The 144179-nt window shown below is 39.5% G+C and overlaps 1 protein-coding gene and 1 long non-coding RNA gene across 4 annotated transcripts; one reads left to right on the top strand and one right to left on the bottom strand.

Annotated features, from left to right (window-relative positions):
- Positions 1 to 7888: 7888 nt before the first annotated feature.
- Positions 7889 to 117900, top strand: LOC127655841 (nectin-2-like). Of its 3 annotated transcripts, none has more exons than XM_052143843.1 (10): positions 7889 to 8488; positions 43388 to 43497; positions 43626 to 43878; positions 46397 to 46693; positions 47060 to 47177; positions 47723 to 47871; positions 113960 to 114089; positions 114305 to 114377; positions 116127 to 116201; positions 116436 to 117900. In XM_052143843.1, exons 1-10 carry the CDS (start codon positions 8440 to 8442, stop codon positions 116631 to 116633), a joined length of 1452 nt encoding a protein of 483 aa, XP_051999803.1. In that variant the 5' UTR covers positions 7889 to 8439; the 3' UTR covers positions 116634 to 117900. The 3 variants fall into 3 exon arrangements, with proteins under 3 accessions (XP_051999803.1, XP_051999804.1, XP_051999805.1); XM_052143844.1 differs by having other exon boundaries at positions 114305 to 114362; XM_052143845.1 differs by lacking the exons at positions 113960 to 114089; positions 114305 to 114377; positions 116127 to 116201; positions 116436 to 117900 and adding an exon at positions 60100 to 64796 and having other exon boundaries at positions 8425 to 8488.
- Positions 10735 to 13581, bottom strand: LOC127655842 (uncharacterized). Its single transcript, XR_007972105.1, has 4 exons — positions 13267 to 13581; positions 12551 to 12622; positions 12317 to 12381; positions 10735 to 12037 (listed from the first exon to the last, which is right to left on the bottom strand). It is a non-coding gene; the product is annotated as an uncharacterized LOC127655842 (long non-coding RNA).
- Positions 117901 to 144179: the final 26279 nt, after the last annotated feature.

Consider the following 144179-nt stretch of genomic DNA (forward strand, 5'->3'; position numbering starts at 1 on the left):
GCCAGTAGGAGGCTCTGGAGGGGAGCCGTAGGAGGCTCGGGAGGCAGAGCCATAGGAGCCTCTAGTGGCCGAGCCCTGGGAGGCTCGGGAGGTGGAGCCGTAGGAGGCTCTGGAGGGGAGCCGTAGGAGGCTCGGGAGGCAGAGCCATAGGAGCCTCTAGTGGCCGAGCCCTGGGAGGCTCGAGAGGCTTGAGGGGGGAGCCTTGAAAGACTCGAGAGACGAAGCCCTGAGAGGCTTGAGAGGAGGAGGAGCCCTGAAAGACTCGAGAGGGGGAGCCCTGAGAGGCTTGAGAGGGGAGGATCCCTGAGAGACTCGAGGGGCGGAGCCCTGAGAGGCGGAGGAGCCCTGAGAGACTCGAGAGGCGAAGCCGTGAGAGGCTTGAGGGGTGGAGCCATGAAAGACTCGAGAGGGGACGCCCTGAGAGGCGGAGGAGCCCTGAGAGACTCGAGAGGCGAGCCGTGAGAGGCTTGAGGGGTGGAGCCATGAAAGACTCGAGGGATGGAGCCCTGAAAGACTCGAGAGGCGAGCCGTGAGAGGCTTGAGGGGTGGAGCCATGAAAGACTCGAGGGATGGAGCCCTGAGAGACTCGAGAGGCGAGCCGTGAGAGGCTTGAGGGATGGAGCCCTGAGAGACTCGAGAGGCGAAGCCGTGAGAGGCTTGAGGGGTGGAGCCATGAAAGACTCGAGGGATGGAGCCCTGAGAGACTCGAGAGGCGAAGCCATGAGAGGCTTGAGGGGTGGAGCCATGAAAGACTCGAGGGATGGAGCCTTGAGAGACTCGAGAGGCGAGCCGTGAGAGGCTTGAGGGGTGGAGCCATGAAAGACTCGAGGGATGGAGCCCTGAGAGACTCGAGAGGCGAGCCGTGAGAGGCTTGAGGGGTGGAGCCCTGAGGGACTTGAGGGGTAGAGCTCTGGGAGGCTCGTGAGGAGGAGCCCTAGGAGGCTCGTGAGGGGCCCTTGGAGACTGCGTGAGGCGGAGCCCGGGAGGGCTCAGAGGGGCGAGCAGAACCCGGCAGAGCCGTGGGAGACTCTGAGGGCGGAGCAGAACCCGGCAGAGCCGTGGGAGACTCTGAGGGCGGAGCAGAACCCGGCAGAGCCGTGGGAGACTCTGAGGGCGGAGCAGAACCCGGCAGAGCCGTGGGAGACTCTGAGGGCGGAGCAGAGGTCTGCAGAGCCGTGGGAGACTCTGAGGGCGGAGCAGAGGTCTGCAGAGCCGTGGGAGACTCTGAGGGCGGAGCAGAGGTCTGCAGAGCCGTGGGAGACTCTGAGGGCGGAGCAGAGGTCTGCAGAGCCGTGGGAGACTCTGAGGGCGGAGCAGAGGTCTGCAGAGCCGTGGAAGACTCTGAGGGCGGAGCAGAGGTCTTGAGCACCAGACGAGACTGGGGAGAAGGGGCCCTCTTCCTTCTCTTACGTCTTCGGCCAACAGGGGACGTGGCCATGGGGACGGTCGAGGCTACAGGCGCTGGCTCAGGGGGGGTCGAGGCTACAGGCGCTGGCTCGCTGACCGTGGCAGACATGGCCGCTGGCTCACCGGCCGTGGCAGGCAGGGGCGCTGGCTCGTTGGCCGTGCCAGGCTTCGAGGCTGGGGCCGTGACAGGCCTCGGGACTGGGGCCGTGTCAGGCTTAGGGACTGGGGCCGTGTCAGGCTTAGGGACTGGGGCCGTGTCAGGCTTAGGGACTGGGGCCGTGGTAGGCTTCGAGACGGGGGTCTTGGTGTGGAGCGCTGGTTCAGTGTCTGCCTCCCCCACAGTGAACGAGGAACCAGAGTACAGTAGGGCGAGGTCAATAAACTGAGCCAGGTTAAGGGGGCAGCGACCACCAGGCATTAATGATGAGGTTGGCTCATTCAGACCACATTGAAAAATGGTCTTCAGAGCCACCTCATTAAAATTCACCTGGTACGCCAGGACACAAAAATCCATAATATAAGCCTCCACGGTTTGGCTCCCTGGCGCAAACCCACGAGTTGGGCCGCTGGGTCCATAATGCCGAGGGCGGGGTTATGGGTTACACAACCGCTGCCTCGCAGAAAAACCCCTTGGTCAGCGTCCGAATAGCCGTCAAACCTCTCAGGGGCTGAAGGCTCACGGCGCTCAGAAATGCGCTGGAGGCATAAGCGGGCTCAGGGGCAGACACAGGTGAAACAGTGTGACATAAATCAGACAACGCACATACCTGCTGCCCCTGGGCCGTGGCGCTTGGTCCTGCCTCCAAACTGTAGCTCCTTGCGCCGAATGTGACGTGCCTCTCCGCTCTAGTGAGCTGCGCGAAACATCCAGCGTGACGCATTGTGACTGTCTACGGTGAGGTTGGTTATTCTGTAACCCGGTCACACACACACACAAGATGAGACAGTCACAATGTTGGTTGAAAACCGCTTTATTAAATAAAAAGCAGTCCAGACAAACGTACAAACAAGGGGGCAAATCCAATGAAGAGTAGTCGTGGGAAGCGTGAGGTCAAAAGCCGGGGAATCAAGATAACAATAACAAGAGGGTCGAGGACGGAAAACAGTTAACAACTAGGGACAAGTGGGAACGGAGACAGGGGAACAAGTTGGCAAGCTAAGAGGTAAAACAGTAGGGAGGTCAAAACTAGACGAGACTAGCAGGGCAACGATACGGGGAACTAAATACATACAATAACCAACCCGAGTGAAACGAAAGGGTTGTGATATATATAGGGGAACAAACGAGCGGTGCAGGTGAAACGAATAACTAGGTGATGGGACGAGTGCAGGTGTACATAATAAAGGGGTGATTGAGAAGCGCGTGAGTGCAGGTGGTCATAATGTTCAGGCTGCAGCGAGTGAGACGAGAGCATGAGTCAGAGGGGGAGAGAGTTTACGAGCGAGAGCTCGTAATAGCAGAACGAGCGTGTGAGCTCGTGAGGGAGGAAACAGAGCGTACGAGCTCAAGGGGGCGGAGCGAGGAAGCGGGAAGCGAGCATGCTCGCGGAGTGTATGGGTGCGTGCTCGAGGAAGCGGAGATGGGGCAGAGGAGCGGGGTTCGTGACAACCTATCATATGTTGGATATTTGGTACTGATGAATTTAGAAGGGAACTGTTAAAATGCAAGCATTCTCACATATTTAGAAGGGAATTTAGGGTCTCAAAATATGTGAGCTATGAACTAAATTAAACTGTCCTTATTCTACATTACTATGTAGGCAATTTATAATGGAATCAGTCGCGTTCGACAACCATTATAAATTAGATAAATTACAAATAACTTGATTATTTGTCTGAATACAATTCTCCACCATTAAAATTGTAATAAAACGTCTCGTTGTATCCGCTCACAATTTCTACTGTAAGGAATTAGCTTTAATAAGTGAATTATAATTAATTAACTTATTGGAGTGATATTATATTCATGGCTTATTAAACATATAAATCTAATCTAATGCATATATAAAACAGGTTGGTGAGAAGAGTGACAGAATGTGAAATAAATTATCAATACAGTGAAAATGAACTTTATGGAGTCTGTTGACAATACCTGTTGAACCATTTACCCTTCTTTGAGTCTACATCGATTTTACCGGATTTTTTTACATCGGTCGGATTACCCAAATTATTTAACTAATACACCAGCACTTTGAGCACAATATTGGAGATGTACTTGCGTTCTTTGTGTTGCTTGGTGCTTGGTTCTTGGCTCTTGGTTAAAAGTTTGTTCCGTCAATGTTTTGGACCTCTGTAAGATCGGATAGTTATTGTCTGTATGAATGATGAGGTTGGCTTTGAAGCGAGGCCTTCTCATGGAGGATCCGCGACTCCCGTTGGAGTGTGAGAGGCTTCCTCGGGACTTCAGATTCTTTTAAATCTGCCGCTCAAAAATAGTGCATATTTTAATCATTCACTTTTATATATTGCAAATGGTACAAGAGGCAAGACATTCATTGTCTTCAGCTTTCTCTATGTAACCAAGCAAACCTTTACATACTAAACATGACATTCTTTCATGGATATTATACGTGTAAGTAACAAAACATGAAAATCCCTGGTTACAAATCATACTGGTTAATTCCTTGGTTATACAACATGTATAAAACATTACACACATTTTAAAGAGGTGCATCAGTCTATAATCATCCATTTGTCAGTTATACCAGTTACCACAGTTCAAAGAAAATTTCAGAATTACCTAGCAAGCCTAGGTATTGTATAAATCATGGATTTAAATGCATTCTATACATTTTAGAAGGTTAAATAGGTAAAGTACTGTGACTTTGTGTAGAATGTTCCTGATTAAGATGAAATGTGTTACCATTCGAGTCATGCAAATCTGATGGTCTTTTGGAAACCTTTCAAAGACAAGTATGCTTTACAAGTATACCAATGACCCTTTTTGCTTTAAATTAGGTTGTTTAGAGTGTCTTGAATTTGATTTTATTGTCCAAAGACAGGCCTTCAGTAGGAGGTTGATGCTTGGTCCGTTAATGTATGATCCTGAGGAATTCCAGGATTAAAAAGGTTGGGTTTTTCCTAGATTCAAATCCTGTTGTTTCAATTCTTCTGCATGTATAATACTATACATATCACTTGTATATTATTATCTCCATAAGACTCCACCACTTATGGATTACTTTTATGCTTCCATTATGTGCTTTTTGGAACTTCAAACTTCAGGCCACCATTCACTTGCCTTGTTTGGACCCACAGAACTGAGATAATCTTCTAAAATTCTTTGTTTGTGTTCTGCAGAAGAAATGTATCTTTCAAATGAAATTTTCTTAAAACTTAATTGAAGACAGAATTATTCCCATGGTTGCTGCAAAAATGAGCATTACTTACGAGTTAGACAAAACAATTGTGGTACAACTGTTTATACCATTCCAGTAAGAATGTAATTATCCATTGATTATTCACTGATTGTTGTTATGGTATTATTATATGCTTATAACCTAGTAATAAAACCTAATAGCCTATGAATGTGACAAAAGTTTAATCTTTCGGCAGATAGGTTTCTGTCATTAATACAAGAGGATATTTTCATACCTTTATCAGCCAAGAGTGGAGAGAAACAAACAACAGAGCAAGTGAGTATGAAAGCAAGAGTAAGGATTCTCATGGTGCTGCAACAAAGCAACATAGTCCTATATTACTTAATGGTGCTTACATGAGTATGTTTGAATTTATTAGCTAAAGTGCTTCTGTATGTGTCCTCTTTTTTCAGTCGACCACAAGGTCAAGGCAGGAAAAGAGCCTGACACTCAGAGCTGAGTACAATCGTGTGAAAGAGAATGAGAAATAGAAACAATGTCAACTCACACTGTCATCTTCAACACCCATATACATGAAACAGAAGTAGTGTCACAAATATAGAGGCTGATAAAACAGAACACACACTATGTTAATTTGTTCATATGCAGCCTTAAAATGATGGCAAGATACAATAAGTCAGTTCCTTAATCTATAGTCATGGAGCACATACAGTAGTCCTACTTCTTGCATTTACAATGAAACAATTTGCCCAAATATTTCTCTATCACAAGAAAAGCTGTTGGCAAGCCATAAAAGCAGAGAGTTTGGACTATTAGCCGAGAGTGGACTGTGGGAATGTATTTGTGTGTGAGAAAGAGAGAGAGCAGATGAGAACGGATTTATAGATGTAGTCAGAAATGGACCTCAGGTTCTGGCTAAATGTCTTTACATCCCTGTAAATGTCTTTAATTAAAGCTAACAGACTTATCAGCACCTCTAAGTCCCATTACCAGCTCAGCTTCTAATCACCTCTGAGCTAAATATTGAGAAAGGGTCTAATGAAAAGAGAAAAAAGTGAACGAAGAAAACTGAAATGAAGAAAGGATGTTCAGGATAAATGAGGAGGGGGAAGAGAAACATCAGAGAGAACAAACTAGGGCAGAGCAGCTAATGAGAGTCATACTGCACGTGTCAATCGGCTGTGCCAACAATCAGACAGAAACAGAAAAAGATAGATGCTTTAGCTCTGATTTAATGGGGTGGCAGAAGTGGCAGACAAGTAATCTGCTGAGGTAGAGTTAATCACTTTTGGTCAATAGGACAGGCCTATCAGGGATTAGTTTCAGTGTTTCAACTATTCTAACTGATATCACTAATCCAGTTCTTTTCAGTGCGATTGGATTTTGTATTCTTTGTCAGGATAAAAAGCCTTCCACAGGATATCTCTTGAACAAAATCAAATATTCAGTAAAAGATATAGATATGCAAGGTGTATACTGTGCTGGTTTTGTGAATTGGTAACACTTTATGGTTCCATTTATTTACATTAGTAAACAACTTTAGTTAACATGAACTAACTATAAACAGTACTTTATTCATCTTGGTTAGTTAATTTCAACATATAATACATTTTTAAAATCAAAAGTTGTATATGTTAACATTAGTTAATGCACTATATGAACTAACAATGTACAATTGTATTTTCATTACAGTAATATTCCGGGTTCAATACGTATTAAGCTCAATCAACAGCATTTGTTGATTACCACAAAAAAATTTAAATTTCGTTCCTTTTTTTGTTTAAAATATTAAAAAGAAGAAGCAAAAATCGAAGTTATGGTGATACACTTACACACTGTAAAAAGTGGTAACCTGCAATTTGTTACCCTAAATAACTATTTCTACCTAATCTAACCCTTAAAACTAGTTTTGATGGTGTAACTTAATAAATTCTGGTTGATTCAGTGATATTAAATAATAATTTTTGACTTAAATGAAACCAGTTAATTTAGATGTTACCAGATGACGCACTTTTTTAGGTTAGGCTTAACATCTTTCTCAGTGCAGTGGAAGTGAATGGGGACAATTTTTGGAGGGTTTAAAGGCAGAAATGTTTTTAAAACTTTATAAAAGCTCTTTCATACATTTTTCTGTTAAAAATCATGAATTATTTGAGCTGAAATATTTTTAAATGGTCCATTTTAAGGTCATTTTAGGGTGTGTTGACTACATCGTCATGGCAACGAAGTTGTATAATTGTTTATAACTTTAAACAGGAAAGGTTAGTAAGTGATTTTATCACACTAAAATCATGTTAACGCACGAATTGATTTAAGTCATGTGACTATACCTTTTAAACAGTGACTATTTTAATGTTTACAGATTGGCCCCATTCACTTCCTTTGTAAGTGCCTCACTGGAACCCAGATGTATTTTTTTAAGAAAAGAAAGGGCAAGTCAAAATACATTTTTGTGGTAATCAACATTATTCCACAAATGGTGTTGATTGTGCTTAACTTGTATTGAAACCGGGATATTCCTTTAACTAGCATTAACATAGATTTATAAATGCTGATAAAAAAAAATATTATTCATTGTTAGTTCATGATACCTAACGCATTAGCTAATGGAACATTACTGTAAAGTGATTGTGAAATTGAATACCAATGAAACGGCACTTGAGTTTCACCGGAACTGAAGTGACTGACTGTAGTGTTCTGATAATACCAGCAGGGGGAGCACATGAGCTGCTTGTGCGTGTTCACTCACAACTCATAAAATACATTACTTGTTCCTTTGCAACTCTGTGAAACCATTTATAATTTATCTCTGTCCTTAAATTGTAAACTGAATTTCAGATACACAGACAAAGAGAGGGAGATTTGGCACATTTCGAATGAAATTAAGCAAGAACTGGGCAACAAAATAATTTTAGTTTTATTATTAATGTGAAACGTTTACCCAAGACAGTAAATATTTAAATATGGTGTATAAATGTATTTGTTACGATTTATGAGATTTCGGCATTAACGAGTATCAAAGTTTCTTGCCATTTTGAGAGGATTATTTGTTTTACATAACAAACGTTTATGTCTAAATGGTAAATTAAGCGCATGCACGTGATGATGACTCGCGAGCTGTAATAAGCCTAGGGACTGTAAAAAATAATGTCATTCTTCAGTTACATTCTTGGTTTAGTTGTTTAAAATAGCAGTTTTCAAACGCCTCCAGGACATTGGAAAGTACGCGAGCGTCCCATGAATTTAAGATGTCTTTTAAAGCGGCGTGACATCACACCATGATGTCCAATGAGCGCAGCTGCTGTGATAGACTTTCAACAGAGTGCAATATACCACAGCGACAGGTTTGAGACTCCACCGTCTGCGAAACCTCCAACTCAATTACTGGATATTTATTCACCTGTAGGAAGCGCCGCACCAGCGAGACAGACGCTTCGGCGCAATTTAGGAGGACTAAAAGCGGTTTATACGATTTGAAAGCGAGTTTTGACCCCACAATATTAGTGAATTCAAGAGGAACGCGCTGAACTCAGACAGGCGCACGCTAACCTGAAGTTTTTGTACTCACCGATTAAGGAAAACCAGAACAAGCTCGTAACAGTTTTATCTCCAGTGATTATCAGTAGACTGTTTCGATTCTGAGCTGACGGAGTTCAACAAACGGACAACAACAGACAAATTGGTCGAGGTGGACTGTCCACCCTTCTCCCCGATGAACATGTCAAGACAGTTTGGGGCACTATTTCTCTTATTTCTTCAAGGTAAGACCGTAAAATAAATCACACATGGTTGCGGGCTATAATATATCAATCAGTCTTCTTTCCGTTTCATTCTAATCGACTGAAGCGCTGGAGCAACTCTATATCATGCCAGAAATATCACAAGATAATTTTGTTTTCTTAATGTTATATGCGCTCTTAACCCGCTGATTTCCAATGACTGTGTTCGTCTTCAAATTTGATTACATAGGCAAGTGTATGATTGTACGGAAAATAACTTTGCCAGGTTGAAGGCTTATCCCGTTTCTTTTCCCTGTAGTTTCCCTGTATGAGTTTGGTTTCGATAAGCGCCATGTTTCTCTAGGTGTGGCCTTGCGAAGTGTGTTTTGTCCTCTTGTTGGCAGGTGTGATTGTTTGCGAAACTATCTCGGCGTCCTTCAATGCCCTGATATTCTTATAACATTTTTCTCTAGTTTTGACTTCCCTTTGCGTCTTTTCATCCTTCACTCATTCACATCATATCCAATAATTTCCAGCTGAAAGGACAAAAACTAGTCTATCACGATACAACAGATTGTTTCCAACGTCTTATTGTATGGGGTGCCGTTTGTAAAGTGGCTCACGCTGAAAATAACAGCAACATTTTGTCACATTTAGCTTCAAACAATGTTTAAAAATCTGGTATGAATTTTTGACGGTCACTTTTTAGCACATTTACAACAATATTTGTTAACATAGAGATATTTTAAATAGTTAAATCTAAATATTAAATGCTACACTTAAATGTTAAATGTTAAATATAAATGTTAAATATAAATATAAATGTTAAATATAAATATAAATATAAATGTTATATCTAAATGTTAAATATAAATCTAAATGTTAAATATAAATATAAATATAAATGTTATATCTAAATATTAAATATAAATCTAAATGTTAAATCTAAATGTTAAATATAAATATAAATATAAATGTTAAATTTAAATGTTAAATATAAATACTAAATGTTAAATCTAAATGTTAAATCTAAATGTTAAATCTAAATGTTCTCAATGTGTGAAACTAAATATTTAGCTAATATGCAAATTTAAATGCCGGTAACCGGAAGTGCCAAAATAAAAGCTCGAGGAGGTCAGTGGGTAGTGTCAAATAACGAATAAAAAACATCTCATCAGGGAAATGGACTCTTGGACATGGATTATCATGATAAAAACTAACTAAAAGAATAAGCACGTTTGGATAAACTGTAACTGTAAACAGTAGACTACTTTGAGGTTTTAGTGTCACTTTTATGAAAGATGAGGGACTTATGACCTGTGGCCATTATAGCCAGCCACGAGGGGCTCACTTCGACTGATCTGTCATGTTTGCTTGCATAAAGGCCAGCAAGAGCCAATCCCTACCCGCCCCTGACCAGGAAAGGTACTGTCGGTCATGGCCGCTCTGTGAAGATGTCAAACGAATCGGCGTTAGCCGAGAACATCGGCAGAGCCGTCCTGGCGGCTATACAAAATTTTTCAACAGCGACAGCAACAGCCTCTGGGACACCACAGAACACCTCAGTAATTTTAAAGCTGTACTTGAACAAGAGTGTGCAACCGTAGTCCCTTTCAGTTCATTATAGTTTAAGGACTTAATGTTTGGCTGTACGTTTAAGTATAAAAGGATTGATGGAGCTATCAGCTCTGGTTTCCATGTGGTTTCTGATTGTTATAAACGATATTCCTGTTTGTGGATGTTAATTACAAAAAGTGTTTACCTCTGTGAGACTGTATCTGACCCTTCTTTATACTGTATGATTGGAAGGATATGGAATCAGTCAGAGTAATAAATCACTAATGTAGTTACTTCAACCTTGTTGTGTGTTTTTTAACAATTATAGTTGATGAATTTAACTACCAGAGTTTTTTTATACTGAAACAGTAGTGAAGGAATTAACAATGACATTTACTCAAGTAAGGTTCTTCTGTAGAAATTAAGTACTTTTTAGATTACAATTATGAATTCCCTCCTCACCATTGAAAGCCATGTATATTCAGATTTATTGATGTTGAATATTTTGTGATAAACTGAAGATTGTATTTGTTCATGTGTTGAAAAAATTCCTTCTATTCCTACTCCTCAAGCACTTTACCAAACCTTTTAGTAGCTGCAAAATGCATAATCACAAAAATCACTGAAAACACGTTTTGTTCTTACCTTGTGAACAGCCATCTTCTAAGAAATACATAATAAAGAGACAATAGTTATGTAATATATAAGATATTACAAAACACTGACAAGTATTGTTTTACTTCACTGAGTTGTTTTACTTTGCACATTTAGGTACTTTAAAAATCAGGAACAATGTATTGCAATGTAGTGGAAGACAGTTATGTATCAATACATCTGTAGAGCCCTGAAATTTGTTTCACAGTGTACTTTTGAAAGTGAAATAAGACTAATGTTACACAATTGTACATGTTATATGCTGAGATCACACATTTACAAGTTTATCAAAAATAAACTGTTGTGTTCTCTGAAACAATGTTTTGCCATTGTTGTTGTCATTTTGAAGAGGGTTAATGGCATCATTCAGTTCTTGCAAATCCCTGTCATTCAATGGGGAAAGTACACTTTGAGAGTTTGCTGAGGAACAAAAAACTACCCCTGCTGTTGAGAGTTCTGGGTTGTGAAGATGAGGCAAATCACTGTCCAGAGTAAAAAGCTGAACTGGTGTTCTATTTCCTTCAGATGACATAGAGTGATTGTTAAATCCAGCTTTGAATTCCTCCAAAGTGCGGTTGATTCTGGGTAGAAAGACATAATGGAGACAAAATAGGTCTGTTGCATTGTCTATGTCTAGGATACCCAGGGATTCCAGTTCATAAAAAATGGGTGCATAAATATGGCTGCAGTTTTTGTTCAAGTCTCGATTAAAACGCTCGATCCTCTGGTTGTGTACAGAACTTCCTGTTAAGACAGAGCCATCCCCCTGCTCACATGCATGTCCTCCCAAATCTGAACGTTCTCTCCTCCGTGATCAGTCCTGATGTGCAGTGGTCTGCCAAACTGTCGAACAGCTGCAGTAAAGAGATCTCTTACAGTTTCAGCACGATTATTGTTGGAGCAGTGAAGAAACATTAACATCCTACTGTAGCCATCTATGGCACCATGAACAACCAATTTCCACCTAATCAACTTATGATTTCCGTCTACATGCCATATGAAATTTGGATGTGGGACAGAGTATACTCGCCTAGCTATTGCTGTTCTTCTCCTGGCTAGGACACCAATTGGGTCCATCCTTCGGAGTGAATCTCTTACTCGTTGTCTTTGAACCACAATGTTTTTGGAGCGGAGATGTCCCATAAGCATCACTTCTCCAACATTTGGGTGTTCAGTTTTTATTTGTGACAATTCAATATCCAACTGTTGATCACTGATGCTCTTAAATTTTGACGTTGGCATATTATAGTCTTGAAGTAACTTGTAGAAAGTTGGCCTTGAAATTGAAAGAATAGATGCCGCTTCTGTAAAGGTGGTTTTCAGAGAAAGAACATGTTCGAGCTCCTCTTTGGAAATCTGATGTCTTCCTTGGTAGTCATTCTAGAACACAGCAAAGAATATGACATTTGGCAAGTTTCTATAACAAACAACGGTTATTAAAGAGAGAATTACAGACATTATAACAGATGAGCATTCACATCTACTCATTATCTCTCTGACTGAATAGAATTATAGATTGTACTGTACATTTTTTTTTTTTAATGTTTATGTAAAATAAAATGTTTAAATAAAATTGACACTCAAAAGATGAGAGGTTACTGAAATGTAAATGAGAAATCCATCAAACAAATATGAACATGAATATTAATGAATACTTACTGAAAGACAGGTCACTGAAGCAAAGTCTGTTGCTGGTAAAATATGTTAGCGCTGGTGCTGGAGCCCTGAGGAGTTTTAAAATATGAACAAAATACCAAAGACATTGTTATCTTGTCACATGTTGGTGTTGTGTAAAACATGCCACCATGATTGGAACTAATGCTGAAACATTACACCACACACATTAAAAAACCAACAAACAGCCAGCTAGGTTACAAGAGTATGAAAGTATACCGAGCGATATGATGTCCCAGTGGAGGTGGTGGGTGTGGCTGGCCCCAGTGTGTTACTGTAGGTGGTGGGAGCCTGAAGAGACAAAAGCAAAATATGGGCAACATTATTTATTATTCAACATTATTATTATTATTATTAGACATTCCATGTGTTTTTAATGTTTATATGCCCAGCAGTCAAAAACCAGGGTTGAGATTGGCAAACAAAGAGAGATACATTTTATGTTTTTTAACAGTATGCACTCTGACTCTGGTACTTTATTAACATTAGATTAAATGTATTTATCATTGTGACTGCCTCTGTCCTCCATCAGCATTACTCTTTCTCTCTCCCTAGCCAAGCAGAGAACGGGTTTTATCTTGTGAGCAAATGCCAGCAGGTAAACCAAGGTGAGATGTCTGACTGAGGACAGAGGCAGATTTCCATTTGACCGACAATTTACAGTGTCATTTGTGAGCCTCCGTTAGCTGTTACGCTAAATTATATAATGTGTGCTTTGCTGCTCAGACCATCTTCACATAATCTTGAACTCACATTTATTTACTCATGAGTTCATCCCACTGCGTCACTTAACCGGTGTGAGTTTTACGGCTTATAGAATCAAATGTGTTACACATAAAGTGCATTGGTGCTAGTAGCAAATCTCTACTTAGCTAGTTTCGTAAAGTTAGCCTTAACAAGAATCCAACGCTACGTGATTTGGAAAACATACTTACTGAGGTGTTCTGTGGTGTCCCAGAGGCTGTTGCTGTCGCTGTTGAAAAATTTTGTATAGCCGCCAGGACGGCTCTGCCGATGTTCTCGGCTAACGCCGATTCGTTTGACATCTTCACAGAGCGGCCATGACCGACAGTACCTTTCCTGGTCAGGGGCGGGTAGGGATTGGCTCTTGCTGGCCTTTATGCAAGCAAACATGACAGATCAGTCGAAGTGAGCCCCCTCGTGGCTGGCTATAATGGCCACAGGTCATAAGTCCCTCATCTTTCATAAAAGTGACACTAAAACCTCAAAGTAGTCTACTGTTTACAGTTACAGTTTATCCAAACGTGCTTATTCTTTTAGTTAGTTTTTATCATGATAATCCATGTCCAAGAGTCCATTTCCCTGATGAGATGTTTTTTATTCGTTATTTGACACTACCCACTGACCTCCTCGAGCTTTTATTTTGGCACTTCCGGTTACCGGCATTTAAATTTGCATATTAGCTAAATATTTAGTTTCACACGAAACATTTAGATGTAACATTTAGATTTAACATTTAGATTTAACATTTAGATTTAACATTTATATTTATATTTATCATTTAAATTTAACATTTATATTTATATTTATATTTAACATTTATATTTAACATTTATATTTAACATTTAGATTTAACATTTAGATTTAACATTTAGATTTAACATTTAGATTTATATTTAATATTTAGATATAACATTTATATTTATATTTATATTTAACATTTAGATTTATATTTAACATTTAGATATAACATTTATATTTATATTTATATTTAACATTTATATTTATATTTAGCATTTATATTTATATTTAACATTTATATTTAACATTTAAGTGTAGCATTTAATATTTAGATTTAACTATTTAAAATATCTCTATGTTAACAAATATTGTTGTAAATGTGCTAAAAAGTGACCGTCAAAAATTCATACCAGATTTTTAAACATTGTTTGAAGCTAAATGTGACAAAATGTTGCTGTTATTTTCAGCGTGAGCCACTTTACAAACGGCACCCCATATTATTGATGGTGTAGGTTGTAGCTTGGTAAATTGTTTCAATTTTTTAATATATTTAAATCACCCTTTCAGACTGGCTTTTTGTTGAATGTTAATCCTCAAATTAATTTGAATAACAGGCTATTAATTTGCCAGAATATCACAAGAGCTGTTTTCAGCAGTCTTACGTCACTGCCTATTGTTTCGTCATAATCATTCACTCCACGCAATGCTTTACCCAATATATAACGTTCAGCAGCAGCATATCTTGCATATTCAAGTCTGTTTGCAGAATGGCTGTTCGCTGTCCTTTTAATTTTTCATTGGCCGTGTCATGGTTCGCAGGTGCATTACACCTGACAGAGCGCGAGCTGGGCTGGTGTAGGTGTCAGGAAAAAAAAAACTGGTGATTGAGTGTCAAACCGAGCGCATGTAATATTGCTAAACAGATATTTATTCAGTTTATTTAATCCATGGTATTTCAAATGTAGCCAAAGTATCACCCATTTGTTATCATTAAATATATCTGACGTACTTTAAAGTTTTGTGAGGTGATATCATAACAGCAGTCTTAATCGTTTACTTCATGGTATTCATTCCTTTTAAAGTAATTAAGGCTCAATTGACAGGATTTAATGCATTAAAATAATCTTGAGTCGTCATCAAAAATTGCGGTTTTAGTAAGGCACTTACAATGGAAGTGAATGGGGGGGCAGGCTAAACATTTTATAATACACACTGTTTCAAATGTGCAGCCACACAACGTAAATCTTATGTGTTATAGTGAGTTTAGTTTGATCAAATCTGGCATTTACCTGATTTGGTTGTTACAGCCTTTACCAAAACCAGTGTTGCATCGCCATGAAAACAAAGTTGTAATATTGTATATAACTTAACACAGTTAGGGTTAGTAAGTGATTTAATGTTTATGTCTTGTGGCTATACATTTGAAATGGTGTGTATTTTAATGTTTGTATACTGGCCCCATTTACTTCCATTGTTAAGTGCATTACTGTAACCTTTACGATTGCTTTTTTTTTTCTCCTCAATTTGGAATACCCAATTCCCAATGCTCTAAGTCCTTGTGGTGGCATAGTGACTCACCTCAATCCGGGTGGTGGGGGACGAATCTCAGTTGCCTCCACGTCTGAGACCGTCAATCTGTGCATCTTGTCACGTGGCTTGTTGAGCGTGTTACGTCAGAGAAATAGTGGAGGCTTCACGTTATTCTCCACGGCATCCACGCACAACTCGCAACAAGAGCAAACCACATTATGGCGACCACGAGGAGGTTACCCCATGTGAGTCTACACTCCCTAGCAACTGGGCAAATTTGGTTGTTTAGGAGACCTGGCTGGAGTCTGTCAGCACACCCTGGATTCGAACTCGCGACTCCAGGGGTGGTAGTCAGCGTCTTTACTCGCTGAGCTACCCAGGCCCCCTTTTTTCTTTTTTTTTTGTAAACAAGGGCCAAGTCTAAATAATTTTTTTGTGGTAATCAACATTATGCCACAAATGCTGGAACATTCCTTTAACTTATTCATGGACTGGACCTATTCTGCCTGGGCAAATTTCACAGTACAACTGCACTTCAGGGGTAAAACTGGAATCACGAAACAAAGGATTTGTTTTATTTATGAATTGAGTAGTGGGAAAAAAAAGGCCAATGATTGCTTCGCTTAACAGAACAATATAAACAGCCCCCCCCCTTCACATCCATTCAGATCAGTGTCCTGGGAGCTTTTGCCTTTATACACAGCAGTTGTGAAATATTTTTGGCATTGTTTTGCACTCTTATTGCGCTCTACGGACTCCCTGAACTGTGTGTTGGCTAAAAAAATCAGACCAACCTCTAGTTTATCGGTATTGTTTTTTAAATGAAGACAGGAAGCGTGTTTAAGATCATATTATAAAATTTAAGCCAGTTTCTCTTTCGCTATGGCACCAGACAGAAATGTATTGGGAGCAGAGATCAGCACAATAACAATTACTGAGTGTGTAATAATACCCTCCTAGTGAACACGGGTCAAAAAATGCTCTAACCCGTTGCCATGGAGATGCTGTGTTTTCATTGAAAGCCAGGACTAGAGTGGCCTACTGTAGCGGCGTCTATGGCTGAATGCATGCTAGTGGTGTGTGTTTGTGTTTGAATCTGGGAGAGGAGGAGGAGGAGGAGGAGGAGGAGGGGTTAGAAAATGTTAGGCTTCTATGATGATGGTGGCGGAGGACTGACTGACCTTGTTCTAAACTGTGTGAGCACAGCAGTTACCGATACACGTTGACAAGCATACACACAGTGATTGCAAAAGTGTTGGCTCAAGTGCATATGGAGCTGGGTTAAACAGTGAAGAAATGGTGAGTATACTGGTGGGAGTGTCTTACCTTCTGATGTGTTTCATGTCTTAAGTACACACACATTATACCAAGAAACATGCAAACAATAGTTGCATTCTAAATGAGTGACTGAATCGGAAGCATTTCTAAACACAGCCTCCATTCTTCGCATCTTCTCTCAGTTTCCTTCCCTCCCTTCCTCTCTTTTTATGTCCCTTGTTGTACCTCTTTGTCCTTATCCGCTAGCTTTTGTTTGAGACATGATTGTCATTGGTGTATTCAAATCACCCACCAACCCCACCTCACTCCGACCTTAAGGCCACGCTGTTTATTAGCGTCTGAGCCGGAGAAAGAACAAGGGAGTGTTGAATCAGGAGAGAAACAGGATGGCAGTGGACAGAGCATTGATTAAAAAGTGATAGATAACGCATCGTGTAGCTCTGTCAAAACTCAGTCATGTCTCACACTGTCAGTAAAGTTATCAGTCAATAAATGTGGGGTTATTTCCTCTGATGGATTCCATGTGGTTGTCCAGTGTAGTAGACCAACATATTGGCCAGGCTGATAAATCTGCAAATCAAAATCTGGTGATTTTTAGATTATTTGCATCAGCAGAGCTCAAGTGTCAGTTACCAAGTCTACTGACACCAAACTGATCGCATATAATCACATTACTATACCTGCATTTTTGCCAAATAATTTTTTATTTGGCTTGTATTATGTCTCGTGGCTGTATGCTGGGGAAATAAACACTAGAGGCACTATAATTCCCTTTTACACAAATCACAAGTAAAAATACTGATTGTAAGTTCATTAACACATTTCACAAGTTAATGTTTCTTTCACAATGCAATCTTATGCTATCTGAACACTTTTGAACAACTACAAATCACAGTTTGTTTTGTTGTTACGTGCCATCATGTTACTACAATTATAGACTGGTGTGCAACACGGAGTCATTTAAACGGTCCGCATGTCAGAGCCACAACATGCTAAAGTGCTCACCTGTTTCCTTCTCAATCTCTCTCCTCAACAGTTCCCTGTATCTTATATTATAATTATAATATGTTTATTAATGTAACTTATTAATAGAAGTTTTGTGTGAACTTTAGTAAATATAGTGCTAAATAATGTTGTTCTATGTTTTTAAATCTTTACTTGGTATGGCATCAGAGTATATTTCTGGACTCATTACCTTCCACCGTACCCAGAAGTCTCTAAGATCTACCAATCAGCTGCTGCTGCTTTTTAGCCTGTCACGATTAAAGTGCAAAGGGGATCGCACTTTCTCTGTCGCTGCCCCAAGGTTATGGAATGATGTACCACTCTCCATCAGGTCCTCTATAGTATCTCTATAAATATGTTTAAAACCCATCTTAAGATGCACTTGTTCTCTGTAGCCTTTGCAACATCATAATGGAACTGCGTGCTAAACAGATCCACTTGAGTATTTTTATGTTTTTATTGTATTTTTCTTATGCAAATTAACTTTTTCTTGCAAGCTTGTTTTTAATGTACAGCTCTTTTTTCTACGCTGTAGTTTTTAAAGTGCTTTATGAATAAAATAAAATGTAATTCAATATAATATATTGTGTGATATATCGTCATTGTATCTGCCTATCGGCCACCCTGCTTTCTGAATATCGGCATTGGCCATTTAAAAAACCCATATCAGTCAACCACTACTTTTAAGTTAATACATAATATTAAAAAATTACATTAGATAACCAACTGCATTTACAAGCTTGTTCGAGCACGTTTACAGTAACTTGACTAATAGTGTTGCACTTGCAATGCAAAGGATTGGGGAACAAGTCCTTATGGGTGCGTGAGTCGCCACGTCGAAAATGCCATAGAAGCACATCAAAATTACATGGTTGCTTCAGCAATTATGTTTATCATCTGATTTTGTAATACTACAGATTAGGTTTGAGGTTTAGGGTAGGAAGGTGCATTTTGTGGAGTAAATCTTGATAAAGCATTAACCTTAACCTCATCCGTTTGGGAGAACTTTGACACTCTTTTATTGCCACACAGTGGACATTTCACAAAAGAACTTCCACAATACGTGTAAGAAAGCAGACATTTTGCATAAAGGGTTGCCACAGTCACATAATTTTCATGAGATCAGGCTGAATGTCTTTTGATAATGCACAATTTGGTTTCATATATGTTTAGATAATTCAGTAAACAATGTGTACAAATATGTAATTTCAGTGTATTTACGTACATCTTGATTGCCTTAAATTCTGTTATAACCTATTTCACGTATACAACATATTGACCTTATATCAGCCAACATGCTTTGCAGTTTTAGCCATTGGAAAAACCCATATCAGTTGACCATTAGTTCAGAGGCTGGTAAAAGGCTTTCTGGGAACCTGTGTATGCGGGTGAATGGAGCCGTCAGTGATTTTGGATCTCTGTCATTCATTAGTGTAGTGGGATTTGTGGAAGGGGAACCAAAGCTTTTATAACTTGTTGCAGAGCTGTGTTTACATGCAGCTTTGGGAATGCACTCAGCTCAAATCAATGACTGACCTTGTAATTAACATCAGCCTGCACTAATATAGACACTGGAGGGTTTCCCACCAACTCATACTATATCCATGGCACAGAACAAATATGCATCTAACTTTTAAGTCTGATAGTAGTGACCGGTGAAATATGATAGAAGTAACTTGGTTTGTGGTCAGGGCCATTTTCAGAATTGCTTTTATTCTTTTTATTCAGTCAAAAATGGAACTAAAATGAATCTCGACGGGTCCACAGAGGACACAGCTCTTTCAAGCATCTCTCCCTTTCTGCCTACCTCGCTTTATTCTTGTCGCTATCTTTGTCTGCAGATGTCACATCGCAGAATGCTTTTACGGTTTTAGAGATTCATGGGGTTGACATGTCCACTTAATTGTTCCTCATATTTTAGTCTTTGGCTGGTGATGGAAAGACAACCAGCCAGTGTGTCTTTGACAAGAGGGTGCAAAGTGAAACAAAAGTGCCATGGAAGGAAGAGAAAATGGTCTCCTCATGCTGTGGTTTACCGTCGACTTCAACAGTCAGTACCATGTGATCTTGTGGTGAAAATGTTCCCAATTTAACTTTACATTTAGCATAAAAAGGAATGGTTCACCCAAAAATTTTATTTAATAAACCTTTTACCATTTCAGTCTTTGAACCCATAGGATATATTTTATCTTTGAAACAGACCAACATTTAATTGTTTTTATGTTAGAAAAAAGTTTTAACTGGTTGGAATGACATTAAGTAAATGTTGACAGAATTTTAATTCATTAGTGAACTATCCCTTTAAAATGTCTAAGAAATTAAAATAAAGACAATTGAATGAGACATTGAATGAGTCTCACACCCTATGCTGGCTGAGTTTGCCCCACTGTCCCATTGCATGCTGGGAGATCAGTGAGCCACCAGGGGCCAGTTGGTCTGAATAGTGGTATGTGGTTGCCAGATTGATGTGGGAATGAGAAGGGCTGCCAGATTCCTGGAGTAGGTCATGCCTACTCAAAGGAAAAATGACCACAGATCTGGCCTCTTTATAAAACGAGTCAAATGACATTAAAAGGAATAGGACATGATGAGCGTTCATCCCCTCTAGTCAGAATGCCATCCAATTCATTTTATGATTAACATTGCAACCCTGAAGGTTTTTGGGATACTGCTGTTCCTCTGTCTGGTTCATTGGCCCTGTATTCACTCAGCTTTGGTTTATCTTGGGTTTGATGGAAACAGCTTATAATTAGTGTATTTCTAAAAGGAATAGGTCACCCAAAAATGTAATGATAATTTACTCAGCCTTATGTTCTACCCATAATATTACTTTTTTCTTTTGCTGAAAAGATGTTGATGTCTAAGCTGCTCTTATCCATACATCAAAAACATTACAAAAAGCACTATAGAAGCAATCCATATGTCTCTTAGGATATTTTCCAAGTCTTGAGAAGCCATATGGTTGCATTGTTTAAGGAATAGGCCAATAATTAGGAATTTATTTGCTGAAAATATTAACTATAGCTCTTAAATATCATGTGCTCACATTTAAACTTGGAGTGGCCAGGTTGCACTTCCATTGTTTCAGATCAGAAATATTTTTATTTTTTTCGGTTTTATAACAATACGAGGGTAAGTAAATTATGACAACATTTGCATTTTTGGGTGAACGATCCCTTTAATAATGGAATTTTGGGCAGGAATTATCCACATATCCATTTTGGGATTTGGGAAAACATCAAATGATCAATATTACAATCAATGTAAAAATAAATTACTCTTTTTTTTTTTTTTTTGTACCTCCTTAATGAATTCCACATCCCTAAGTGTTTTTAACACACGCAGATAAAGGAAGGTGATGCATAATATTATCAATATTTTAGGTTAATATTTATATAAATGTATTCAGAAAGGTTTCCCATAAACATCTGATAATCAAGGAACTGAAAGGTATCTTTTTTTTAAGCGGAATGAGCTTGTGTGTTCTAACAAAGAGGTTCATATATGGCACTTTTCCACTGCACGTTACGGTTTGACTCGACTCTGCTCGCTTTACTTTTCTGAGCATATTTTTCCACTGCAGTGTAGTGCCGCCTCAACGTGGGTGGGATTATAGGCTGATCGTCATAATTACACCGCCTCTACTACCGTGACATCATCTTAAACGCGACACAAACATTACTGACCATTATCAATGACACGACCGCTAGCTGTTATCTACTAGTTCATTGTGCTGCATAAAGCTGAGTTCACACTGCCAGCTACTTTGTCGCTGCATGTCGCCAGTGGCTGGCAGTTAGGTCGCTAGTGGTGTTTATGGAGAGTCTAAACAGCACTGTTTCTTTAAAATTAATATTATTATTAAAATATTAGGATCAGCTGAGCTCTACCATCTTCTCTCATATCGCTTTTCATTTTCATAAAGTTAAACATTTCTCAACTTTGTTGCATCACTGGACATGCCACATCCGGTCGCCAACAGTCGCCGTCGTTCGTGTTGCCGGAAGTTGCCAGCTCTCATTGAAAATTAATGAGATGAGGTTGTTTTGTCGCTGCTTGTCGCTGACAGTGTGAACGGAGCTTATAGCAGTTTTTGCATGGGGATTTTACACAAGTGTAACAGTTAAATTGGCCTGGTTGTTTTAGAAGCTTTCCAGTAGCTGGTCAACTAAATAAAGTGAAGCTTTCAAGCAGAGTATAGAGTTAACGTACCATCCTCCATCATGGACTCAAACAACACTCTACCTCCCATTGGTCGCCAGTCTATTGCCAATGATAGTGTCCATTTGGTCGAACCACTTCCACTTTCTTCTGTTTAAGAAAGTGTTTTGAACCTTGATGGTTCTGTAGTCACTTAAGTTTTTAAACTTTTCCCTACACTGTTGGTAGGTCTGGTGGTAGCCGTGTGGGGCCAACAGCTGTGACACTTCCTGAAAGACTTTTTCATTTCGCGATGTTTTGTTCGTCGCACATCGCTTATTGTCCATGGTGTGGTTTTGCACGCAGCCATTTCTTTTTACAATTCAAAAGTCACGTAAACAAATGATACTGCTATCGATGTTGCTAACTTTAAAACTAGTGGCAAATCCAGTGACATCAGTAGTGGCTAATCTCTCTGACCAATCCGTGATCTGTAGGGTTTTGACATCACATTTAGTATCTGCTCTGCTCACTTGGAAAATCGACCGAGGTGGTACTAAAAAAGTACCAGGTACTATCCACAGTGGAAACCCCCCCCCCCCCGCAGTGGAAAAGCCCCAATAGTGAGGGAAGTGAGTGGGCATAAGCGATTTTGATTACTGAAGAGGATTTTTAAAACCTATTCGTGCTGTCTCATGAATTTAGCATGCTGGTGGTTTCAGGGACTCTACTTTCCGCTGTTGCCACATCCGAGTGATGAGAGACAGGGTTGCGTGAAAGGACATGCTTGGCTAGTTATGTGGTGCCTCCAAATAGCTGCAGAAGACTTGAATTCCACAGCAGAGAGGATTATATTATGACTAATGCTAAAAGGGTCTCTGTCCAACAGTACCATGTCCATTTTATTATTTATTATGCACACACACTGTTAGGACTCCCGGTCTGGCAAAGGAAATACATCAACACAGGAAAGAAAACTGCACTCATCAAGCCATTTCATGGACTCTTTTTTTTTTCCATTGTGCTACATGTTATGCTCCATGGGAGAGAAAATGAAAAATGGTGTCTGCGATGAAGTTTGAGTGCGTTTTATGTTCTCAATTAGTCTTGTGATCAGTGACCTTCAGTAGCCCAATCACCATGCAATCATTAGATGTCTTCATATTAGCTTTGGTCTATCCCTCTTTCTCTCTCTTTCATGAATTGACAACAATAATATATAGAAGATTGCCCTTCCTTTGCCCCCCCCAACCCAACCCAACCCCTCTTTTCTCACTGTCCTTAGTGTGTCCATCTGGAGTCGTCTAGCCAGAGGCAGACATGGAAGCTAGGCTTTGTTTTATTGATCCTGTATTGATCAGCAAGGACAGTGATGCCCTTGTGAGTCGACACAGCTTATTGAAGACATTAAGCCCCTGCCCTGTCTGATTGACATCTCTGTAAAATATAGTCCCTAGCTTCTAGAGGACGTCTGATCTAATGCCTTAAGTTTCCTCATTTATTTACTTTCCTCTCTCTTATATCTTCTCCACCACACATCATACTCATTTCTTTTTTTCCCTTCTTTCATATCCTTTTTACACTTCTAATCCATGTGCTCTTCTGTGGTTAGTGATGGATTTAGTGCCTGTCTCTCATCGTTTCCTCTCACCTTTCATTTCCCTCTCCTTTCCTACTTTTCCTGAGTGCTTCACACCTGGACCGCAGAAGGTCGTGCCAGTCCACAATTCCCCTTGCTGGCAGAGATGGAGGCAGGGCTGGAAGTGACCCAGACAGAAATGGCCTTGTTATTTGCAGCCTCATTCCAGACCAGCTACAGTAACTCTTCCACATTCACAGCAAGCAGAATTATCTCGTTACAAGATTCCTGTTAGTGTGAGTGGCACAGCGCTCCTCTGAGAACGCTAATGTCATTAGCATGCCCAGTGTAGCGTGCTGTCAGGGAAAAACAGCAGTGACCTTTAAGATAATTTTCTGTGTCTCCTGCGAGTTCTGTTGGGTACATTCAGTGAATGCAAGTGTATGCTCTCTGTAGAGTTTTATAAGGTCAGTATATATGAAGAAGTACTGTAAAATAAGCAAGAATGTGTGATAGTGTAACTCAATAAAATGAAGGGAAACTCACAGCTCTCCTGAGAATGTTCTCCCAAAGAGAATTGGAACTTTTCTACTTGACTGTTTGAAAGATACATTTTGGCCTCATTTTAGCTTGCAAGCGTACAGTCTGATTCCAAAGTTATGAGACCACATTTTTAGGATTTTGAATAATTTAAAGCAAATAAAACATTGTGACTTGGAATGAATATGAAAGATTTTAAAATCTGCACTAATTTGTACAAATGGTGAGATTTTGTTGTTTCCATAGAAGTACACAAGATGCTCTTTGGAACATTCTCAAAACATGCTGGAAAATGTGGATTATCAGGTTTTTGCCAAACTTGTGAAGTTCATGCCAGCTCAAGTGCGGCATTTTGTCATTGAAGCAAAAAGGGGCACATAATAAATACTAAGAAAACGGGTGTTTCTTCAACCATGGGCACTTTAAGCTCTTTGGATTTCTAGAAAGAGAAGACTCGTTAAAAAAAATTCACACAAGTTTATTTAATTCATCTATTTCCAATGTCCTGTAATGTATGTACATGCATTACAAGAGATTTATGCAATTTCTTTTCCTTTTTTTTTTCTTTTCTGAAAGTCATGAAAATTCCCATCACAGTGTCATTTCCTCCACATCTCAAATTCTGTATTGTGTATAATAGCCATGGTGGAAATGACAGTGATGTAAATGGCATTATTTAATGTTTTGATATAACCTTTCTCTTGCTAAGACTAATTTCATAGCTAACATTTTATGTATCCTAAATACACACAATTAAAGGGCTAGTTCAACCATGAATGAAAACTCTCTCTCATCATTTACTCACCCTCATGTCATCCCAGATGTATATGACTTTCTTCTGCTGAACACACATTTTTAAAAGAATATTTCAGCTCTGTAGGTCCCTCCAATGCAAGTGAATAGTGGCCAGAACTTTGATTGTCCAAAAATCACAAAGGCAGCATTAACCTGTTGATACACAATTCCCATGCACCTTTGTTATGAAAATGCGATCGCCAGATAAATCCAGTTCGCCACACTTCGGTCAATAGTCCATGTCAAGCGTTCATTGAAAAACATCCAATAGCACTTTTTGTTCATAAAAGTGATAAATCTGAGAAATATTGATTTGTTCTCCATTGTTTACATGAGATCTCGCCTGAAAGATTTACCCTTCGTCGTCGTTCTTCAAAAAACTATGCAATCTGAGCAGCATTCATGTTGTAAAACTGAATATTATCTTATATATTAGTCTCATAAACAACATGAGCCTGTTTCCAAAGTCTATTTTTAAAAATGCGGCGTAGTTTTATACATAATAGCCAAGCAGTGCAGTCAGATTTTGTGTCGTCTTGAAAGGCGGAGCCTTCATTTTACGCTTCCAGCGATTTTACAGAGAAAAAAGATTGCACATCTGGGATTGCATGAGGGTGAGTAAATTGTGAGAACATTAAAAAAAATTGTGTGTGTGAATTATACCTTTAATATTTTCACACTTTTTGCATAATTTGGTGAAGCCAAATAAAAATTTACTTTGGTGACTTGGATAAGAAGTACACTTACTATTGAATTTTTTTTTAATAGGGACAGAATTGTTTGGTGTGGTGTAAATGACACCTCCAATGGGACAGTAAAAAAAAAAAAAGAAAAGTTTTTTGACAAAATAGTTTATTATTTCACTGTTTAGATTATCATAGTTTTAAACATGTAATCTATTAATTTGTGTTTTTAAAATAGATTTTCATAGTTTAATATTAATGACTTGGTTCTGAACAAGGCAAACCCATAAAATCTGTACTTTAAAATGCATTTAAAAAGTACAAAAAAAAAATCAATGATGAAATGTATGGTAAAAAGTTTCCAAGTCAGTTTTAATGTGACCTTCATAGATTTCGTTTGAATAAAAATCAACTCCTGGGACATGAAAGTTGAAGAAATACCCAAATCTGAAATTCATGATAATTTTTCAATTCAACTTTTTACTTTAACTATGCAGATAATATAATTATTATAATGTAATTATTGTTTTATTAATAGATTAGAGAAATAAAATAAAAAAATGGAAGCATTTTCCCTAGTGGTCTCAGACTTTTCGTCCCCACTGTTTACTGAACATTTTGTTAGGTAAGATTTTCTTTGTTGTCCTCCAAGCAGGTGGTTGAGCTTTGTCCTGACCTCTGCTCTTCATTATGTTCCCGTCATGTCTTTTGTCTCATTCTTCTGCTTCTGTCAACCATTTAACAAATGAGCACAGTCCATTCTCCCACCAGTCCCCCTCTTCCATCTTGAGGATTTGCTCCACTTAGTGAGTCTATCTTTCCGCTGAGATATTATGTCTCACTCTCCCGTGGCCTTCTTCCCCTATCTCTCGCGCTCTCGCGCTCGCTCTCTCTCTCTCTCTCTCTCTCTCTCTCTCTGACAATTTATTCCTCTAGTGATGTTTTTTTTTTCTTTCTCCTCATCCCTCTACCTCTGCTTTGTTGTTGTTCCACTGTTTCTTTTGTCTGTTGTGTATTTAGTGGACTTTGCTGGATGTTGTTTAATCCAATTTGCTGTTTAAAACCAGGATGGTTGATTTTTCTTCACAAAGTCATTAACTTTCAAATAAAATCATTCTTTCATGATAAAACCAGTCTCTTTCTCTCCACTCTTTACCTCTAGCATCCCTCATTCTTGTTTTCCTTCTGCCCTTCCCCTTTTAAAGGAAGGTTAATTTTTTTCTCACACTAATTCTCTTAAAATTGGATCTGGCCACTCTCTTCTCCCTGCAGTCTTTCTCTCTGCTCGTCTCTTTCTTGTCACATTACATGGTTCATGAAGGTTAAGTCGTAGAGTCAGTGAAACAGCACTTGGCCGTTGAAAGAGGAAAAAAATATAAAACAAGTGAAGAAAAAATAATTGTGTGTTTTATGATAAAGGTCAAAAAACTTTTAAGAATCTGTGAGAGAATACAGTGACACCTGTGACACAAACAATTGATTTTTGTGGGGCTGAATGAATGTGCTAGATTTATGTGAAGCTTGATGATGCCGTAGGAATGTATGCACATTACACACAGTACAGCTCAGACGCATGATTTTAGATGGATATGTATGGTTAATGTAAGGCCATTGTTGATAAATTATTATCTTGTTTATTACATGGCTACAGTTATTACCAAATAAATAAATGGACATGAAATTTGTAGTTGAAGGTGGAAGGAAAGAGAACATGGAGTGGTATGAGAGATATAAAACTAGCACAGTGTCCGAGATTGGTTGCCTGGGACAAGTGTCCGATACAACGTTTGACTGGAAAATGATGCAACTGACCAATTAGAATCAAGTTTTCCAGAGAGCCATATAATAAATTGTATTAGTGTATTATTTACAGTATTTTGTGTTCCTCTCTAAATTATACACAAACACACAGTGACTGTCACTCTCAGCTTAGTTCCTCACTGATGAGTAAAAGAGAATATGAAATGGTGACCATGATAGAAAAGAGGCCCCATTGTTTTTAGCCCCTACCTCTTCTAGAAACGCACTGCTTTTTGTGTGTGAGAGACTAAAGAAAGACCCTCATTGTTTTCTCAGCTGTAGCCGTTCATAAAGGTAAGCGATATGGGAGAGGTTGAGGCTCCGCCCTTCTCTTCCTCTGTTCTCTACAGGATAAAACTACAGAAAGGAGAATGAAGAGAAGAGAAAAATCAGTCTCATCCTTATTATGGTTAAGTGGATAGTTTTCACACTCTCTTTATGGCTCCCTGGGGTGCTCCCTGTGAAGCAAAGCATGATGGGGAATAAAAAGTCTTTAAGGCCGTAATATACTTCGTTTGTCCGTGTTGATGATTGTTCCCCGCAGAGTATGCGTGATACAAATTTCGTCTTCAGCACAGTACTCGTCTTCAAAGACCATGACATTATGTGATCTAGAACAAATTCAAGTGTGCATCAGAGATTAGCAAGCAAATATTTAATACCTCAATATCAATAACATTGCAGAAATGAAGTCTTAAATTGAATTTTTTTGTTGTTTATGCTCGTACCATATTTATACTTTCCACCAACTGTCAGGATTGTGGGAATTATTGGCAGCAAAGTATACATCTGTTTTGCCTTCACAAAAACAACCACATGAATGCATTTTAGGCCACATCCACACTAATCTGTTTTCATCTGAAAACTCCCGTGTTCATACTGTACATTATAACTGTACATTACTGTTGTAATGTACATGACCATGCTGACACTGTAAAAAAGAAAAGAAAAAGACATTCTAATAAATGTACAGTAAAAAAACCTAATAAACTTGATATTAACACATGTGATATTACAATTATACAGTAAACATGGCTGCTTGGGTTGCTTAGTGAGTATTGACGCCGACTACCACCCCTGGAATCGTGAGTTTGAATCCAGGGTGTGCTGAGTGACTCCAGCAAGATCTCCTAAGCAACCTAATTCGCCCTGTTGCTTGGGAGGGTAGAGTCACACGGGGTAACCTCCTCGTGGTTGCGATTTATTGGTTCTCGCTCTCAATGGGGCACGGGATACAGTTGTGCGTGGATCGCAGAGAGTATCATGAGCCTCCACATGCTGTGAGTCTCCGCGGTGTCATGCATAGCGAGCCACGTGAAAAGATGCACGTGTTGAATGTCTCCGATGTAGAGGCAACTGAGACTTGTCCTCCCCCACCCGGATTTTTTTTTTTTTTTTACAGTGTACAGTTTATGTACTATGGACCATTTTCAAAGTGTAGTATTGTCCCAAATGGAACACTAAATCCCCAGTCATACTTGACTTATTTTGGACATCGCAACGGACCAGGATATGATGTCATGCTTTAGGGTTTCTGGTTTTAATAAGTAGTAAATAACAAATAATATTATATTCAAAATGTTTGAGTATATAGTCTACTCACTATGTATCCTTTGAATTGAGTCAAAGGGGTTTCAATCTTTTAATGGTCACGTCTTCTCGTCATCCGAATTTGCAGTTCCGAGTTCACCAAACTTGAACTTTTCTCTGCAGTGTAGTATGAATGGTATTTTGTTCATATGTAATGAAAAATTAAACAAGAAATCCTCCATGCTGTACCCTTTTAAGCAAACATTGGATTTGGAAGCACTTTGTTGCCTTGCTAACTCTATTTAATGCTTGTGAAGCCATCATTTTCCACTGTTGAGACTCAGACTCTGTATATTTGCATTTAGCTTTCTATGTGCACACAGGCCAAACATATACTTTTATATCTTGTGTATGAATAGAATAGATTAACATGATATGTGTATGTTGTTTGGGAGCGATTCTTCTGCGTTTTTCTCAGCCGTAACGGAGCCCTCTGGGCAACATGGGCCAATGAGAGAATAAAAGAGAAAAGAATAGAAAAAAAGCCTAAGGCAGAGCAGAGAGTGGAGGATGTAAATACGTCTCTATGTGATTAGCGCTGGAGCATTTCGATTTGGCAGATGTAACTAAAAAGGGCAGAAATCTCCAATCAGCCTTTTCTTTATCTCTCTGGAAGGCTAACACTGGAAAGATTTATCTGATATATATTATTAAGCTATAGTGCTGGTGACCATCACCCTCCTTCACCTGGATTGTCCCTCCTCCCTGTTGTTATGCTTCTTTCCTGAACATCTATACCCTCCTAGTCCTCTTTCCTTCATGTCTTCCTTCCTCTCTTTACCTAAATATCCTGTTCCTTCCTCTATCTCTCTCTGTCAGTCACTTTGTGTGGGGGAGGTCTATAGGTCCCAGGTTGCAAGTGTCCTAGTTTTTCCTCTCCTGGTCTCCTGCGCTCCTTTCTCAGTGTTTATTTATTTAGATGCAAAGGGAAAGGGGGATGAATAGATGGGTGGATGGAAGAAGGGATAGTTGATGAAGGGTAAGGAGAGGTGTCGGAGAGAGAGGTTGATATTTTAACATTCAGGAGAAGGGAAGCTCTCACAGTCACTGTGCAAACAGGGTTTCAGGGACGTTTAAAGCATTTTGAAATGGATTTGTTCAAACAACCTTTTGTGCCACATGGAAATTCTCTTCTCACCTATGTGTGTGTTTGTGTGAGGGATTTCTTTTTAGATGTCATTCCTGAAGAGTCAAAAAGAGCAGATTAAACAAATCTCTTTGCTTTAACATCCTGCATTTCACTGACATCCCCTTTTTTCTCGTTTTCCTCCTCTCGTTCAGTCCTGTGCTTTGATGGGAACTCAGCCTGCATAACTGAGATCCTTTTTGCATGGAGAATCAGGGGTCCCTGTCAGGGCTCAACATTACCTTACATATTCAAATTTGTTTGTATTGATAGTGTGTAATTTTTTTTTAGGTATAATTTAAAATCAACGTGACATCAAAATGTACTTTCTTAAAGTGATGGTTATTCTCATGTTGTTGTTAACTCATATCATTTTACAGGTTTGAAACAATGTCATGGTGAGTAAATGAAGGCAGAAATTTCATTTTTGGGTGAATTAACTATCCAACCTAGTCTCATAGAATGAATGGTACTATAACATTTCTGTAAACTGATTTTTACGTTCTGCGTTACATGTTTCGCAGTTTCCAGTGAAATGAACACTAGAGGTGCTACAACAACTGTGCACTTCTCACAAATTAAGGCTACAACGGATGGTTATGACTTTATAAACACATATTTTTTGCACTATTGCTCACACAATGCTATGTTATTATATCGAAGCATCCATTTTTTTTCAATATTTACTCAAATCCATCATCTGAAAAGCTATACATTTTAACACTTGTATTACATATTCTCATTTTGTTTTTAGACTCTATCGGTTAGGTTTTGGCATTTGTAAAGTGTATAATGCCTGTTTTGTGTCTACCTCTCATTTAATTTTAGATCACCATTGGCTTGGTTTAGGTTAAAATTTTTGGTTGGGGAGGTACGTTTTACTCATTAAAACCTCCATCTAAAATTAACCTTGACCTCATCTGATTATGACACCATTTCACTCTCTTTTGATGCCCCCCACTGTTTCACTTGGAAACTGCAACCAAACGTGTAATATGGCACATAATTTTGTTTTGCAAAAACATTGCCTAATTTTCATGAGATAATCCCTTTAATGCACATTCCTGGTCTTATTGTGAGTGCTTCAGTGCATCCTGTTCCAAAGGGAGAAAATGGCTGGTCATCTTAATCTTTTATCCAAAATAACTTGCTCTTATTTTGGAGCAACTTTCCTTTTTGTCACTTAGGTTACAAATGGCCACACAGGCTACTGGATCATATTTAGGCCCCGTTTTATCAAACTTTCGGTCTGGCTCCAATCTTGTATGTATTGGCATCAATCCATTTATTTCCCTATGGAAATAAGTCAAGTCCTGCCCCTAATTACCCCTCCCCTCCCTTTCATTTTTTTTTTTTTTTTTTTGTTTGCTTTGAGAAACTGGTGCTGATAATTTCCATATGCTGTGTATTAGTCATATCCTAGGATGAACTTCATAATGAATGGATGAAGGAAAGGGAAAGATGATGAGAAATGACAACAACAGACGGAAAGAAGGAGAGAGAGCAAAAGCATAACCTTACACCTGGTGCAAAAGAATGGAGTTAGACAGGATTAAATGGTGCACACAGACTGGTGTAAGTGTGTGTGTATGTGTACATACTTTTTAGACACAATCATACAGAAATGTCCACTGAAGTGATTTTTTGTTTAATAATGCAAAATATTTTCTTTTAGAGTTTGGATTAGTGTGAGGTTGTTGTAAAGCTAATTAGCTTTATTTAGGCCCCATTTAGTTTGGTAAATAAACTGTGTATGGGTTTAGATCAGAGATGCATTTGAAGAATGGCTCTTTGAAGTAGAGTAAATATTTAGGAAACTTCTCAGTTTGGTGGATCAGACAGACTGAATGCAAAGCAAACAAAACAGTGTTTGTATACTTAAGTAGCAGTCATTATCATTCTTAAAATGCTTTGAGTTGTAAGAGGTAGATGTGTTTGTGTTGCGGTGTATTTTATTTTATTACATGAGGCCTTCAGTTTGATTAATTTCCTCTGTTTAATTCATTAATATTTTTATAAACGTATTGCTGGATTGTGTAGCTGCAGTGGCACTGGACCAGTGACCAAAAGCTCATATCATAATAATAATAATAATAATAATAATAATAATAATAATAATAATAATAATAATAATAATTAAAAAACAAATTGTACTGCTGTACACAGAAAGAACTTGTTGGTAGATGAATATTTGTGGCTGTGTGAATAAGTCCATAGGAATCCATTGTTTATATTCAACATCTTGTTCACATTGAACATTCACAACAAATGTTCGCTCTTCATGTAAATAAGCCTTAAGGCTGTATGTGTGACCTGTGAAATAGCAAACTCATTGCTTGTGTGTGTGTGTGTGTGTGTGTGTGTGTGTGTGTGTGTGTGTGTGTGTGTGTGTGCGCATTCCCAACTGTTAATGGAGACGCTAACTCAAGAGGGGTGCAAGGCGTGGGTAGTTCCCTTGTTACCATAGGAATGGTGTATTCCCCCCACCTTTCAGATGACCTCACACCCAGATTTGTGTGCGTTACATTTTCGTAAAGAAGATTTTCCTCATTTTTATGACTCGTTGAAATACGAGTCATGGATTTTTCTGTGTGCAAATAGTGTGGGTTTGTGCCAAGGAGTTTTCAAGCTGATTTATCATGCAAGTTTGCTTCTTTTGCCAAAAAAAATGATCAGAAATCAACATATTCTGTTGTAAAAAGCACAGCCAGATACCCTGCTCATATAATGCCTCCTGTACACTACACAACTTTCAAAGATGTGGGATTGTGGTACCGTTCATATTAAACAACTGTCTGTCTCGTCATGGAAGTCGTAGAGTTTTCAAATTACACAAGGAATCCGAGACAGGGGTGAACACATTACAAAACATTTCACTATTGACGAATCCCCGACGACTCTGCCTGGACTCCAAATTACGTTTCACAACGGAGTACACGCGAGAAGTGATACGAGATACGAAAACAAATGCATGACCATATGTTATGCATTTCAGAATGTGATGTGTTTGTTTTTAATCGTCTAAAGGCATCATATATTTTATTGGTTACAATATGAAAAAGTACCTCCTGCTGAATAATCTGCTTACCTGACTGTCCAAGAGAATTGTAATTTTCTCTCCAACTCTTCTCTTTCTCCACCCGGTTATGGTACAGTTCAGAGGAAATGAGACAAGGAGAAAAAAGTAGACGAGGGGAGGAAAATAAGAAAAAAGATGGGAAGGGATGAGGAGAGGATAATAAAGGAGATGAGAGGAGGCAAGAGGAAAGGAGAAGAAAAGAGATGAGGTGAGATGAGAAGAGATGAAAGAAAGAAGAGCAAAAGAGATTAGATGGGAGGAGAAAGTTGATGAGATTATAGGAGAACGAGATGAGAAGAAAAGAGACAAGGAGACAAGAGGAGAAGATGGTGCTCCTGTCAATGTTCCACTCATTTTCCCTCCATTTCTTCGGTCCAATGAGACTTTCTTGATACCGCAGCCTTACTAGTTGATGTTCTGTTGCAGGTACATCAGGACTCTTCCCACTGAAACTTCCTGTGCCCTGTTTCATGCTCTCTCATTGGCTGTATAGGTCAATGCTGCAGTTGTATTCAGTCAAAACACATTTCACATTGCTGGAATCGCAGACAGATCCAGATATTTAACATGCTGACATTTAACATGCTCACTGACATTGGCGACGCATCGGCACTTCTCTCAGATCGCACCTTTGATAGTTCATCACGGGAGCGAGCTCTGATTTGCCTATGATTTCAGGCTTTTGTCGGCGATCTCCACAAAACTGTCGGTGAGTAAAAATCTGGCCTAAAATCGAGTAGTGAAAACTGCATAAGGTACTGTTCCTTCAACACATTTAGTTTCAGATGTATGTGTCCTACTTCTCGCTGCTGCTGCCATACATTGAAAGTGTGGGCTGACGAGGACATTTACTTACACACACACACACTTCCTTTTGGGTTCCTTGATTTTTTAACTCACACAGGCCCTTGTTCTGAATGTCAGAAAAAGGGAGCAAGAGAGAGGAGTGGAACTTCAGCTGTCTGAGGGAGTGAAAGACTCACACAAGGGGAATGCAGAGCAGGTTACTCTAGTGATTGAGCTCAACTCGAACTCTCTTCTTTATCTCTCTCTCTCTCTCTCAATATTTCATCTGCAGCTCACCCCCACCATTACCGTCCATCCATCCACACACCACTCCGTGCCTGTCTCTCTTCTCTGCAGGGCAGCGTCTGTGAGCTGATGACCGTGTCTCTGTGCAGATGTGATGGGAAACAGCTGTTGCATTTCTCTGCTCACTGCAATCCCTCCCCCCTCCTCCTGCTCCTCCCCTCCGTATTCCTGGAAATAAGAAGGGTGATGGTTTTACGACCATCTTTTATGAGTTTTTGAGACCTGTAGCTGATCTTATTATGAGAGGATCTGTTAAGATCTGCTCTGGAATCTCTTAGCTGATGTGTTTTGAGAAGCAGATGTTAATGTGATAACCCTTGTCTTGTCTTGTCTCCTCTCCTTTTATTGTCTTCTCCTCACCCTTTTTTTTTCTTGCTTCTCTCATCTCTTGTTCTCTTCTCCTTTCTTTTCCTCTCCTTTTGTCTGTGTTTTTCTCTTGTATCCCTTCTCATCTTTTTTCTCCTCTTCTCTTGTTTCTTTTCCACTTATTTTCTCTTGTGTCCTTTCTTTTCCTCGTGTCTCTTCTCCTCTTGTCTCATCTCATTCTCCTATAATCTCATCTACATTCTCCTCTCATCTAATCTCTTTTGCTCTTCTCATCTCCTCTTCTTTCCTTATCTCTTTTCCTCTTGCAGCCTCTTAACTTTATTCTCCTGTCCTATCATCTCCTTTATTATCCTCTCCTCTCGTCTCCTTTATTATCCTCTCCTCATCCCTTCCCATCTTTTTTCTTATTTTTCTCTCCTCTTGTCACCATTTTTCTCCTAATTTCTTCTCCTTGTCTCCTCATCTCCTTTTTCTCATCTAATTTCTCGTCTCCTCTTGCCTCCTTTCCTCTCTTCTTTCGTCTCCTCCCATCTAGTATTCTTCTTCTTTGTCCTCCTCCTCTCATCCTTTTCTCCTCATCTCCTCTTACCTGCAGATCCTGTCTTTTCCAGCAGGTAATTACTTAGACACTGCTGTATGAGTGTGTGAGAGCGGTTGTGTGTTTGCAATTAGCCGTTTTTCTGATATACGAATGTGCAAGTGTGATGTGAAGAAAATCCAGGATGATCCATTCCTAATCAAAAGTGGTGGCAAATCTCTGCGGCCTCAGCTTAATCTCTCTCTCATCCTTTAAAAGGAGATGCCGCAAGCCGGCTCATTTAACAGCTTAATGTCACATATGTCTGTGTGTTCTCTTTACTCCTTTTCGCACATGTCATATTTAGCACTTTGATGATTTTAATGTATATTGTACTTTTCTGTTAGATTCTCTGTAGAAGTCATCAACACTGATGCATGTATTCATTTAATCAACCCCCTCCTCTGTACTTCTCTCTTGATTGCCCTCCCTCTCTCTCTCCCTCCACTCACACACTCACTCACACTCTCTCTCTCTCTCTCTCTCTCTCTCTCAGAGATCAGAGTAATTATAGGGAGCTAGTTTAAATAATGGGGGTGTTAGATCCTATGTGTGTGTGTGTTATCAGCAGATGCAGGTAGTGACTGATCTCTTGATTGATTTCCTCTTTTATTGTTTAGATTTTACATGACATATGTTGCTCAAGGCATAAGATTCTGATTTAATTTCCCACAAAACGAGCTGCTCTGTTGCACTATTGTCAGGGAAGCATTCGTGACATTTTTAAAACATGAAATAATTTCTGTTGGTCATCACAGATGTTAAACCTGATCTCATTCGTTCTGCCGTATTTGTGTTTGGGTGTGTCCTATCAAACACTCCGTGGTATTAAGGCTCACAGAAAAGAACACCAGATTTGTGAAATTTCCATATCTACATTGTACTGCTGTGAATTAGCAAGATTAATTAATGATGATGGTGATGATTTATGACTAAATACCACAAAAGATTATACATTTTATTGTTAGCAAAAGAGTTTTGTGTGTCAGAACATAATATATAAATTCTTTAAACACTGTTTCCTTACAAAATAGTTGCAACAAATAAGTTTACATTTTTACAAATATTGCAATAATTGCTAGATATTATAAAGCTATAATGACAACTTGAAATCCATAAAATTGTATTGGAAAAACAATGTGTTTATTAATATCAACCTGTTATAACTGATACCAAAACTATCACACAACATTCTCACAGTTTTGTCAATACATAATATATCTTGGCCAGCAATATAACTTTACCATTAGTGACATATTAGAAAACAGCTGATTTCGCATAACTATGATGTTCAATAATTTTACAGAAAACCAAATGTTTAAGTTTGCTTGGCATAAAGACATTTACATGTTCAATAAATCAGGCCATTGGGCCACTGTTCCTCAGTGTCCTCAAGTGGAATGTGGCTTGATGTGAGGCAGCCTAGCAAATCGGTGCACACGCATAGTAACCACTCACCCTACCTGCCCCCTCATTCTCACCAGACAGTCTGTTTATTTTCTGTGTCCGGTGCTAACAGTGGCCATTTGGCTCTTTAGATCTGAGTGTTTACTGACTCTGTGTGTTTACACACGCTGTAATGAATGTATGTTAAGATAGCGTGCTTTGAATGCATCTGATGGGATGTGTTGGCTTTGATCAGTGCTCAGAAATGATATATTTTCATATTCAGCAGCCCCAAAAAGTATTTGGACAACCAGTGGCATTTATTTGAAAGAAAGATGCACACTTTTTAAGCAAAACAGTTCACGAAAAAAACACAAAGGTTTCAAATTTTAAAAAGTTAGAAGTATTCTTAAATATGAGGACAAAAAGTGCTTGGACATTTTCTGGTTGTAAAATGTTAAGTGGGACATGTCCATGTTAATGTGATGAACTCCATCTGTTGATTCTCTGCTTGGACACCTGTGTGAACTTACTTAATACATCCACTAAACATCACCTTGACAACACCGGTTGATGTAAAATAGTGCTAAGAAACTCTTTCATCATTTGTTTACAAAATCCACTTGGTTTCGATATTTTTATCTCATGCAATGAATGTATACATTTTTAAGTGTGGCGTAAGGGTCCAAATATTTTTGAGGCCACTGAATGGTCAAATACCGTGTAAATGTACATTACTTACTGTCAAGTATTATATAAAGTTTGTTGTAGACTTATTCATAAAGGTTATTATAACAAAGTGTTACCAAATCTTGTCATATTTGTTTTTTACTCCTATTAGATTCACTTATCTTGACTAAAAACAAAGCCCAAGTGAGGAAGACTAAACAAAAGTCATTCTGCATCCCATATCAGCTCTTCGCAGAGTTATTTAGGTAAATGCGAGCCTGCTGTGAGGTTGTATTGTACCCGATTGAAGGCTGGTATAATGTGATTGGCTGCGGTCTCTTTGCTATGGCTGAAGAGTGTGCTATCTTTTTATTTTACCCGGAAGCGTCTACCAGAACCTTTTCCCTGCTGGAAAATTCAGGAATCCAATTACACACCACACACAGATGGAGTCTTGCGTTTGAGTGTGTGCTGGGAAAGAGAAGTAAAAAAACCAGAAGTGTTTCATTATTGGAATTGTTTGGTATTGTTCAACGGGTAGTCACATGATGGTTTACATAAAGCATACATTCACATTTTCTATGTACAGGGATGCAAACTACTCACCTTTCAGCTAAAGTCACCTTTTCTGAAGCTAATTGTTTTGTAAAAATTTCAAAAACTTTTCTTTTAAAAATAATTTGAATGAGGTTATTTTAGCTCAAACATTTTAAAAAAGCTTTAAATACAACAAATGAACTGAAAATATACATCTAGAACACCTGCAATGACTTTCTAACCTTTTTCACCTCTTGAGTCTAACAAGAGGACGTGTGACCAATAGAAGATCAAAATGTTACACGCTGACATCTTGGCTAAATTCAATAATTTAAAAAATAATACATTCAAAGCAGCATGTTTTATTGTTGTAAAGTGAGTAGATAATGTATTCTAACGAATGTCAAAAAAAATGAAAATAGATGTATGAACACTGAAATTAAAGCTCCAAACTTGTTTAAGGCAACATTTTGACCTATTAGGTCTTCATCATAGACCATATATTCTAACATTTCAATAAGATATTTGTTATTTGTGATGTATTATTTACTTACACCAGAAGCCCTTCCGCGTGACATCATATCCTGGTCCGTTGCATTGTCCAGAAAAAATTTGCATGCTCCAAACCTAGTGTGACCACTCCTTTAGTCCGTTCAATGCATCACTGATTAAAGTTATGTTCACATTGACCTAATGCAGTTTGTGATGTCACTTAAAGGTGCTGTCTGCAACTCCACAAATACCAAAATATGCCTTGAGAGCAGAAATGGTTGTTAAAAACAACAGTAGTAAAACGGCACCCTCAACTAACATCTGTAATGAACAACATGGCATAAAATGCATTATGCCCCAATAATTAGTTGCAACTACAACACTGAGTAAAATGATTGACAGGCAGAAAGCTTCATTGTCCGTGGACCGTGGACAAATTATTGTTAGCCGTCTACAGAGTGTTCCATTTAGGATATTACATTTTGAAAATTCATACACTAAATGACTGAGTGTGTAGTGTATTCTGCAAGTGTATAGTGCATCATTTGGGACAAAACTATACAGGTTTGGAAAAAAGAGTTAGCAAATTCTGTCAGAATTTGTATTTTTTTTGTGTGTGAACTATCCATTTAAATATTTCAAAGCTCATTAAAAGGTTTTGATGTTCATCAAGTGATATTTTCACAAATGTCATCCCAACAAGGACATGCCAACATTGCCTGTCAACAAACACACACTCACAGATCTGAGAGTGCTCTCATATTAGTCTTGAGATTACCTCTGAGCGCTGTGTGTGTTGAAAGGTTTAGAGTCTGTGTGTGAAGTGTGTATGGTTTTCATCATCTCTAATCTAAAGGATTTGAGCACACAAACATCAATCATTCTCTTATCTTGGTTCATCTGATTAGTCACACGGTTGGAAGGACATACTTGTTGCTGCAAAAGCAGCAGGTACTGGACACCCCCGCCTTTTGTGAGTCCAGCTAAATGCAAAGTGACTAGAGATACAAACTAACACACTTCTAATCAAAATTGAAAAAAAAAAATAAAATGTTTATATTTGGGTAACACTTATTTTTTTTTAGTCCTTGAAAAATGCATCTTGCTGTTATTCTTGTTTCTCTCTCTCTCCTCTTCTCTTCTGCTTGTTCATACACTGTCATAAGTGTAAGATGAATAATTTAGCCTCTAGGATGGAACTCTTAGTCCTGATCATGTGTCATTCCATTCAATCTGTATGTGTATGTCTGTACGTGCTGGTCTAAAGAGGGAATAGTTGATGATTTGTACTTCATTTCATACTGCATATGACCCTCATTCTCTCATTCTCTCTCTCTCTCTCTCTATCTCTCTCTCAGGCTTCATTAGCTTTTAATTGTGTGTTTGTGGCAAAAGGGAATGGGGTTGCGTGACAACTGGCAAAACTCTGTCCTCACATTGAATGTGTAATATAGACAAATTTGAGCTTTTTCAAAAGACCACGCATGCTCTGTACAAACATATCTGATGAAAATTATTTCACTAACGCTTGCTGATGGTGTATTTGAAGCACAGTTAAAGGGAGTTAAAGCAAAAATGAAACTTCTGTTATACTTACCCTTGTATTGTTTCTATCCCATATTAAATTCTTTCTTGATGTTAGACAGCATAATAGACACTGACAGTCTCAGTCACTATTCACTTTTATGGTATGGAAAAGAGAAGCATTAGTACACTTAAAAATTTCTCCTTGTGTGTTCCATGGAAGAAAGCGAGTCATGAGTTTGGAAGACATGAGGGTGAGTAAATGATGACAGAATTTTCTATTTTGGTTGAACTATCCCTTTAAAACAATGCTTTTGCTTTGGCAAACTGTGTCCACCCTCTCTATCTCTCTCCTCAATATACTGTATATTATAGACAATAGCTCTACTTTATCAGTTCATAAAAAGTTGCAAAAATGCTTTAAAAAAAACAGAATGTGGAATTTCACTACTCCAGACATCTGTGTATGCACACAAATAAACATGTTTACTGTACGCACAAACACACGCACACTCACACTCCCATAGACCCCCTCCAGCTGTTCATCCCCGAGTCTGTCTGTTCTTACCCCTCCGTTTCTCCCTCTCTCTCTGCTCACATCAGCTGTGTCATGAATGATTCTCATTCACCCACTGGACATTTCCATTTTCCTGCTTACCTCGCATATGCACAGATTCTCTCTCTGTGAGTGTGGTAATGAGCACTGCAGGTGTGTGTGTGTGTGTGTGTGTGTGTGTGTGTGTGTGGACAGCACTTGTATGTGCGGTCATCTGTCCTTGTGCTAAAATAAAGGACTGCACACACACACAGAAGGTAATTGGTAGTCAGAACGTGTTGTCAGCCATCTAAACTCTCATTCTGGGCACTCGTCTATCACCACCTTCACCGAACAGTTTTTCTCATAGGATGTAGGGACGATGAAGCCCAACGCATTCAAGAGCAAAGGTGTTCCGTGTGTGTGTGTGTGTGTGTGTGTGTGTGACATAATGATTAGTGACAGGGCTCAGAATGGTGGTGTGTAATTTACATAAACACCCTGTGTGTGTGTGTGTGTGTGTGTGTGTGTGGCATGTCACCTGCAGGCGGCAAATTGCTGAGAAATAGAACAGCACTGACACATAGCCTCTGTTTCCCTTTCTATCTTTGCTTGTAGTAAAAGTTTGCCCAAAAATAAAAATTCTGTCATTTACTCACTCTCAGGTTGTTCAATACCTGTATGCTGATATTTTGTTCATCAAACACAAGGACAAATCTTTGCACAGCTCTTGGCATCAAGGTCTGAAATTGAAGGGGGGCCCATGGCAAAAGTGCCACTGAAAGTGACAAAAATGTGTACGAGACTGATTTCCCCTGAAATTCAAAATGTATACATATTGTTCCATAAAGTATATGTTGATTGAATTGTATGGGTAAGAGGTAACACATTCTCAATCTAGTTGTTCATATAGAGAATTTATGTAATTTTATTTAATTAAGCTTATGTATTTGACATAAAAGGATGACACTTTAAAGGTATAAAATGCCCCTGAAAATCAGTTCCAGGGGGCAAATATTGTGCATAAAAGCGATAGTTTAATCATAGAAAAATGAAAATTCTCTCATCATTTACTCAACCGTATGTCGTCACAGATGTGTATGACTTTCTTTATTCTGCTGAACACACCGATTTTTTTGAAGAATATTTCAGCTTGGTAGGTTTATACAATGCAAGTGAATGGCGACCAGAGCTCCAAAAGTCACAAAAAGGCAGCATATAAGTAATCCATATGACTCAAGTGGTTGAATCCATATCTTCAGAAGTGATATGATAGATGTGGGTGAGAAACTTTTACTATAAATATCTACTTTCACATTCTGAAAGTAAAAAGTATTGATCTGTTCTTAGCCACAACTATCATATCACTTCTGAAGATATGGATTTAACCACTGGAGTCTTATGGATTACATTTTTGCTGCCTTTTTGTGATTGTTATTTTTTTGTGACATTAGATTTGGACTATAGTGCATAAGACGTATTTACCCCTTTTATGGTGTTTTTTTTTTTTATTTATTTTTTTAGCCCTTTTGGAGCTTGTAAGGATGAGTAAATAATGACAGAAATTTGAATGGGGTAACTATTCCTTTACCAGGTTGCTATACAGTATGCTTCCTGCATCTGTCCTGTTCTTTCAGGTTATCAGATATCTGTTTCCTGCACCCCTTCTTCCCTTCTTTGTATTTGCACGCTGAGGTGAGAGGTGTGTGTGCATGTGTTTAGTGTTTTGATTTACTGCTGACTCCTGCACATCAGGGTAATGACCTATCCAATCTCTCCATCCACTGCGAGAAGCAAGAGAGGGAGATTTTCAATACCAAGGTTCAGTGGTGCTAAACGCAGGCTCAGAACTAATCGCCTTGGTGGACTTGCACACACACACAACATGGTCTCTCAGTTTGAGCACCTGCGGGAGTCAGAAAAAGACATGCGTTTCTGATAAATGCTATAAGACAGTCATTAAGAGTTGTTGGAAAAAAGTTTTTACTTTTTCAACCTCCATCTTTTGTTTGCTTTCACACCCTCACAGTTTTAGTAAGGATGAGTTGTCTCGATCGGGAGGGATCTGAGAGTTTCAGCCTTTTCAGCTGTTCAGCAGACTAACTGGTCTAGCTAGATTTTGTGCAATAGTTTTGTACAACACGTACACCTAACAAAATACTCACATTTTTTTTTTTTTTGCCTTTTAGTCACTTGTATAGTTACAAATGGCTCTCATGGTAAACCTGGTAACCTGGTAAACCTTTTTTAAATGTAATTTAAAAGTCATGGATATTAATTATTAATATATATAGATTTTTCAGGTTTTACTCTGCTTTAAAATATTTAATTGTCTTGATATTGCTCTTTGCATGTGGTTGTATAAAGAGAAACATTTCCCCACAATTGCCTACAATAGCATCTTGTATGCTAAGAATAATTTTTTTTAAATCTGTTTAATAAATTTAAAAGATTAGTACTTGGCATATAAACTGAAATCTGCCCAACAATCTCTAAAGTGATATAGAAAAATCCTTATCTAGAAATCCAAAATAAATGAAAAGGTCATTGAAAAGTCATGGAAAATCTTGTATGGGAATATTACATTATAAAAGCGAAAGGACAGGAAACGATAAAGAAAATAAGTATTGAAGGAATAGGGGAATCGGGAATTGTCGCAAGCCAGTTTCGAAATTGATTCATGCTATAGTGAAGCTTCAGTTTTGCTACAGGCTTTATCCAATTTCTGGAGCTTGCAGCTTCACCCAGGCTTTTTCAATTGCACACACATACTGAAAAGGCAAATACTGCCCCTGCCATCACGGCTCAATAGGCTACGGCCTAGTCCAACACGTACAAGACTCCCATGGTACTTTACCATGCTTTGTATGTAACTGTCACTTCTTAACCACTAAACAAACTCATCGACGTGCACGCACACACGTACACACACTTGTGCACTCTGAATGCGCTCTGTCAGGGTTGTGTTGGATGATGAATGCTTCAGGCCGAGAGGAGGCTGGAGAGTCTTTTTCATAGATACTTTCATACACACTTGCACACACACATTCACATTTAGACTCTCGCTCTCTCACACACCCTGGCTGAGATCTGATACATTGACCTACTTGCTGTTTTGTTGTAACCTCATTTATCATTTTTTCATTTCCACCTTCGACTGCACCAGTATGTGCTGAATTCCTCGCGCTCTCTCTCTCACATGTGAGGTGGGCATGGGTCAACTGAATTGAGCAGGAATGAAGGTCATTTGATTTCCTGTTCTCACGGCCTTCTCTCGGTTCTGTTTCCAGGGTCATTGGCTCAGCGAGTGAGGGTGGAGCCAGAAGTGGTGTCATATCCTGGTCAGACGGTGACCCTACGGTGCCAGTTTCCAAACCCGGGCAATACCCAGCTCACTCAGGTCTGAAATCAACTTGCCAGTCTAAAGCAGAGCCAATAAACCTAACTAAAAATAGTAGTGTTTATTTTGTAGTAAGAACTTGTGAAACATCCTAATGGGCAAATATCCATGTGTTCTCTGGCATGCAGGTGTCATGGATCCTAGAACCCACTGAAGGAGATCGAACCAACATTGCAGTTTTCCATCCAAGCTTTGGGGTAAATTACCCACCTCAATCCCCTGTGGCAGGGCGTGTCATTTTTTTGTCAAACCCGCCCTCTCTGGATAATCCATCCATTCAAATAAAAGATGTGAAAATGACTGACGAGGGCCGATACATCTGTGAATATGCCACCTACCCTACCGGCAATGAACAGGGTGTCTCTTCGCTGATTATGCTGGGTAAGTGCTTGTTTGTGTTGTGACACACAAAATAGGATATGATTTAGGGCTGCAACAACAAATCATTAAACTAATCAATAATAAAAAACAATCGACGACAAATTTAATTATTGATTAGTTGTATATGGGATTATAAGAACGTCTGTTAAGAGTCTGTTATATTTAAGGAAAATTGTATAATTGCATTTCAAGATACTTGCATTCTTTTCCATTTGTTGAACTCTTTTGTAAACACGCGTTAGGTGTGAACAGCCTCTTGCGGGTCACTATGCACAGAGTAGGTAATGTGTGTATTCCTGCAGAGCATTTAACACTTCCTTTGTGGTTTGGTTTTTCTCTTTTAAAATTGAATCCCCTTTTCTCCCCAATTTTGAATGCTCAATTCCCACTAATTAGTTGGTCCTCATGGTGGCGTGGTTACTCACCTCAATCCGGGTCCAGACTCCCAGCATGTGGAGGCTCATGCTACTCTCCGCGATCCACACTCAAATAACCACACGCCCCATTGATAGCAAGAACCACTAGTCATGACCACGAGGAGGTTACCCTATGTGACTCTACCCTCCCAAGCAACCGGCCCAATTTGGTTGCTTGGGAGACCTGGCTGGAGTCACTCAGCACACCCTGGATTCTAACTCGTGACTCAAGGGGTGGTAGTCAGCGTCAATACTCATTCAGTCAATACTGAGCAACCCAGGCCGCCAACGTGGTTTGGTTTTTCTTTAATATTAATATTCTTTAATATTTCCAAACTGCTTCCAAAGTGTGCAGTAACAGTTTTTTTTTATAATGTGCGAATGGCTGCAATGTACATAATAGTGATGTCCCGATACTGGTATCAGAATCTGGCCTTATACCGCACTCATGTACTTATACTTGTACTCGTAAAAATGCTCTGACACCAAAAACCGATACCGTCTTAATGTCATTACCTAAAGATTCAGCACACAAATGAAAATAACGTTATATACTAGTGTGATTATTAAACCACAAAGGCAGCGATTTAATGAGATAATTTATAGTTTGCATGTGCTGCTCGTTTAAAATGTGAGTGCTTTTGAACATGTGGAGCTGGTGTTGTGCTGACATAAAAACACAGTGCATATACCTTTTAAAGCTCCTTGACTCATACACAGAATACACCATCATGAGCATCGTGTGCCTTGTTTGAAGCAGATGACCATGAGCAGAGCGCTAATTCACTTTGTAGTGCAAGGCACATACAGACTACATATTTAATTAAATACATTTTATTCTATTTAATTTTACAGTTTAATAATCACATTGGGCCACATAGCGACCTTCTTGACTGGATTGAGAAGCTACCGTCACAGCAATGCATAAACACTCTGCCAAAAAAAAAGCACAATTTAAATAGAAAATTATATGACAGAAATAGATCACTACTGTATTATGTAATATTCACTGTAATACTACTACTACTACTGCTACTAATTAGAATAAATCAATAATAATTGTATTATATTTGAGAAATATCTCACATATGTGATACTCTGTTACGCAGCTCTTTATTTGACAAAAATAACTCCTATGTTGTATTTTGGATTGTGCTGTGAGCTTCTGTATAAAATCCTTTCATTTGCTAAAAATAATACAATATTATTTTGAAAATGAATTGTTATATTTTAATTTGAAGTTTTAATGAAATAATTTGTTTAAACACCATATTGATGATAAAATTTAAATAAGCAATATAAAAAATAAAAGAAAAACAGGTATCGGACTCAGTATCAAGGAGTACTAAAAAGGAAGTATCATACATGTTCTCAAAAAATGGTATTGAGACATCCTTAATTCATATATTGCAACTTCTACTTAAACATTTATACATATAGCATAAGCAAACTGAAAATCATGCATTCATTCTTTTACTGTATATTCGTTTTTCTAGTCATCAATTTGCACTTTGCGGTCACAGATACAGTAAATAGTCATTTTACAACAGTTTCAAATCTGACTCAAATACCCATTTTATAATATACCTTTGAAAATAAATTAATCGATTTATAAAATTAATCTGTTGATAATTAATTACACAAATAGCCATTAGTTGCAGCCATATTCTGCTCCAAAGAGCATGTTGTGTGTGTGTGCATGCTCATGTAAGTGTCCGTTTGCGAGCTTAAAGAGGGTTTATAAATAGTATTGTCAGATCAATTGTTCTGCTATTAATGTGTGTGAAATGTGGCAGTAACCTTGGCCGAGCTCTTGCTCACTCGCCTGTAACCCCCCCCCCCCGTCTGTGCTATTGATCTGCCTGCTTATCATGCAGAGATGCTGTCGCTCCCTGTCATTCTCCATCTCCCTGCTTTTCTCCTTTCCCTCTCTTTGATGTCTTTCTCCGAGCGAAACCTGAGTACAATGTGATCGCTGTGCTAGCGTGTGGCAGGACAAGCAGAGCTGTGATCTTCCCTTCTCCACTTCCTTTCCTCCTCCTCCCTTACTCTAGTATACCACTAAATTAAGGTCAAACTCTCCCTCTCTTTCTGTTCCACAGCTAAACCAAGGAACATAGCTACTACTGTCACAGTTAACACTGGCAATACCCCTGTCATCGTAGCACGCTGTGAATCATCTAATGGCCGTCCGGCAGCGACCATTTCTTGGAACACAGCGGTAAACGGAAACGCGACAACGCCAGTGAAAACTAGCAATCCAGATAACACCGTCTCCGTCCAGAGTGTGTACATGTTGATACCACAGCCCTCGGATAATGGCAAAGACATCAGCTGCATGGTGTCACATCGAACCATGCCCCAACCTGAGACCTTCGCAATGAAGCTTACCGTTCAATGTAAGACTTTTAACCAAACCATCAAATACATTCTACAATTGAGAAATTGCTTTGTAGTAAGTCATGTCTAAATTGGTCCAGCCAATAATCTATCTACAGCTGCAAATGTAGCTTCAGAACATTCCAGACATTAGTAATGGTCATGAAGCAAATTACCCTGAGGCATTGCAGTGCTGGTTGGACCCGCAACACAAGTTAAAGGTCAATGAGGTCATCTAGAATTATGGAGTCGGCTGACCAACCGTATCAGTATTGATTTAAGACTTTAGTGCCTCAAGGCTTAAGTCATTTATAAAGTCTGGTTAACATTCAGCAAAGCTTTGGTAGAGTTATTTGATCATCTCTCTTTCTCTCTCTCTCTCTCAGATCCTCCCCAGGTGCAGATTGTAGGGTATGATAACAACTGGTACAAGGGTCGGACAAGTGCTTTTTTGACTTGTCAAGCTGATGGAAACCCCGCCCCCACCACAGTCACCTGGAGAACGTGAGCATTTCCTTTGTTTCTGCCAATTCAGTGTACAGTGACCCTTCAGTTTTGATGTGAACGCTTGGCATCTGTGAACAGTGAAACAGTTAAAACTTCTTATTGTGAAATATTTTGCTTAAAATTTGTTTTAAAAAAAAAATTATTTGGTAAAACTTTACAATAAGCTTTTGTTTTTTTAACATTAGATAAGTATATTAGTTTACATGAATTAACAATGAAAAATACTTTTAAAGCATTTATTAATACATTTGTATACGTTAAAATTAGTTGATGCATTGTGAATTAACATGAACTTGCAATGAATCAATTGTATTTTGTAACCTTACAATAACCAAGATTAATAAGTGCTGTAAAAAAATATTGTTCGTTGTTAGTTCATCATATGTGATGCATGAAATTATTTTAATGCAATGACATTCATACATATTTAAATGAGGCATAAATGTCCAAGTATATTTTCGGGCCATGTATTTCTGATAAACTGTAAACCTACTAGAAATGCTCTGAAATGGTTGTGATAATGTGTTGATGTTGTCCCACAGTTTGTCAGGGCCGATGCCTGACACAGTGCAGGTGAGGGAGAATCGTCTTGCCGTGGTGAATGTGGACGACAGCATCAACACCACCTTCATCTGTGAGGTCAGGAACAGTCAGGGAAGCGGCAGAGATCAGGTCACCGTCTTTGTGAGAGGTGAGTCTGTCTGCTCAAGACACTACTTGGTCTCTAGTGGTTATTCATCACACAGACACACACACTTACACTTGAGTGTTAGTTGGTGAAAAAGGACACTAGTTGGACAAATTAGCAGTTCGATTTCAGACCCAAAGCAAGAGCTTTACAATTTGACATGAGGCAGTTTGTTGGCTCTAGTCTTGTCTCTCTGTGTGCTATTTGTTACTTTTTGTCACACCGCACTCTTCATGCACTGTCAGCCCTTTGTGCGTGTGATCTTTTCGTTACTCTGTGGTGCTTTATTCGTTTTTTTTTTTGTGGGATTTTTTTTGGATCTGGAGGAAAATATCTCACTCTGACACCACTTCCCTTAGAATTCGTAATGAGGATTTCTTAAAGAAAGAAGCATGTATGTGTTACTGTGTTTAGGCCTTTACATACCAAATGCAATGCAAAATGAGGTGAGATTTAATGCAAATGAAATACACATCCTCACTGCTGGTTCAGGATTTCTTCCTCAAGTTCCTTCACCATTTAATGTTGGTGTTCAAAACTGCTTTCCATGCTTTAGTGACACCAGTTGCTTTAGTGACACCAGTTGCTGTGGTTCTGGTAACTGCAGTGGATCCTGATACATGATCAAAACCTCATATTTTATTGGTCAGAGCTTTTCATTGCTAGGCGAAGAAAAAAAAATCAACACACACTGCCAAAAATAAATAATTAAATAAAGATTTGCTTTGTCGGCGCATGAATGTTTGCTCCAGGTGTAAATTGTCCTAATAGTCTCTTCATCATTCCTATTCAAAATGTTAATCACGGCGAGAAATCGTTACACAGACACACACACTTACACTTGAGTGTTAGTTGGTGAAAAAGGACACTAGTTGGACAAATTAGCAGTTCGATTTCAGGCCCAAAGCAAGAGCTTTACAATTTGACATGAGGCAGTTTGTTGGCTCTATTCTTGTCTGTCTGTGTGCTATTTGTTACTTTTTGTCACACCGCATTCTGCATGCATTTTTTTTTGTGGGTTTTTTTTTGGATCTGGAGGAAAATATCTCACTCTGACATCACTTCCCTTAGAATTCGTAATGAGGATTTCTTAAAGAAAGAAGCATGTATGTGTTACTGTGTTTAGGCCTTTACATAACAAATGCAATGCAAAATGAGGTGTGATTTATTTATTTATTTATTTTTATATTTTTAAGGCATTTAATGCAAATGAAATACACATCCTCACTGCTGGTTCAGGATTTCTTCCTCAAGTTCCTTCACCATTTAATGTTGGTGTTCAAAACCGCTTTCCATGCTTTAGTGACACCAGTTGCTGTGGTTCTGGTAACTGCAGTGGATCCTGATACATGTTCAAAACCTCATATTTTATTGGTCAGAGCTTTTCATTGCTAGGCGAAGAAAAAAAATCAGCACACACTGCCAAAAATAAATAAATAAATAAAGATTTGCTTTGTCGGCGCATGAATGTCCTAATAGTCTCTTCATCATTCCTATTCAAAATGTTAATCACGGCGAGAAATTGTTGCAAAATATTTTGTCGTAATTTCTTTTTTTTTTGTAGAATTGTTTTTAAATGTAGTAGTTGTTTTGTCTTTCGTTGTCATTAATTTTAGTCAATTTTACCATTTTACTGAAAATTTTATTCATTAACATTTTTAAAAAATTATAAATTTTTGTCTTCATGCTATAGAGACTGTTAATAATTTTCTGTGTTTTAGAGACCGTTTAAGATATTGCATGACTTGTAGCATCTTGATCTTTATGTATTCTCAACGTGAGTTACTGTACACATTGTGACTAGCATGTTATTACAATTTTTCTTTTAAAAACATTGTTAGTACATTGTTAATATCTTGGCTTGGTACTTTTTTGTTTTGCCTTTTTGCTTGTATTTTGGACAGTATGAATTAACATAATTTAAAATTTTCATTAATGTTAAAATGATCAAAAAACAGATTAACATTGTTGAGGTGGGGTTGGGTTGTGTGCAGCTGTATTTTAATGGTGTTTGGGTGGGGTTGGATTACTGACTTCTGAATGTTAAATAAACCCTTCCTGCCTGTCCTAGAACACGTCCAGTGTGAGCACTATGTTTGATCACTGCCGTGTGATCCAAAATTATCCCTCTTTTGGCTTCTTCTGGGTTTTTCTGGCCCATTCTGATGGAATGAAATTTACACATGGTTGAGTACAGAAAGACTGAGCTTAAGTGCTGAGCAAGAGTAATAGCTCTTAGGTAATGGGGAGAAAATGTGCTTGACTCTCACAACTTTGGTTTTAAAGCTCTCTACCTTTCTCCATTTCTCTCTCTCTCTCTCTCTCTCTCTCTCTCTCTCTCTCTCTCATATATATTACCCTGTCCTTGCTTAAAGGTAGTTCTTTGCTCATTTGGAAAAAAATTTAATTCTCCTACAGTATGTACCAAAAACTAAACAAACGGTTTCTTGTCTTCTCACCTCTTTTGGTGAGTCCAATGTTCTAATGGAGTGAAAACGAGGAAGGACAAGCAGGAAGGGAGTAAACAAGGGAGTGGATGACTGCTGGTGGTAATTATCCCCTCCTGGGAACATGCAGCTCTCCCTCATCTCCTCATCACATGTTCATTCTTTCTCCTCTCCTTCCGTTTGCATCACTTATATCCTTTAACTCTTCAGCTCTGCTACAATCTCTCTCAGGCCAATCACTTCTGTGCCTTTCAAACCTGCCACCCTCCTTCTGCAACCATCTTCCCCCAAAAGATGCTCTGGGTGAGGATAACTCACTCACAGCTGTTTCAGCCCCCGGTCTCTTATCCTCCTCTCTTCTGTCAAAGGAAGGGTGTGACTCTCATGGACAGTCCAGTTTTTGCTTGGTCTGACTAACAGACCTAGATAATGTGATTGCAGCTCAGTTTTGTCCAGCATGTAAACCCAGTAATCGGACAACAGTTGGCCCCTGCTTTTTGCACATGCTGCGAAAGACAAGTGACTCACAACGTGTTTTCAACGCGGCATATTTGTCATCCTTCAGATATTTGAATACACATAATCATGGATACTTGGATAGACAGATTTAAGACTGTAGCTCGACTACACAAAAACCTGCTGTAGCTCAATTATAACTGTGTATGTAAATTTGTTTGATAGTTTAGTTTTCGTTTGCAGTCTTAAAGAAGCACTGTATAAGGATAGATTTGGGATCACATGACCCGTTCTGATGCATTTTTTGTGGTCGTTTACCTAAGATGCATTTTTGCTATCAAAAACAGCTGGACAGAGCGCAAGGGATGGAAAGGAATGCAGGGGTCTCGATATGCAATTTAACCGTATTATTTTAAACTTAACATGGCATCTTAACAATGCTCATGGTTGGATGCTTAATTAACAGCGCAAGGTGTGAAGCAACAGCCAAAGCTGTTTATCTTAATGCTTATGGCTATAGTGGCAATGCTTTAAAGGAGGTGCATTTAAAGACAACTTTTCCAAGAGGGTTTTACCATGCAAACTGTCCAACTGGTGTTGCACAGCATGCTGCCAGCATGTTCATTAAAGCCCCAGTGCTAAAAATATCAGAAAACTATATTATATAAGAAAACCTGTAGATAAACGACCTCACCAATCAACTAGTCGCTTGTTGGACGACCAATCAACTTGACCATTGTGACCTACACAAGTGTAGCTTATTATTTCATGTGCAAGTAACTGTGGAGAGAGATGTGTTTTGTGGAGAGTAGGCAGGTGCTATTGAGCGCTAGGAAGCTGTTGGTTTGCGGCAATGTGGTGGCACTTAAGTGTAGCCGTGTTGACAGCCATGAAATGGCCACTACCTTCCCGGTTGCATAGCTGTCTTTACCCCCAGCAACAATCTCCATGGCGACTAAGGTCGGCACGCACAGATCTTGTCTCTGTGTTTTTCCTGAAAGTGAGTGGTACAGAGATACCTCCAAGCATGTTTTTGAAGTGCACTGCTGCTTGTGGGAAGGAACCTCAGCCAGAGCAGAGAATCCAACTTCCAATCCAAATCAATTCTCAACACTCAGCCTCATGTAGCTTTCAGGCAAGCCTGGTTAACCCAGATTCAACCTCTCTCTCTCTCTCTCTCTCAATTTAAATGTACATTATTGGCATGATTGTGTTTACATACAATATTGCCAAAGCATTAATAGACAAAACAGATAATGACAAGACAAATAATAATAATATAATGGCAACAAATAACAATAAAGATAGAATTAAAATAAGGTTCCAGGTAATGAATCAAATAAAATAAAAAATATAATAACAATATACACTATACACTATAAATTAAAATAAGCATTTAACAGGACATTATGAACATAAGAAAATAAAAGTACTGTGAATGAAGTACATTAAGGCAGTAATTGGTTTCTGAGGGTGTGCATCTCAAAAATGAATTTAGCTGCAACTGATGCATGATGGTCCTCCCCCAGTAACACCAGCATCTGATCTGTTTCTGCCCAACTGGAAAACTGTGGTATGAGGTTTGAGAGTTTGTGGAGGTATCTCTCTCTCACCTCTGTACTTTTCTCACAGTGAAGGAGAAAGTGTGTTTCTGTCTCGACCTCACCCATGTCACAGTGAGCACAGACTTGTTCTTCCTTTGGAAGCCATGTTTGTCTGTGTCGGCCTTTTTCTATGTTCAGTCTGTGATCACTGAGTCTGTATTTTGGGGGGGGGTCTCTGTTTTGGATCTCTTACAGTGTGCAGATAATATGTCAGATTATATGTTCTGTTTAGGGCCAGATAACATTCCAATTTGCTTTGGTTTTTACTTTCATTTCCCAAAAATATGAATTTTTGCTTTCTTTTATGATTTGGTTTATTCTGATCTGGTTTAGTTCAGCAGTGCTGGTGTGAAACTGGTGTTTGTTAGTTGTTAGAGGGTTTGTGAGTTTCAGAGACAGCTGACAAAGGGGACTGGTTTTAGGCTTCAGCTCTTGGGTTTAAGGGCTTCATGTTGCAGTGTGTTAGGGGAACTTAAATTTAGGTGTGTCCAAAATTTGAGGGATCGTTTTTCAATATGTATAATAAGTGTACAATAAGTGTAATAATGTCTACTATCTCTTCCCTCATTCATTTTCAACTGTGGATTCTGCCATGTTCTCTTTCCAGCTGCCATGAAAAAATCTCCTCTGCTTTGTCCCTCTCTCTGTCCAATGCAGTGACAGAAAATAAGAATAGAGACGAAGTGAGGCATATCAGAAGTGATAGATTTTTTTCCTCCTCCGTGCTTGGGAAAAAGCTCCAAGAGAAAGGATTAATTCATCCACTTCATACAGCCATTCACTTAGACTCTTTCAGAGAACTAATACGTACATTTATTAATATACTGCCAATGCTTGGAGAAAGAAAATGAAACTACATCAGTATAATTAGTTGTGTTTGCTAAGGCAAACAGCACTGTTACTTTTGCTCCTACTTAAGGCCAGAAACATACAGTACTCTACACAAATGCTTGGCCAATGCTTTGCAAATGCACGGTCCCATTGTTTGTAATTGCGTTCTTGCGTTACTGAGGCAGGAACAAACCTCAGTATTAAAGAGGGGCATTATTATTATCAAATGTCTGTGCTGTTAACCTGGATGTGTTATTTGTCAGGCTGCTAGATATAACCTGTTGCTACACCATGACATAGTTGACCCGAATGAGAAAACAAAGACAAAAGTTTGAGTTAATGTCAGCTATAGTGCACTTTTGTATTGTGGTCTGACATTTTGCAACTAGCTTGAAGCGTTCACGTAATTGAGTATGTTTCAGGTCTAAGTAAAGTTGTTTCCTTGTGCCGTTTGTGCTATAAAAAGGGCAAAACAATTTTTATTTACTTATATTGAAGGAGGGGTATGAGCCATATTCAGGACCACAATGTGACTTGAGGTGGACTCTTTTGACTTGGGCCATTAAGCAGCCATTTAACAAGCACATATCAACATGCTAAAACCACTCGGAACACCCAAGAATCCCCATATCAACACCCCAGCATCTTGACTTTTGCACAGGCAAGCAACACCCACTATTTCCTCAGAAAATGTTTAATACCTAGTGATAATTTTGTTCTTGCCCTCAGTGGGGAGTTATGCTTAATCTTTTGCAGTTTAGAACAGACATTATTCCTCTTGTTCTGTGTGAGCATAAAATCTTGCAGTAATCAAATAATTTGGATTTGTGCATTGCGTGTGTGTGTGTGTGTGTGTGTGTGTGTGTGTGTGTGTGTGTGTGTGTGTGTGTGGCCACTATGTGATCAGACTATCATGTATAATTCAGAGGACTAGGGAAGGCAGCATGAGATTGATTCAAAGATCAGAACAACATGAAAGAGTGGGAGGTGATGATGTGTGTAGGTGTGTGTGTGTGTGTGTGTGTGTGTGTGTGTGTGTGTGTGTGTGTGTGTGTAGGAGAGACAGGAAAAACACATTGACTGAGGCAGTAAGACATTCTTATTCCTGTCTCCTCCTCAGATTATGACAAAATCTGAATTGTTTATTATTTCCCTGTGATTGTAATTCATTTCGATTGGTAGGATTTACATTACAATACTTATTTTCTTTGGCCTATTCTTTATGTAAGCTGTACATCCTAAACAAGCTGAGAATTGTATTCCTGATTTATTGTGGTTTTATACATCATTATACACCATATTGGGCCTCTTAGTAGCATGATTAATGTTATTCACATTTTTAATAAATTATACACAAATTAGGAACATGGGGACATGTCTGTGATTGGTTACAATGCTCAACCACTGCAAAAAAAAAATGTGTGTATATAGCTTGAGTAGACCTACATGTAATGCCGAAGTTGACACTTTTCATGATTAGTTAATTGTGAAAGCTGTAATCATAATCTCGATTATTCATTCAATTAACTGTAACCCAAGTGTGAGATGCTTGACACTTGAAAGAGTTGACAATGTTTTTATTTTGGGTGAGGGGTGGCATTTGCTTGTGCATGTTTTCTTGTGTGTGTGTTAACACATGCATTGCTCTCTTTCAGCAGTGCTAGTTACATCTTAACATACTCATTTTAACGCAACAAGCACACGCGTGCACGCTCTTATTTAGTAGTGAGTAGAAGCTGCTATGTGCTGTTGTGTGTTTGTGGCTTCAAGGCCGATTTGTCTGTCTGCTGTCTCCCCCTGTCAATCCAAGCCTCCTCTCATACGTGCTCTCATCCATCTGTCTATCCATCCATGCATCCATTTTTTCCATCATTCTTTCTCCTCTGTTGTATGTTGAGTCTTCATGTTGGTGCTGAGTTTCCCTCTTTATTGTGTGGTTTATGTGGCAATGCCGCAAACTGGCCTTATGTAAAGCAGTTCCCCTTAAGGAACTTGACAGAAATGTCACCCTTCCACATGTATTGAATGCACTCCAGCATGCAACGACACACGGGCACACACACACCAGGGTTCCTGCGGATCCTTGAAGTCTTAAAATGTCTTAAATTCAATTAGACAAAATTTAAGGTAAAACAAAAAGTCTTAAAAATCTTAAATGATACAACATACGTCTTAATAATAATTTAAAGAGGTCTTAAGTTTGGGGGTGGAAAGACAGGAATCGTGATATGACCTAATGTGATTATCAAACTTTTTATATGATTTAATTGCATTCTTCAAAGTGAAAATGTGGCACTGTATTTTCTCCCAAGCATGCGGGGCTTGTGAGTGTTTTCAGCTATTGCAGAGCAGTTCACGATCATTAAGCCATATTGGAAATTTATGACAAGCGATCACTAATGATCAACCGTTAATGATGATGGTGTAGTGTTGATGAAATATGACAATGTTTACTTTTAATTGTTTATATTGTAATACGTAGTAGATTATTGTAGGAGAACACATTTTATTTCCCTTATTTGTTTGAATGAAGCAGGAAGCAGTGAAGCGCAAACATTTCAAAATAAGTGTCCCCGGCGTATTTAAAAGTTAAAGTGCCTTAAAAGTTAAAAGTTCCCTGCTATGAATTCAACCTTTACACCCCCCCCCCCCACACCGTTTATTGGTATATATGAATTGAATTTGGACTCTTCTAGCTTCTGTCTGGCCTTCCCATCACAGGAAGTAAAGACTAAGAACATTTAATATAGGCTACCAATTTGAAAAAATATTGGTAAAAATTATCTTATCAGCAAAATGCTATATCGGTCGACCTCTAATTTATATTTACTTATATAATACATAAACCAATTTGAATTGATACTGATAAGCAATGTTAAGCCCTGCCTGTTTAAGTAAGAGGCTGTGATACATGATTTATTTTGAGATTGTGTGGGTTTGTTTTGGTATGGGGATACGGTATTTGTTTTTTTTTTTCAGGTCTTGAAAAAGGTCTTAAAAGTTACATTTGATTTTAAAAACTCTGCAGCAACCCTACACACACACACACACACACACACACACTTACACACAGAATTTGCACTTTGTCACTGCAACAGAGTGTGAGGAACTGGAAATCATTTTCCCCCTCTGTCTCTTATAGGATTGGTTCATCCAGAAATGAAAATTGTTGCATCATTTTCTCACCCTAGTATTGTTCCAAACAATATTGGCTTCTGTGATACACAAAAGAAGAAATTTGAGTAATATACTGGCTACTGTTTTCCATGCAATTATAATTAATGGGGACTGGTGCGTTTTAAGTCAAATAAATTATGTAAAAGAAAATAATATATACAGTATACAGTCGTTATGTGTATATACACACATACCGATAAATACATGTGTAAATACAACCCCAATTCTGAAAATTTGGGACGGTAAGAACAATGCTAATAAAAACAAAAAGGAGTTATTTGTTAATTATTTTCACCCTTTTTTGAAAGCACTAAAACTACACATTATATAATTTAGGTTTTTCCTTGTCAATTTAATTTTTTATTTTTTTTAAATGTACAGTCATTTCAAATCAGATGATTGCAACACACTCCAAAAATTTAGAAAGCAATTTAAGACTAATAACAATTTAACGAGTTGAAATAAGGCAATGTGAAACGAGATGGTAAACAGGTGAGGCAATCGTGTCATAGTATATAAGGACCCTCCAAAAACAGCCTAGTCCTTCAAGAGCAAGGATCATTTAAGACTAGTCAATTTGCCAAGAGATGCTTTAACATATAATCCAGCACTTTGAGACCAATATTCCTCAAAGACAATTTGGAAGGATTTTGGGCATTTCACCCTCTACAGTGCACAATATAGTTAAAAGATTCAAGGAATCTGGTAAAATCTCGGTGCATAAAGGGCAAGATAAAAACCACTTCTGAATGCTCTGTCTTAAAAAACATAATTAATCTGTAATGGATATCATGAATATAACATGGGTTTGGGATAACTTTAGTACCGTAATTTCCGGACTATTGAGCGCACCTGAATATAAGCCGCACCCACTGATTTTTAAATAAAATATTATTTTGAACATAAATAAGCCGCACCTGTCTATAAGCCGCAGGTGCCAACCGGTACATTGAAACAAATTAACTTTACTCAGGCTTTAACGAAACACGGTGTGGCAGCGGGCGTGGTCAAGCGCCCGTCCGGAGAGAAAAGCGGTAAGCGCTTACACCTGAGCTAAATTATGTCTAACACCGGTGTCTAATTTCAGTAAGCATGGGGAGAGCGTCATAAAAAGGCAGCAGCCACAGAGCTGAGAGAGTGACACACGTCAGTCTAGTGTTGGCGCATAGAGGAATTGAGAAACTTTATAAAATTGATTGTAAACATTGCTGTGGCCATTAAAAGCCTTAACTGGAACGTCAAGTGCCCTGCTGAAAACTGTCACACTGGTGCCAGTGTGACAGTTTTCCCAAGAAGGACACGTGAAGCAGGGCACTTGAAATTAGACACCGGTGTTAGACATAATTTAGCGCAGGTGTAAGCGCCCTTTCAGCTTTTCTCTCCCGGACAGGCGCTTGACCACGCCCCCGCTGCCACACACGGCTTGTAATAAAACATTTGCAGTAAACAGTAGCCTACCAAGAAAGTCATTGGTCACTATCTTCCTCCTCTTGTGCACATGAAACCACTGAAGTCATCTCCTTCGGTGTCGGAGTTGAATAGCCTCAGATTTAGTTGTCTTTTTGCACTGAGTCAATTCATCACGCTGCTGTTTCCAACGTCTTATCATCGACTCATTAAGACCAAGCTCCCGTGCAACAGCCAGATCAATCGCCTTCAACTTGAAAGCAGCATCATATGCGTTTCTCCATGTCTTTGCCATGGTGAGGGTGACAAAATTACTACCGTAATCAGAATGATGGGAAGTTTGAGCGCTTCGATTTAATCTAAACAGTAAACAAAAAAAGTTGTTTTGACCTTAACCCGTTCGGCAATTTCATTGGTCTAATGAAAGCTTCACGCCGCCAAAAAACTGAGCACGTCACAGAATGTTCTTCTTTTTTTTTTTATAAAATTTGAAAGCGGGAAAAATCCATATATTAGCCGCGTCATTGTATAAGCCGCGAGGTTCAAAGCGTGGGAAAAAAGTTGCGGCTTATAGTCCGGAAATTACGGTAAACCTTTTTTAGTCAACTCCATTCGCCGCTGCATCCACAGATGCAAGTTAAGACTTTACTATGTAAAGCAGAAGCCCTACATCAACACTGTCCAGAAGCGCTGCCGACTTCTCTGGGCTCAATCTCATCTTAGATGGAAAGTAGAACAGATGAACTGTGTTTTTTGACATTTCAAATAGTTTTTGAAAAACACAGCTGTCGTGTTATCCGGGTCAAAGAGGAAATGGACCATCCAAGCTGTTATTAGCGTCAGGTATAAAAGCCAGTGTCTGTATGGACCAGGAGTGTGTCAGTGCCCATAGCATGGGTAACTCGCACATCTGTGAGAACATCATGAATGCAGACAGATATGTTAAACTTTTGGTGCAACATATACTTCCATCCAGCAACCTCTTTTCCAGGGATGTCCCTGCATTTTCCAGCAAGATGACTTCAAACCACATACTGCCTGGATTTCAAGTGCATGGCTGTGTCAGCAGAGAGTGTGGGTGCTAGATTGGACTGCCTGCAGTCCTGACCATCTCTAATTGAGAATGTGTGGCTCATTATAAAGTGCACAATACGGCAACTAAAACCCCAGACAATTGTGCAGCTAAAGATCTACATAATGGATGAATGGGGGAAATTCCACTTTCTAAACTTAACAAATTTGTGTCTTCAGTGCCCAAATGCTTAATAAGTGTTATTAGAAGAAGTTTTACAGTGGTAAACACTTGTCCCAATATTTTTGGAGCATGTTGCAATCATCTGATTTGAAATTACTGTACATTTAAAAACAAAATGAAAGGTTAAACATCATATAATGTGAATATAATTGACAAATCACTCCTTTTTTGTTTTTATTAGTGTTTTTCAAACTGTCCCAACTTTTTCAGAAGTGTGTGTGTGTGTGTGTACTGGTGTGTGTATATATATATAATGTCTGATATAGTCATACGATAGCTTTGTGTGATGAACTGATAGGGTAAATTCACCCGATAAGCCCACCAAAATCTTTTTTCTTTTTTTTTTCAGATATTTTGTATTTATATAGCCTTAGTTTATGTGGAATAACATGGATCAAATCTAAAAATAAATCTTTAAAGATAAATCTCTCATTTGAAGTCAATTCCAACTATTTCTAAAATATTAAAGAAAAATATTTGATATAAGTGAAAAGTGTGGAATGGACTAAAACAGTACTTGATAGCTTGCCTTGGCATATTCATAAGAGAAGTTACCATGTCTGATTTGTGAATGAAGCATTCTTTTGAGTTTGATCTTTTTATTGAATCAGTTTATCTGGTACACTAAAGCAGCCTGAATGATTAATTCATGAATTGGGCTGATCACTAATTCCATGATCTAGTCAAGTTGATGAATAAAGATTTAATGTCTTTCTCACACAACGCTATTGTTTGGCTTCATATGACTTGGAAAATAGCACACAAGTCATTTGGATCACTTTTACGCTGCTTTTGTGTCCTTTTTGAAGCTTGAAAGCTTCCTTTCCCATTAATTGTAACTGGATTAAAAAGTGTGACCAGCACTTCCGAATTTCTACTTTTGTGCTCCAACATAGAAAGTCATACAAGTTTGTAGAGTAAATGATAACATCATTTTAATTTTTGTATGAAATATCCTTTATAACATTTGACCTCCCATTTCCCTTTCATGTAGCCTGTCTAATTCTGTTTCTGTTATTTCTTTTCTTTTCTCTTTTCGTCTTTCTATCTCTAGAAAAATCACCTTCCACCTCAAATGTGGGTGTGATCGCAGGCGTGATCTTCGCATGTCTCCTGGCCATCTTACTGATCGGCGGTCTTATCTTCTATCTGGTTACCCATAACCGCCGCCAACAACATGGTTACCGTGGTACCGGCAAACCAACCGGTGCTCCCTACGACTCCTTTACTCGCCTCTTCAGCTCTGCCAAATCCAGTAAGAATGGCACAGGAAACAACGGAAACAACAACACACCCATTTACCGAGGAGAGGTGGGGCTTAATGAGAAAGCAGCCAATCAGGGCATGCATCCAGGGGGCATGGCGCTACTTGAGACCACACATACTCACACTGCGGAAGATATTTTGCTTAGCAGAGAGATAGATGAGATAGAAAGGAAGAAGTTCGATGAACTGGAAGAAGAGGATGAGCGATATGACCATTTCACTGGAGGCGGACCCATCCTACAGCTCCGCCCACATGATGATGACATCGATGATGATATGGAGTCCCAGAGGGATGGCTCTGTGATCTCACGGACTGCTGTCTATGTGTAAGAAGAGAGGAGAGAGAGGTTCTGAGCGGGTGAGCGACTGAATAAAGAAAGATTAAGAAAGAACACTGGACCTCCTCCAGCAGGAATGTATTTCTTCCTCTTAATGAATATTAATTTTAATGTAAAAAACAAATGATGACATCAAATACCATGAGAGAACGGACTAATGGACGGATTGCATTAATGAATGGATGAATTGATATGCTGGATATAGCACAGTTTGAAGCACTGAAGGATCGGGTAAAGGAAATACAGACTAATAAAGGCAAAGCTGTCACGCTTTCAATTCCTAATTATTGATCTAGTCGCCATGGTGACAGGTCCTAAGAGTAATCCGAAACTTCAGATGTTGACGCACCGTAATATATATGACATGCACACACATGAAGTTGAATTTAAATCCACTGTGCTGTTGGTTATCCAAGTTTTTCCATTTCTGTTGATCATGATTTAATTACTTCAGACTTGATTCACTCAACAATGTTGAGTTTGGGTGGAGCACACACTTTCTGCCTTTTCCCTACATCTGTCTCTCATTTCTGTGGAATTTTTCCTTGTGTCTTTTGTGTAGATTTTGAATAAGTCAAAGATGAACAGTGCTTTTCATATATTACACAATCAATCAAACTGCTATTTTCCTGTCTAATATTATAAGTCACGACTATGACTTTCCTTCCTGTAATTTACCCTTACACTTCTCTGTCTTGAGATAAGTGTACAGTTCACTCTGAGACACTCATTATACAGCACTCAATAGCTGAATCATGTGACCTGACTCACAAGTGAATCAGTTGGTTCCAAGGCTAATCAAATCAAAAGTTAATGAATGATGTGTGCGTTTTTCTGGGAAAACAATGTTCTAGATGGGTTCAACGCAGTGTGAGTTTTTAGGTAGAGAAAGGTTATTCCTGCACATTTACAGTTTCCCTATGCGTTAGATGAGGCCTATTGTGATAAACCATAAAAACAATGTACTGTAGCATATCACTGTAAGAATACAAACAAGGCATGTCAGGGTTTAAATGTCACATTAGAGGAAAGAATCCATCATATAATACATCCAACTAAATAGAATTAGAACTACAGTATAGTGCAAAAAAACTAAATATTTTTCTGAAACATTTTTGTCTTGTTTTCCAGTTAAAATACCTAAACATCCTTGAAACAATATACTCGAGAAGTGTTATTGTTTAAGGTCCAGTATTAAGATGTATTCTTAGAAATAATAATTTTTCTTGTTTTACGCTTAAACCTCACAACATTTTGTTCAATTCATGCTTTAAAAAAAATCGAATAAATTAAATAATTTCCAGTAGGATATAAAAAGCTTAATAAGTCTCAGTTTTGCTAAATAAGGGATTCTCACTAAATCTGGTGTAGGTGCTGGTGAACCCCAAATCATTGCATAACAAATAGCAATTACATTTTGCTTAAGGAAAATGAAGCATACATTTAGGACCGTTAGAAATGTTGGCATCATGTTGTCATTTTGAGTACTCTAAAGCACATTTTACCCCATGGTACCATAATGCATTCGGAGGTTTTACATTTGCTATTGACATTGTTTTAAATGATGATTCTCATAACCATAAGTCTTTTTTTTTTTTTTTTTTTTTTTTTTTACTTTATTAAAGTAAAAGGGTGTTGCACAATTATTTTTTCACATTCATTAAAAATCTTTAAAAATGAAATGCAGGACTGAGGTATATTACAATGATGTTTTTAATAATATTTGTTATTGCAGTATTGAGAATGGGGGAGAAATTTGCGTAACTGCCATGAAAATGATGCCACAATGTAGAACATCTTAATTTTCTTTATGCAAAATATAATTTCTTATTTGTTTCTTTTGGCTTAAGAGTAATTTCGGACCAGAACATTTTCTTGACAGGTTTGGTGAAGAATCACCCATATTGTAAAGTAAATGTAAAGGATGTCTAGATATTTTAACTTGTAAACAAAACAAAAACCCTAATTAAGAAAATTATTTTTGTAGTGTTCATTTATGAAGTGATATTGAATCCACTTATGTACATCTAACAAATCTATATTTATAACTATACTCCACGTCCAAGGTGGTTACCATGGCCACACAGCTAAATATGCCTCTCCTCTAATAGTGCAGTTATGCATCTCTTGCTCTGTTATTTCTTTAAGTGTTGTTCCTCTCAGTTGGGAAAGATTCATGGCGGAGCAGGGAGGAAATTAAATGAAGCTCTTCAATGAGTGAACGATGTGAGGTGATTGTAAACTACTGTATGTACACATTTTATTTTTCTTAAAACTGACAAATGTCTATACTTCTAAATGTTGTAAATAAGGAGACAGGGCGAGGTTAATATCCAGGAAGAATGTTGTGCATGTCAGCTACGGCTTTGTGTGAATAAATAAGGCCAATTTCTATATGAGAGCACATATCACATTTATATCAGTAATCCAGTGTCAACTGTATTTCACCTATTGGTTACCACTGCTCTAAATAAAGAGTTCTTTATACACTTTCACATGGGGAGGCTCTCTATCAGCTGTGTGTGTGTGTGTGTGTGTGTGTGTGTGTGTGTGGTGTCTGACTCGAGGGCAGTGAGTTATTCCTCTATGCCCTCAGGGTCTCATACACACATACACACTGTGATTTAAACTGAACATCACACACATACTCACACTCTTGCTCTCTTTAAATCATTTGTCAGGGTAGCTGCCCTTGAGTCTATAAGTGTCCCTCTCTGTTTCCGACCATGAGCGGGCACACTGGGTACTGTAGTGTTGTTTTTTGTGGGTTGTCATCTTGTTTCAGCTGCCCTATTAGGGTGACGTCTGGATCAATGACATTTAAAAGAGTTGTCGTCACCTTTGAAAAGGTGGTCAGTCTGACAGGCCAATTCAGTCTCGACCCTGATGGACTGATGGCTCTGATCTGCTTCCAGCCTGGCAGTGTGACTGGCATTGAATAGGCCGGGCTTCAACACAACCTAGTTAGATCCTGATTGAAAGGTCAGACTGCAAGCAGTCCTTTCATTGTGAGAGTAGAGGAAGGGATGTCGTCACTCGTTCTTGGAGATGCAAAGCATTTCATCTCATAAGATGAGAACGCACTGACCTTCCAGCTCGCTATCTCCACCAGGAGTTCGGTAATGAAGGAATGGATGCCTTGAGAATATTAAGGAAGCCACCTCTGCGGTGGGAGTTTGAGTAGATTTCTGGAGATATCTTAAAGGGATAGTTCATCCATGGAAATTCTGTCATCACTTACCCTCATTTATTCTAAACCCATATGAATTTCTTTGCTCCTTTGTGCACAAAATAAGTCATTCTGCCTAACATCTCCTTTTGTGTTTCATAGAAGAAAATTCATACAGGTTTGGGACAACTTGAGGATGTGTAAATGATGAATTTTTCACTTTTTGTTTTTGCTGAACTATTCCTTTAATAATGAAATGTTGTAGTCTCCTCAATGACATAGTCCATCACTTTCTGGTTTAGATGTACTATCGTCCTTGTGCGCGCACACATTTAAAAGCCTTAATATTACCTGTCACAAAATATCCCCCTTCTATATATAAATATAAATATATTAACATAAGATGAAGAACAAGGCTAAATGGTGAAGTCACATCTTTGTGTATGTACACAACACTGCTGTGAGCATAAAGGATGAATAGTTTTAGTTGAGATTTATATCTGTTGATTTTACTGTTGTTTATTTTATTTCTGTAATTTTTTTGCCTGTAAATTGTTTGTGCTGTAAACTGTTGAGCGGTGCTTTCTCATGGACACAGAAATACATCTGTACTAAATGCTTTACCACCATGTGTTGCTTTTAATTTTTGTTTTGGTTGTCTGAAAATGTTTTAAAATTGCAGTCTTTGTAATATTGTATTTTTTTATTTGGTTGCTATTATTAAAGTCTTGCTGATAATTGACAGTGATCTTGGTATGTGTTGAATGTCCTGGGACTCCATTAAATCCCTTGTGCTTTGTTTCCCTGCAGTCTTTTCAGTCTGGGTTTCTGGGTTGTGAATGGTGAGTGAATGTGTGTCTCTCTTGACCTGTCACAGAAAACACTGTGGACTGTAATGGAGCTAAATAGGCTTAGCGAATTGCGTGAACATAAAGCTTTATTTTTGAATCCTTTGCCATTGTAAAGCAAAATAGGTGTGACTGCCGAAGTATACAACATTCTTATCATAATTTTTGCACTGTTGCAGTTTCTAGACTCTTGCTTGTTTGACTGCTTTCCAGAGATGTCACTGTATCTACGTAATCAAAACAACTGTGCACTTGAGAATGGTCGCCATACAGTAACTAGGTCATTGAAAAAAAAAAAAAAGGGAAAATAACGTAACAAAAAAGTACAATTACAGAAGTGTCGATGTAACTGCATAATTAAAAAATATGTATGTAAATTAAATAGTGCACTTTAAGAAGTGTCGCTGTAACTGCATAATTAAAAAATATGTATGTAAATTAAATAGTGCACTTTAAGAAGTGTCGCTGTAACTGCATAATTAAAAAATATGTATGTAAATTAAATAGTGCACTTTAAGAATTGTCGCTGTAAGTGCGTAAATAAAAAGCAATGTAACTAAAAAAGTGCGCTTTCTGAAGTGTTGTTTTAAAGGGATAGTTCACCCAAAAATGAAAATTCTCTCATCATTTACTCACATGCCATCCCAGTTGTGTATGTCTTACTTTCTTCTGCTGAACACAAAGCTTTATAGAAAATTATCCCAGCTTTGTAGGTCCATACAATGCAAGTGAATGGGTACCAAGCTGTTGGAGCTCCAAAAAGCACATAAAAGGCAGCATAAAAGTAATCCATAAAACTAGCTGTTTAATCCGTGTCTTAATAAGCAATATGATAGGTGTGTGAGACCAATGACAGGTCAATATTTAAGTCCTTTTTTACTATCAATCTCCACTTTCACTGTTACATACTACGTTTTTTGGCGATTCACATTCTTCGTGCAGTGAGGAAAATGTATAGTAAAAATGGTCTAAAGATCAGTGTCTCACCCACTCTTATATCACTTCTGAAAATGTGTATTTAACCACTGGAGTCTTAAAGATTATTTAATGCTGCCTTAATGTGCTTTTTGGAGCTTCAAAGTTTTGTTCACCATTCACTTGCATTGTATAGACCTAAAGAGTTGAAATATTATTTAAAAAATCTTTGTATTCAGAAGAAGAAAGAAAGTCATACACATCTGGGATGACATAAGGGTGAGTAAATTATGAAAGAATTTTATTTTTTGGTGAACTATCCCTTTAATTGCATTAATATAAACAATATGTAACAAATAAGTGTAGTTTTTAGAAGTGGTACTGTAACCACCTGAATAAAAACTGAAACTAAAAAGTGCACTTTCAGAAGTGCCACTGTGCGTAAATAACAAAAAACTATGTGACTAAAGTGCACTAAAAACCACATGCATTATAAAAAGCTCAGGAATGTGGTTTAGCTTGTATTGGAGTTTCTGCCCTTGAGGTTATACTGTAAACATCATGTTTTCAACAGTAGCGACAGTATCCGCATGCTTCAACTGCACCGGAACCTTGCCCTTAAAAAGCCTATTTGTTTGCACAAACTTGACAGATCTTATATCAACAAGTTTAAATGTAACCAAGAGCACATGTGAGGCAGCTGCAAAAGAAGGTGGAGTGAAACTGAAAGAGTTAGTATCACATTAAATGTATTCTGCTGGTAGAATTTCAGTGTTATACATTATCAGATGACCCTGATAGAATTGTGGCTGTTAATATCATAACAGACTTTTTCTTCCAGTAGTAGCTGTGCCCTAGATTCCATACTTTCCCTCTCTTTCTCTTTTAGTTGACGGGTTCAGAATCTCTGTGCTCCTGGCACACTTGTCACTGTCGTTTGGTGTCTGAATTTTATTTTTCTTGGCCATTTAGCCATCTGCCTGCTCTAATTGCTCTGAGTTGCAACCTGGCGTGAGGACCAGCTGCCTCTTTCCCTCAGTTTTTGTTTTGTTTTTTGGTCTCTCTCTTTTCCTTCCACAACACTAGCTGAAAGTAATATGATAGTAGCCTTATATTAGTGTATAATGGTGTGTTCCACTTGTCGGAGTTTACTGTGTACACATTTTAGCAGATGGATTTAGAAGTCAGACTGAGTGAGTCCTTTTAAAATTTTCGAATAATTTACTCACCCTCATGCCACCCCAGATGTGTATGACCTTCTTTCTTCTGCAGAACACAAATGAAGCTTTTTAAGAGAATATTTCAGCTCTGTAGGTCCATACAATGCAAGTGAATGGTGACTAGAACTTTGAAGGTCCAAAAAGCATTTAATGGCAGCATAAAAGTAATCCATATGACTCCAGTGGTTAAATCGATATCTTCATAAGTGATATGATAGGTGTGGGTCAGTGGCGGCTGCTGGTCTTTCAAAGAGGGGAAGCTCATTTTCTAATATATTAAACTTGGTAAAACTGAAACAAGGAATGTGGTGTATAATTGTGTGAAATGTATTATGCAAATTGACTAGCAATTTCGCCAAACAAATATAAAGAAATAGGTTGCAGCAGTTTGTCTTTCGACTACACTTGAGAAATCCGCGATGGGACTGAGCGCGAAATAGCTTCAGTGACTTCTTATTGTACAGATTCGCTGTCAATCAAAAGGAGATGCAGTCTTTCCACAGATCCTCCAATCATCACGCGGAAGCCCGGAGTCCGGGCCAGCCCACTCCTCATTCACCCCCAGAGACGCTGAGCGTCCGTGGGCGGGACATAATCGCAGCATTTATCCAATGACCGTCTATTTTCGAGCACTGAAAAAACTGTTCAGAGCAGCCCCATTGAAGTCAATGGACGCTCGGCTTCAACAGGGAAATGCACTGACGCTACGGGAATGTATGAGAAGTAAATCGAGTCAGCCGACCTGCTATATGTAATGTAGCTGATTCTGAACGAACTCGTCTTCGAGATGAACGTGTTCTAACGCAATTTTAGTCAATAAATTGTTTACACAATAGTACATATTTGACCATTATTTTTTTGACATTATAGGGGAAGCTGAGCTTCCCTTGCAGTCTTAAAGAAATCCCCACTGGTGTGGGTGAGAAACAGATCATTTTTTAATATTAATTCTCCTCCCTGCCCAGTAGGTGATGAAATGCGAATCGCAAAAAAAAAACAAAAGAGGAATGTGAAATTGAAATTGGTGATTTATTTGTATAAAATGACTTAAACTTTAAACTTTTAAGGATTAAGGCAAGTCAGTTCACTCGCCAGCCATCTTGCTAATGACCCTGAGAAAATATTTCTTATGAATGTAACAGGCAGACAAGAACAGCTCCTATTAAATGACAAAAGTAGGAAATATCTGAAACTGATTGTAAAGATTAAGTTTCAAGAAATATTTTAAATCGGCAACAAAATCATACAGTGACGTATTCTACATTTTGCTTCTTTAGCTAAAATCCTGCTACAAAACTGTATTTTTTCCGGCTGATTTGGTTCATGAGAGTAATCAAACTTATCACAAAGGCAATTGGCCCTTTCTATTGAAAGGCTCGACTTTCATTTCTACAGGATCCAGGCTGGTACGCATTACCCCATGAGCCCCTGCTGGTAAATGCCATAACTACACTGTATGATGGCAAATTTGCAACCTGGTCTTATAGAATCGCATTACTATAACAACATTTTTGCTAAATAATTTTTATGTTGTTTGTTGTACGAATCATTGCAGTTTCCTGGTGAAATAAACACTAGAGGGGCAGAGTATCACTTTTCACCTGCTATTTGCTATTTTATGACATCAAAACACTTTTCCTTTAGGGCATGACTTGTAAAGTGATATGTTTTAACATTTGCATTACCAAACCAATGCAAATGCAACATTTCATCTCGGATCTGACGCAATACATGTAATAATTTTATTTTGCATAAATGTTGCCACGGTCACATAATTTTCATGAGATTAGGCTGCAGAAACCATGTTCCCCCATTTACATCCATTCATACTTAATGTTGAATAAAATGTTGTCCTAGCAAACAAAAGATTTCAAGTGAACTTCATTATATTATCAAAGATGTTTTACCAGAGACAGATTATTTTTGGAGGGCTTTTAAAAAGGTAAAAATAACTTTATTTTCCCCTATCTTCTGCCTTTGATGATTGATCTGACACACTGATTCTTGAGATAAGGGACAAAATTATTTGTTTATTTTTAAAAACTAAATAAAAAAATTATAAAAAAAAGGGTAACCTTTTTGTGGTCGCGATTAGGGTTTTGCGCTCTCAATGGTGCGTGTGGTAAGTTGTGCGTGGATCGTGGAGTGTAGCATGAGCCTCCACATGCTGTGAGTCTCCGTGGTAACATGCACAACGAGCCACGTGATAAGATGCGCGGATTGACTGTGTCAGAAGCGGAGGCAACTGAGACTTGTCCTTCACCACCCGGACTGAGGTGAGTAACCACGCCACCACGAGGACCTACCAAGTAGTGGGAATTGGGCATTCCAAATTGGGAGAATAGGGGATATAAAATAAAATAAAAAAATGCACACACACACTCAAAACTTTACAGATGTGCAGTTAATAATGAGCGACACAAAGGCTCTATTCCCTGTCAGAGAGCTGGATGGCTAAGAAAGAAATGGAAAAAGAGAGAGGAATCAAGCATTGGGTAAAAAAATCAAGGATGCTCTGGTGTGATTTGGCCCCGAAGCCTGGACACTTCCATCATCTGTGGTGTTTCCGTGAACTGGACTTGCTTGCAAACGCACCCGTGCTCAGTGGGAGATTGGATTGACCCGTGTTGCCCTGAGCTGTCAGGCTGTGAGGAGCGTCTGGTGTCTCCTGTCTCCCATGGTCAACCGGAGGCTGCAACATTACACATGGATAACAGATGAATAGACAGATAAGGCCCAGTGGGGATTCTTATAGTGGCCTCTCTGACCTTATCAATTGCTTTGATTATGGATGATTGATCAGTCGGTTCCAGAGAGTAATGCATGGACCATTTTACTCTCTTTCATGATGGGGTTGTTAGAGACGATACAGTGACCTTTTAGACACACTGGAATTTAAGGGAAATGATTAGCTGATGAAGCCGCGAGTTTAGTGGGGACAGAGCACATAATCAATCAGTAGGGATGATGATATAGACTTAATCTGACACGTCTCCATAGTAACACCAGCATCCTATGTTGACTCTGTAACTGTTATTGTCTCTCAGCTGTTTGTCTGTGTCTGCTTTTTCTCTCTCTGTCAGGTATGCTGCCTTTAATTCTTCTCTGGAAGTTCCTACTTTCAGAAGTTGTTATTATGATGTAATGTGCATTCAGGTTATTTTGGTTAGAAAAAGTGGATGCATTGGCCATTTATTTTTCTGTCTTTTTCCATTTCTGACAAAGGCAAGCTTATTTAGCTCTGGTGCAACTAAATGAAGAGCAAGTGATGTGCACTGGGTGTGTAATTGATGCTTTATCTGTGTATTTTATCATTTGTATGCAGCCACAAGAGCTTACTGTCTGTGAGATATATTTTACTTTGACTTTGATATTTCTAGTGCTCTGAGAAACTTGTTTTATTTATTTAACATAGTTAAAACATTTTATTTTTTATTTTATTTTTTTACACAGATTATTTTGTTCGATTTTCAAAAGAATTACAAAGCGAAATATGATATCTAAAAGACATCAAATACAAACGTCTTTTTTATATGCTGATCACTGCTGCTATAAGTCCCAAATAGCAAAAACAAAAACATATCTGGTTTTACCTTTGTTTTTTTATGAAATATTAGCAATTTTTCACTTATGTATGAGCTTGCTTGTTTGAATAATTCAGTGTTTTATCTTAGATGTCCAGAACAAAATATGCAGTCCAGCAGGAAAAGCATGCTAAGCAAATCATCGCAAATATACACTGACAAAGTTTGGAATAATGTACAGATTTTGCTCTTATGTAAAGAAATTGATACTTTTATTCACCACAGTGGCATTCAACTGATCACAATGTATAGTCAGGATATTCATAACATAAAAAATTACCATTATAATTTGAAAGAAAATGTTTAGAACTTCTTAAACTACTTCAAAGTGTGAAATCCTCCACGTACAGCAATGACAGCTTTGCAGATCCTTGGTATTCTAGCTGTCAGTTTGTCCAGATACACAGGTGACATTTCACCCCACACTTCCTGTAGCACTTGCCATAGATGTGGCTGTCTTGTCAGACACTTCTCATGCACCTTACAGTCTAGCTGATCCCACAAAAGCTCAATGGGGTTAAGATCCTTAACACTCTTTTCCAATTATCTGTAGTCCAATGCCTGTGTTTATTTGCCCAATCTTACCTTTCTTTTTGATTTTCTGTTTTAAAAGTGTATTTTTCTTTGCAATTCTTCCCATAAGACCTGCACCCATGTCTCCTCTTTACTGTTGTACATGAAACTGGTGTTGAGTGGGTAGAATTCAGGATATGTGTGGCATCTATATCTCAAACTAGAGACTCTTGTTTAGTTGTACGTCTGGCATTCCACATCTCTTTCTGTCCTTGTTAGAGCCAGTTGTCCTTTGCCTTTGAAGACTTCAGTGTACACCTTTATATGAAATCTTCAGTGTTTTGGCAATTTCAAGCATTGTATAGCCTTCTTTCCTCAAAACAATGATTGACTGAGGAGTTTCTAGAGAAGCATTTTTTGTTTTTTGTCATTTTTGACCTAATATTGACTTTAAGACATGCCAGACTATTGCATACTGTGGCAACAAAAACAAACAAACGCAAAGACAATGTTAAGCTTCATTTAATGAACCAAATAGCTTTCAACTGTGTTTGATATAATGGCAAGTAATTTTCTAGTACCAAATTAGCAATTTATCATGATAACTCAATGATAAGGAGTTGGAGTGATAGCTGCTGGAAATGGGGCCTGTCTAGATTTGATATAATTACTTTTTTTCAAATAGCAATGGTGCTGTTTTTTACATCAGTAATGCCCTGACTATACTTTGTGATCAGTTGAATGCCACTTTGGTGAAATAAAGTACCAATTTCCTTCAGAAACATCAACATCTGTAAATTATTACAAACTTTTGGCCCTCGTATGTTATCGACTATTGATGATAGAAAGTTATACATCATCACAAAGGGGAGGATCTTAGCTTTCTAATAACACTTAGATTGAGTTTCTAGTCCACTCAGAGGCCGAAATATTTGATGAAACAATGGGGGTGGTGCATGAATTGAAAATTAGACTGAATGTCTATGGACAGGCACATCTCTGAGGGCTAAAATGCATTAGAAAGCCACATACAATTTCAGATCAGCATTTTGTGATGTAAGATGATAGAGGAAAAATTATGGAACATGACTGTCCCGCTGACACAACAGCAGAATGAGTTTAGGACAGGGAGAGGACAGACCTGAGGAGATAGAAGAAGGAAGGGCTTAATATATTAAAAGGCTGATGGGCTGAGTGATAGAGTGAGTGAACACATTTATTTTCTTCTATAGTTAATCTTCCCACAGCTTTATTTTCTTTCTCTTTCGATCTCTGGTCTATGTGATGTCATCTTTGCACCTGTTAGCACAGACCCCTTAAAGCTAGCCAGCTCAGAGACCCATCTCTGTCTCTTTCTGTCTCACTCACTCACTCTCACTCATTCTATTCCCTCCCCTGAGAGACGGCCCACCTGCAAAAACAGAGTGTGAGATGAAAGGAGGTTGGCTGTTTGTGTTCAGTGCATTCGGAGTGGACACACACACATGCACACTTTTCTCTCTTCCAAAAGGCAAGCACACATTGCGACGCTTGTATATTGAGATACAAAGGGTCTCTCTTACAGACCGTCCCACAGACATTTTAATTATCAATTGCATTGGTTTGCCAAACATTGTCAAATAGTTGAACCACTCTCGCAATTCAAAACAATCAGAATCAGAATCAGAATCAGAATGAGCTTTATTTCCAGGTACGCTTACACATACAAGGAATTTGTCTTGGTGACAGTAGCTTCAGTGCACAACAATACAAAACAGCAACAAGATATAGACAATCATTTAAAATTATAAAAATGGAATAAAAATAAATATACATTTAAATTGAATAGGAACAATTATACATAAAATACACAATAGGACATACATACATACATACATACATGCATACATACAATCATACATACATACACTACCAGTCAAACATTTTGAAACACTTACTCATTCTTTATTATTATTATTATTATTTTCACATTTTAGAATAATAGTAAAGTCATCTTAACTATGGAATAACATAAATGTAACTATGGGAATGATGTTGTGACTGAACAAATTCCAAAATAAATATAATATAATATAACTGTGTTATACACAAACATACATACATTCACACATACACAAACGTAGATCAAGCTAAATACAAATCTGTTATATACAGAAGCAAAGGAATGTAATGGCAGAAGAAGTTGGATGTGTTGGATTAATATAAAAAGACTAGACTGTGTATTGCACATAATTATTGCTCAATGGGGCAGTTTTAACTGTTCATGAGATGGATAGCCTGAGGGAAAAAACTGTTCCTGTGTCTGACAGTTCTGGTTCTCAGTGCTCTGTAGCGCCTGCCAGAAGGCAACAGTTCAAAAAGGTAGTGTGCTGGGTGAGTGGGGTCCAGAGTGATTTTTCCAGCTTTTTTCCTCACTCTTGGAGTGTATAGTTCTTAAAGGGGTGACAGGGGGCAACTAATAATCCTCTCAGCAGTCCAAACTGCCCTTTGAGGTCCTCTGATATACGATTTCATAGCCGAACCAAACCAGACAGTTATTAAAGTGTAGAGGTGTGTGCTCAGGATCCTGAATCAATCCACTGCTGCCACAGTGCTGTTTATAATGGTGAGGGGGTCAATGTTGAGGTGTTCCTCCTAAAGTCCACAATCATCTCCACCTTTTTGAGTGTGTTCAGCTCCAGGTTGTTTTAACTGCACCAGTGAGCCAGCCATTCAACCTCCCTTCTGTATCTCAGATGAGGCCGATGACAGTGTTGTCATCTGCAAAGTTCAGGAGCTTGACAGAGGGATCCTTGGCGATGCATTCATTGGTGTAGCGGTTGAAGAGTAGTGGGGAGAGCACACATCCCGGTACCGGTGCTGATTGTACAGGTGCTGGAAGTGGATTTCCAAAACAAGAGCAAAAAATATATACAGTAACCACATATAATCCCCAATAAAATGAAATAAAACATATAAACATGTATATATATAAATAAAATTCAAATAGTATTCAAAATATGCCAAATAGTACAATTACATTTAATTAAACAGATAAATATTACATCAAATTTAAAAGGCATAGTTAAAAAAAAAAAGACATTTGAAATCCACAGGCGAGATTAACAATTTTGAAGACATATTCGTCTCATCCTTCTGTTTTTTACTTTTCTTCTTGTTTTTCTTCTGTCTCTCTTTTGCTTTTCACATATACCACCCATCTCTCCCTCACTTTTTCTCTAAATCTCTCTCCCTCTGTTGGAGAGGGGTGAAAAAGTGATGTGGATGTATGAGTGTGGAATGCTTTGAAATAATCCATCTGACAACCCAGCGGAGCGCATGTTTCTCTCCTCTCTCTTCTTGGTCATCTCTGCAGCTTCATTGCTGCTCACTTCTGCTTGAGTGGCTCAAACACTCCATCTGACTCCAGCAGCCAACCGTTCCACAGCATCCACCATTCAGCTCCACACTAAAACAACTTGTCTAACCATACACTCCACTGCTCAATATTCCATTTAAACAGCCCACTGCACTAAACTTTTCACTGCCCAGTCCAGTGTCCAGATATTATAACCGGACGTCAAGTACTGTCATAATAGAAAAATTATGGTTAGTAATTTAAAGCTGTCCACTGCTTTATTTGGCATTGAAGTCTTGATCTAATGTTTAAAGGAATTGTTTGCCCCCATGGCATTCCAAATCCCATGGCATACTGTTATTTTAAAAAATTATACAGTAGCTTCACACAGCTCTTTTACATACTGTACTGTGCAAAAGGTTTAGGCACTTGGAAAAAATGTTGCATTGGGAGGATGTCTTCAAAAATAAATAAATAAATAGTTTTCGTTTATCAATTATCATCAGACAAAGTCCAGTAAACATAAAAGAAGCTAAATCAATATTTATTGTGACCACCTTTGCCTCACCAATTCTCCTAGGTACTCTTAGACACAGTTTTTCTTGGTTGTTGGCAGATAGGATGTTCTAAGCTTCTTGGAGAATTGGCCGCAGTTCATCTAACTATTTCATCTCAATAGCTTCTGTCTCTTCTTGTAATCTCAGACTGACTCAATGTTCAGGGGGGGGGGCACTGTGGGGACCATGACATCTGTTGCAGGGCTCCCTGTTCTTCTATTCTATTCTATTTGCTAAAATGTATATTTCCTATTGACAAACTAAAGCTAAAGATATAAATAATCATCTTAAGACAAATGTTTTTGTGAGGCATCTTATGTGCCTAAGACTTTTGCACAGTACTGTACAACAACAGTTCATCGTGACCACATCTGTACATTTTTAAAAAGGACAAAAAACATAAAAGTAGTCCATATGACTATTGGCTTATATTATATTATATAATATTTTATAATATTATGTGATCCATGACATCACTAGAATATGATAAAGAATTTAAAGGCATTTACACAGCATGAAGAAACATTGCTGCTGTTGAATCTGATGAAAATATTAAAATAGATAATATATTGACGTGAAAGTAACTTTATATAGGTCCACAACAAGAACATTTGGCTTGTCATTCTAAAAGTTTCATATCTTGATTTAGAAATGTAAAAAAAAAATTATTAAAAGCTTTAGGATTTAAATTAATAACTTAATATAATTTAATACTATTAGGCATTAATACACTAGCGAATAATAAAAATGTGAGCAATTGAAAAATGAGTTGATGGCATGCTCTAATAAATACTTATTTTTTCTTTCTTTCTTTCTTGCAGCATAAGACACAATACAGACATATTTGGTGTGCTTTTATTGAACTTCAAGTGAAATACTGATACACTGGTGCCAAAGGTTTGGAATAATATTCAGATTTTGCTGTTTCGGAATGAAATTGGAAATTTAATTCACCAAAGTGGCAATCAACTGATCACACAGCACCATCACTATTTCAAAAAAGGCATTTTATCTAATCTAGACAGGCCCCATTTCCAGCAGCTATCACTCCACTATTTGGGTCATTAAATTAAGCTTAATATTGTCTTTGTGTTTGTTTTTGATTTGCCACAGTATGCAATAGACTGGCATGTCTTAAGGTCAATATTAGATCAAAAATGACAAAAAAGAAACAGCTTTCTATAGAAATTGCCAAAAAACACAGACATTGGACAACAGATAATTGGAAAAGAGTGTTATGGATCTTAACCCCATTGAGCTTTTGTGGGATCAGCTAGACTGTGAGGTGTGTGAGAAGTGCCCGACAAGACACATCTATGGCAAGTGCTACAGGAAGCATGGGGTGAATCTGGATGAGATCTCTGATCAGGAACATAACCTGCACCGGAGCAGATTAGCCAATTAGCGTATGTTACAATGGCAAGGAACCCCGATGAAAACCTATCCGCTTTACTGGTATCGCAAATTCAGAATTTGCTTAAACTAAGTTTAAACGAATCTAGCTAGCTGCTTAATCCTGCTTTGTGATATAGACCACTGAACTGAGATCAGTCAGTTTAAATTAATTTAATTATGCGTTGTGAATAGTGAAGCCAAAATACTACTTCCACACATGTGTACGTGGGGTCGCACAAGGATATATACAAGTCTTCTGAAGCCTTGCAATTGCTTTGGGTGAGGAACATACTTTCCCTCCTCTGCAGCTCTCAAATAAAATGTTCTATTCAGCATATTCAAGCTAACTCATCACATTTGTCACGATCCCCTGTTGTCTGCCACGTGTTGCACTACAATTCCCATGATTCCCGGCCCTCATCACTCTGTCATTGTTCGCACCTGATTGTCGTTTGTGATCATCCTGTGTCTGTGTATTTAAACCCTGTTTGTTTCTCCATTCCTCTGTCGATTGTTGAATGTTTCAGATGTGTTTATGTTCTGATGTTTGCGCTGTTGCCTGTCTTGCCGTTGTCATCCTGTCGTGTTCATCCAGTTCCGTGTACCTCCGATGTTTTCATGTTTTAGTTATAGTTTTCCCCCCGTGGATGTTTCATTTGTTCCTGTTTGTTTTGTTTTCACTTTGATTAATAAAGAACCCGCAGTTAGATCCCCACTCCTCGTCTGCCCTCGTCTGCATTCTTAACAACATTATGTTGTAACAATCAGTTGGTATTTAATGGCAATAACATCATGGCACAGTGCATCATCAATCAAAATGTCAACATGTGCAAATAAGTGCTATGTCCCCTAGGTGTAGGACGCAACAAAATTAAAGTGAGGTATGTTAGACCAAAATGCCAAGACAACACCAATCATAGATCCAATATTGGATTTTATTGGAAATAAATATTTGAGATGTAAAATAAGCAGCCGTTATTTAGCTTCAGTGTTACCTCTGGCCCAAATTAATAAACAGACCAATCAAGAAAATAAAAAGGTGAAACTCGAAAAATTAGAATATCGTGCAAAAGTTCATAAACTTCAGTAATTCAACTTAAAAGGTGAAACTAATATATTATATAGACTCATTACAAGCAAAGTAAGATATTTCAAGCCTTTATTTGATATAATTTTGATTATGGCTTACAGCTTATGAAAACCCCAAATTCAAAATCTCAGAAAATTAGAATATTACATGAAATCAATAAAAAAAAAGGATTTTAAATACAGAAATGTCGGCCCTCTGAAAAGTATAATCATGCATATGTACTCAGTACTTGGTTTGGGCCCCTTTTGCATTAATTACTGCCTCAATGCGGCGTGGCATGGATGCTATCAGCCTGTGGCACTGCTGAGGTGTTATGGAAGACCAAGATGCTTCAATAGTGGCCTTCAGCTCTTCTGCATTGTTTGGTCTCATGTCTCTCATCTTTCTCTTGACAATGCCCCATAGATTCTCTATGGGGTTCAGGTCAAGCGAGTTTGCTGGCCAATCAAGCACAGTAATACCATGGTCATTGAACCAGGTTTTGGTACTTTTGGCAGTTTGGGCAGGTGCCAAGTCCTGCTGGAAAATGAAGTCAGCATCTCCATAAAGCTTGTCTGCTGAAGGAAGCATGAAGTGCTCTAAAATGTCCCGGTAGACGGCTGCGTTGACTCTGGACTTAATAAAGCACAGTGGACCAACACCAGCCGATGACATGGCTCCCCAAACCAACACAGACTGTGGAAACTTCACACTGGACTTTAAGCATCTTGGATTGTGTGCCTCTCCATTCTTCCTCCAGACTCTGGGACCTTGGTTTCCAAATGAGATGCAAAATTTGCTCTCATCAGAAAAGAGGACTTTGGACCACTGAGCAACAGACCAGTTCTTTTTTTCTTTAGCCCAGGTAAGACGTTTGACATTTGAAGCCCATGTCCAGGACCCGTCTGTGTGTGATGGCTCTTGATGCAGTAACTCCAGCCTCAGTCCACTCCTTGTGAAGCTCCCCCACAAATTTGAATGGCCTTTTCCTGACAATCCTCTCCAGGCTACGGTCATCCCTGCTGCTTGTGCACCTTTTTCTTCCACACTTTTCCCTTCCACTTAACTTTCTATTAATGTGCTTTGATACAGCACTTTGAGAACATCCAACTTCTTTTGCAATTACCTTTTGAGGCTTTCCCTCCTTGTGGAGGGTGTCAATGATGGTTTTCTGCACAACTGTCAGGTCAGCAGTCTTCCCCATGATTGTGAATTCAACTGAACCAGACTGAGAGACCATTTAAAGGCTCAGGAACCCTTTGCAGGTGTTTAGCTGATTAGAGTGTGACACTTTGAGCCTACAATACTGAACCTTTTCACAATATTCTAATTTTCTGAGATTCTGAATTTGGGGTTTTCATAAGCTGTAAGCCATAATCATCAAAATTATATCAAATAAAGGCTTGAAATATCTTACTTTGCTTGTAATGAGTCTATATAATATATTAGTTTCACCTTTTAAGTTGAATTACTGAAATTATTGAACTTTTGCACGATATTCTAATTTTTCGAGTTTCACCTGTAAATAACTAACCTGAAAATGGAAATAGAAACACAAGTAAGCTTACCTAACTTCACTAACAAAAACAGAACAAACTAAATCAAATAATCAGGGCAAGTCACCCCTACAATCCCAACTGCATGAAACAAAAACAAACACCATTGCTGTAAAGCTCAACTGCAAAGAACTATCACAATTCTTAAAACTATAGGTGTTGGTCTAGCGGGTGATGGGGAACATAGAGGAGTGTGACTGGCCCAGAGTCACAACAGCTCGTCTCTTAACTGCAGCACAGAGATTTTATAAACACTCTCAGGAACAGCAAATCACTATCATACAAGTGGAGCAAATGATTGGCAAATCAGCTGCAACTGGAACAGACACACCAAGGACAAATGAAACACATTCACACACAGAGACAGAGAGAGAGCAAAGCACAACAGCAACAATGCACAAAACAAGCAAAGGATGCATCACCTCTACCACTAAGAATCGACACATCGTTGATTTTCTTGCAGGCAGTGTTACTTCGAAGGGCCTCGAAATAGGTCTCAAATAATCGAAGATTCTGCAACAGAGAAATCAAAACGAGTCTTATTTCCATAACACGAAAATGAAGCACAAACAAAGACGCAAGTACAACAAAAAGGTTGGCAGAATTAACTCGCAGAATTGAACACATTGGCAGCCTCAGTGGATTCAGTGGATTCCCCAGATATCCACTTCTTTTTCAAAGTGTTATAAGGGCCTTGGACAATGCATCCAAAAAATAAACCTGCTAGACTGAAATACAACAACTCTTGCAGAGTCTCACTCACAACAAACAAAAGCACAAGGAACTGATAAACTGACTGGAGTATAGGCCCAGAAACTGTTGCTGACCACGTATGCATAGATAACCCATCCTCCCAAAAATATATTACGGACTTCTCTGCTGAGACATCTTTCTCAGCACAAGTTCGAAAATGAGGAGACAGGCATGCTGTGCCAAATGTCAATCTGACAATGGGCAGCGTCAGGTCAATTTCAAAACCAGCAGTGGTGGACAGTGACTCGGAGCACCTGCGCTCAGGCAGATCTGGAGATTGAAACTTGTCAGAATTGTCAGTCAAGGCCAAAAAGGTTTCAGAGTAATCAAGCGGATCTCTAAATTTATGCGACTTCGAAACCTCACAAGCTGAACACACAGAACAAAACTCAGAAAACAAATCTACAGAATTCTGTGATTCAGCGAGCGAAATTCAAATGGGAACGTTTTTGCTTGGCCAGTGAGGGAAACCATGCCATCAGAAACAAACGACTCATGAATCAAAGAAACTTCTCAGCCTTTTGAAGTGGTTCAAGCACAAAATGAACACAAGACTCACACCTCTCCAAATTAAACTGTGAAATAAATACACAAACAAATCCTACACTCTTTAGCGACTGCTCCTTGGGAGACAAACGTATTTTTCTGTGCTGGGCAGACAGCAATGAGATGACCAAACTGACGCATTTCACTTTGAGTCGAAAGAAAGGACTCTGACTTCCTCCAGGATTTATCCAGGGTAGATTTAGGAACTTCTTGATGGTTGGATGATATTAAAACATTTGTATGCATCAACATGAATTCACCATCACCACAAATTCATCGGCACATCAGTGGCCTGCATGAGTTTAGTCCCTTTTGTCTGTTCAAATGAACCAAAATTTTGTACGGCAACACATTTTTTAAATCTTCAAGTTCACAAAGGTTCTTAAAAGTACTCACCATACTGGACTGGCACCATTTAAAAAAGAGTTTCCTTTTCATGGGCGAACTCAATGACGGTCTGATTGACTGTTTTTTCATGATCTATAAATTTCTGACAACAAGCTTCTGGAACTAACTCAACTAAACTCTAAGAACAGAAGCTTTCAACACATCATAACATCTTCAAATGAAAATGCAGCACAAACCTCCTGTGCTTTTCCAACCAGTTTTCACTGGAGTAAAAGCGCCCAAATCTCTTCAGGCCAATGCAAAGCAGCAGCGATGCATTCAAAAGCATTTAAGTATGTTTCAACCTCGGTTTCTCCAAATGTTGGGACCTACTATATTTGCCTACTAATGTCGAAATCACCACTACTCAAAGGGTTAAGTGGAACAGGAGAAACTTTGTTTAGATCAACAGGCTGAGGTGAAGAGCTTGTGGAACACTCACCAGTGCTACTGGAGAACGGTGAGTGTTTTGAGATATCAACTCATTCTGCCTAAACCGCAAAAGTTGTGCTGTATGCTCTTGCCGTTTGACTTCCAACTCAAGCTCTTTAAGTCAGACTGCCATCTTAAGGTCCTCTGTACTCAAACCCACAAGTGGATGAGGAACAGCACACATGTCTCCAAGTGACACTCCAACTCAAGCATCTGCCACTGCCAACGTGTTCGTCTCCAATGCAGCAACTTTAACATCCTGCAAATCAACAATGCCCTCAACTATTTATCCTGCAACATTACATAATTGCCTGCTTAGTTGACACTTTTGGAACTTAAATTTTCTCACCCACACCTATCATATCACTTCTGAAGATATGGATTTAACAACTGAAGTAGTTTGGATTACTTTTATGCTGTCTTTATGTCCTTTTGGAACTTAAAAATTGTGGTCACTTGCATTGTGAGGACCTACTGAGCTGAGATATTCTTTTAAAAAACAATTGTTTGTGTTCTGCAGCAGGAAGAAAGTCAAATACATCTGAAATGCCATTAGGGTGAGTAAATGTTGAGATAATTTTCATTTTTGGGTGACCTATCCCTACAAGCACCATGTCTTGCCTATTTGTTATTTTATTTTATTTGACTTTGTAAAACATCTTGAATTGTTCTGAGCTACCCAATTACCAATTAGTCAAGTCTATTAAGTGTTAGAGGTCCTGCACTTTTAGAGGTGCTGCAGCTGCAGCTGCCCCTGATTCCTATTTACATATACAGTATCTCAAAATTATACTTGAACTGTCATATACTGCAATACTGAGGTTGATTGTTGGGCCAACACAACAGACACGCACCTTTCCAAAACCAAGGGCCTCATGCATTTTGCCAATTAACACAAACTGACAGCCTGTCTGGAACGCCGTGAACACAGATGAGCAGAGTAATATGACAAATATCAGCATTCATGGAACACTATTTGCTCATTCAAATTAGAGGACTGGAACTACATTATTTTGCATTTAGTTATTTAGCAGATATGGTATTTTGCTAAATGAACATATTTTGTCATGGTCACTGGTCACATTATCTCCAATAAATCCTATTCATTTAAAGTCATATGGTATTTACTGTTCAATTATGAACAAATTTATAGAGAATACAAAAGATGGGCTGAGCATCTAAAATGCAGGTTGTTTACTTCAGTCTTCACAGTATAAGCACTTATTTACAGTTTGTGTCCACTGTGCAACCATTTCAGCACCATCAAATATTGTGACCACAATGACATAACGATACCACACACCACTCTATATATCTATACCCAAACACAAGCAATCAAAAATATCTCGACAACCTTCAGTGCTCACACACCCATCTGACTGTATAAGCCATATTCATAGACATGATTCTACAGGACGACAGTGCCACGCTTCAGCCAGTGTGCTTCTCTGCAGAGTCAATTCCACAGCCTATGTGTATGTTTGTGGACTACAGATCAAATAAACTACTGATGGCTGAATATCTGGCTTAATGTTATGTGCTTTACAGATATTTGATGAGCCGGTACTGAGCTACTCTGCACTGTTGGATGCCTGCATGAGCATTTGTGCAGAAGCGTCATGCCCATTCAAACTGAGGGGCAGAGTACCTTCTTAGATTTTTGAGGCAAGTGGAATTTGAAAGTAGCTTCAAAAAGAAAAGAAAAAAAGTTTATAATGAATATTATGTATTAAAAAATCATTATAATATCTACCCACCCTTATGTCAGTCAAAACTTGCATTTTGCCTGGAATATAAAATGAGGATATTGAAAGGATATTTTCAAAATGTTGAAGCTAATAATGTTATATTTATATAGCACCTTTCTAAAATTCAAGGTTGCTATACAGAGCCAAAAAAATTGAAATGTAAATATTAAAAGAAGAAAAATAGAATAATAAGAAATTAAGTGAAATAACCAAGATAATATAACAGAGCAACAAGGAAGCAATCACAGAAACAAAGCAAAAAAGAAAAACAAAGAAAATAGAAATAAATTTGCATTGCTTGCATTATAAAAATAAATCTTTCAGGTCAGGATTTGAACCCAGGTCTCCATGCATTCAAATTTAAAATTGAACTGCTAACACATTACAGTTTCTTATATAGAACTACCATGCTGTTAAAAAGTGTTTTTTCCCCTTTTGTCATGTCTTGTCTCATCCAATGCTTCAAGTGGAATATCACTGTTGCCCCTTTTAAAAAAGGTGCATGACAGCCCTGCTTTGTGTTTTTGCATATGCATTTTTACGTATGTGCTCTGTTTGTATTAGTGTGTGGGTAAAATAGCTGTGTATTGTATCAGGCAGGTTGAGCTGGAGGGGGAATTCAGTAACACTTGACCTGTTTCATGAGTCACAGAGAAAAAATGGGAGGAGAAGGTGGGTGAAGAGAGAAAGACACTGAGACAGAAAGAGAGGGGGAGAGAGGATGAGGGGTCTAATGTGGAGTGAAGGCAGATCAAATGTGAAGGGGGAAGCAGAGAGAAAGAACAACAGCTGGGAAGGCCAGCGGGCAGAGAGATGACACTATATCCCCCTCTAACTGTAAATGTAGTTTAACTATATTTCTCTGTAGTGACGTAGAAGCTTTGCTAGTTTGAAATCAAGTAGCTTTTCACATGATATTGATGATATTGATGAAACGCCTAATGGTGTCAGAAGAGCTACGGCCCCCAAAATAAACCCCACCTGATCTATATGTATAAGAGATGTGATATCTTAATCGGTTAGCCAAATTTTTTTTACAATAATTTAACTTCTAGCTGGATCAGGTAAATTGGACGGTAACTCTTACACTTGCTTGGATCTTTGTCCTTTTTAAGAATCAGACTGATCCGGGCTTGTGTCATGGTTGGTGGAAGCTTTCCATTCTTTAGTGATTCTGTATAAACTTCTTGCAAAAGTGGAGCCAGTTCTGTAGCATAAGATCTCAAAAATACAGCATCAAAGCCTTCTGGCCCCGGAGCCTTTCCTGTAGCCAAGGCCTTAATTACCTCGCTAAGCTCCTCCAAGTTTATTTCAGAATCAAGAGAATTTTTTTGCTCAGTCGTCAGTTTAGGAAGTTCTAATCCCCCAGAACAAAATAAACATAAAAAAGAAAAACGTGCAGAGTAACCCTGCGCAGAACAGCGCCAACTGGCGTCCATCACTACAAAATAAACTCCAGCAACAAGGCGGAACCAGCACAAAAAAAGCATGCAGTTTCCCAAACAGCCAAGCAAATATTCAGTGAGCTGGTCCACTCGGCTTCACCGTGAGTACAACTAGATGACTTACTCACTCCTTTGACTTTATGAAGGACATTGCTTGCTGTGGGCATGTGAATGTTTTACAGCCATCCTTAGCATCTATTCTCAATTTGGATGGGAATATAAGTGCAAAAGAACCTTCAGTTGATGTAAATATTTCTTGCATTCCTTGAATCGATCACATTTAACTTTTGTCAAATTCGCAAAGTCTGGGAACAAGAAAATTATGTGGTTCTTCCAAGAATGCCTTGCTTTGCTCCTCAGCTCGTGTAACACAAGATCTTTATCGGATGATCTCAGAAATCGGGGCCTGTCTCCCTTCGCGGGTCGCCAAGCAGGAACCCTGTGAACTCACTCGATTTCCAGCTTGTGGAATTTTCTGTTTAGGCTCACAAATGTAAAAAACTAAATAAATACTTGAATTATGACTAAAATTATATTTTAAATTACCCATTTTATCCCAAGAAATCACAAAAAATAAATGTAATAGAAGTATCGGTAATGTTATAGACGATTTTGGAGTGGTATCGCTCATCCCTATTCCTTCATTTCAAAAGGGTTCTTAGATTCAATAACTGGTCTAGTAACTTGTAAGTTACTAGAATAATAACTGGTCTAGTAACTGCCTTTATGAGTCCAACTTGTTCGTTTCAAACTTGCCGTCAAGCTACTGGTCATCTGCATTTAGTTAATGAAATTCAGTTTCTTGAAAATATCCATCACAGTTAGCTAGACAATTCATTAAGTCTGTATTATAAACATAATCAAGTTAAAATGACTACTTAATTCTCGAGACCTTGATTTGCAAATATGTTTTAAATGATTAAAAAATAACACAGAAATAAACATCTGTAGCTTTTGTAATTTTTATATTGTAATCCTCAGCAAACTTCGACAATTTGTGGGACCGAATGTTCGTGGGAACCGAATGTTCGTGGGAACATCTCAACACATTGCAAACCCTCAGTAATACTCTGCAAACTTTGACAGTCAGAGAGACTGACTCATTTGAGTTGGATAGTTTGGCGTCCTGTACATTTACTTCAGCTGTGCGTCTTGTGACATCATACAGGAACTAAAGTTCAATTCAGTTCGATGTTGTGAACCGGCTCGACCGGTGACTTGCTGAGAATCGGCTCAAAAAATGATTAGTTCAAAAATCGGAGATCACTACACTGCGGGCAGTGGTTCAAATTTCAGTAAGCACAGACCAATTTCAAAAGCAGTACTTTCGACTTCCAGTCACCAAATTCACAGTGTGATCAGTATGCTTGTTTAATGTCTGTAAAATAACCAGGACTTACATGTCCGCTAATTTCTTCTGTTTTCTGCCCAAGCTTTTATGAAGACTGCCTGACCATGTTGAGTTTTTTGCACCGGTCTGTTATTATAGCATGGTATCATTTATTTCATGTCTACCTGCCCCTAAACTGTGGTTAGTGGCTTTACATGTTGGTCAGATCTTCTCCTTCTGTCTAAATGGGGGATTCTTTGCCAGAATAAGCTGCAAAGTGAACCAGACATTATGTCGCATGTCACAACAGTGCTTTTCACAACACACATAATTTCAAAGCAGCTTTACAGAAAATGATGCTTCAACAGAAAAAGCTGTAACATAGTATTATATATGTCTTTGAGTCATAATAGGGCGTTAAAACAATTATTGTAAATTGTGCCTTAAAATAAATCATTGAAAATAATGATGTTTATATTTAGACCCCCAGTGAGCAAGCTTAAGGTGACTGTGGCAAGGAACACAAATCTCCATAAGATTGGGTTACAGGAGAAATATAACCTTGGGGGAAACCAGGCTCACTGTGTTGGCCATTTCCCCTCTGGCTAAGCAGCATGAAAATAATGTCAATATTTGTTATTTATGTGTAGTACAAGTCAAGATTTAAAATGAGTAATCTAAGGAAGTGTTAGGGGCCAATGTTTAAACAAAATGATATTGTGTTAACAATATTGTATTGTATTGATATTGTATGTGTATAAGCGGACAGAGCTTAATCAATCTAACTGTGGTCATGGCCAGAGCTTTTCAGACAAAGATCCCGCAGAATGCCCTGCAGCCCAAACAGAGCATGGAGCTATGTGACATGATGCATTTCAGAAATAACTCCTCATCAGGCTTGACGGCCACTCTCTTATTTATTCAGCAGGACTTCTGGAGCTCGAGACAAACACACACACCCTCATAAACGAGCTGAGCCAAATCACACAAATGTCAGTCTGGATCAACGGGCCACCCAGAAACAGTCATGTACACTCCTGCTTACAGTTCTATGATCTGTCAGCCATTTTCATGCACTGAATGCTGCATACATGTTTTGGTTGCTGTTCTTCTGGTTTTTAAGGACAGATCTATCTGTACTGTAGCTCTCAGTCCATTTGAGCTGCTAATCAATTTCTTTGTGGTTATTAAAAGATAAGACTTGTATGTGCTCTTTAGGCAGCCTAAAACCTGACATTTTCTGTCAAAGCCTGAGCCCCAGGACAGGAAATACCGGATTGTATGGTGTGCTTTGCATAAACTGGCTGGGGTGGGTGTTCACTTGTGTAAGGATGCAAGTTTCGGTAGACAGACATTCCTGCCATTTCTTTTAATTCTATCCTCTTTCTTTATGTGTCTTTACAAACACAACATATAGGTAAAACTCCTTCATAGACAATAAGGCTTTGTCTCAGAGCTCATTTATAAAGAGTGTGCCTTACATTGTTTTGTCTCAACCTTCCAGTCATTAAGGCCCAGATGGATATCATAGCTCACCTGTAGCACATTGTGTCTGCCTCTGGCTATTGAATTATCAAAAGTCACATGAGTAGGTAGATGGCAGCTGGTGTGGTAAACCCATTACAATGGCCTGTTTCCTCATACATCTGAAATTATTTTTGTGCTTAGACACAGACCAGTGTAGCTGTTTTTGTAGGCCAGTGAGAGACACATTAGTCATTAGGCCCATAGCTGCTATGAATCTGGCATTTCCAAAAATGACTAGTGCCAGCCAGTCTCTGACCTAATGCAATTTAACCTAAAATAAACATATAGGCTATTTTTCCAACACTGATACGTCAGGTCGAGTCAGTGTTGCGAATGCCTTTGTGGCCTGCCTAATCAGCTGTGACAACTCTGACAAGAGCTGGGGGAGTGCTTTCTTTGGCACATTGGCCAAAACACATTTTAGTGCTTAAATCTCTTCCATTGCTGTCATACTCAAAAAAACATAGGAATGCATTTTTCAGCTCTGTTGTGAGATTGATTGTATTCGTTTATGTTTTCACCCAGAGTACAAGTTTGCAAGTTACGTATTTTTCATTTAACTGATGCTTTTATCTAAAGTGACATGTGGATAACCTGGGGGTGATGCACCAGGAAGATGACTCATAAAGCACTTTTCCACCACTGAGCCAAACGGTTCTGAGCATGGTGAGTAACTGTTTCAGTAGAATTTCCAATAATGCACGGATCGGTACAGTAAGATTACAAACTGTTTCCTGCACAGATTTCTCAGCAGTTTAGCTGACCATTTTGAAACGTGCAGGAGGAATGCCTTAAGTGATGTGATGACTCGCAATGGTTAACTTTACCTGTTAGTCTATTCTATTCCTGATTTCGTAGCACAACCATTAAAAAGGAACTATAACCATGCTAGATCATCCCTTATAGGCTTTGAACCTACAAACCTTCAGCCAGCCCACATACACTACATATTGAAAAGTATTTGGACACCCCTGATTAATTTACATGTTTGGCTGTTTTAGTAATTCCACTGAAGACAAGTATTAAGGCTAGGCATACAATGACAATCTAGAATTTCTTTTTTTTTTTCAACTTTGTGGCAACAGTTTGAGAAAGCACCTGTTTCTGCTTTAGAATGACAGCCCTGGTGAAACGTTTTGGTGCTGGTCCCACAGTAGGGTTCCCACAGTTGATGTTATAAAATACGGGACACTCTCTCTAAACTTGTTAAGGGGGAGCTGACGTTTTCAGAATGTCCTTTACCAACCCCTCCCTAGTTTTAGCACAATGTGAGGACTTTTCAGACAGTCCCTTACCCACTGTAGGCATAACAAATTTCCAACGAATATCAAGGTTTAATTAATGATCTTCAACTAATTTGTCATGATGGCATTGGGCTGGCTTAAATACAGGATGATCCCATATTTTACAGGACAGGTGGCAACCCTATCCCCCAGTGAGGGATGCTGGTGTTCAGGTAACCCTCCCAGGCTTAAACTAGCTTAACCAGCTGCATAAGAGAAACATGCATGTCAACCAGCTTCACCAGCTAGGTTTTGCTGGTGAAAACTCATGCCTGTGCTGGTCATAAATCAGCACTTACCAGCATAAACCAGCCTAGACCAGTATGGGAATCGCATGCTAGTTAAGCTGTTAAGCAGGGAATGCCCCTTTCCACAAAGTAAAGTCCATTAAGAAATGCTTTACTGAGTCTAGTGTTGGAGAATTGACTGGAATGCACAAAACCCAGATCGGAACCCCACTGTGTATCTTTGGGATGAATTGGAACACTGACTGTGGGCCAAACCCTACTGCACTAAAAATCAGTATCTGACATTATTGACAGTCTTGCAAATCCCCATAGCCATGTTTCAACATATAGTGGAAAACCTTCCAAAAAGAATGAAAGTTTTTTTAAAGAGGACCAACTCCCTATTTATGCCAATAGTTTAAAAATTAAATGCTCAACCAGCACAAATGGGTGTGGTGTTTAGGTGATTACATATTTATATTGATTACGTACTTATATAGTAGACCATATAGAATTAAATTACTAGGATATAGCTTGGGGTGGTGCAAGCTGTACAAAACAGCAGTTCTATGCAAAAGCCTCAGTGAACTGTGCTTATTTGTCTCTGTATTTTAGATGAAGGGAGAAATGTTTTTGTCAGTGCACTCATTACAGATTTCTCTCATCCCTCATGTGGATTCCAATGCGGTGTCTTTACTGGACTCTGTGTATTGATTAGACTTCATCCGCTGACACTTTGGAGTCGCTGTAATGTATAAAGGTAAATCTGTTACAAAACTCGCGAGCTTGTAGATTAAATATTTGTACTTGTAAAATGAAATTTACACACAGCCTGGTGTGAAAACTTTTCAAATTTAAATCTGAAGTTGAATGCTGCAATCTACACTCAGACAATAATCCAAAACATGTGTTTTAAATTCAAAGTTGCAGACAAACAGTCACAAATGTGTAAAATGATGTTCATATAAGTACATTGACAGACACAAACTTGCATTACATATTTACTTTTTATACATTGTATTTGTATGAACGTAAGTTTACACATTTGTGACTATTTGTCTGCAACTTTGAATTCAAAACACACATTTTGGTTTATTGTCTGTGAGTGCAGATCGCAGCATTTCATTTGAAAAAATACAAATATTTATTGTACAAGTTCAAATATACAAGCTCTTGAGTTTTGCAACAAATTTGCCTTCATACTATGGCACAACACAGCAAGATACACCCTCCATCTCCATAACAGCTGTGACAGAAGGGTACAATGTGTTGGCATAGTCAGAAGGTTTTGTTGGTTATGAAAACTCTTGTGTTGCACATGCTGTGTGTCTGGGCTATGATGTGAAAACATTAAAGGGATATTTCACCCAAAAATAAAACATTCTGTCATAATGTACTCACTCTCAAACCCATATGAACACCATAAATGTTAGGGACTGATAGTCCTTATCAATCTTTAAAAATTCTCTTTTTGTATTCCATGAAAGAAAGTCATAAGGTTTAGACATAAGTGTGAGTAGCTTATGAAGTCTTTAATTTTGGGGTGAACTATGACTTAATCAGTATAATATTTTGGTGACTTATGAAATGACAGGGTCTTTAACTCGCACTTTTATTGCTATTGATGCCTCGTTAAATTTTATGGAGAGCATATTTTATGATGCAAGATCAGGTTTTGATTTATGATTTTAGTTATTGAGTTTGTGTTTATGTTTGTTTTTATGTGCGTGTGGGAGAGTACACAAAGTAAAGGGATGGTGTTCAAATGATGAAATCATGCTTAAATATATAGTAAATTAAGTCCTTGAAAAAAATGGCTTGAGTTGAAAACATCAAATGTCTCAGATCAAATGACTGCTTAATTAAGTTAGTCTAATTGATGTGGTGCATATAAAGCAAGCAAACACTGTGAGAGCTTGGCTGTCTAGCAAGTGTCATATCATTCAAAAGCACACATTTCAATAGTTTAGCAGACACACAATGAAGTTTGGACAAAAGAGGAGACAAGTGCCTTGTATGAAAAGTGAAAATGGCACAATATTAATGTCATAAAATCAGCATCATAATTCATTTATTTGCCACTGCAGGGATACTGTGCAATGTGCCTTGATTGACAGTGCAAGAACAATACACAATACAGTACAACACAACATGGTAGAACTACAAGTAGAACACATTCCACACTATAAAATGGCACAGTGCATAAAGACAGAAATGACATGGGACATTCTGATAGACTTGACAGGCAGTTTTATATACAGTATATGTTACAAAAATAAGTATAAACATGTAAATAAAAAAGACATCAAAATGATTTGGTGTTTATGGCTAGAAAGACTGAAAACCAGTCAAATGCTCCAAAAGCATTTGACATATGACATATCTACGCAGCAGCAAGAATAGCTCTTGGACAGTTTGATGAACTCAACTGCAAAATGGATTGCTATGGCCACTATTTGTAGGGTTAGGGGATAGAAAATATTATTAGCTCAGTATAAAATCCATTATGCCAATGTAAAAAGATAATGATGAAGGCCTCATAATGGTGTTTCAATGGTTCTGTAATACAGTATACTGTATGAATATACATGAGAATGGCCAAGGCTGATGATAGCTGTGGCTCTGTAGCACTTTAAACAGGAATTTGCTAGTTTTGGCTTGTGTCTGTAACAGTGTTTCTGTAGTGGACTCCTCTCTACTGTGCCGCTTTTGCAGCTCTGATTGCTGATTATGATGAGAGTAATATAAGCTGCAAATATAAGCAGCTATCTCACATGCTAATATATACTGTATGTATAGTAGGGTAGTGCCTCTACCTTGAAGAGCAATAATTTCAAGTAATGAGAGAGAGATAAAAGACATAGATAAAGAGAGAAAATATGAAAATAGACTAGAGAAGAGCATAACATTAATCAATACAGCATGGACATTACCCACAAAAATTACAGCAACCACCTGCCCTCCAGCACCCATGGCAGAAAAGGACTGCTATAATGATTGCTATTGTCCTCCTCTCTCTCTCTCTCTCTCTCTCTCTCTCTCTGTTTCCCCACACATTCTATCTGCTCACTGTTATTTTTGTAGCAGATAATGGAGTGAGTTTTGTGGTTTAGGACAAGTATTCTCTCGTTAGGTCACAAAAATGTAATTAAATTTAAAGACTTTCTTATCTAGTGTGTAATTAAAGGTTTTGGTCTTTTTTTAAATATGACTTCTGGAATACGGAATATGGATTCTGGTTTGAGAGTGTCTGTAATGCTGGTTAGAATCGTAGATATTCAGAGATGTTTGGGGTGTGCGGTTGTGGGGTTGGGATGTTTGGAATATCTGTGTTATGTAGGGGTGTGTTTGCTCTTGTTAAAGCCATTGTGTTGGGGTGAGTTTGGAATGTGGGTATGGACTTTGGCAGGAAAACACAGCAATTACTACTGTGGCAAGCATGAATGCTCACTAATGAAGCTGAATAACTCCCAGCTAACAAACAGGTAAACAAATACACACACATCAGTGAGCACACGCTGTCACGAGCAACCCTGTAGCTGTATACGGCTGTGTAATTGGGGTAAAGGCCCAGTAATCAGGATCTTAGTTCAGAATCTGTTTAGGCCATGGGCAGAACCCTCAAACCACAGAGCTATAATACATCTGCATCTCTAAACACAGGCAATCGCAGCACCACTGCCCAGCAGCCATTGCTAAATGCTAATACATGGGAATATTAATGAAAGTGCTTAAGTAAATGACTTCCTGTGTATGTGTGTTATAGACAGAGGTTACAAAGTTTAAAACACTATCTATGTGCCCTTGGCAGTAACACATTAACTTGTTGGAGGAACTAAAAAAATCTGTGAGAAAATGTATACTGACTCATAGGCGGCACTAGGGATGGGCTACTGGGGCTCAAAGGATAGTTCATCCAAAAATGAAAACCCTCTCATCATTTACTCACCCTCATGCCATCCCTGATGTGTGACTTTCTTTCTTTTTCTGAACCCAACTGAAGATTTTTAGAAGAATATCTCAGCTTTGTAGGTCCATATAATGCAAGTGAATGGTGACCAGAACTTTAAAGCTCCAAAAAGCACATAAAGGCAGCATAAGAGTAATCCATAAGACTACAGTGGTTATATTCATGTCTTCTGATGCAATATGATGGGTGTGGGTGAGAAAACTACTGGGCATTGAGGAGAATTTATAGTAAAAAAGGACTTAAAAATGTTTCTGTTTCTCAACCAAACCTAATATATATAAAAGAAGAGATGCATTTTACAACTGGAGTCTTATGGCTTACTTTTATGCTACCTTTATATGCTTTTTGGACCTCCAAAGTTCTGGACACCATTCACTTGCCTTGTATGGACCTACAGAGCTGAGATATTTTTCTAAGAAAATCTTTGTTTGTAATCATAAGAAGAAAGAAAGTCATACATATCTTGGATGGCATGAGGTTGAGAAACTATCCCTTCAAGCCACGAATGTTTTCCATAAAGCCCCGAATGTTTTCATCATCCTCTTTCCTGCCAGAAGTAGTAGTGCTTCAGTATGAAGTTGACAGTAAAACATATTATATTTTAATACTTTAACAATATATTTTAATATTAAGTAATATGTATAAATTAATGATACCTGTCTTCCTACAGTATAGATAACACCAAATACAGACTCAGTTCTGTACTTATCCAATGTCTTGTTGGCAGCTGCTTTCCAGCACTCATGTACTGTTTGTGCACCCATGCAAAATGAGCACGTACGACACGCGATTGGGGCTGTGTGTGTCTGGTTGTAACGTTAGGAGGAGGAGGCAGACGAGCAGTGCGGATCTAAGTGCGGGTTTTATTTATCAAGGTGAAAACAAGACAGACAGGAACAAAGGAAACATCCACGATGGGAAAAATGAAACATCAAAAGGGTACATGAACAGGGTAAACTGGGCTGAACATCGACTTCCAGACATCTGCAAACAACGATCGACAAAAACTGGAGGAACAGCAGGGTTTAAATACACAGACACGATAATGACAAAATTACATGCAGGTGAGAACAATAACAAAGTGCTGGCAGTGATGAGGGCCGGGAATCATGGGAATTGTAGTTTGTGACGGTGACAAGAGAAACACGGGGCAGACAACCGGGGATCATAACATAACCCCCCCTCTAAGGAACGGATTCCAGACGCTCCTAAAAAAGAAAAAAAAATACCCAAAAAACAACAAGACAATTGTCCAAGGAGTGAGGGGGGGCAGGCAGACCAAGGAGGGCACAAGGGGCAAACAGACAGTCCAAGGGGCCACAAGGGGCAAACAGACAGTCCAAGGGGCCACAAGGGGCAACCAGACAGGCAGTCCAAGGGGGCACAAGGGGCAACCAGACAGGCAGTCCAAGGGGGCACAGAGGGCAAGCAGGCAGTCCACGGGGGCACAAGGGGCAGACAGGTAGTCCAAGGAGGCACAAGGGGCAGACAGCTAGTCCAAGGAGGCACAAGGGGCAGACTGGCAGTCCACGGGGGCACAGAGGGCAGGCAGGCAGTCCAAGGAGGCCACAAGACGGGGACTGGATCAGGTGGCCTGGGAGCTGGCCACAGGGCAAGGACAGGTTCAGGAGGCCTGGGAGCTGGCCACAGGGCAAGGACAGGGTCTGGAGGCCTGGGAGTCGGCCACAGGACAGGTTTGGGAGGTCTGGGAGTCGGCCACAGGACCACAGCCATGGGGAACTCCGAGGGCGGAGCCGTGGTAGGCGGAACCGTAGAGGGCTCTGGAGACGGAGCCGTGGTAGGCGGAGCCGTGGGAGGCTAAGGAGGCGGAGCAATGGTCGGCGGAGCCGTGGAAGGCTCGGGAGGTGGAGCCGTGGGAGGCTCAGGAGGTGGAGCCGGGGGAGGCTCAGGAGGCGGAGCTGGGGGAGGCTCAGGAGGCGGATCCGTGGAAGGTGGAGCCATGGGAGGCTCTGGAGGCAGAGCCGAGGGAGGCGGAGCCATGGAAGGCTCTGGAGGCAGAGCCGAGGGAGGATCAGGAGGCGGAGCCATGGAAAGCTCTGGGATTGAAGCCATAGAAAGCTTGAGGGGCAGAGTCGAGGAAGGCTGGAGAGGCGGAGCCCCGGGAGGCTCGAGATGCGCTGGCTCTGGGACGGTCGAGGCTACAGGCGCTGGGTCTGGGACGGTCGAGGCTACAGGCGCTGGCTCGCTGACGGTTGAGGCAACAGGCACTGGGGCGCTGACGGTCGAGGCTACAGGCACTGGCTCTGGCTCGCTGACGGTCGTGGCTGGCATTGGCTCTGGCTCGCTGACGGTCGTGGCTGGCGTTGGCTCTGGCTCGCTGACCGTGGCTGGCGTTGGCTCTGGCTCGCTGACCGTGGCTAGCGTGAACTGGGGAGCGGAAGCTTTTCCTCTCCTCCTCCTCCGGGCAGACGAAGCTGGCAGGGCTGGCTCGTTGACCAAGGCAGGCGTGGGTGTTGGCTCGCTGGCAGGCGTGGCAGGCGTGAAGGGACGAACCATGGACGACTGGGGGGTCACAACTGTGGGAGGAGAGGCAGGGTCCTCCTCAACGACGCCTACAGTGAACGGCTCCACGAATTCAAGTAGCATCCAGCCGCACGTCGCCGGTGGCAACCGCTCCTTGAGCAAACTGTTCAGGTTAGCCCTGAAGAAAACCACCAGGGAGGAGTCCGGGAAGTCCGCGACACTCGCCAGCTCGAGGAAATCGTGGATGTGGTCCTCCACAGGATGGTCCTCTTGCATGAGGCTAAGCAGAAGACAGTTTGCTTGTAACACCGCTAGATCCATATTTGGTCGATCGTTCTGTAGCGTTAGTAGGAGGAGGCAGACGAGGAGTGCGGATCTAAGTGCGGGTTTTATTTATCAAGGTGAAAACAAGACAGACAGGAACAAAGGAAACATCCACGATGGGAAAAATGAAACAAAAACATCAAAACATCAAAAGGGTACATGAACAGGGTGAACTGGGCTGAACATCGACTTCCAGACAGCTACAAACAACGATTGACAAGGACTGGAGGAACAGCAGGGTTTAAATACACAGACACGATAATGACAAAATGACATGCAGGTGAGAACAATAACAAAGTGCTGGCAGTGATGAGGGCTGGGAATCATGGGAATTGTAGTTTGTGACGGTGACAAGAGAAACACAGAGCAGACAACCGGGGATCGTGACACTGGTCAGCATTCCTGTCTTGGTGAGATATTGTAAACTGTATTAATTGATCAATCCAGATGCAGTAAGTACCAAATATTTAGATATATAACCCTGAAAAAAAAGTGTAATATATACAGATGTGCTTGAGGAGTCTTAAGTCACAAGCCAGGACATTTGCGTTTTTTGTAAAACTCTTTTATTAAAATACCCGTGAACCTTCATTAACATCCTTCATGTGCTCTTATTCTTTCACTTTTGTTTACTGTTTTGTACATTTTCCCCCAAATGTGTTTAATTCGTATGTACACATTGTGGATTGTGTTATTTGCATAATGGACAAAAAGAATATGGAAAAAACAGACCGGCTTGGTGTCAAGTGGCTCAAGTTAAGACACAGCTCATAACTTGAATGATCCCATAGCACATAAACAATAGAGAAGTGGGCGATGCTAAACATGCTTCTCCCAAACTTTTTTAGGAACTCTCCCAAAGTCATTATGATTGAGCTAACACTGCGGAAAAGTGCTGTAGTTGCCCTTTAATGTTTGATGAGCTGTATTATTCACAATGTGGGTGTTTGGGAGAGAAAAGTTATGAGACATTACAAGTTTAAAAATAACCTTGATGATTGAGAGAATACGGGGATAAGCCGAAAGTGTGGTGTTTCCTCAACATTTCATTAGCAGTATACAGATGTGTGTGTTTAGAAGAAATTGTCTGTGCGAGATCACTGGTTTAAAAATAATTGTGATGACTGGAAGGACACTGGTGAGAGCCATGTTTAACACTTGAAAGCAATGTGTGTTTGTTTTAACCAGTGAATTACATCTGAATTGTAATAGATTGCACTTTTAGGTAATCTAATACAGTCACTTACGTATTTGGATTATTTATTGCATGTTTCTATTTAAAATACACATTAACAATCCTTCTACCAAACATTAATAAACATTAAATCAAACAGTAATTTATTATTTGTCAGTCCCTGCCAACTCCCCAAGCCAAGACTGTGTGTGTGTGTGTGTGTTTGTTAGTGTCAGGGACATAGTTTTGCCTGCATTGCATGGGATCAGCCAACAGTCCCCACAAGACTAATAAACATAATAAATAATGTTTTAGAGAAAATATATAAATGCTTGTGTAAGGGTTTGGTTGGGGGTGGCAGCAAACAATTGAATTCAATGGAAAGTAAAGTACCCACAATGATAGAAAACTGTTGTGTGTGTATGCTGGATGAAAACTGAGTGGATTGGACATAGCTGGTCAGAGGTTAGAATCAGCCTGTGTCAGAGTTGAAAATATTGAAAAATCGCCTGTCTGACGTCAGGAAATTCTTCAAGCTCTGGGTGTGGAGGGAGCAGTGACCTTGGAGATGTGGATCCAGCAGCCTCCTCCTGTGGCTACTGTCTACTGCCTTAATACGCAGTGGCAGAAACCTCACTGCCTCCCCGGAGAGACACACATACTCATGCACACACTGAAACTCGGTGTCGCTGACATTTGTTTAAACCTCCGACAGTTTAATGCTTGGGCAGAGTCTGGGCCTCAGCTGTGATTAGTGCTGGGCAGAGTGTGATGAATGAGACTGCTGAAGATACACACACACTCACACACATGGGCGTAGCAGTCATTTTATAAATGGGGGGGACAGCTGTCAGTAGGTGGCGTGCACAGACCCAACACTTACGTTGCAGTATTAATACATTAATGTATAAGTATGATAAGTATTGTTGTTGACTAGAAGCTCCTGTCACCTAGACAAATTCCTTGTATGTGTAAGCATACTTGGCAATAAAGCTGATTCTGATTCTGATTCTGATAAGTATTATATTACTATGTATGTATTATTTAGTTTTAATATTTGTAGTATTAAAAAATTCAAGTATTGAAAAATAATTGCAACATTTTGTGAAATTAGTTGCAGAAATAAAGGGCAAATTGTGGAGCACTTGCTCCTGTTTCACACATGACAATAAAAGACTAAGCTCAAGCTGGTCCTGAATATATTATTGAATCAATTATAATAATGACAGTTGTGTATGTGCAATTTATTTTTTCATTGTGGGATTTAAATGTGTTCAAGTGGCTTGAGTGTTTTGACTACATTCACCAAAATTCGTTCAGATCCATTTAATGATTCAGTGACCATTTCTGGTGATGCCAGAAGGTGGTGACAAATGAGAGCCTTGAGAGCCTAATGAGTTAGTCACTGATTCAATGATCAAAAGAAAATGTTAATCCTTTAAAATGTCTCCAGACCTACAAAGAGACTTTAGTAGAGGTTTTGAGGGGGAGTATCCCCTAGGGGTCAATCTTGGGAGCCTGAGACACCTCTGATTTTTGATAAAAGGCCAATGGGAATTGGCGAGTGGTATTTGCATGCCACTCCCCCGCACATACGGGTATAAAGGAGCTGGCATGCGAAACACTCATTTAAGGTCCCAGCCATTTCAGAGGGTAGTCCAGCGTTGTGGTAGGAGGGACACAATGTCTCGTTCCCTGAGGTTACGGAAGTAACCAGGACATTCCCTATCTGTCACTCACTCAACGTTGTGTTGATGAAGTGACACTAGGGGTTCCCTTCAAAATGCCACAACTAGCTGAACTGTGTTATGTGAACTGACGGTGCAAGACGGGCAGACTACTGAGTGCCCATAGCCAGTGCACTAGGCTGACACGTAAACACCCCCAACGCTGTTATGAGCATCGAATGGCCCTTCAAGGACAAGTCGACTGCCCAAAAAATAGGGGCAGGCTAGCCCAGTCATGCATTTTTCCCTCTTTTCTTCTTTTTCTCCCCAAAAAGAGTGAACATTTGTCAGCCGACTGGGACCACCACTCCTAAGGGGAAGACACTGCAGAGACCACACCCCTCCCAGAGAGAGGGAGAGGGGGAGGGGGGGGGGGGTGCATTTTGAGTGGAAATACATCACATTGTCTTGCCAAGTATTTTTTGTCTGAAGTATGTCATGTGTAGAAGTCCAATGGTAGATCCTTCCCAATGGGGGAGGAGTTTATACAAACATGGTGACTGGGGCAGAGGGGCCTCAGCCCAAGGACCAACTCTGCTCTGATTTAGCGGAAGATATACGTCGCATGGGGTTACCTATGGGGAACTAGCCCATGCTGAGCACCTACCCCAGTACAGGGCTCAGTTAGCAGGTGTACTGTGCCGGCAGCGAGTTTCTCAGCAAACCTGTCTGCCACAGGGCTAGGAGGATGTCATCCAGGAAGCACATTTTGTGAACACTACTGGGACTCAACAGCGCACGTCTTCAGCTCAGTGGAGGTGAAAGACGCTCAATACACCCAACCCACTGTCCCGAACTTGCCTGTCCATGTCTGCTAAGACACAGGATGAAACCGGCTCAACCTGGAGATTGTAGAAACTCTCAAAGGTGTTGGGTGTTACCTAGCCTACTGCTCTGCAAATGTCTGTTAGAGAGGTACCACTGGTCAGGGCCCAGGAGGCCACCACACTCCTAATAGAATGGGCTCATAGCCCTTTGGGAGGCGGCACGTGCTGGGGGTGATATGCCATAGCAATTGCATCAGTGATCCAGTGGGCAATCCTCAGGATCCTGTGAGAGTAGCCAGACCGAACTCCAGGCACGTTTTGCTGACAGAGAATGCTTGCAGGTCACCTACCCTCTTGATGGAAGTCTTTAAAGAGAGTGCCTTAAGCTCAGCTGACCGAGAACCAAGTCTGGGTGGGCCAGTAGGGTGCTACTAGGACGACCTGCTCCTCCTACTCCCTGACCTTGCACAGGGTCTGTGCAAGTAAGCTCACTGTGGGAGATGCACATTTGCACAGTACAGGGGGCCTACTGTGTGCCAATGTGTCTATACCGAGGGGTGCCTTGGTCAGGGTATACCAAAGAGGACAGTGGGAGGATTCTGGGGAAGCAAACAGGTCTACCTGTGCCAGCCAGAATCGACTCCAAATCAGCTGGACCACCTGAGGTTTTAGTCTCCTCCCTCTCTTGTGGGTAACCTGTCATGACAGCAAGTCTGCGGTAGTGTTGAGGTCGCCCTGGATGTGAGTGGCTCACAGCAACTTGAGGTGCTGCTAACTCCAGAGGAGGAGACGCCGGGTGAGTTGTGACATAAAATGTGAGCGTAAACTGCCTTGAGAGTTGATGTAGGCCTGGATCAAGGGCCGGAACCTCTGCAGGGCGAGCAGTATTGCCAATAACTCGAGGCAGTTGATGTGCCAATGTAGCCGTGGGCCCGTCCAGGAGCTGGCGGCTGTGTGCCTGTTGCACACAGCGCCACGGCCCATCTTGGAGGCGTCTATTGTAACCACCACGTGCCTGGAGACCTGTTCTAGGGAAACACCTGCCCGTAGAAATATGAGGATGGACCAAGGGCTGAAGAGGCAGCGACAGACCAGTGTGATAGCCACGTGATGTGTCCCATGATGTCATACCCATCTTGGGACTCGAGCTTGGAGCCAGTGCTGAAGCATATGCTTCTCATATGCATCAACCCGAGCGGTGTGGCTACCGCTGAGGATGCCATATGCTCCAGGAGCCTCTGAAACAGTTTCAGTGGAGCCGCTGTCTTCTGTCTGAATGCCTTCAAACAGGTCAGCACCAACTGTGCACACTCATTCATGAGGCACGCTATCATCGGGACTGAGTCAACTCCAAACTGAGAAAAGAGATGCTCTGAACCGGGATGAGCTTGCACTTTTCCCAGTTGACCCAAGATTGCAGCTGAAACTGGGCGGTGGCCTGGTGCACTGAATCATGTAGCCAAGTTGGTCTGTCCGGGCCAGCCATCGCGACAGGTTGGAGAACGTAATTCATGCGTCCAAGCTCTGGATGAGGGGGACCAAGGGGAAAATCTCATCAGACGTATCGGTGGTGGTGCCTCACGGTGGGGCGGAGCCAGAGGTGCCACATTGAAGAAACTTCAGCCCTGTGGCTGTGCTGAGTCAAGGCACATTGAAGCACTTACCTGGCTCCTGATACCAACCAGAGGATCGGTCGGGGAGGGGGGAGGAGATATATCGTCACCTCAGTCTGTCGAAACCATCTGGGTATGGGCATGTTTATGCCGCAGCTGGGCGTGCAGGGGCAGGGGGATGCCGCTGGAGTGCCGAACCTACCAAAATGGAATTGTGGATGTTAGTCATGATGCACACCAGGTATGTGACCCAGGGAATGAGAAAACTGCTCTTTTGTTGAATTTTTGGGTACAGTAGCTACTTGAGTGTGGGGCAAAATTAAATGAGAATGAAACAAAATATTCTCCTCCCGGCCCTCTACCGGAGGACTGAGTGGTCTGTCTACCAGATACGAAACAGCAGGTCTCCTCGTACCTTGGTCGCCTGTCTCAGGGGTGCTTCGAGGTCTTCATCTTGGTGGCCGGCGGTGAGACGGGTGGCGTCTGCTTCCTGCGGGGGGCTCGACAACGGAGCGGTGCAGAAGCAGGAGGACGCCCTTGGTGACGAGCAGACAGGGTGCAGGATCTTGAGCTGCGCCATGGCAGGATGTGTTGAATGGAATCCATCTGCTGCTTCACTGCCAAGAACTGCTGGGCAAAGTCCTCGACGGTGTCGCTGAATAGGCCAGCCTGGTAAATGGGGGTGTTAAGGAACCGTGCCTTGTCTGCCTCTCTCATCTCGACCATGTTGATCCAGAGGTGGCGCCCAAGAGACAGTGCCGTGACCTTCGTCTCCCAGAGGGTGAGGTCATTCGCCGAGCGCAGCTCTTGCATCAATCCAGGAGCGGAACTACCCTCTCTCTTTCAGCACCTTGGCTTGGTGGACTTGCAGGAGAGCCTAGGCGTGCAGGGCAGACTCAGCTTGTCCAGCAGCAACATAGGCTTTGGCTGGCAGGGACGACTTAAACCTACAGGCCCTGGAAGGGGGTTCGGGCGCCCACACCAGGTTGTGGCGCTCTGCAGGCAAAGGTTAACCGCGAGCACCTTATCCACTGGGGGCATCACCGAGTAGCCCCTGGCTGCCCCACCATCGAGGGTAGTGAGTGCAGGAGAGCTGAAAGATCGGGACCGGGCAGTGAAAGGTGCCTCCCACAACCACGTCAGCTCCTCATGCACTTCCGGGAAAAAAGGAACTGGGGTGTGGCTGTGAGCAACGCCGTGGGCCCAGTAACCAATCATCAAGCTGCAAAGGTTCAGGGGAGAGCGCTGCTAGCCCAACCATACCTGAAACAGGAAGCCCAGCCGAGGCTTCCGTGTCTGACTGGACGAGCCCACTCTCGGAAATTCATCACCTTCGCGGGCTATGAACAAGAGGTCGAACTCGCCCTGAGACGAGCCGGCGCACTCATCTGGAAGCCTGTCCGGGGCAAACGAGTGTGCTGAGGAATGGGATGTCTGTGGGGATTTACCCAGTGGAGGTGGTCCAGACACGAAAGACAGCGATCGTGGCCGTTGGAAGGCGAGAAATAACGGCCGCAACCAGGAATAACACACAAGCGGAAAGGCATCTTTAAAAAGACCTCTGCAGTGCACCAATGCAGAGGGGGGAGAAAGCTGCTGTATTGCGCCGTCAGGTGAATGGAAAGGTGAAGGGAATTCAGCTAAATGAACATCAACCGCTCGGCTCCGAAGAGAAAATCTGAATGAGCGGTTCGCACGCCAGCTCCTTTATACCTGTATGTGTGGGGGTGTGGCATGCAAATACCACTCGCCAATTCTCATTGGCCTTTTATCAAAGATCAGAGGTGTCTCGGGCTCCCAAGATTGACCCCTGATTGAATGATTGAATGTTGAGTGAGTGACAAATAGGGAACTAAGACTATACTGAAAGTGAAAACTATATTATACTGTAAATAGAATACAATAAACTAATATTGACCACTATTGGACAAATTGTATGGTTAGAGTAACTATGTTAAGAAATATAATGTATGATCGTTCACTCCAATATTTGATGTGAACCTGGTGTATCATCAATTGTCATATTATATTAACTTATATCACACAGAGCTAAACTTTATCTAGCAAAATGAATAGAAATAAATATAATGTGTAATACAGTTATAAACAGGGATCTTGCTAAACTAGTGCTATTCTAGACTGTCTGACTGATGTCCTATTACGTAAGGGTTTTTTTGGCTCATGAAACTCACCTGTGATTGACTGGATGTTTGCTCAATCAGCTCAAAGTAGAAACTAGCAAAGAACCATATATAAATCCACCATTTGGACCCCATGTCCCCCATGTCTGATATGCCTTGGCGCACACACACACACACACACACTTGTGCCGCATTGTCATCATGAAGACTGATGGGGTGAGTCAAATTGCATTGCGTACATGCAGCATATTACAGTGCTCAGTGCAGCTCCAGTTAAATGAATGGTGACCAGTTCAAAGTCAGAGAAAGAGAATGCATCAGATAAACCCTTCAGCATGATGATAACACATCGGCTGTGTCCAAAAGCTAAGGCAGTTGCCTTCCCGCTTTACCGTCCGTCATAGACTTCAGGCAACTTTTTTTAAATGAAGGCACCTCACAAGGAGACTGGCTTCCATGTCACCGTTATGTCATGTCTTATGATCTAAAACACATTTAAGTGAGCTTTAGAGATACTCAAGAAAATATCTATTGACTCCTATGCTTATTTCTTGGTTGAAATCCCTTCCAAAGGTGACAAGAGTCCTGAGTAACACAATAATGGAAAAGGGGGTATTTATACATTACTTTTAACTGCTTTCAGACGGTATTTTTTTTTATTATTTTCACCAACCGCAGAACTACACACGCAGGATTGTAGGATATCACAGACAGCATAGGATGCATCATGCAAAAGCAGAATTTCAGCTTTTGGAAACAGCCGTTCGCTCTCATGTGTTCACCTGAGGCAATATTTGAGGGTTTTCTATGAGTTTCAGATAGGTTGGATCCTCCATGTGAGTGGGTTACAATGTTTGTCTTTGAGTCAGATGTGTCATCATTTCTTTGATCTCTATGCCTTTTTTCTTTTTTTTTTTCTCTCTCTCTCTCTCTCTCTCTTACTGGTATTCAGTAGGGATGCACCGAAATGAAAATTCTGGGCCGAAACCGAAAATCCAGGATGCACTTGGCCGAAAACCGAAACCGAAACTGACATTTTTACCTATTTAATTGTATTAATTTTATACTTTTTCATTAATTTCATGAATTTAATTAATCTGAATTGAAAAACTACAAACCAATAAAATAAATCACACTTTTATTGAAAGTAGCACACCAAAATTGGACAAAAAATATATTAAAACTATATTAAATATTATTCTTCTTTCAGTTCTGTAAAAATCACATTTTACAGATTTTATTAACAATTATCCAAATAATGTCAAGTTTTAGAAAACTATTATATGCAAAACAAGAGTCAAGAAATTAACTTAGCTAACATCTTTCAAAAAGTTTAAATATGCAACAGTAATTTTAATTAAAACAAAAGGCAGAACACAGAATGGCAGAGGGCCTCTATTCCACTGATCTATATATATCTATAATATATAATTATATATATATATAGATCAGTGCTCTATTCTGTTTATGTAAACGTATGTACACTTTAAGTGAAAATGATTGTGCAAAACAACAGTAATTGAACTAAATCCAACCTCAACTGTAAACGACAGATGTATCCTCGAGTGAAGAACAAGTGTAATGTAATTGCTACACATCATATTGGACCGCTTTCTATTTAAGTACAAGTGACCGGTTTCTCTTCAAGAACAAAAGTTGCTAAATTTTCTGACAGTCTCTCCTGTCAGAAAGCTCATCAAGAACATAAGATGCTGCACTGAACAGTCTCTCACTCTCTGTGCTGGTGCTTGGGCAGATAAATACCTGTGCGCAATCCGCGCAAGCAAAGGAAAGCGGTCTTTGTTTATGCGCCCGTAGTCAAGGAGATTGTCGCTTCTGGCGTAGTTCAGCTATACGTCTCAAATTGTGTTGTAGCTGCGCTAGTTGTGACATTTTCCTGTAGAATCTCTTGCTGTATTCTGTATATATATATATCTTGAAAGTTCTGCTGAATAAACACTGCAGATCGCAAATTTGATGTCCTTATCAGAAACTTTGAAGAATTTCCACACCGCTGACATGATCGGCCTTTGTTTGGTAGCGCTGTGATAAGGGCTAGATCGATCCAGATTGAAATCTGAGCACTGAGGGGCGGGGCGAGGAGGTATATATTTTCGGCTCATATTTTCGGCCTTTTTTCTCTTTCGGCCGAAAACCGAAAGTGCTGAAAGTGCCATTTTCGGCCGAAAATTTTCGCCGGCCGAAATTTCGGTGCATCCCTAGTATTCAGTATGCATTGTCTCACACTCTGATGTCAAATTCCACTCAGTCAGAATGGTTGCTGATAATATAACTCCATTAAGAATTTATCTGGATGCTTGGTTTCCCTTCTACATATGCACACACAAACACACACACACACACACACGCAAAAACGAACACACTTTCTTACCCTATTTGCAAGCTTGCTTTGACAGAGCATCATGTCTACAGCCATAATCTCTCTAATTGCTTATGCCTTTTCACATTGTCACATCCATAATTCAACTTAAATTGTTTATTCAACAAATTAATCCTATCAACCTGCCACTTTAGACACAATGTGTGAAATAGGATTGTGGCGGCAGAGATGGGTCATGTGACCTTATGCTAATCACCATAACTGAATTACTGCAAACAGTGCTTTCAAAATGCTTTTAGTTTCATTTACTCTAAACTAAGAGCAAAGGCAAGGGAAAGTGGGATAATGGAGGGAAATTCTGTTTTTGTGTTAATAATAATAATAATAATAATTTCAAGATTATATTGGATGGGTGTTTGAAAACCAGGTTACATGTGTGAATGGGAATCTGTCGGTTTTTAAAATAAATCTCATCTGCGTTTGGTATTAAAGGGATAGTTCACCCAAAAATTACAATTCTCTATACTCTATATTCAATAATTTAATCTCCCTCATGTCATGGCATGTATGTCAATCCATGCATCATATCACGTGGCTCACTATGCATGACACCGTCGAGACACTGGAGGCTCACGCTACTCTTCGCGAACCACGTACAGCTTACCACATGCCCCATTGGGAGTGAGAACACCTTATCACCCCATACTTTGTAAAAATATGAATAATGTGATTTTCTGCAATGCAGTTTGGTTGACAATTCTTGACCAAGTGATCATGGCTATTGACAATGCATTAGACTGTTGTTATAAATGACCCATTAGCTATTTAAATTATTTGTCATCACAATGGTAACAGTGTATGTGTTGAAAAGTTACATAACAAAAAATTAAATAAAGATAAATCTCTTAATTTTAAAATAATTTATCTAAAATGTAAAGTCATTTTTATTTGTATAGCGCCTTTTCACAACACATTATTTCATCATTTCAAAGCAGCTTTACAGAAGATCAGGCATCAACAAAAGATAAAACTGTAATGTCTATAATGTCTATGAGTCATCATTGTGTAATTAGATAAAATTATCGAGCAAGCCGAAGGCAACTGTGGCAAGGAACACAAAACTCCATAAGATGTTGGTTAATGGGAGAAACCAGTCTCACTGTGGGGGCCAGTTTCCATCTGACATCATGCATATAATGCCAATATTACTTATGTATAGTGCAAGTCATGGTTTAAAATTATTAAACTAAGTAAGTGTTAAGGGACAGTGTTTAAACATAGATTTTGTATGAACTGTAAGATTAATGACTAATGTTTTTGAAGTCCATCCTGTATTAACTGCAGAAGTTCATATAGATGCAATTGTCCTTTGTTAATTGGCTGATGAAGGCTTTTGTTGGCAATTGATAGTCTATGTATTCCATTTCAAGAGTGAAGTCCATCAATAGATCGAGGTGATGCAGGCAGAGATCAGTGAGGTGCATCGTAGTTCAACCTGGCCGGTAATTTCGGTGAGGTTCGGGGTGGTCCATCCTAAATCCAAGGTTCAGACAATGTCTTATGGTTGGAGTTGGCATCAGTTCATCCTCTGAAGTATCATAATAGACTGAAGTGATGTTTGGCTGGCACTGGCTGCATTTAGTCATCATCATTCAGCGACATGTAGCAGTGGAGTCCAACACGAAGCAGGAATGGAGCTGGATCCAGATGGTTCTGGTGACCTCAGTATAGGAGTCCCGAGGTTGAGACAGGGAAACAAATAAAATAATATTAGCATAGACACTATTCAGTTATTGCAGCGTTATAGATCATGATCAATCATGATCATTGTTTCTGGTTTCTGGTTCTGGCAGCTCTAACTAAAGCAGCCTAATTGTGAGTTGAAGGATAAATTTGGTGTATGCCTGGCTAAATAGTCAAGTGGTTTTTATTGTCGTTTCAACCATATACAGTTAGTACAGTACACAGCAAAACAAGACAACGTTCCTCCAGGACCATGGTGCTACATAAAAACAACAAAGGACCAACATAGGACCACATGAGACTACACAACGAAATAAAATACCTATATAAAGTGCACGTGCAAACATGTGCAAAAAGTACGGGACAGTACAACAAATTACTGACAATGAACAGGACAATAGACAGTGCAGCGCCGACCAGTACTCAGTAGTGCAAAAAGATGACAGTTTCTAAAAATGTAAACATAACATACTATGAGATAATGTTCTATGCACATAGCAGTTATTGAGGTAGCAGACAGTTATAAAGTGACAGTTATTAAAGTGCAACTCAGGACACGTGTGTGTCAAACCAGTCTCTGAGTATTGAGAAGTCTGATGGCTTGGGGAAGAAGCTGTTACACAGTCTGGCCGTGAGGGCCCGAATGCTTCGGTACCTCTTGCCAGACGGGAGGAGGGTAAAGAGTTTGTGTGAGGGGTGTGTGGGGTCAGTCCACAATGCTGGTTGCTTCTTGGGATACAGTGTTTTTTGTAAATGTCTTTGATGGAGGGAAGAGAGACCCCAATGATCTTCTCAGCTGTCCTCACTATCCTCTGCAGGGCTTTGCGGTCCGAAACGGTGCAAGTCCCAAACCAGGCAGTGATGCAGCTGCTCAGGATGCTCTCAATAGTCCCTCTATAGAATGTAGTGAGGATGGGGGTTGGGAGATGTGCTTTCCTCAGCCTTCGAAGAAAGTAGAGACGCTGCTGTGCTTTCTTGGTGATAGAGCTGGTGTTGAGGGACCAGGTGAGGTTCTCCGCCAGGTGAACACCAAGAAATTTGGTGCTCTTGACGATCTCCACAGAGGAGCCGTCGATGTTCAGCGGAGTGTGTTCACCTTGTGCTCTCCTAAAGTCAACAACCATCTCTTTTGTTTTGTCGACATTCAGGGACAGGTTGTTGGCTCTACACCAGTTCGTCAGCCGCTGCACCTCCTCTCTGTATGCTGATTCGTTGTTCTTGCTGATGAGACCCACCACGGTCGTGTCATCGGCGAACTTGATGATGTGATTCGAGCTGTGCATTGCTGCACAGTCGTGAGTCAGCAGAGTGAACAGCAGTGGACTGAGCACACAGCCCTGGGGGCCCCAGTGCTCAGTGTGGTGGTGGTGGAGATGCTGTTCCCGATCCGGACTGACTGAGGTCTCCCAGTCAGGAAGTCCAGGATCCAGTTGCAGAGGGAGGTGTCCAGGCCCAGCAGGTTCAGCTTTCCAATCAGGTGCTGGGGAATGATTGTGTTGAATGCTGAGCTGAAATCTATGAACAGCATTCGAACGTATGAGTCCTTATTGTCTAGGTGGGTGAGGGCCAGATGGAGGGTTGTGGTGATGGCATCGTCCGTTGAACGGTTTGAACGATCACGCAAACTGCAGTGGGTCTAGTGAGGGGGCAGCTGGGTCTTAATCTGCCTCATGGCGAGCCTCTCGAAGCACTTCATGATGATGGGTGTAAGTGCGACGGGACGGTAGTCGTTGAGGCAGGACACTGAAGACTTCTTTGGCATGGGGATGATGGTGGTGGCCTTGAAGCACGTTGGAACAACGGCGCTGCTCAGAGAGATGTTGAAGATGTCGGTAAGAACATCTGCTAGCTGGTCTGCACATCCTCTGAGCACTCTGCCAGGAATGTTGTCTGGTCCAGCAGCCTTCCGTGGGTTGACTCTACGTAGAGTTTTCCTCACATCTGCCGTGGTAAGACAGAGCACCTGGTCGTTGGGAGGAGGGGTGGACTTCCTCACCATCACATCGTTCTGCACTTCAAACCGAGCGTAGAAGTCGTTCAGCGCATCTGGAAGGGAGGCATCTTTGTCACAGGCAACTGATGTTGTCCTGTAGTTGGTGATGGCCTGGATGCCCTGCCACATGCGCCGCGTGTCACCGCTGTCCTGGAAGTGACTGTGGATTCTCTGGGCGTGTCGCGCTTTGCCTCTCTGATTGCCCGTGACAGTTTGGCCCTAGCTGTTCTTAGGGCTGCCTTATCGCCTGCTCTGAAGGCGGAGTCTCGGGACCTCAGCAGCGTGCGCACCTCCGCAGTCATCCACGGCTTCTGGTTGGAGCGTGTGGTGATGGTCTTGGAGAAAGTGACATCATCAATGCACTTGCTGATGTAGCTGGTCACTGATGCTGTGTATTCCTCCAAGTTGGTAGAATCGCCATATGTTGCAGCCTCCCTGAACATGTGCCAGTCAGTACACTCAAAACAGTCCTGAAGAGCAGAGATGGCTCCTGCTGGCCAGGTTTTCACCTGCTTCTGAAGCGGTTTTGTGTGTCTGACTAGCGGTCTGTATGCTGGAATTAACATAACAGAGATGTGGTCTGAGTAGCCGAGGTGGGGGCGGGGCTCCGCCCGGTGCAGCGCCTGGGATGTTTGTGTAAACAAGATCAAGCGCGTTAGCCCCTCTCGTTGCAAAGTCCACATACTGATGGAATTTAGGAGCACTGTCTTGAGATTTGCATGGTTGAAATCTCCGGCGACAATAAACAGTCCGTCGGGGTGAGCGTTCTGCAGTTCAGCTCATAGCCCCATACAGTTCACAGAGCGCTTCCTTAGCGTTAGCGCTGGGGAATGTAAACTCGGTTATGCAAACAGTGGTGAATTCCCGTGGTAGATAAAAAGGTCTGCATCTAACAGTCACAAGCTCCAACAGCGATGAACAGTAACTAGAGACTAACATAGAGTTCTTGCACCATTCCGTGTTGATGTAAACACACAAGCCACCACCGCGAGTCTTACCGCAGAGAGCTGTATTTCTGTCGGCACGAAACGAGGCGAGCCCGTCTAGCTGAATGGCGGCATCCGGAACTCTGTCGCTGAGCCACGTCTCCGTGAAAACAAAGACGCAGCAGTCTCTAAACTCACGCTGCGTAGCCTGCTGGAGTCGGATATAGTCCAGTTTATTGTCCAGGGAGCAAACATTTGAGAGCAGGATAGGCGGGAGAGCCGGCCGGCTAGGGTTTGTTTTTAGCCTAGCATGGACCCCGCCCTCTTTCGCGCTTCGCTTTCGCGACACCGCTACGACGTCCTCTCCCCGGCCACCGGCATCAGGCGACGCCGAGGGCTGGAGGCCTGGTCTCCGCAGCAAGCCGAGTACGCGTAGCGCCTCCTGCAGGTCATCATGCAGCTTGGTTTTTGCATGATTCTTATATTTGAGTAGTGTCTGGCGATGGTAGACACGAGCACTGGTTGCTCCGATGTCCATGTGTTGCAAAAGTCGGGCTTTTTTAACAAAAATAGCACCGTTGTGGATCCGGAGTGGCCGCTGCGTGCTACCGCGCCGCCATCTTGGATTGGTTAATAGATTGGTTAATAAATAGATGAGTCTTTAGTCTAGTCTTAAACTGAGTGAGTGTGTCTACATCTTGAATAGTGTTAGGGAGACTATTCCATAGACCCGAAGCCAAATATGAAAAGGATCTACCTCCTTTTGTGGATTTTGATATTCTAGGAACTATTAACAGGCCAGAATTTTGCAATAGTAATGAATGTAATGGAATATAGCGTGGTAGAAGGTCCCTTAAGTACTGCGGAGATAGACCATTCAAAGCTTTGTACGTTGTTAACAGAATTTTGTAATTAATACAAAATTTAACAGGTAACCAATGTAACAATGATAAAATGGGGCTAATATGATACTATTTCTAGGTTCTTGTCAGAACTATGGCAGCTACATTTTGAACCAATTGAAGTGTATTTATTGATCTTGCTGGACATCCTCCCAGTAATGCATTACAATAATCTAGTCTTGAGGTCATGAACGCATTAATTCGTTTTTTTGGCATCAGCAACAGAGAGCATGTGTCTTAATTTAGCAATATTTCTAAGGTGGATGAACGCTGTTCTACAAACATTGGTAATTTGATTTTCAACGGACAGATTGGTATAAATATAACACTTAAGTTCTTCGCTATTAAAGATGATGTAACAGTACATCCTTCGAGAGACAAATTATATTTTAGCGGCTTATTTTTAGAGTATTTGGTCCAATAATTAGTACCTCTGTTTTGTTGGAATTGAGTAGAAGGAAATTTCTGGCCATCCAATCTTTTATTTCATTGATACACTGCTATTTTGGTGAATTGTGAAATCTCATCAGGTTTTGAAGAAATATAAAGTTGGGTATCGTCGGCATAGCAGTGGACACTTATTCCATGATTCCTGATATTATCTCCCAGGGGAAGCATATACAAGAAGAAAAGCAGAGGCCCTAAGACTGATCCCTGTGGCACTCCATGCTTTACTTTTGTTTGGTTTGACAATTACTCATTTACATAGACAAAGAAATTCATGCACAATTACTCTTGTGCTGCGACAGAATATCTGGTTCTGTTGAGGCTTTATTCCTAACCAATTTAGCCACAGTACTGAATAAACACCTAGGATTGAGTGGCTGAGGACCAGGCGACAGCATGTCCGGGGACCAGCAAGTGAGTTTTTCTCTCATTCTTCTCTTTCTTCCTTTCTGTCTCTCCCCCTCGCTCTTTCCCTCTCACTACCCTCGTCTCTCCCAGATCTCCAGAGAGGTGGGGAAGGCCTGCCGGCAGAAGGACGGTCGAAAGGGCAACACCACCCCTCCAGGAAGGGAGGGGAGTACATCATGCCAGATGTTTCCCCTGCCTGAATTGGGCGGTGGAGGAGTGTGGCGAGGAGGAGCGCATGGCCGGGCCATGAGGGTGCATGGCCGGCACTGAGTCACCTAATCAGAGGGGAGGGGGATAAAGTCGGGGGCGTCAGTTCAAGAGAGAGAGAGAGAGAGAGACACACACGGCCGCTATATGTTTCAGTTCTTTTATGTCATTAAAGTTATGTTGACTGTTCTGCTGGTTCTCGCCTCTCCTTGCCCATCCTGAACCCATTAGAGTTTATTAATGCGCACCGTCCCTGTAAAACTAAACTAAATAAAGTAAAAGTGACATAGCCAACTTCGACTGTGACTGAAGTTATTGCACAGCAATCTGTGTCCGTTCTGTCTGAGACACTGAGACTGGAGTTTATAAACGGAGATGTCATGTTGATTGATCGATTTCTCCTCTGTGTGCTTTCTAGCACCATTCCTCTACATCACACACACACACACACACACACACACACACACACACACACACACACACACACACACACACACACACACACACACACACACACACATTCATATTCTTACCTCATTCTGTCTCCATCTGCAGTGACCTTCACTTCCTCCACACACCTCATATTCTGTCTCTCCATCTCTTTCTGTGTTTGTGGTATACTGCTAAAATCTCTTCCTCCAATGAATAAACTGTCTCCATCATTATGTTTAGTGATGGGAGTCACTCTAGCATGTGCTGTTTCATGAACTGTGTGTAATGCTGTTTATGTGCCAGCATGTATGTTTTGTGTATATATGAGTTACTGCTCGGCTGTGTCATCAGCACAGAGATGTCAACCATCCTCAGCTGAACCAAGCAAGAGAGAAGAGGAAATAGCGCTTTAGGACACGAATCACAGAGTGACAGTGCGAGACAGAAGTAGTGAAAGAAAGACGTGACTGACAAGGCAGATATTGAGTGAGACGTGACGTGCACACAACCCTTCATCCAAGCCCTGTCTTTCTTTTCAATTCCTCGCCCTACAAGAGAATTATGCCTTCTATCCTTGCAAACCGGTCTGTCTGGATGGCCAATATTCTCTTTCTTTTTATCATTCTTTTGGGCTCCTCTCTCTCATAACATTCTTCGCTAATCCATAAACCAGACTTTAATCTTACTTGACAGCATAACACCTCCAACATAATTTTCAGAGAGTTTTTAAAGAGCATATTTATTTTCCCAGGTTCATTGCTGAAAATGTTGCTTCACATGAATAAGTGCAGACAAAAAATGTCACCTTTTGCACACACTGCTTCAGAAGTGGATACTCTGTGTCTGACACAAGGCTCCATAAATGGGTAACACCTGATCTTAGTTCACCTTGCAGTGTCATTTGCCTGCAGCTCTACTATCTCACTCTCTATTCCAGCACAGTCAGGACAGAGAGCTGTGATGACTAGGGTAAGAGATGACACTGGCACATGAAAGGTGTTCTCAATGAAGTTGGAAAATCTCCTTGTACTCCATGATATCCTTAAATCTTTGTTTAAACTCCAACTTCAGCCCATATTAGCAAACTGATATGTGTCTGTTGCTGTAGCTGAGCAGTTCCGTTTTATTCCTGCCGTTCTGTTCAACAGCTGCGCTATACTGCCATCTATCTGCCGTCCAGGGAACAATTGATATTTTCAATTACGTGATTCAAGCCTGCATTAAACACATTGAATTGAAATTGTATCATTGTTATGTATAATTCATGGAAAATAGGAAAATCACCGCGAGCCGCAAATTAAGGGCATATTAATAGCATGTGGTCCCCGGGCCGCGCAATGAGTACCACTGACCTAGAGGTGGGGAGAAACCCATTGACCTGGAGAACGGAGAGTATTCAAGTAAATCTTATTTTAGATCTACATTTAAATTATTGCATTTCGACAACATTGCATTTAGTGAGCGTTTTTGACATTTCATAATTATTGTGGCGTCAGGACCCAGGATTCTGTTGTAAATGTTTATAATAATGTCCTTTATTAACTTTTGTGAAGTGTTATTAGGAGTGGGGGTAGATTTTTGTGATCTTTGTGTAATGTAAGCACTGATACATTTGATGGTCATGTCATACTTTTTTCCCTGAAGTCCACTTATAATGTTATTCAAGGTTTCTTGCACTAGCAATGGTTGTAAATTATTTTTGCACAACCATTTCCACCCTTTTTCTGACAATTTTGTGGGTTTGTTGTCGGGTGCAATATAATTAATCTTGCCCCAACCTTCATTAACAGAAAATTATGTTTTCTATGATATGACCCTTTTAAAGGCATTTCAAAGGTCAAAGTCTCTCTCTCCTTTTCTCTCTGTTTAGATACTCCACTGCCAATGAAGGGTTCCACTACGGGAAGTATTTTTGGTGGTATTCTTAGTGTGCTCATCTTATTTGCCATCATAGGAACCATCATAATGATCGTCCTCAGACACAAGAGGAAAAGTGCAAAGTGAGTGTCAAACTTAAGACTCTCTCTCTCTCTCTCTCTCTCTCTCTCTCTCTCTCTCTCTCTCTCTCTCTCTCTCTCTCTCTCTCTCACTCTTTCAGTGGAGTAATCAATTAATCAGTACTTTTACTGGTACCCTACTTATTAATATTGACCAATGAATGACCTATAAATGTTTTACTGATTGTCTGTGTGTGTTTGTCTGTATACACTCACAGAGGTCCGCCCAGTCACAAGCCTCCTCCTCCCATGAAGTCTTTTTCCAATGCAGACAGAGTGAGTAGAGATGAGGTGAGAGAGAGAGAGAGAGAGAGAGAGAGAGAGAGAAGAGAGAGAGAGAGAGATGACAACACATTACCAGTTTAAAGTTTGGACATGGCTATTCATTACTCATTATTACTATTCCAAATGTTAAAAAGCGATCAAAACTACAGTATGAAATTACACAAATGAAATCATGAGAATTATGCAGTGAAAAAAAAAGAAAGTTAAACAGATCAAAACTCTCTTATATTTTATATTATTCAAAGTACCCTCCCTTTGCCTAGATTACAGCTCTGCAAGCTCTTGGCATTCTCTAAACCAACTAATGAGGTATCAACCTGGCATGTCTTTCAACGTTATTAAAGCAGATTCCATATATACAGGGCCCTTGTTGTCTGCATTTTTTTTCACTATTCGGTCATTTACTCAGCACAAAAGTAATCCATAAGACTGCAATGGTTAAATCCATATCTTCAGAAGTGATATTATACTGTAGGTGTGGGTGAGAAACATATAATTCTTTAAGTCCTTTTTTACTTTAAATTCTCCTCCCTGCCCAGTAGGTGGCGATAAGCAAGAAGAATGTGAAAGTGAAAGTGGAGAATTATAGTAAAAGAGAACTTAAATATTGATCTGTTTATCACTCACATCTATCATATCACTTCTAAAGATATAGATTTAACACTGGTGTCTTATGGATTACTTTTATGCTGCCTATATGTGCTTTTTGGACCTTTATTTTTTGATTTTATTGACCTACAGAGCTGAAATTTTCTTCTAAAAATCTTTATTTGTATTTAGCAGAGGAAAGTAAGTCAAACTCATCTGGAATGACATGAGAATAAGTAAATTATTAGAGAATTTTCATTTTTGGGTGAACTACGCTTTAAGGATGATCACATGTTTTAAAATAATATTCTGTGTTCAATACAAGTTAAGCTCAATCGACAGCATTTGTGTCAAAATATTGATTACCACAAAAATGTATTTCGACTTGTCCCTTCATTTGTGTTTGTGTTTGAAAGCAAAAATCTGGGCTACAGTGAAGCACTTACAATGGAAGATAATGGGGCCAATTTGTAAACATTATAATACTCACTGTTTCAAAGTATAGCCACAAGACTTAAACAGTATGCATGTTAACGTGATTTTAGTGTGATAAAACTTTTCTGTGTAAAGTTGTAAAAAATTTTACAACTTTGTTGCTATGACGACATAACGCTAAAACCCTAAAAAGACCATTAAAACAGTGATTTAGACTTTTAACTTTACAGCTTATATAATACACAATTTTTAACAGAAGAATTAATGTAAGAAATTTTATAAACTTATTCGCTTCACATTTCTGCCATTAAATCCTTAAAAAAAACTGACCCCATTCCTTTCCATTGTGTTAAACTTTTTTTTTTTTTTTTTTTAAGAAAAGGAGGGCTGAAATTCATTTTTGTGGTAATAAAAAATATAAATGCTTTTGATTGAGCTTGACTTGTATTGACCCCAGAATATTCCTTTAAGGTTTTCGGTCTATTTCAGAGAGAAGGAAATTACAGTATGATTTACAACAAGAGCTTTAACAATCTTGTTTCATTTGGCATCAGAGGTAGCAGAGAAAATATTAAAAAAGAGCTATATTCATGTAAATATGTTTTTGTGTGTTAGATAGGTCTGATTTCAGTGTGTTGTTTACTGCTGTTGGCAAGTAATTGTTTCTTGGAGAGTTTATCAAGATTGTACAGTGCATAAATTCACCCTGAACATTACCTTTTAATTTTGTAGCTGACCATCAGTAGACCTTTGGAGTCTGATTCTCATCAAGTGTACTATGAGACAGAGAGAGAACAGCCAATGACAGTAAGAACCCATTTCTCTCTCTCTTTCTCTCTCTCTCTCTCTCTCTCTCTCTCTCTCTCTCTCTCGCTCTCTCTCTCTCATTCCTCTAATCCTACGTGGCATTTAAGATGGTTAATCATACATGTTTAATGGCATGTTCATTTTCCATGCATTATTCAGGCTTATTACTCACAGATCGAAAGCTTCTCTAACAAGTGCTTTCACATTACACTCTAATCAATACTAATTTGACAGGATCTCTCAGAATACTATGATGAGAATGATCATCATGAGCCTTCACATCACAGTGCCTCCTGTTCCGGGAAGGAGAAAGAGTCTCTGTCCTCTTACCATGATGACAGAAATATTGATGAAATGATGGAAGAGGAATATTACATCACATCCTCTGCCACTAGAGGAAGTAGCTTCATGTCTTCAGCTGTGATGGTTTAGGGCAGGAGGATTGTACTGAGCCATGTGTGATGATCAAAAAAGAGAGCCTTTAAAGACCATGTTAACTCAAAAGTAACTGTTTTTATACTGTAACTTGAGCACTATGATTTATACTGTTTTCTTACTGTCAAATTGCCAGTCTAGGGACTGTTTTTGGATTCTGTTAGTATGAAGTATGCGCATGCATCATAGGCTTTGTTTTATTTTACCTAAAGTTACCTAAACACGATAAGACCCCTATTCTACAGGGTGCTCATTTAATCAAGACTTCAATGAGATAATGAAGACATTGTACTGTGACTGTTTGTATACACTAAATGGCCAAAAGTATGTGGACACCCGCTTCTATTTAGTAGGTTATCTTTAGGCCCTTAATGATACGGCATACAGTGACATTGTAGAGAATTGTGTGGCAACAGTTTGGGAGAGGCTCATAAAGAAAAGTGCCTGACCTCACTGATATTCTTGTGTCTGTTTTGGAGCTAACACCTGCTGTCATGTTCCAACTTATAGTGAAATGCCTTCCTAGAAAAGTGGAAGCTGCCAATCGAGGACAGACTCCATATTAATGTATAAAATGTTTTTAATTAAATGTTCAACAAACATATTTGGGTGTCCACATACTTTTAGGCATAATCTGTAGTGTAGATGTAATTGTGGACACATGTATTTTTATTTGTTAATGTGTATACGATGAAGGATTATATTTTAGTTTTATAAGTGCCATTTTTAGGTTGTGTTGAATATGAATGTGTAAAATTACTAAGATAATGTCAGGTATTTGTATTTGTATTTTTAGCCATAAGGACATAATGAGCCAGTGATCAACACTTTATTTTACTGATTATGAATTTAATGGTAATTATTGTTAGTGTTATTATAAGCTATTTGATACATTTTTCTGCAGTGTATTGTAGCATTTTGACAGCAGGAATATTTGTGGCTCCTAACTATGTCAATGAAGACAGAACGTTCTCTCATTGAGAAATCAAAACATCATCTTGATTCAAGTCTCTGTTTTTATTAGTTTGCACATATACATTCCAGATTTCATTTGTCCTGTTCTTAAACTAATTCTCATGTGTTTGCCTTACAATATCATGTTTTTGTAATGATTTCTTCTTTTAGAACAATGCAGGCCTCATGACTTTTAGTTTATTTAACTGCATTGATTTTTGAATTTAGTTTGTTTCTATACTATTACTTTTGGTTGAATTGTTTTGTTTTTACTGTGCTGCTATTGATTGTTCAGAATAAATAAACTACAAAGGTGGAAGGTTGATGTGTTCTTAGGTTTCACTTTCTCTCACTTTCGCGTGCGCGTGTGTGTGTGCATGTGTGTGTATGCGTGTGTGTGTGTGCGCGTGTGTGTGTGTGCGTGTGTGTGTGTGTGTGTGTGTGTGTGTGTTGGGTAAGCAGGTTTGTGGAGTAATGGAATACATGTAACGGGATTACTTTTATTAGTAATCCCGTTACATGTATAGATTACAAAATATTAGTATCTATATTCCACTACAGTTACAATTTAAATAGTTGGTAATCAGAATACAGATATATTCAAAAAGTATTTGATTACTGAAGCGATTACTTTGCATTTTATTGTTATTTATTTAATGTAGTATTAGATGGAGTCTATTAGTCTATTCAGATGGAAAACATTTATCTGTATTAATGACGCAATCAGAGGATGTGTTTGTGTACACTATCTGTGGTTTTGAAGTAAGTTTGGAGCAGCAGATAAACCTTGTGTAAATTGTCACGTGAAAATTTAGCTTTATGCTAAGCTAAAATGCTATTTCTAGGCCTTTAAAATGCACCTATTAAGGTGCATTTTAACTAAGCACAATTAACTAAGCACAATTATATTTTTTTCTCTATAAAGACATTTGATATTTGGGCAATGATGTACCGCAAACATCTTACTCTTGATGATCATTGTTGTATTGTTTTCCTGTAAAAATATCTGAATTTGCTTTACCTTGTTTTAGAATCAACACTACATGCGATGTTTACACTTTTTTCAGAGAATGTATTTTTAATATATTTCTTACTCAGGTCTGTAGCTAGTGGGGTGAAAGGTGATAACGATTCAAGTTTTTTTTTTTTTTAAATAGGAATGGGGTCCAGAATACCTTGCTACAGCCTTGTTTTTACTATGGTAGATAAACAAGTGAAAAAATCTACCAGTGCTGAAGAAGAAGTAATCCAAAGTATTTAAATTACATTACTGATTTTGAGCAATCTAACGGAATACGTTACAAATGACATTTTTCAGCAGGTATTCTGTAATCTGTACTGGAATACATTTCAAAAGTAAACCTCCCAACCCTGTCGGTGAGTTACTCAAAGAAATCCACTACAATACACTACACTAATTACATCTCTAAAATGTAATCCGATTACTTTACTTTTTAGATGAAGTAATCTGTAATAACATTACTAAATATTTTACTTTCTAAATAACTTTTCTTAGAAAAGTTTTTGGTTTTCTGCTCAAATTCATAATGTCTATATGTCCTCATTTATTGTCACACACCCTTCAGCTGTAATAGAAACGCTAACAGATATGAATTTGTATTTTTGATGTATTATACATATTACTTTAGCAAAAGTAATGTACTTAAAAGTACTTTAATTGAAAGTCAGTAACTGTAATGTTATTGCAAGTATATAAAATATAAAGCAATACATTACTTTTTAGACTAAAAAGTAATTAGATCACAGTAAATAATTTCTTAGTAATCAGATACACCTAACATCGGTTTAAGTGTAGTATCATTGAGGGAATGGATGAGTGTTTTGAACTATGTATACATGATAATTTGTGTTATGAGTATTATGTTACACAAGTTATTTTGAGTTATTATTACATTTTAAAAGGTACTATTCCAAGTACACAAGTTGTAATCAAACAGTTCTAACATTTTAATTGTGTATCCATAGATTATATCCTGATTACGTACTAGCTAATCATTCCTTTACCAGAATCATTCCATATACCATTAGACTGATGAAGTACAATGATTTAAGTTACTTTTATGAATATTAAAATATTTATTAAATATGAAACAATTAAATACGTTTTTATTTTTTCATTATTATTATTATTATTATTATTATTTTACAAAAATGTACTTTATAATAGAAGAAAATCTTCTTTCACTTTTTTTAAGGCCAGTACCACCACATTTACCAGTAAGAAGAGGTATTCCATTACAGTCAGAATAAATTATATCTCCAGCCTATCATTCTGGTGCTCCGTTTAATCGAAATCAGCTAAACTAAACATTTCATATGACAAAAGTAACTAAACCAACAGAAGCTGCACCTACAAGCATATACTCACTCACACCACAGGAGAGCGCTCTCTCTCAGACGACGAGCACCTGGAGCTCCTGCTGGTCTAAAAACCACTGACTGCACCACTGTCATGCTAACCGTAAGACTCGTAATTTCTATTTATATAACTTAGAATAATTCTAAATAATGTTTTATTATAGTATACAGATACAGACTTGGTAACCTGCAGTCAACCAACAATCTTTCCTATTCTAAATCACGCAATCAATACATCCACGCATTCCAAGTAATCATACAAGTTTGCAATGTTGCAGCTATTTTGTCTCCTTAATAGGGATAATATGTGTAACACTTAAGAATAAAAAAATGAACGGTAGGTGAAATTCTGCTTCATTCATTTGTTGTTAAACTTTAAATCATCCACTCTAGCTCTCTGTTTTCTTGTTTATGCACTAGTACAGCTATTATCCAGAGAGGATGATAATAACATAAGGACTGAAAGATACCCGGAGCCCTTAAACTCTCAAGAGGTGTCTGGTGAGGATGCATGTGTGAAGAGGAGGATGTCCTCCTGGGGCCTTCACACTAATACTCACTAAACACCCAAGACGAACACCAATAATTAAAGATTGCAGAGTGAACTGTCCCTCCATCTAAAATTCTAAAAAATAAATAAATAAACATTTTATTACTGGAGTAAGGTCATGAAAGTTTTGGATTCCATCATCTTGAAGTTGTGTGCAAAAGTATTTGCGGTTGGGTCCAAAATGACCCATTACATATTAGATTATCTGCATATCAATTGAAGTGAAAAGTTTAATTAATAAATGTGCATGCTTCTCTGTTATTTATTATTTATAAAAAGGTTATTTTGTACATCTAAAAAATGTTTGCTCTTCTGTATTTGCAGTTCAAAACATCAGAAATTACATTTTACATGGATGTACTGTATAGGATAGAACAATACAAATTCATAGTATTCTGTACATATGCTGAATGCAGACAATATTTCAAAAAGAAGCCTTTAAAGGTTTAGTAACCGTGCAACACCATATTGCGATTTGAATTCAATCAATCAATCAATTAATGAAATTCGGCTGGTTTCAGAGCATTTTATGTGGTTTCCCTCGTCCGTTTATGGTGGTTTCTCTGCATTAACGTGAGAACATGAAATATTACATGTTCTTAGGAGTGCCAACCCTTCTATATATTGTGGCTATTATGATGTCTGGATTGTGCATTTGAATTCACAGTTTTTACGAGTGTGTTACTAATTACAAATAAATCACCTTTATCATATCGGAATTTTCATACTATTTGAATTTGGTAATTGCTGGATAAATATCGGCAGTCGATACATCGGTGCATCCCTATCTGCCATGTGTTCTGTTGCAAAACTATTGTTACCCCAGCATGAAGCAAACAAAGCAAGGAAATTAGACCTTTCATACACAGACAATGTCACAAATCTGCTGACCAAGAAATAGTACAGAACCTTAAATATTTCTTAGTCATTTTAAGATTTATTTGTTTAAATATTTTCAAATCCTAAAACGTTCCTTTCTGATTATATCCATGTTTAAATAACATTCTGAATCCTACATTTTCAATGCGGTTTAAGACTTTGAACCACAACAGTAGCTTTCGTGACAAAGTCCTGTGTCCTATCTTGGCAGAGTGCCTGCTGCAGGAAACAGAGCTGATGAACTCGACATATGCCCAAATAATCCAAAATGTTCCTGTAGAAGCCCCGGTTGCGGGTATTTCAGGAACAGCTGTTGCTAGGCAACCAATGACATCACCACAGCAACAAACCTCAGACTCATCAGAAGACAGACAGAAAGTGCAAGAGGAAACGAGTGAAGAAAGGAGTGTCTGACTCTGAATACTGGGGTGGTGGGTTCATTTGTCATTCATTTGAGGACTATGTTTGAATTGTGTGTAAAAATTAAAGGATTATTCCAGGTTCAAATCAAGTTAAGCTAAATCGACAGCATTCGTGGCATAATATAGATTACTACAAAAATGAATTTTGACTTGCCCCTCCTTTTCTTTAAAAAAAGCAAAAATGTTCATTAACACTTAAGTGACTACTATTAACTACTAAGGAAGATGTGTTAACTAATCAGTAGGTAATAGCATTTTATAGTTGTGTTAAGTAACAATTAGCTAATCAATAACTACTGAATTCAGTCATGCCTCCTGATGAACTACTTTTAATTATCTACTAATTCAGCAACAGGAGAAATAATTATTGAGTAACTGCTAATGAACAGTCGATTAATTACAATTACAATAATATCATAACAATTAGTGTAGTAATTCCACGAAATGCATATTGCATTTCCATAGTAATAATAACATTAGAAGTAAGGAAGAAGAAAGGGCCACAACCTGAATATTGTAATGGCTAATTCTTATGATATTATTGTAATTGTGTGACTTAAGTGTTAATGAAGAATTACCTATTAGTTCTGCAGTAATTCCTTATTAGTTATGCATTAAGTAAGATACAGTATTCTAAAGTGTTACCCTTCATTGCCATGAGGATATAATGCCATAAACTCTAAAACTCTAAAATGATTAAAATTTTGGTGGTGATCAACATTATTCCACAAATGCTGTCAATTGAACTTGAATTGAACCTGGAATAAACCTTTAAATGCTTCCCCAGTAACTAAACATTAGGCTTATTATAGATATTTAAATTCTGGCCAATAAGGTTTTTGATACACCGTCTGGTGCACCTGGACATATCATCAGTGATGTAACCTAGGATCACAGGGGGTTTCGGGTCTTTCAACAATCAGACCCCCTCCCCTAGGCGACCCAGCTGGGGTGATCAAGTCCCAGCTTATGTCCAGGTGGTGCTACTACCCTACACGCCATGCATCTCCTCTCCTGATCCACAGCCACCTTGATGCTACTTCTGCAGCATCAGTGGCCAACTTGATGGCCCTTCGCTGACTCGCCCCTGTGATGCCAAGCATTTTGTAGGCCCTGCAAAGGGAATGGCCCACAAACCCTCGACATCCCACTTCGACAGGTTGGCATATTGCCCGCCACCCATTGCTCCGGCAACCCTCCACAAGCTGGGAGTACTTTGCCCTCTTTCTTTCGTTGGCCTCCTCCATACGGTCCTCCCAAGGCACTGTTAACTCTAAGAGAATCACCTGCTTGGAGGCCTCTGAGGTGAGCACAATGTCAGGCCTTAATGTTGTTATGGCAACTGCTTCAGGGAACTTCATCTGCTTGCCCAGATCAACTGCCAGCTCCCAGTCGCGCCGTTGCCAACAGGCCAGAGGAGGTGCCCGGGCAGCTGGTATTGACTTCTCCCCAGCTCTGACAAAGGCTGTGGTCTTCACTGGGCGAAGGCTCTTGCTGTGGCTAATTCCACTGCAGATAGAATCCGCTACGGCTTTTAGGACCTGGTCATGCCGCCAGCGGTAACGCCCTTCGCCCAGGGCTTTTGGACAGCAGCTCAGGATGTGTTCCAACGTTCCTCTCCTCTGGCATAGGGGGCATGCTGGTGTCTCCACCTTTCCCCAGGAGAAGAGGTTGGATGGACTTGGCAACACGTCATAGACCGCCTGGATCAGGAATTTTATCCTGTAGGGTTCAGCCTTCCAAAGCTCAGTCCATGTGACTTTGCACTCCACTGTTCGCTCCCATCTTGTCCAGGTGCCCTGTTGCCGCATCCCAGCCATCTGGCAAGCTCGTTTCTCCTCAACTCCTGCACGCACCTCCTCCAGGATCAGGGACCGCCTCTCTTTCCCTTCTACCTTGCATAGAGAGGAGTTCTTCTGCTGCCCAGGCCAGCTCTCCCATGTGCCACTGAGCCCACCAACACCCTTTGCCGTAGCCTTGACTCTACGTCGTCCACTGCCACGGCAGCCCTCCACTTCCGCCCTGTCCTGACCTCAATCCCAGCCTGGGCAACCTTTGGATCACTGGAATCCTGATACTGTAAGACCTCCCTGGACCGCGTCACCATGAACTCCTCGCTCAGGCTGCTCAATAACAATAAGCTGTTACTGTAAATATTTTCATGTTAAGGCATATAACAGTTAAATTACCAATATTATAAATATATACTAAACTCCCTCGAAAAATTGTTGTATATGCTACATGTGAGTTTATGCACCATTATAATATACAGTGTGAAAGACCGATAGCTGTTCTTTTAAAAATCTGCTATTTTTTATAAGAAAAAAATAATTTTCATAAGGATGCTGGTTAGAGAGTAGAGATTATAGAATTATAACTGACAGATTCTAATGTATTTACATGTTTAGTCACATAATTAATTCCATTTCATATATACAGTTGCAGGAAAAAGCAAAACCCCATAGTGCTTTATAGAAACTATGAGGGTACAAACTGTCCAACAAGTCTCCAGTACAGTCTTTTTCTCTCCTTGACTAAGCTGTCTAAATATAAATTAGAAAAGAGGAGGATGAGCAGGCTGGAGTGACAAAAAGAGGTTAAAGACGGTGCAGGTGGTGCGCATTTCCCTCTGATCCTTCCTTCCTCTCTGCCTATCACAGGCAAATGTCCAAGTCACCATTCAAGACTGTTTGTACTGTATGTTTCAGAGTGTGTTTTCTAATTAGTATGTGTCTCTCCTTGTTCATACAGTGTGATGGAAAAACTCCACTCCTCCCTTTCTGTCTGTAACTATGTGTCTGACTATGATGAGCATAGCAGCATGTGCACTGTTGTCATGGCTGGTGAGTAAAGACCATTTTCATATAGAGTAGAGTGCAGTCACCAACTCAACACTAACTACAGTTAACACAACAGAGCAACATGAAATGGCATTTGTAACCCATTTTAATTTTGTTATGTGAGTGAAATTTGAGTGAAACAGGATATTCAGTGAGAAAAAATGTAGGGCGGGACTTGATTTTGTCGTCCGGGGATTGATTTAATCATGAAAAGTGGGCTTTTAATAACATAATGGATGCCTAATTAACAGTTTAGCTATTGGTTAACATTATTCAATAGCCAGCAAAGCCAATGTGGTGTTAGCAGAAAAGAAATGTCAAAACAGAGGTTATTACATTTGGATGAAAGATTATGAAGACCAAAAAAAATTTTTCTTTGGAATAATATGCATTGATAAATAATTTACAATTAGATTAGGAATGTGTATTAAGAATGTCAGTTGGATTTCATGACTTTAAACAAATTATTGGTAAAAACTTGTATTTCAAGATACATTGTATGAAGAGAACTGAACCGTAATTGGAGATAACCAGGGCTCCAGGATTGCATTAATGATCATACTGCACTGGGCCACAAACTCTGAAGCCTAATTTATGCTATGGAAAAGCAAACTTTTTAGAGCACCCAAGGCGAACATATTCGGCATTTATACTATGCACGCTTTGTTTTAAAATTCATTTGTTGAGGATGATATCACAGAAGGCTGTCTACTCTCTGGCAGGCGACATATCAGGTAAGCTGTCTCTGTTTTAGTATTTTTACAATAGGGAGGCTTCAAAGTCACCTGGTTTTAACGATGTAACCTAGGTAACTACTTCTCAGCTGGCACGCGTGATTGGAAATAAAAACGTCACGTCCAAACCACACCCACAATTAGTCTTAAACTATCATCAATGCTCTTTGTCTAACCAAGTTCTCCTAGGTTAAGAATTCCAAAATGTGTGCAAACAGGAGAAAATATCACCAAACAAACACCTTGGCAGAACAAAAATGTCACTGCATTTCATCATCATTTTAGGTGAACTAAAAGAAGCCTATTAGCTCAGTAAGTATAAATTAGCCTTAAATGGATAGTGTACCCAGAAGCGATATGATAGTTGTGGGTGAGAAACAGATCAATATTTAAGTCCTTCTTTAATATAAATCTCCACTTTCACATTATTTCACATTTCACCTTTTGTTAGTGAAAGTGGAGATTTATGGTAAAAAAAAAATAAAATAAAATAAAAAAAAATTTTTTGTTTCTCACCCACACCTATCATATTGCTTCTGAAGACATGGGTTTAACCTCTGGAGTATTATGGACTTTTATGTGGCTTTATGTGATTTCTGGAGCTTCAAAGGACTGGTCACCATTCACTTGCATTGTAAGGATCAACAGGGCTGAAATATTCTTCTTTAAAATCTTTTTTTTTTTTTTTTTTGCTGAAGAAAGCAAGTCATAAACACCATTTTTGGGTGAAATATCTTATAATGTCCAGTGCTAATATGTCACTATTTCAGAGGGATAAGCTCAGTTATGTCGTCGAGTCGATTTTCTATGCACCCACATTTTGATTTCGATGGTATATTTATGGTACAATACAATTCTAAAGTTAGGAATAACTTTTGAAATGTGAAGATTTTGTTTTTGAAAGAAAAATGCTAATTTTGTTTGCAAAGGATGCTTTAAGTTTATCAAGAATTACAGTGAAGACATTTATAATGTTTTGAATCACTGTTTCTATATAAATAAATGCTGTATTCTTTAGACTTTCTGTTCATACAGGAATCCTACACTTGCAGCAATGACACCTTAGTCTTTCTTGCTTGTCAGTTTAAGATATTCAGGTGATATTCATTTTCTTGTTTTCTGTAGTACTTTTCAAAGATGTAATTGGTTTGAAGGACACTTGTCATGAACCTTATGATATATTTTTTTATGATAACATCTCAACATCTAAAACTTAGATTCGTCCATCAATAATACTAATTTCTAATAATTTACAATCCAATGTTTTTTATTTGTTTGCTCATTCTACACTTTTCTTATTATTTACCAGTGTCAGGTGTGGCTATTCTTTGAAAGTTTGTGTGAAAGACATTGTATCGCAGTGGCCATAAACTTTAAATAACACAACTGTTTAAATAATACTTCCTTGAGTACCAAGTCAGCACATAAAAAAGTTTTTTTAAGGATTAGGTGACCCAGTGTTTTCTTGGAATAATAAATTGAATAATAAAAAAAAAAAAAAAAATGTAATACACGGCTTTGCCATCATGGGTAAAAGTCTAACTTGAAAATAAATACAATTATAAAGCAGTTATTTAAAAATGTAATAATAATTTACAACATGACTAATGTTTTGGGCAATATTGTTTGATGAAAGAAACATCTATTACTTTCAAAAGCAAAAATGTATCATGAGTGTGTAATGATTCAAAGAACGCTGCTGAATGAAATGACTTAAATACTTCTGCATTCTGTTAGTACAGTAATTCTGGGACATTTCTGTAAGTCAAATCAAACCCACTGTAATTTTAAAGGGTAAGTTCACCCAAAAATTTTAATATTCTGTCACCATTTACTCATCTCAAGCCTGAATGACTTTAGATATTCAGTGGAACTCAAAAGGAGAAGTTTAGCTGAATGTCGGCTGCTGTCCTCTATGCAAAGAAAGTGGATGGGGACCAGTGGCTGTCGAGCTCCAAAAAGGACAAAAAAATCACCATAAAAGCATTATAAATGTTATTTTGTGAACTATCCCTTTAAGTGTCTAATAAATCCTGTCAGAAGCAGACCTATATCTGTAAGTGTGCATTGAAAAGACACACTGTCTTTGTGTTTGGAAGGCTGCGTCCTCTGGAGGTCGCATTTATCGACCACATACGTCATCAAGGCTCCTTTAATTTTTCTTGGTTTTTTTTATCTGTTGTCAATGCCTTTTATGTATATGCACATACATTTATACAATTGTTAACCTTTTTTGCATTCCCAATAAAAAATTAATAAAAAACAATTAAACGAGATAGCCTTGATGACGTATGCGGCCGGCAAATGTGACTTCTGGAGGATGTATCCTTCCAAATGAGACACAGCCACTAAGTGATTATAGAATGATGAGTATGTTATAAGTTCATTGGTAATAATTTTCAGTAAATTACTGTACATACTGTTGCTACTAGTGAGCTCGCTTTCCTACATTTTGTTCAACTCGTTGCTCTGCTAAGAGGATAATATTACCTCAGTCATGTGACCCTAGATCCCCTATAGTGCTCTGTGTTTGATAAGTAATCGAAGCTGTGATAAGACAGATTGTTTAAGGGGCTTAGTGGACAGTATCAAGCAATTCTGTCTCTTAGTCTCTCTATCTGGAATAGAAGTGTAAAGGCCCCCCTCACGCATACTCATCGGCTGAACCCCTTGTTTCTGATTGACCTTTGAGCCAGGTTTACTGTCATTTATACATAACAATGGCCAAAAAAAACTAAAGAAAGAAAATAAAAAGGACATATGTTTCCTCCAGAAAACTGCAGTGCAGAGAAATAACATAAATGTATGTAGTGCAGACCCAAAAATGAAAATTCAGTCCTTGTTTACTCACCCCTGTGTTGTTATAACCCTATATGACTTTGATGTCCTTTTTAAAGCTTGATGAAGTTGTCGCTATAAACTGTCATTGTATGACATCACTGAGCACAATTATTTTTTCAGAATTTCACCCTTTGTGTTAAGAAAAAGAAAGAAAATCATATAGGGTATGTAACAACATGAGGGTGAGAAATACTTGACTGAATTTTCATTTTCGGGTGAACTATCCCTTTAACATTCTTTTGTGCAGTGCAGACATACATTTTGCAGACATTTAACCAGTGCTGGGTAAATTACTTAAAAATAGTAATCGTCTACAAATAACGAATTATTTATCTAAAATTGTAATCAGATTGCTTTAATTTCTTCATTGGAAAAGTAACCAAAATACTTTTTACATTTAAGTTACTTTCTAAAACACTTCAAATAAAACATAATGTCTATATTTCTTGTTACACATGAGTCATACACTCAGCAACTCACATTTCTCCTTCACAATGACTCGTTATGGGCCATAATTCATGTATTATATATAAATAATGTATTTGAAATGAGCACAACCCTATAATGTACTTAAAAGCAATTAAATTAATTGAAAGTAACTATAATCTGATTACAAGAATTTAAAATGTAAAGCATTACACTACTTTTTGGGACTAAAGTAATTAGATTACATCCATTGTCGGCCATCTTTGGACACTCTCGGGAGGCTATTTCCAGTCATGTCTGTGCAGCTCCTATCATCTTGAATGGAGAAAGACCAAAATCTCAAAATCTCTGTTGGTCAAAATTACAATCAAAGAACATATTTCAAATCTGACAATACTGGTTTCATAAATTGTGATTCTTTACCTCATATTACGCTTGTATAGCTAATACGCATGCGCATCCTAGAGTTGATTTACAGGCTATGTCTGTTTCTAAAAGATGATTGGTTCTTTTAACTGTAAGGTGTGACTTCCTTTCTACATCCATTGCTCAGAGCTCCTTGGTTGAGTGTTCCAATTTCTCCCCTACATTTTAATAGAAGTGGCCCATGTCTGCTAAATAATCTCTAATTTAACAGTGAGTATAGGTCTACGGTAACTTAGATGACCACTCTTTACAATTGCAGTGAGAACAATTTCACCTCAGAATGCTATTCTGAGATGCGGGTTGGTGCTGTATTGGTGGCACAAGGGGGACCTACACAATATTAGGCAGGTGGTTTTAATTTTGTGGCTGATCGGTGTATACACAGCAGTAAAACAATTGGTATTTGCAAAGCTAGTTTTTGCACAGAGCTTGTATAATGTGTGTATACAAAACAGACAGTTATTGCACATGATAATGAGCCAATGTTGCATATCATGAGGAGGTAAAAAAAAAAAATACAAATGTGCAGTCTCCGTAGAACTACACACAAGACATTAGTCATATTCCTAACATAATAGAGCACATTAGTTGTATTAATTTTTGTGTGGTCACCTTTTGTCAGCTAAAGAAAAGCAGATATTGTCCAGTCAGAGAGGGTTGTTTGTTCTCCTTACCCATGTGAACACAACACATCTTGGCAAGATGGGAAGATAATGTAATTCGTCAGCTCTCACAAGTTGCTACAGTACCTACCCTGCTGAAATAAGTTGTGTTTTGGATGCTGGTGTGCTGGTTTCACCATCAGGCTTCTTAATAGAGTAAAAAAAACAAAGTGGAAGAGGATGTTAATCTAATCCTGTCAATCACAAATTCAAGTATATGTAAAAAGCTGAATACCTGATTCCTGTGACAATTCTTCTAGCTTCCCCACACCACTCTAAATCCAGCTTTATTTCTGATATTTTTTATCATATTTTAATTCATTTATTTTCATTAAGTAGTCTTGGTGGGGGACTTAGTACAAGTTTCGAGCCCACAAATCCCTCCAAAAAATAAATAAAAACAGTTTTTACTTTAATCACTATGTATATAATATGAATATAAAATCATTCAATTATTTTTTTTCAAGCAAAACTTCTTAAGTCAATCAGCTTCACCAGAAAAAAAACAGCTATAATCATCATAAACCAGCCTTAAAAGGATAGTTCACCCAAAAGGAGGAAGCAGGAGTCGGCAAGTTAGAACACAAAAAGGTACTTTATTTTTCACAACTCAAAAACCACGCTTTTCAGAGGAAATATAATATTTCTTGTCAACGGCACAGTCTTGGGGTGTGTGTGTTACTCTCTCTCCCCTCTCTGTCATCTGGCTCACCTTTTAATCCGTCTCCATCTCTCACTGCAATGACAGACAGACACAGACCGCTGTTAGAGACAATCATTGACAGGTGATGATGCTTACCGTTCTCATCTCCTGATCTCGCTGTCTATTCACAAGCTGATGCTAAACCACACTCTCCACTTCCACAATTTATTAATGTTACATTTTCCATGTATTTAAAGTCATTTCAATTAACTTTAAATAAAAATTTTGAATCCCAGATTTTAAAATGTGTCATATACTATTGGACCCCACTATGTATATTGTTAAATACAGATAAACCAGACATTCTGTCATATTTATACTGGATATTTATTCCAGTAAAATAAGGATTGTCTTTGCAACTGTGACTGGTCTACTCATTGTCGAGGGAGAGGACATATATGTATAGGTGTTATGTAGCATATCAAACTTGAGCTTGTGTTGTATGGGAATTTCTGGAAAATTCTCATAAAGCATCGAAAGCATCAGTGAGTGACTGTTCTCAATGTGTCAGTGTGTGTGTGTGTGTGTGTGTGTGTGTGTGTGTGTGTGTGTGTGTGTGTGTGTGTGTGTGTGTGTGTGTGTGTGTGTGTGTAAAGCATAAATAGCATGACTAACAGATATGGAGGACAGGCAGTGGGGCAATGACGTCATGGTGCTATTTATAGACTCCCTTATAGCATGAATTTTTGTGTGTTTAGGGAGCAGAGGGAATATCAAAAGAGGATTAAGTAAAAGGCAAAATATCCCCTTCATCTACCCAGATTAACAGGCCTATTAGTGGTGCACAAAAACTGACAGTGAATTGTTATGGAGTGTCAATTAAAAAGAATGAAGAAGTAAATTATCAATCTATTAATTTGAAAATAAAAAAGTGTATAAATAAACCAATTTATGAATGGACAAATAAATAGACATATTTAAATGTGTTTATTTAATTCACGTTTAAACATTCAGTTATATTTAATAATACAATTGTCCATTTATAAATTGTGTTTTTAATTCATGTTTAAAATGCAATTAAATGTAACAACAAACATCGTCTAGGTTACGGATGTAAGACATTGTGTCGAAGAAGCGACACTAGGGGTCTCTCTTTAGCGCCGAATATACCTCTGATCTATGAAAAAAGGCCAATGAGAAGTTGGCAGACAGAATTTGCACGTCCCGCCCCCGGACATACAGGTAGAAAGGCAGGGAAATATGTCTGTTTCATTCAGGATTTTTCTGAGGAGCCGTAAATGGTCCAGCCACAACAGTGGCTCTGCTCAGCGATGTGGCCGGGAGGACACAACATCTTGTTCCCTCCATCAGGGAACAGAGGTTACATCCGTATCCTAGACGTTCCCCGTCTGTCGCTCACTTCGTCGTTGTGTCGAAGTGAGCTGAGCCGTGTACGTGTACTGCTGACACAGGAGCGGGCAGGTACTTGATTTTCCAAAACGACCAGCTGTATCAGACTGCACGTACCCTTCCCCAATACCCCATAAAGTCGTCGGAATCCTTATAATTACCTTAGACAGGGGAACAAGGCGACATTTGCCAACCTGGGAATGGGCCGAGCCTAGCCGGGCCTCTTTTCTCTCTATGTTTCTCGCATAGAGTCAACAGCTGGGGCCCTTACACGCATCGGGGAAGGGGATCTTACCCAGTTTCTTATTCTTTCAGGGGGAAAAGTCCCTGCGGAGACCACACCTGCCCAGAGAGGGGGAGGTACGAGTGGTGACATAAACCACATGGGCTTTTAGGTCACATGTGGGAAGTGGCGCTGTGGTAGATCCCGCCTCTTCAGAGGGAGGAGTTGCTACAGACACGGTGACCGGGGGCAGTGGGAACTACCTAAGGGAGATGCGGGTCCGCTCGTAAGGGGACCGTACCGTGGAAAATACACACAGATGGGAAGTCCAAGTAGGAGCCCTGACCTGTGGAGCACCTATTCCAGTACAGGGTAGATCTGAGTACCCGCAGTGGATTGGGTCGGCGAATTCCTCCGCTGAATTGTGGACCCAGAGGGCTAGGGAGGAGTCATCCAGGGAGCCGAGTGAGTGGGATCACCTGGGAGAAAAAGTGCATGGTTTTACCTCAACCGAGGGAAAGGGCGCTAGGTGCAAGCGATCCACCTGGTCAGTCCGTTAGCGTGTTACCGAGTTCTACTGGCTCGGACCTGAGAAAACACGGGACTGCTCTGCATATGTCTGCCAGGGAGGTGCCTCTGGCCATTGCACATGAGGACGCAACACTCCTTGTTGAGTGTGCTCGTACCTGCATGGGGGGGGCAGGCCTGGGTGCGATGAAATGGCGTCCAACACCCTGTGGGAGAGCCTCTGTTTGGAGACAGCGTTCCCTTTCCACTGTCCACCAAAGCAGACAAAGAGCTGCTCAGAACGTCTAAAGCTCTGCGTGCGGTCCAAGTAGGTACACAAAGCACGTACCGGACACAGCAATGCAGGGGCTGGGTCTGCCTCCTCCCGGGGCAGTGCTTGCAGGTTCACTACTTGGTCTCTGAAGGGCGTGGTAGGAACCTTGGGCACGTAGCTCGGCCGCAGTCTCAGGATCACATGAGTGTCTGCCGGACTGAACTCCAGGCAAGTGTCGTTGACAGAGAACGCTTGCAGGTCCCCGACCCTCTTGATGGAGGCGAGCGCGATCAGCAGGGCCGTCTATAGGGAGAGGTTCCTGAGTCCAACTGATTCTAGCGGCTCGAAGGGGGGTCTCTGATGTCCCCAGAGGACCACTGAGAGATCCCAGGAGGGGAACAGGTTGGCTGGGAGGGATTTAACCTCCGAGCGCCTCCTAGGAACCTGATAATCAAGTTGTGCTTACCCAAAGACTTGCCGTCTACTGCGCCATGGTGGGCTGCGATAGATACATACACATTCAAGGTGGACGGGGACAGCCTCCCCTCCAACCTCTCCTGCAGAAATGAGAGCACTGACCTGACTGCGCACCTTTGTGGGTCTTCGGACCGAGAAGAAAACAAATTCGTGAACAAGTGCCACTTTAGGGCATAAAGTTGCCTGGTAGAAGGGGCTCTGGCTTGGTTGATCGTGTCTACGTCGGCAGGTGGTAGATCAGCTAGATCTTCCACGTCCCGTCCAGGGGCCAGACGTGGAGGTTCCAGAGGTCTGGGTGCGGATGCCAGAGCGTGCCCCGTCCCTGAGAAAGAAGGTCTTTTCTCAGGGGAATTTGCCAGGGAGGGGCTGTCACAAGGAGTATGAGGACCGAGAACCAAGCCCAGGTGGCCCAATAGGGAGCCACTAGAGTGACTTGATCCTCGTCCTCCCTGACCTTGCACAGCACCTGTGCACGAAGGCTCACTGGGGGAAGTGCGTACTGCTGTTGGCCAGCTGTGTGCCAGTGTGTCTCCCCCGAGGGGAGCCTCTGTTCAGGCATACCAGAGCAGGCAGTGGGAGGTTCCCAAATCAGCTGGACTGACTGGGGGTGAAGCCTCCACTCTCCATTGGGCACGCGTTGTCGTGATAGCGCATCCGCCACTACATTGAGGTTGCCGGGGATGTGGGGGACTTGAGTCGCTGTTGGCTCCAAAGGAGGACACGACGGGCGAGTTGTGACATGTGGCGGGCAATTTATTTACGCTACCAGCGTTTTTGCCCTGAACCAGCGGGAGAAACTTCCGCAGGGCAAAGAATACAGCCCATTGCACACGGCACCCCAACCCAATTTGGAGGCATCGGGACACCTGCTGCAAGGGGACTCCTGCCCGCAGAAAGCAGAGGTCTGTCCAGGGTTTGAATGTTTGGTGGCAGGCGGGGGTGACCATCACATAGTGCGTGCCGCGGCGCCATGCTCGTCTCGGGACTCGAGTCTGGAGCCAGTGCTGAATTGCTCTCATATCCATCAGCCCCAGGAGCTGAAGTGCCTGGCCTGAAGGCGGCGAGGCATTCCAGCACTGACTGCGCGCGCTCGTTAGTGAGGCGCACTGACATTGAGACTGAGTCTAACTCCATGCCGAGAAAAGAGATGCTCTGAACCAGGGTGAGCTTGCTCTTTTCCCAGTTGACCTGAAGCCCTAAGGGGCTGAGGTGCCTGAGCACCTGGTCCCTGTGGGCGCATAGTAACTCTCGGGAGTGGGCCAGGATGAGCCAGTCGTTGAGGTAGTTAAGTATGCGGATGCCGGCTTAGATAGGGTCGATGTCGAGGCAATATTGAGACATGGAAGTACACGTCCTACAGGTCTACCGCTGCAAACCAATCTAGATGCCGGACACAAGTTAAGATGTGTTTTTGCGTGAGCATTTTGAACAGGAGTTTGTGCAAAGCCCGATTGAAAACTCGCAAGTCCAAGATCGGTCGTAAGTCGCCGCCTTTCTTGGGTACGATGATGTGCACAGAAGGAGAAAGCCACAGAAGTGTGCCGTAGATCCAACAGCAGATCACCAGAGCTAAGAGGAACAGGTGTGTGTGACTGAATGAAACAGAATGTGTGTGACTGAATGAAACAGATGTATTTCCCTGCCTTTATACCCGTATGTCCGGGGGCGGGACGTGCAAATTCTGTCTGCCAACTTCTCATTGGCCTTTTTTCATAGATCAGAGGTATATTCGGCGCTCAAGATACAACGTCGAAGTGAGCGACAGATGGGGAAAGCACATTAATAAGACTTTTTTTAAACGCACCTTTTAAAATGCTTTTTAAAAAAACATTTGGCAACTTTTCTTCATTTGTTTGCTGGTTGCTTCGTCTATTTGCCAATGGCTTTTCTTTTTCATTCTACTTTGGCTTTTCTTTATCCATTTCACAAACGAGTTTAAAAACACCATTGGACACTTGACACGTGGGAGCAACCAATGAGCTTTTGACTCAGTTTTAAGACACACCCCCTCTCCCACACAAAAGAGTTGTAACATGGTCTGTCATTGGACGGCTATTGATAGATGTTTATGTTGTCTATGAAGCCTATGCAAAAGGAAATGGACTCTAGGCGTATTAGAAGTTAATGGCCACTTAAAATTGTGTGAGTTTGAGCTCCACCCTGTCAAGCCTTCAGAATTTCCTCAACACTGCAGTGAATAGGCATCTAAAGTCAGATTGTCAAATTCATCAGCCAATCAGATTGATTTATTTATTCTTGGTGGATGTGATCTTTAGGATATGTCCCGGTCGAGGCCTTCTAGCTGGCCTTGAGTTACGCAATCACGCTTTAAGTGATGTAATTTGACAGTGAAGAGTGCGAGATCTAGCTGACGAGTCGGCTGTCATCACTGCTGGTATTGCCATTGAGAAAGAGATTCTTATGGATTTATAAAGCTGAGATGTTCTGTGTTGGGAGGACTGATTTTTAATTCAAGCAATTTGGTAAGTGCTTTTTGCATTGTTACAGTAACAGCAGGATTTTTCTAAGTGTAAATTAGGCTGCTGGAGAATTCAGTGTCAGATCAAGTTTTGAAAAGTAGTGCTGTGTTCCATTCAACTCTTAAAGTCGGATTTTACAACTTCCTACTAGGAAAAGTACAATGGAATGCATCTTGATATCAGAATTACAACTTGTAGGCTCGTGCAGAAATTCTCAACTCCGATTTCGCAGAGATGCAGGTGCATGATGTCACACAAACATGTCAACATCCCTATAAACAGACTACGCAGTCTGCGTAGGACACCAACTCCCTAGGGGGGCACCATCTTACCCTAGGAGTGTACCAGAAAATCCACCGCCTGCCCTTACTCGCACGTTAAATGTTATTCAAGGACCCGAGAGCAGTTGCGGAACACAGATGATAGCATTGCGGTCATATCACGCGAACCACCCCCACCCCACTGCACCTGGAACTCTGCGTGGGGCATTTGGCCAGTTTGGCCAGCGCCAGCCCTATATGCAAAGTAAGTGATAAACATTCACTTTATTAAGTAATATCGCTAAATTAGTTCATTTCCACATTACATGATATTAAAGCTTGTTTAAAAATCGCCTGCAGGAACAGGTGTATAAAACCAAATATCAGGGAATGGAATGCATTTATGGTCGGAGAAATCAAGTAGGAATATCCCACATCCAGTATGAATGGAACATAGCATAACTGTGTACCCTGATGAAATTAAATTTATTGCAAGCAACATTTAAATCGCAAATATTATTAGATAGAGTTTTCCAGGTATTATAAACCTCCTTGGTAGATTCATACGAACAATTATGATTTTTGAATGTCTGTTCAGGAGACTTTCACAAAATAGTCATGCTGCAGTTAACATTAGGCTTGTGTGTGTCTATTCTGTTTCATTCAGCTTCATATTGTTGTTTTGAGCACAAATGCATCATGGACGTGTTCTAGTGGACATCTGTGCTATTTTTAATTGTTGGTATATGTAAACATGCACTAGACAAGTGTCTTTGACCATATTGATGCATTTCCGGTGGTATGCATTTCAGTGCAGGATGATACTGTATATGTGTGCATCTAGTTCACGCCGTGCTTTGGACTATGTAAGTGGATGTGTCTTCAGCGTATTTAAGCATATATTAAATATGCCTAGGCCAAAACTGAGCATTTCAGACAGAGGGCCAGAGACAGGGTGGAAAATTATCATATATCACTAAATTATTAATGTTTTAGTGCAAAAAAAAACCTCTACTAACATTATCAGTGGACCTCAGGAAAGATAATATATATATATATCATTATTTTTATTTTTTTTAAGAGTATGTCATGACCCCTTTAAGTAAGTCTGTGGCACAAAACATATGGAGAGTTTTTTGTTAGCTCAGTGTCCTTGTGGATTTGGAGTTATATTTAACACAGAGGCTTGACATAAAAGGGACACTGAGAGCTACATTTAATCTGAATTTGATTGCTTGTTGTAAACCCTTGGCTCAAAACATCTCTCATTCCTCTATCCCCCTTTTTTCCCCTCTTTCATCTCTGTCCTCCTCTCTTTAATCCTGCTCTATTCCTATCTTGTCCTCTATTCCTTTTGGAGAAGTCATTATGCAACGAGGAGGCATGGTGTGCGGTCACTTTAATATGGAGGGGATGATGTCTGTTCGTATGAGTTACAGAGACCTTTGTCCTCTTAATACTTTAACTGTCTCCTTCATTCATGTCCGTGTTGCATGTTCTTTATCTCTCATTCATTCCACATCTCTGTTTCACCATCACTAAACTGACATATTGCTGTGAGGTACTGCATTTGATTCTGTGACCTTTACTGAGGCAGTTTTTCCCTGTCTTCCTCTTCTCACCCCCTTACAACTCTTAACCCTGCAAGGTCATTCCCATGGACACCACACTCTTAACTGTTTGGCCCTCTGATTGGCTATCTGCCTTTTGATGTGAAAGTGCCTCAGTAAGCACATGACTTTCTGAATCAAGCACCTTAACCTCACGCTCATGCAGCATCACAACAGACTGCAGAATCAGCAGTCATACTGTCACGACATCTGAGCTGTGCAATTACTTAAAATGCATCCTTTTCAAAAATACATCACTCATCACCATGTTCATATTATTATTTGGCTCATAATATTGGCCACTCCACTTAGGTATGTTCATAAATCTTACTCCTTTAATGGATTCGTTTGGGGATCCTTACAATGTTCTGTCTTTAGAATTACTAGTTCAACCCTCTGACAAAGAAAGTTACCTACATATAATTTTTTTTTTTTGTTGGCTGTATAATGTAATAAAATAAATAGCTTCTATCAGACATGATATATTCATAGCATGTTTAGCTTTACGTAATTTGCAGTAATGTGTGCAACACAACATCTTATATAATTATAAGTTGGACTTTGAGTAATACATAAAGGAAAATAATAATTGGGAGTTCCTTGAACTTTGGCTTAAAAATAAATTAAATTAAGATTTTAAGTAACTACTAACTCAAACGACCAAGAACTGAAGTTGTAGGGAATATATACGTCCAAGCACTTGAATAATTTAAGAATGTTTCTTTGGTCAAAGGGAACTTATTGAGGCATTTAATTAGTTGTTATAAAGAATTCATAGAGATTTTATCTCTTTTAGTATTATTGATGTTGTTTTACTGTAATAAGTTTGTTTTATGTAAAGTCACTATTGATTTGTGTTACCTTTGGTGAAGTTGGATCCTCTTCAATCCATGTAATTTTTCTTTTTGCATGTGAATGTGCATAGCTGAAGTGCAGCTTTATCTGTACTACTTTAGAGAATCAGTTGTTATCAGTAATAACTGACCTCATTTATTATTTTATTTAGAGACAATTAAATTAGGTATAAAGAATAATATCAAAGTTAATCTGAAACAATGCACTATTAGTTGTTAAATCTTATTCGTGTGACAGACATTTTTTTCTAGTTATGCTGACGTAAAATGACCATAAGTTGAATTTACTTAAAAAGTATGATTAAAAAATGCTACATATATATATTTTAAGTGAATCCAACAAATTTGTTCAGTGTACACAGTGAGATCTCAACATGTCACATTGTGCTAACATTTGCCAAGATACCAAAATATGCAATACTCATATTTCAGAACATATTTCAATCTATTCACATTCATTTCTCTAGTCTATGATTTAATGCTGCATCCACAATAATGTTTTTTCAGTTACTTTGAAAAATCAGTTTTTGGTGAAGGATGACAGCCGTTAAAAAAGCATAATCAATGCGTTTTCAACCAAAAACGTATTAGTTTGATTGTGGCCTTAGTAAACTAATGTCTCATTTATTTCTATTTTTATTCCTCAGGAATTTTAAAGGATTAGTTCACCCAAAAATGAAAAATATAATTCAGAGAAATTAATTCCATGAGACTCCACTAATAGAATTATTGAATAAACTTTTGATTGTTATGAAAGCATACGATATGGTTTGATGAGAAACAAACCAAAGTCAAATGAATTATTTAATGAAACTGTGAATGACCATTGGTCTCTTGTTCACATTCATAATAGAGAACGAGAGCAACAGTTCACGCAGCCCCCTTGCGAATTGGGCCATTCAAGTGAAAACTTGTTTTGTTTATCTAAAAACGGGTCAGCCACAGCAATAGCGACAATAGATCACAACACAGCTGTGCAAAAAACAGAGAACAAAACTTACTAAACATGTCTTAAGAGTTTGTAGTGGATGAATTGATACATTTCTATGCCCTGCCTTATTTTTTCTACCAGAGTCCTCAATCAAACAGAAAGAGATGGAGTATGCAGGAATGTCTGTGAGTATTTGTGACAGACCTGAGGGGAGTGAGACCTCCGCAAAAACATTTGGTAGGGTGTAACGTTCTCAGCTAAAATCAAGTAATTTTCAACGGCTCATCAGATGCTGGCTTTAATACAGTATGCTGTTATACAGTATATTTACTCTTGAGAAAGTTTTTGGACCAGTGCCAGTTCACAGCGGACAGAGGTTAACCACGCAATGCCTAAAATAGAAAACAAGTGATTGATAGAATGTATCGTCGCTTGTCACAGCTGGTTAGGATAACAACTAATTAACATAGGAAAGATACCTTATATTGCATGTTGTTTGCTGTCAGGTTAGGACACAGCATGACTGTGGCTGCCTGTAGCCTCTTTTATATTTTTATTTCTGAGCACTCTGCTTAAAAAAATAGAAATGCATCAATCACCAGAAACTTCACCGGCTGCCCTTACTCGCACGTAATACATTATTCAAGAACCTGAAAGCCGTTGCGGAGCACAGACAATTGCTTTTTTTCATTTTTGGGTGAACTTTCCCTTTAAGAGAAACATCTGAGACAATGTGGAAACATAACTGAGAAATCCATTTAGTCTCCTCTTTTTAGTCTTTTCTACATTATTTGTCTTTTTCTCATCTTCCATTCCTTTTATTCTTATCTTCTTTCTTTCACCTGTTTAATCTTCATTTCCTTCCATCAGACCCGGCTTCACCTCCTATTCCCTTTGCTCCAGTACACTTACGAAATCCATTCCTTTTGTCGCTACTGATTACACTGATCAGTGCAGAGATTGAGTAATTAAATTTTTTTAATCAGATTTGCGATTATCAGGGATTCATTTCACACACATGCACACAGCAAATTGGCAGCAATATTCTCACACTAATCTGCATGGTGATGTAACTGTCACAGATAAAAGAAAATGCTGGTTTCTTTGCCCGTTTCACTCTGTGTTCCCTCTGTCTTCCTCTCTTTCATGATCACCCTTTTTCTGAGTCAGCACAATGACTAAGAAATAAAATCACCTGATCACTGTTGCTATGGAGACGGTGCTTTTTCCCTTCTCTACTGGTCTCTGCAGTAAAGGGAGGTGGGGGATGCTGGCAAAGGTTAAAGAAGGATATAGCACACATGGAGTCCGCCATTTTGGTTCTTTAAAAAATCAGAAAAACTTTATTAGTACTATGCCAGGGACCATTCAGCCTAATGTAACTGTAAGGGGCCTTACCAGCAGTACAATACTGAATAAACTATAAACACTAAAACAAGGGCAAAAGCATTTACAATACGATCTCATGAGAATTCGTGAAAATAGTATGAGATAGTGAAAACTTAAGAAATCATACATGATGACTTGTACAAAAGCATTCAACTTTTACTTTCATAGAGAAACAAACCAGTGAATGATATTACAATTGTTCCTAAGTTTGTCCCCTAACTCAAACCCTAAACCTAACCATAAAGTCTAAACCCTTACCCAAACCCTAAACCTAACCATGATTTTAATAGGAAAATAACTTTTGTGTACCACAAAAGAATGAAAACATCAGGGATTGGAACGAGACGAGGGAAACGTGTTCCAGGTTATTAACATTCATCAGTCAAATGTATCGTATAAATATTAAATGAGTAAAAAATTTGATCACTGATGTATAAAGTGTTGGATAAAAGGCTAGCTAACATTAGATGCCTGTATTGTATATATTTTGATTTTTATTGGTTTGTTGATTGATTGGATTGGTCTCTATGAGAATAAAAGTTTTAACTTTTTGTATAAGCCAAGTTTAACGATATCCTGTGATTTTGCCATCTCATACAAATTATTACTGGTTGTCATGTGACTGTTGGAAATTCAATTAACTTCTACTTTTGACAAGACAAGATCAAACACCAGTCATTGCAATACAGTAGATCACTATCTACATACATAAACATTGATTTACAGGTTTATTTCCAATGCAAGTACTGTTGGGTCTGCCGCCAAGTTTAATGAACTAAACTAAGAATGGATAAACAGATAAAGTATCTCCCCTGTGTATTACAGACTCACCGCTTTCCATTGCAAATCAACTTACTGGCCCTGTGTGAGTGTAAATGTCTGTATTTAGAAAATAGGGCTCAAACTTTGTGAATGTGTTGTGTTTTATGGGAGTAAATGATTAAATAAATGTTTTGTTTCCTCTGTGGCTGATGTGATGTATTCTCTCCAAACCTGTATGTTTCAGCTGTATAAAAGTTGTGATGTATTGCATAATTAAGTAGCTAGCTCCCCAGATGTAGTCTTTGCAAATGATGTGGATCAGTTTCTGTCTATTTGGTCACATAATAATCAGTATTACTCATTCGGTGTCTAGGTTATGTACATTGTACATAGTGAAGGGTCTTTAGATGATGGGTCTGACTAAGAGGTTGTCCAAGCAGCCAGCAAGATACTGTTCAGTGTCTGTAATTATCGGCAGCTGCAGTGTCTGGATGAGGTGTTTTTTGCATTCCTGATACTTCTGCTCGGCTGTGAAACAAACTCTGAATATATTGTTCATTCCCTGATATATTTGCATATGTGTAAGCTGCAGGTTTTCTGTGACATATGATTCTGGACTATTCTTCTTCTTTGGTGTTTATGTATTACTTGAAGGTAACAGTGTATTTATTTGCATTCTAAGCTTGACTTTTAATGGTCACTAAGCCTAAGGTCACTGTTTGAATTTCTTCTCCCTTTCTCTTCATCTTTCTCTCTCATTGAAAATCTCTAACATCATTTGTGAGCAGCTACCTGTTCAATTTCAATGTAAAACACCCTAGAAATTGATATTAAGCTATGCTGTTTTAACAGTTATCCTCTTCATTGTTCTCAATATCTTAGGCACACCTAATAAAGAGCAACCAGAAACAAAAATTCAGAATTCAAACTAACTTAACAAAGGTTCAGAATCATCACACGAGAGAGGATAGATAGTGTGAGAGACAGCAAGGTATGTAGCTGAAATGCAAGAAAGAGATATTTGCCACAGGTCAAGACTTAGTCATTCTTAAGGGGCGGTCACACTAGGCTTTGAGCACGCAAATTGAGCAACGCAATGGACCAGGATATTCATGTCATGCAGGAGGGCTTCTAGTTTAAGTAAATAATATATGACAAATAACAAATAATATTATATTTAAAATGTCAAAATATATTGTTTACTCACTTTCCTCTAACAATAAAATAAATATTTTTTAAATATGTATTCTTTGTATTGAGCCAAGAGGTCAGCGTGTGAAGTTTTGATCTTCTATTGGTCATGCATCCTCTCGTCATACGGATTTGCAAGGAAGACTTCGACAAACTGAGTACAACATTGGTCCGCAACTGAGTACAACATTTCTTCGCATGTGCTTGCGTTTCTGGTCTCCTACGTTTGGATGTGTTTGAATGGGAATGGATGTACACTAAAAAACAAAAGCTGTTGGTTTAACTTCATTCAGAGATGGAAATTGGTGTCACACAATCAAATTGAGTTTATTTGATATAAAATTAAAATGTAGGCTCTACTCTAATACTTTGTGTAGCAAAAACCTAAATAATTTGAGTTAACCTAACTTCAATTATATCTGTTCAAATAATGCTATTGAACCATAGAAGCTAGTTGGTAGCTAGTAACAAAATTAATTAGCATATTATGTGTGTGTGTGTGTGTGTGTGTGTGTGTGTGTGTGTGTGTGTGTGTGTGTGTGTGTGTGTATTTGTACTGTATGAAAATGATGGTGCTGTTGAGAGTTTAAAGATCCCCAATCAGTCATTATTCTGATGATCTCTCTGCATTTGCTTCATGAGAAAAGAAATACACCCTGACTATTCAGTAGTAATGTATCCAACATTGACCTAACCTAACCACTTCTCCACAATGGTAACACCAAAAACATTCAACATGACAGAAACTCCTCTAAATCTCAACGTATAACACAAACAAGTGTCCTACTTGTTTCATTAGAAATACATTAAAATAAAACATAATTTTAAAATGTACTCTCCCAATCCTATGCAAAACATGCTGGAGTCTGGAAATCCCCTGCCCAATTTCAACAATACATTGATGCGACCAATAGTCCCAACATAATTGGATTAAGTGAACATAGATGAAGTTAATTGAGCATGCATACTGTTGAGTGAACACCATCCGTTAGAAGTCTAAATACATTTGAATATTTCATAGCAATGTTATCATATCCCTTTTTGATGTCTGTGTTGAATATCCCTTGGACTTTATGCAGTAGTTATGTTCTCAAACATAAATGTATTAAGTTGATTTCAAGGGTACTGGTTTAGTATTTTCAATAGAGCTGCTTTCTGTTTCTTTTATTTATTTTTTAAGTGTAACTCAAAGTGTAGTATGACTGGCCTTTTATTGAAAGAATCTACAATATTAATTAATTGTTCCAGCATGGGGAAAAAAACCTGAATAGAATAGATTTTAATGAAAATAGAATAGACTAGAATAGAATAAATAGAATAGAATACAGATATGCACGAAACATGTAGTTAAGAGCCAGCACTTGTAGCTACATTAAAAATCTGCTGACAAATATCAGCAAAAAAAAAAAAATAAACAAA

The sequence above is a fragment of the Xyrauchen texanus genome, chromosome 15, assembly GCF_025860055.1.
Source record: "Xyrauchen texanus isolate HMW12.3.18 chromosome 15, RBS_HiC_50CHRs, whole genome shotgun sequence".
NCBI lineage: Eukaryota > Metazoa > Chordata > Actinopteri > Cypriniformes > Catostomidae > Xyrauchen > Xyrauchen texanus.

Bases quoted from the DNA above. Each gene is read 5' to 3' on its own strand.
- LOC127655841 (XM_052143845.1), top strand. From the start codon at position 8,440: ATGAACATGTCAAGACAGTTTGGGGCACTATTTCTCTTATTTCTTCAA. The intron at 8,489-43,387 runs GTAAGACCGTAA...TTCTGTTTCCAG, and splicing joins ATTTCTCTTATTTCTTCAAG to GGTCATTGGCTCAGCGAGTG. The intron at 46,694-47,059 runs GTAAGACTTTTA...TCTCTCTCTCAG, and splicing joins AATGAAGCTTACCGTTCAAT to ATCCTCCCCAGGTGCAGATT.